General features: G+C 37.9%; 2 protein-coding genes across 4 annotated transcripts; one reads left to right on the top strand and one right to left on the bottom strand.

Annotated features, from left to right (window-relative positions):
* The first annotated feature begins 5,648 nt into the window (after positions 1-5,648).
* On the top strand, positions 5,649-46,624 carry fbxo41 (F-box protein 41). 2 transcript variants are annotated; one of them, XM_026945360.3, is made up of 13 exons: positions 5,649-5,923; positions 15,998-16,894; positions 26,912-27,119; positions 30,131-30,201; positions 32,725-33,071; positions 36,367-36,602; positions 36,727-36,842; positions 37,140-37,292; positions 37,386-37,481; positions 38,032-38,150; positions 39,959-40,117; positions 40,521-40,636; positions 42,683-46,624. In XM_026945360.3, the coding sequence occupies exons 2-13, from the start codon at positions 16,236-16,238 to the stop codon at positions 42,743-42,745; spliced, it is 2,343 nt and encodes a 780-aa protein (XP_026801161.1). In that variant the 5' UTR covers positions 5,649-5,923; positions 15,998-16,235; the 3' UTR covers positions 42,746-46,624. The 2 variants fall into 2 exon arrangements, with proteins under 2 accessions (XP_026801161.1, XP_034157173.1); XM_034301282.2 differs by lacking the exon at positions 5,649-5,923 and adding an exon at positions 5,949-6,232.
* Positions 46,625-54,169: 7,545 nt separating this feature from the next.
* Positions 54,170-89,811, bottom strand: rnf24 (ring finger protein 24). 2 transcript variants are annotated; one of them, XM_026945308.3, is made up of 6 exons: positions 89,404-89,811; positions 73,541-73,690; positions 68,253-68,295; positions 66,891-66,932; positions 62,126-62,205; positions 54,170-58,471 (listed from the first exon to the last, which is right to left on the bottom strand). In XM_026945308.3, exons 2-6 carry the CDS (start codon positions 73,681-73,683, stop codon positions 58,330-58,332), a joined length of 450 nt encoding a protein of 149 aa, XP_026801109.1. In that variant the 5' UTR covers positions 73,684-73,690; positions 89,404-89,811; the 3' UTR covers positions 54,170-58,329. The 2 variants fall into 2 exon arrangements, with proteins under 2 accessions (XP_026801109.1, XP_026801108.1); XM_026945307.3 differs by having other exon boundaries at positions 89,408-89,806.
* Between the last annotated feature and the right edge of the window lie 21,711 nt (positions 89,812-111,522).

Below are 111,522 nucleotides of genomic sequence, written 5' to 3'. Positions count from 1 at the left end.
GTAATTCATTATCGTAGGAAGGTAATAATCTAGGCTAGTTACAATTAGCATGGAGGTTTGCTGACTCAGAACGTCCTATGTCCCATCTATTACCCAAATGTTTGAATCAGGAATAAAATTGACATTTGTAGTCAGCTAGCATTTTTAAAAAAAATCTAAATAGCATCTTAGTTTTCAAATTTCTTTTTCGGATAAATTTTTGATATCGAATACAATTTCTGCTAGATCACTTAGCTAGTTGTACCATTTACAACTACTATACATAATATACTGTAAATGTGCCATATATAAATTGGGGTTTAATATGAGTGGTATCACATGTATGCCGTGTTGAACACAGCCACAAGTGCTACTTAAGTTTTTAAACAAAACAAAGTTACTTACGGCCGCTTTAAAGGGAACAAAATCCCAAAAAATGTTCAATAAATGTTGTTTTTTGATTAGTGCTTCATTTATTTTAAATCTGGATGTATGATTTAGGAAGTAGCCTATGCTAATTAATTGTTACTATCTCTGAAAAGAAAAACAAAACAAAAAACAAAGATGAGAGTAATCTTACAAATCAATCTTTCAGCTGTTTAACTAGCCACGCACAGCATGCACAAATACAAACGACAAATTACTGCTCTAAAACTTTAAAACACTCCTGTGTCTTTCTTTGCGCTATGGACACCGCTATCTTGAAATAATATCACAGAATTCCAAACTCGTTCCGAGGGTGAATTAAAGCTTAAAGACTGATTCAGATGGACTTTGTTAAATGGAGGCTGAAATCTTGATCATGAAAAGATGCAGCAGATCTTGGCAGTCTACTTCATCCCACAATGCAACACAGCCATTTTGTTTTCAAAATAAGAGCTGGTGAAACTGTGATAAACAGTTAAATGGCAGTAATTGTACATGTAAAGACTGGAAATTGCAAAATGTACAGTACGTTAGCTCATTTATTGCGTAAGTGCAAATGCTAATACTAACTCCAGCTGCTAGCAACAGCTAAATAGCTTGTTAGTCTGCTAGTACTAACTTTTTTTTTTTGTATTTGGAGGCTTAATGCTAATGTGTTTTGTCCTGTTTAGTGTAACAAAAATGCTATATACATTTAAAAAAATAAATAATTCTTCATAAATCTAGCTAGTTAGATACTATTCTTGGACAAATTTCCATTTATGCCTTCTCAGATGATTAGCTACACTGTCAGTCATAGATATAGTAAAGCTAAATCCTGCTAGTAGAGAGGTCTGTACATTCCTAAATGTTACATACTGCTGCTTTAATTGGCATTTTAGAAATATAGTTTGCACTGATTGTATTATCATTAACATTCCATCAAAATCAAATTAAATTCAATAATTCGAATTACAAAAGCAGATAGACTACAGTTGAGTTCATATCGGTTCAACTCTGTGTGAGTGTGTGTGTGTGTGTGTGTGAGTGTGTGTGTGTGTGTGTGTGTGTGTGTGTGTGTGTGCTCGTGATTTTCCTCTTTCACAGGCTTCACTGAGACATGCTAGAGACAGAATTGCTGATTGAAGCACAATGGACGAAGGACTCTTCACTTTTTGTTTTTAATTGTGAGCAATATGTACATTATGTATTTTTGCACAATGTAATGTGGATTATACAATCTACTTACAAAAAATAAATACTTATTATTAGAAATCGGGGTAGAATAAAACAAAGTTAACAAAGTTTACAAAGGATTACAAAGTTTGTTTCTGGTGGTAATAATTTGGAAATAAATCACAATGACCTTGTCTTATCACTATGTGGCTTGATGGTGATTTAATCAACATTTGTGAAATTGATTACACAACATTGAACTGCAATTTTTCACACAAACAATTAAAGAAACTTGCATTTTCTCTACATCACTTTATTAGGAACACCATACTAATACCGGGTCAGATTGCCACTTAATCACTTAAGTTGGCCAGTTGGAGTTAAGGTGCCCAGTGTGTGCCAAGAAAACATTCCCCACGCCATTACACCACCACCACCAGCCTGAACTGATGATACACTGACCCTGATTTTTCCAATCTTTCCAAACTGTCCACTTTCTGTGCCCACTGTAGCCTCAGATTCCTGATCTTAACTGACAGGAGTGAAAGCCAATGTGTTTTTTTTTTTTGCTGTTGGAGCCCATCCACCTCTAGTTTCGATTTGTGTTGTGTGTTCTGAGATGCTTTTCTGCTCAGCACGGTTGTAAAGAGTGGCTATATGAGTTACTGTAGCCATGCTGTCAGCTCGATCCAGTCTAGCCATTCTCCTCTGACCTTTCTCATCAACATTCTGCCTGCATGGGTGTTTTTGATTGGATAATTGCATGAATGAGCAGATGTACAATTATTCCTAATAAAGTAGACTTTAAGTGCACAGATCGAGGAATGAATATTTAAAATGTGCAATATGAAACATGTACAAAGGAATATGTGGAACAAAAATTAATTAAAGTGCAAAAAAGTCTCTTTTCAGTCCAGAGATTTCTAGAAAATTACTGTTTATGTTGAGAAAAAATAGTGTTAAATGTAAATCTGTGGAGCATCCACATGTATATAAGTGTACATTTTTAACTTTTTCATATTCCAAAATTAATTAATAATATATTTAGCTTTTTTATATATATATATAAAGCCCAACAATGTCTCATTTCAGTTTGAATTAAAGGATTGTTTTGATGTAGACAAAATAAAAGATTAAAATACTCTGCATGTACCTGCAGGTAACGTGAATACGTTGTATGAATATAAACATCTGCTGCCCCCTATTGGTGGTGAAAAGAAGTGCAGGATTGAAATACACTTGAAAGAAGTTACTTGGATTTTACATTTTGCTGCTTTAATTTTCTGACTTAGGAAAATTTTAAAGCATCACTTTTTTTCATTTCTGATAAATCATGTGATGCTAACACTGTCAGGTCAAAAAAAAAATACAGTCTTGATCTCATTCAGTTTTTTTTTTTTTGCTGTTTTCTTTCCTTTTTGTTTTCTTGCTCATCCTGACTGTGTTCTTTCACAGAAATGACGACGTTGTAGAAATGTCACATATTATGATTGCTAAGCAAAAGGGAACTAATAATATCCAGACCAAGCGTTTGTGAATAAAGAGCGAGTGAAAAGCGCAGCATGTCTCAAGCAGAGCCAATCAAAGCACAAAGGGATCTGAGAGGATAGTAATTATGCTATAGTATGGCTGTCAATTTGGCTACATCTGAATTATAAAGAATGTAGAGGGGTGTGTGTGTGTGTGTGTGTGTGTGTGTGTGTGTGTGTGTGTGTGTGTGTGTGTGTCTTAAATAGCTCATTCTGTAGTTCTCAGAGAAATATGACTAACATTGTGACTAAAGGACTAGCAGTTGTAGAGCTCATTACCATAAAAGGAAAAATGTCATAAATGTAAACTAGCCTGTGTGTAACACTGTAAATGTTTCCCTCAAACATACAACAGCGGTTTCTGCTGAAGTGTTTTATTCCTCTTCCACGTCAGCAATTTGCCAAGGATCACAGTTTATATTTGCTAAGTTTCCAGGATTCCTGCATTATCCCAGATGGACAACCGCAGAACCCTGAAGGCTTCTATATTCGAGTTAATGTAGAGCAGTGTAGAGTAAGAAAAAAATAAAAAATAAATGAATAAATAAATAAATAGCCATTGTGGTTTGAATATATAATAGTTTTTATTATTTTATTTCTATTTTATTCTCATCTAGATGGTATAGATGGTATATGATATTGATGATATATTATTGATAGTGTACATGATATGGTATAGATGGTGTAGACAATATGGTATAGATGGTATATGATGTAGATGGTAAAAATAATAAATGGTATAGATGGAATAGATGATATATGCTGTAGATGATATATGGTATATTGTATTTGATTTGATTATACCTGATGGAATATTAACTATCACATGTCATATAGTTTTCATTGATTTATTCCATATTAGTCAGAAGGATATATTATTATTGTTGTTATTATTATTATTATTACTTCTTTCTTTCTTTTCATTTTATTTTGTTACAATGGTTCCATAGTTTAGTCCAGAAATATTTGGAAGAAGAATGCCTATAGTAGTCTCATGGATATTGACTGCATTATTTATATTTATTGGTTGCAGTTTTAAATCCCCACCACAAGGCGGCGCTGCTGTTCATTAGACTTGTACCTGACTGTGCACCTGCATCAGGGACCTTGGACTGCACACGGACCATCTATTTCCAGCTGATTCTTGTGCACAACTGAAATGATGCAAAAGTGCAAGAAGGTAGATTCCAGTTCAGTCTGCAGGAGATTTAATTATTATAAAAGATTTCATGTTATTAATTTGTATTATTCTACCTGAAGATAAGTCTTTAAATTACAGTATAATATCAGCGATGCACAAATGAATGCTGCAAGAGTGAATAAAACACTGCTAATAACTCCTTTTACTCTTTAATGTTTTCATTTCAATAATATTCACCACACACTGTGCTCTAATTCTGACTTTTACTTTAACCCACATTCACACACTCATCCTGTCACTGTGTTTACATAACAAAAAAAAGATTTTTATTGCTAAGAAAAGCTGTCAACTCGTGATAACACTAGGCTTGCTCATAAATTTAAAGTAATTGGATGTAAATTTATAAATAACTATTATATATTTCCATTTCATTTCCATACCCAGTTAATATTTATACATTTAGGGCTACTGTTATTCATTAAAAGAGCAGTTTGTAAGGTTTGGAGCTTTTTTTTTTTTTTTTCAAGAAAAAGTGGGTGGAGTTCAGTAGCTCTGTTTCAGCTGGGGGCGTGTCTAGTTTTCTGGGCCAGAAAAATTTAAACAGACCCCAGAAATGAAGAAATTATCCATAATGGATGGTAAATGATTATCTGACGATTATTACAGGTCTCTAAATAATTTTAAACAGTACAAACTTATTTATGCCATTAATTCCTTACTTGACAATAATGAACACTAATTTATCTGTAAGTTACCTATTTGTCAATAATTATTTGACAAAGTTAATTATTAGTAAAGCTAATTAATTATAATAGCATGGATATAATAACATGAATAGAAATGACTTGAGTTAAAATACATGCCAGGCTATTGTTTTGTCCAGGACACCAACTATTTTGAAATAATAATAATAATAATACAATTTAATAAGCATAAATAACAAACACACATACATACATACATATACTACATATCATTTTATTAATCAATAAATAATTACAAGTTAAATTAAAATGAAGTATTAAAAAGAATTGTAAATAAATAATAAACGCTATAATAATAAGTGCATTAATTGATTGATTGATTGATTGATTGATTGGAGCAAGTAAAGGTCATCTGTACGTGCGAATCGACTCCCCCGAGTCATTTTAAAGAGTCGTTCGAAATGAACCGACTCCTTCGTGATTCCTCGACTCCTCCGTCACTCCTGTTTCTGCATCTCGGGATATCGCAGTGATGCCCTTTATTTCCGGTTTCTCCTCCTCTCTGTCTTGTACCCGTTGCTCCTGTTGCTCCTGTTGCGTTGATCCCCCAGGAGTCGAGTCGAATAATCGAGTGATGCGATCAGGATGTGACTCCGTGCATCAGATCCGTCCCTGTTACATTTGGTTTATTTCTCGCGAGGTTTTGCTGCAGGGTTGCCAGATTGATGATGTCCGTCCACTAACCCGGTCACGTGTAAAATCAGATCATAATCATCAGACATCTACAGGACGAAAGCACTTTCCGTGATTGAAACGAGGGGAAAGAAACAGGGACACGGAAAGAGGTGGATCGTGCAATCTGGCAACTCTGAGGAGCTCTCGCGCGCCCCGCGCGTCATGCTGCAGAGCGCAGCGGCGTGACGTCAGCGCACCGGAGCGCGCGAGCTCGGCTCCGCGGGAGGAAAATACCGGGGGATAGACCGAGAGAGGTGAGGAGAGACCTTTTCATCTCAACGTGTCTGACCTTTTTTTTTTTTTTTTTTTTTATCCCTTCAATTGTTTTCCGACATGGCGTGTTGGTGTGGAAGAGCTCGTGCGCAGTGGCTGTGCGTCCTCCACGGCGCGCGCTTTCCGGTATACCGGGGTATTATAGAGGAGCGCGAGCCGCACCGGAGGGGAGGAGAGGGGAGGGGGAGAGATAGAGAGAGAGAGAGAGAGAAATGGTGCAAAACCTGGCTGGCATCACATCACCATCACCATCACCATCACATCACCACCGGGCATGGATAATCAGAGAGGTTGGAGATTGAATATTATGATGTTATGATAAACAGGGCCGGTTCCGGTTGCCTGTTGGTTGCAGTTGATGAGGATGCCTTAATCAATGGCTCGCGCTCTTGGACCTGATACAGAAAAAAAAAAAAAAAAAAAAAAAAATCAGGATGTGATTTGCATCTTAGTGGGATGGAGGCTTCAGCCTCACTCTGTAAGCATGAAGGGTTGATTGATTTGATCGAGTTCGATTTAATCGACGTGTATCGATTTTGTATCGACTTTACCTGCTAAACAGATCAGAGTGTGGGGAAAAGAATAAAATAAGCTGTCGTACACCCTGTATTATTACCATTGCAGCCTGTAGAAACAGTGCAGACTTTAAGAGAATATGTTGACCTTGTAGTAAAGATTAGTAAAAGACAACATCTCTAGAGAATGTCCAAATGAATGAAGTTCCCGTTTACATCTGCATCGTTTGTGCATCCTGCGTATCAGCGATATTTATATTAAAATTAATCAGATGTAAATGCATCCAGGATGCAGAACATTTCAATCGAATCATCGCTCAAATCAATGTTAGCCTCAGGTCTAAATTCTTCTCTCCAATCCTTCTGTAACAACCAAAACGCGTCCAGATGTTATTACAACATCTGTGACTGCTGAAGCTTCCGCCTTCAGGAGATTAAAAATCGTCGTCTTTTGCACAGGACAACTAAAACCGTTTTTTTTCTTCTTTTTCCCCAGAGATTATATTCCACTAATATCTGTGCCGAACTCTATGACAGAATGTGTGATAACATGACGTGTGTCCTTCATGTGAGTTTATAGGATAAAGATCCTCTAACGATAGACCTGCGATTAAAGAACGTTTCTTTCGTCAGCGCTTACGTCACCATTTTGTGATCGTGGAGAAAACAGTCTCGCGTGAGCACGAACATTCTTCAACGTGAGCTTGAGGTAATAATGAGTTTTTCTGTTCGTTAACACGTTTTGATTACGTTTCGGCATCACCGCTACCGTATTTGTAGCTGGAGTCACGGGAGTTTGTTGTCATCCCACTGGATGCTTTTAGACGAGTGTCGTACCAGCCCTCACACTCAGATTTTAATAAAAACTTTTCCGATCCTTCTATAATATTTTCGGCCGCCGTTGTTGGTCGCAGTGGCACTAAATCGGCTGCCGATAAGGTGAGCGCGTCACATTATGCGTTCTAAGACCAACGATCTCAGAAACGACACAGGAAATTGGTGGTTAAGTGTTTTGAGCTGATTTGCATATCACACATCCTCCAGGATATCAATCTGGCTAATTTAGTAAAATAAGTGAATGTGGTTACAATTTTATCAACAATCGACCAGGTTGAAATGGGCTCTAATAGTAAAAGTAGTATCGTCTGTACTTTTTAGCGTAGGCTATTATCTATAGCAGCGGTTCTGAAACAAGGGACCCCTTTAACTGTAAAATAAATTCTATTGACCCCTCAGTATGGATTTGATTCATGAACTTAAATATGTCAAATAATAATTTTTGGAGCTTTCTATTCCTGAACTTTCCACTGATAGAAAAATTGATCTGTGTTGACTTTGGTGCTTGGACCCCTAAATATAATAACTTTGATAATGGGGGTTGTGATTTCCACCATTGTAACAAAATAAAAAAAATAAAAATATTCACTGACCCCCTGTCTATGCTGGGGTCGCCTGGTCCCCGCTTTGAGAACCATTGAGCTAAAGTGTTTATATACATGAACAGATTGGCAACTGGGTAAAGATACAAATTCCACAGCGAGGATAAATCAGCTATAATTCACTACCTTCCAATCAAATCAGAGAACTACTAAATGCTTCACCTGTTCAGGAAGAACAATGCTAAATATTCATCGCACCTGAAACTATACTGCCATTATTATCATATTATATTATGATCTCTCACTCTCTCTCTCTCTCTCTGTCTCTCCTGATTGGCTGATGGCTCTTGCCAGTCACTGTGTAGTCAGACTTCTTTTGTGCTTAAACTTGAGATGTGATGATGTTTGCTGTATCTCAGCTGTCTAATAATGTAATGCATACACATTATTACAGCAGCTCCGGAACTTCAAAATGTACAATATTTTATTAATCTGGGAATCAATATTTACTTTTTTCTTTTCATTTTTATAAAAAATAAAAAAATACTGAATTTGGACCATCCCTCTACTTTCAAGCCCCGCAATTTTGCCTGCAGAAATGGTTTTCTGTAATAACAAGATAAACAGCATTATTTTATTTATATTTAGAAGTGTGCTCCATTTTCTTTACTAAACTGGGAATAATTCAGCGGCATCACCACATCCCTTGTGTGTTATAGTCCACACTTTTGCTTACTTAATGTGGTTGTAAAACGAAACCATCCACAGACACGGATCAGATCTCGAGGCTTGGCGGTGATGGGATAAATGTGCGACCAGATGAAACTGAAGATATCACATTGATCGCTTTAAGTTGTCCTTTCTGCTATCTGGTTTCTGCTCCATATTGCTGTAATGAGAAAGTCTGTTGGTTAGAGTGCCATATTTGGTCATTTCCTGCATCAGATTCTTTATTGATTTCAGGCTCAGGTTTTACTACACTGCATATTTTACATTTGACCTTCCACATATTCAGTCAGTGTCTCTATTTATTACAAAACTATTGGACATCAGCCAGTGACAATGCTGACCAGCATAATGATAGCAGGTCTGTTTTGGACTTCATTGACTTTTGGGTTTAAAGCCACAAATACTGAATGTAATAGATCAATACACACATCTATAAAAATGAAAGGGATACACACACACCAGTTATCCCAGTGAGCACCGATTGACCATTACAGGGCCGATCTGATGACAATGTTGTCCCAAAATACGTCTTTTTATCTATATTATGTATACTATAGACATCTTTTGATGTTGTTTCTCCCCGTTTTAGTACGTAGACTCACGAGATACAATGTCTGTCATTAGTGTTCACTGGCAAGATCCATCTACGTTCACGCTAGCAGCGATTTTTCAGTTTATTTCGCTCAGGTCGCTCTATGAGTTTCACTGGTCGTTGCACTATCATAGCTAGCTGTAAAACCTCCCATGTGACCACGAATCAGATTTCGTTTTGCTTTTCTGCGTGATTGAGAATTCAGAGGTTCAGGAGCTGTACGAAGAGTACGAAGAAATAATGTCTAGAACCAAAAAAAATGCTGATATTGTTTCATAATAATTAAAGGAGAAAAGAACCCTGTCCCTCACTTTCACTGGTAGTCTTTATATAGCATCACTTCTCATTTGCATAAACTTCAATCAGTTTTTTTGTTTTGTCGTTGTTGCTCCGCCCCCATGTGCAAAATATGCTAGCTCATTGAAAACGAATGATTTCTGGCTGCATTGTTGTGTCCCGTCATTGTTGGCATGAACTCACAGCTAGACTAAATCCATATAACAGGTCAAATGTGAAAGTTAATAAGATACAGAATATTTTTTTAAGGATCTATACATTATAGACCTTCCAAATCACAAAAACCTGGTTTAAGAGGTGTTGTATGTGTGCTTGACTTGCTTTAGTCTTCTTAACTTTGTAACAGAAAAATCATAATTTTCACATTTTTCATGGGATTTTCATACATTTTTTTATTAAACACACAAAATACAGCACACACAGTCTGGACCATTAGAGTAGTTATCTGCAAATATTAGGATTGTTAATTAAATAATATTTATTCCCCATACAGGTTTCTGTGCCGTGTTGTTTTGCCAGTTACGGTATTGTAATTACGTTTAATTACATCTACAGGCCATTATAGAGTTCGTCTTGGCACGCGGCAGTGTGCTGCTTTTGCTCTGGAGGTTTTAGTGGACTGTTAGCATGAGCTGTGGATAATGAAAGATAATTCGTTCAATGGAAAAGCCCTGAGATCGATAGGAGCCAGTGTAATCGCTAGATACGGTAGTCCAGTCCTCGGAGACACCGTTTTTAGTCCGAGGCCATTAGAAGAGAGCGAAAAGAGAGGATCATTTTTAAAAGTAAAAAGGTTCTGACAGTTTGATGCTTTTGGGAAATTAGGATTTGACTTGCTGATGCCCCTATAATTTGTCCTGCACTTTTAGGGGAAAAAAAAAGTGCTTTTTTAATGCTTTATAATGATTTCTTTCTTCCATCTCTAATAGCTAGTGGGATGATTTGCATATCGAATGTGATTGGTCGAAGCATTGAAGCATAGTTTGTGACATCACAGTATAACACTAACTAAATAGTTTTGATTGTTGTGGTAATAACTAACATTAGCTAGGTTAGGTAGTTAGATTTGCTTGCAAGTTTTGTGGCTAAAAGTTTCTGGGTACCATGTTGTCATCTTTGAATAATTTGCATATCAAATGTGATTGGTCCAAAGCAGTGAAGCATAGTTTGTGACATCAGAGTGTACAAGTACCATAACAATCAAAACCATTTTATTAATAAACCAACATTAGCTAAGTTAGCTAGCTAGATAGCTTTGTTTGCAGGTGCTATGGTTAAAAAATATACAGGTTTCAGCTCTCGTCCTTGAAAGATTTGCATATTGAATGTGATTGGTCAAACAGATATGTGTGACATCACAATGTATCATTACCAGATTAATCAAAACTCTTTTATTACTAACTTTAGATAAGTTAACTAGATACCGTAGCTTTCAGGTTCTGTGTGGTTTCCTGGTACCGTTTTCATTGATAAATTGAATAAATTGCATACCATTCACTAACATTAACTTTAAGCTTTAACATTTAGCTAGCTTAGCTTGCAGATTCTGTGGCTAAACGTTTCTGAGATGTCATGCTCTAATTAATTTGCATATTGTGACATCACAAACTGCACTTATGCATATTAATATTACAGAAAAAGCCTCTGTTATAAATAGAAAGCTGTGCATTTAGTGTTAGTGTTAGCAAATTTGAAAAATGTAGCTCTTGCAGCAGTGATGGATATGAGTAATCAGAGGATTAGCCTGTAATACCGTTAGCAGTAATGTTAAAGCGTTAGCACTGAAGCTTTCTCACTCAGTAGCACATCAGGTATGTGAGGCTCTGTGTGAAGTCGACCTTCACGTCCACTGCGGTCTAATTAAACTGCACCCTCACGGTTCGTCCGAGTCCTTCATAATCATTTACTGTCTGTACTCCATCCTGTCTCTCCATCCTTCTCTCAGTTTTCACGCTCATCCCGTAAACCAATCATCAGTGACTCATCTAATTTGCAGATCCCGTCTCGTCTGCGCTACGCAGTCACGTACAGCATCCACAGCAACAGCAGGTGTTCGTCACTGGGATAAAATCAGCGAAGGTTTTGCGTCGCTGTCTGTTTGCTGGGCCTCAAAGTCCTGATGTGAATCTTAACGCGAGTCTTAAATCAGACATTTCTTACTCCACGTCTCTCACATCAGATTTCCCTCGAGGATTCTTCTTCAGGTGTAACAACAACCAGGTGTTTCATACAATAACGTTTTAGTGTAGAATTAATTTAAAAAGATAAGTTTGTAAAATTTTCTGAAATGAAATCATAGATTTTACTATGATGAGAATAAAGTCACAATATTTAGAGAAGAAAGTGGTAATATTTCAAGAATAACAATATTTTGATAATAACATCATAAAATTTCAAGATTTCAAGACCCAATGGTACAAAATGTGGGAAAATTGAGTATAAAATCATATTTCAAGAATAAAATAATTTTAGAAATATATAACATTTTGAGAAATAAAGTGGTAGGTTTAAATATTATGAGAATAAAGTCACAACATTTTGAGAAAAAAGTGGAATATCTTGACTTAATGGAATAACAATTTTTCAAGAATAAAATCTTAAGGTACAAAGAAGTAATATTTTGCAAATAAAATAGAAATATTTTGATAATAAAGTCGCGAAAGTACAAAAAAGTGATAATATTTCAAGAACTGACCTTGATGAAATTTCATTCTAACGTGAAATGAACTCAAAACAACGAAAATAAATATTTTTAACATTAAAGGCTGTAATGTAAAACAGTTAAAAATGCAAATGCATCAGAAAAATTTAAACAGAATTTAAAAAAGAAATAAAATAAGCTTCTACATTTATTTTACTGGAATTTCCGGGATTAATGATTTGCAGATTATTGTTGCGAATATATTTTGGAAGTAAAATCTTGGATTGAGTTTCCCTTTAGTGTTTCAGAATGGAGAAAACTCCAGTTTTAAGATTTCATATTATAATTTCAGACCTGAGTAGGAATTATCAGGAGACTTTTTAGAGCAAATTTTGGCTGTAGGCATCTTTCTTATCCCTGAATCCCTGGAAGAGGCCGGAAAATAATAGAAAGCCATTTTGGAATTTAAAGACTGCAAGCCAATTTAATTCCTAGCGTCGGCGCTGATAAGGTCTTGGAGGACTTTGAGAGAAGGACGAGGATTCATTACGGCACAATAAGGTCAAAGAAAAGACCAAACAGAAGGCAATTACAGAGTGAAAGTCCTGTGCAGTCCACGGGTTATGTGAAGACGTGCAGTACCCGAGCATATTAGCTAACTCATGGCTCTGAATCAACATCTCGTTTATGTATTTGTATGGGAGAGGAAGCGTCGCTATGGTAACCGGACTTTAAGCTGGGCGCCGACAGTGTCAGATGTGGCCTTGGTTTTTGAAAGAGTGAAAGAGTGTTCTCAGAAGCGAATTCTTCTCGTGAGAGCTTCTTCAGTGAGATATCAGCTTTTAGGACAGAGATCATGAAGCTAGGCATTGTGGGAGAAAACAGGAAAGCTGATCCTGGATCAGAGGCTTACGGTACGACAGGATTTTCCCCTACAGCTTCTATTACAAGCAGGAGAAGTGACAGGTGCCGTGTTTTGTAGATGTTTGTTCTCTGTGATGTGAGTTGATTTGTTGCGGTGGTGTGTGCGGTGTTCAGTTGCTGACTGTTTAAGCAGCTTGATTAATTACAGACATACTGTTGAGAGTGTGTGTGTTTGTGTAGCAGGCTGCTCCCAGTCCCACCGGGAAAACTCATTTCTTTGTTTAATTTATACAGCCTGTGTTCTGCCTTTAAAAACCTTCAAAGCTTTTCTCATTTCCTTTTCAGAAAAGGGTTCAAGTAGAACCACTTTACGAAAGCTACCAAAGAAACATCTAAAATCAAAATTAATATTTAATAGGAATAACACATGCATTGTGATATTTTGAGCACAAACATGCAGAGGCAAAAAAAATGAGTGCAATTCATTTTTTTCATGAAAATGCTGATAATTCGTAATTAGCAGCACAATTAATATTTGACACCTGATGAAATATAAAAATGCAGGAAAAAATAATGCATTTCATCTTTGTGTTTGTACCGCTTTGTTTTGCCACATGCCTTTGTTTTGGTTTTGTCTCCACCCCTACCGTTTGATTATAATTATCCTTGTTTAACCCTGACTACCTGTTTCGTGACCCAGACTATGGACTGACTACGATTTCTAGATTGGCCACAACAACCACACTTGCGTCCTGCCTCATCTTACATCTTAGATTCTCAAACATATGGCATTTTAAAAAATATTCCTTAGGAGTGTCAATAATTCAATTCGTTTTTACTATTATTTTAAAAAAGTAGTTCTAAGCTGATTTTTTTGTTGTCGTTTAAAAAGGAAAAGTAGTTTCTCTTATTGTTTGAGCAGATAATGTTCATGTTTCCTCATACAATCATTTTTGCTCATTTTTACAAAGGGTGCAAATAATTCGCCAAGGCACTCAAGTTCACTGATTTGAATTAACATTAGCAAAGACTTTCCATTACACGTTGGCTGTTTTGGTCTCAGTGTCAACATTTTGAGGTCTAATCAGTCACTGATGCTATTCCAGTTCATCCCCTGCTCTGTAGAGACTGCCCTTTTCCCTCATGACACCATCAGTCTATAGACTTACACATCATTAATTAGATTTACTGATTTGTGAAGGATCATCCTCCTGACTGTCTTACTGGGTTAATTGAATCTGTAACAGAGAATGTCACTCAAAGACTAATTGCCCAATCCAAATGCCGCTGGATGCAGCCCACTAGCCTCCACATTTTCCCTTTCGCATTCCAGCCAGATTAAATAGTTCTCAGAGCTTTCTTCTTGTAGTACAGTAGTATTCAGTAGGGATATTGGGGTAGGCTGGTGCATTTCAGACTTCCAGGTCATTGAAGCTGCCAGAAATGTTTTAAAGCTGGTGTTTTGGGATAGCTGAACTATCTAGAGCCAAGGCTAAGATTGAAAAATGTTTTGTTTGTTTTTGTTTAAAAAAAAAAACTGGGCAATTGGGGATCTTCCATAACCAGTGGAGATAATCTACTATAGAGCAGAGGTACCAGCATTTAATGTTTAGCCATAGCATTTACAAGTTTTGACCCCTTGCTATGGCAATACTGGAGACTCGCTTTTCTGCTTTCTCAGCTAAACAAATTTCACCTGGTGGAAAATCCAATTTACTGAATGGGAAAGGGAATGGGTCCATCTCCTGAATGCTCTCTAGCATGTCATATTGGTGATATTGGTGATATGAGGGTCAGCTCTGTCCTTTTCTCTGGAGGAAAACTGCTTAAACATGGTTGAGGGTCATGTGTATATAGTAGAAAAGGATGTAGTCTTAGGATGAACCTTCTTGACAGCTTCCATCAGTATGATGGCCACTGAGGGGATTTTAATCTTGGTGAACATGAAGAGAGATGGATTGATGGCATACTTAACCTTCCATTGAGCCAGTGAGGGTAAACCATGCTGCTCAGCATAGTCCCTTATTTGCAAACTCAAATTCAAGTCATATAAAAAAATATTTACGAGTGCAGACCCTCAACCCATACACATGATGAGTGATTGTGGTACTATAAAAAGTAGAGAGACCTCTACTGAGAGTTCTGAGAGTTCTCAGAGTTCGGACCCCCCACTAAAGACTCTTGGGTAGAAACAGCAGGCAGGAGAAGGAGGGAAGTGATTGGTGAAGAAACTTCATAGGAAGGTAAATAGGAAGAAGGTGGAGCTTCAGAGGTGATCGTAAACATCAGTTATTTTATTCTGTACCTTCATTACAGGTTAAGAGCATGGTTAGGGATGGGGTCTGTGTTCACACCTTTTCTTTCAATTCCATTTGTATGAAATCAATTGAAATCCAAACACACTGCCCTCATTTGCTCAAATCCCCAGGCATCACTGTTTATTAACAGTGTTGAACATGTGAACAGTGATAAATTAATGAAAATGCTTTGAAAATCAGGCCTAAGGAAAAATACCCAATAATTACCCGTATTCCGACAAATCGTGCCTGTTGTGCTATGAATATCTAGTGCAGAGGTTCCTACTCTGTGCCCTGACGGGACACGTGAGTTTCCATATTCGAGAAGATGTTCACCTTAGCAACGGTTGTTACTGGGTTAGATTTTTCTCTCTTAAAATGTGTTAAAATGACATTGTTATGTAATGTATGTTTTAACTGAAATCCCAGCCCTTGCAAGTTGTAAACTTTCAAATCATAATATCTATACAGAGATAATTAATGATCCAACCCTACTATAGAACAATTTTCTTCCCTATGATAATGTAACATATTTTTAGTAATGACTTTTTTCTATAAAACTGGATGTTCAGTCAGATAGAAATAATGTCTCAGCAGAGGTGGTTGTTGTGACTGTATCTGGCATCTTGGAAATGTGTCAGTTGACACTGTTAAATATACTAAACAAATCTGACTTCTGATCATTTTTGTTGTGTTTTATTTTATAATTGATCTGTGCTTATTTTATATGTTTTTTCCCAGGGTTGAATGCAGTGCCCATACAGAAAACATGTAAGAAAATAGAGTGGAAAGCAACCAAGACACAAACCGTAAGGGTGTTTTCTTCAGCAGTGTGACATTGAGTCATAAATCAGAAGGTGGAATGTGTATAGATTTTTCAGCATGTGGTTGAACTGCAGTATCCTACATGACCTTGAGATGAGTAGAGGTCTCTGGTGCCCAGCCTGTTCAAGGCGGCGCCCAGTGGCCTGAGCCTGGCATGGCCTCTCTGGACCTGCCGTACCGCTGCCCTCGCTGCGGGGAGCATAAACGCTTCCGGAGCCTGTCATCACTGCGCGCCCACCTGGAGTACAATCACACCTACGAGACGCTGTACGTGCTCTCCAAGTCCAACAGCGTGTGTGACGCCGCCGCACTGCTCCCTCTGGTGGCCGACAGCGCCCTGGCTGCTGAATCCCGCTTCCCCTGCTCGGGCGACGAGCTCGGGCTTGCCACGACCTCATCCGCCGGCGCCCGCTACCTTCCCAATGTGGAGTTCCCACTGGGAGAGATCCTGGTGAAGAAAGCCATGAGCTCAATGGACCCCAGTGCAATGGAAGCTGCTTACGAAGAGGGCTTGGCGCGCCTCAGGGCTAGGGCCTTCGAAAGGCTCGAGCTGGATGAGAGACTGGAGAAGCTGTCTGAAGAAGTGGAGCAAAAGATCGCTGCACGCGTTGGGCGCCTGCAGGCCGAGCTGGAGAGGAAGAGTTCGGAACTGGAGAAAGCCAAGCTGGAGAGTGAAAGGCTCGGCCAGGAGAAGCAGGAGCTGGAGGACAAGGCCTCAGAGCTGTCACGCCAGGTGGACGTGTCGGTGGAGATGCTAGCAAGCCTTAAGCAAGACCTCGTCAACAAGGAGCAGGAGCTCACGCACAAACAGCAGTAAGTAACGAGTTCTTGAATATTCTCTTGTGTTTGTGCAGCTTTTGTTTTTAAGAGTGGGACTATTTGGAGATATATTTAATTAGCACTGTGACTGTATATATATATATATATATATATATATATATATATATATATATATATATATATATATATATATATTGGTATATGTTATCTTATTAGGATCCCACAGATACACTATGGCAAATAGTAAAACTGGGCACTGGTGGTATAAGAAGTAATATATTGGGGTTGCACAACCTTTTCCTGCAGGTTTTATAAATGGAGTCTTATCTGTGGCTGGCCAAACCATGCACTGCAACCAAAAGCTGTTACTGACACAGACAGTAAATATGCTATAAGAAGTCATGTGGGTTTAATAAAGACCGCTACATCCTGAAGGCATTTTACAGGACCATAATATCCATAAAATACCACATGAATGAAAAATGAATTTGCACATTGGTCTTTGCTTTTTCAGGACAGAGAATGATATTTAAAAAGATATATACAAAGTCACAAGATTAAAAAAAGCATAACAGTTCCTAGCAACATTGTGTAATATATGAATACTTGATCAAGACATGAATATTGATCTAGATGTTCATTGATACTTTGTAAGTGAGCTTGCATGCTTGTCTGAAAATCTGAAAGTCTTTTTATAACATGGTATTGTATATACACATTATACACATGTTGTAATCTGATCCATATCCTCTTATGCACCTGTTACAAAATGATGGTAAAAATCAAGTCTGCAATTTCCACTTGACATTTGACTGTAAACACTGGTCCAACATTGCACAATCCTGTTCTAATCTTATCAAGAAGGGCATAGGAGCTCAGAACATCATGTATTTTGTGCCCGGGAGCTTCGTATTAGGATACAGCTTTAGATGGTAGGACGGACTTGCTGTTGCTGCTGTCGCTGTAAATATCTGAGCATTTCCTGTGTATCTCCAAAGACAAATTCTAAAACTCATACTAATAATGAGGTCAAATTATAAAAAGCTTGTTTCTGGAAAAACTGTAACTTCGGTACATTCTATACCACTTTAAAATAAATGAAATAGACCACAATCCAAAACATACGTCAATATTAATACAGGGAAAGTTCCGTGTATTCAGACTCGGGTTATGCACCTGCTTAAGTCAAATTTCTGGGTGCACCATTCAGATTATTAAAAATGACCCTACAAGGTTAACTAATTTTTCTTGAGAAGAAGAAAATGGGAGTCAGAGATAGGCACTTGCTTTTGTACTGAAGCACTAGATATATGATGTAAAAGCAAGAAACCTGGACTTTAAAAGGACGATGCTATTAACTAATTAATAGCGTCATATTTATCTATCTAATATTGGGCTCACATGACATTCTGTAGTTTTTTAAAAGTGTATTTACAGCCAAATTATACACCGATCAGCCATAACATTAAAACCACTGACAGGTGAAGTGAATGGCATTGATTATCTCATTATAGGGGCACCTGTCAAGGGGTGGGATATATTAAGCAGCAACTGAACAGTGAGCTCTCGAAGTTGGAAGCAGGAAAAATGGGCAAGCGTAAGGATCTGGGTGACTTTGACAAGGGCCAAATTGTGATGGCTAGACGACTAGGTCAGAGCATCTCCAAAGCTCTTGCAGGTCTGCAGGTCTTGTGGGGTGCTCCTGGTATACAGTGGTTAGTACCTACCAAAAGTGGTGCAAGAAAGGATAACCGGTGAACCGCGACAGGTTCATGGGCGCTTAAGGCTCGTTGATGCGCGTGAGGAGCGAAGGCTAGCCCGCCTGAGCCGATCCCATAGAAGAGCTACTGTAGCATAAATTTCTGATTTTTTTTTTTTATTTGTTTTCGGCAAACTCCGCCCCACATATGTAACTCTTGTGTGATGTCCGAATAGCACTTAAGTCTGAGGTCTAAATAGTGAGGTACTCAATTTTATTATTAAATCCTCACTGTATGTACTGAACTTTGAGTACAGTCACTGTGATGATCGTATACTCCAGAACCAAAATTAATATAATATTAAAGAGAACATCAGCAGCTGTATAAAAATGAACAAACAACAACAATATATATATATACACAGTATAATACCGGTGATTAGACTTCTGTAAGATTTCTTTTCTCGGCTGAACTGAATGTGATGATGCAGCAGATTTAGCATGCTAATTCCTCCAGTTGCGCAGCTGCTCTAACGTCCCTGATGCTAATGTCCCTGATCATTAGGCAGCATTGGAGAGAAAGAGAGACAGAGAAAGAATTTTTTTTGTGTCTGAAGTCTGGGTTTTGGTTTTAGGAGCGAGGTTCATTGTTCTGACTGTGAGGTGCTGTGTAGTGACATAAAAAGGCGTCTCCACTGAAGCTCCTTCACGGGTCGATGTTGTGCACTTGCTAGCCGTTCTGGGCCGTGTGCTCAGACATGAAATATTGCTAAACGCTCACGAGTGGCTGAAAGTAGACTCACTGATTAAATTTTCTCCTTTCAGCATCGTGTAATGTCAGTGCAGCAGCCTGAGTGTTGAATAATCACGACATGAGACTCTGACCAACACCTCTCCTCTCCTGACCTCTTTGTTTTCTTTTTCCTTTTTCTCTTTACTTCCATTTCTTTCCCTTTCTTCAATTCTCTTCACCTCTTTTGTTCCAGTCTTTTTTCATTTCTTATTTCTTCTTTTTCCTCACCTATTTTTTCCTTTGTTCAATTCGCTTCACTCTTTGTATTATTTTTATTTTTCTTATTTCCTTGCTTTTTTAATCTCTTCTCGATTTTATCTATATGTGTTAGGAGCAGTGTAGAAGCAGTATTAAGTGAACACATCGTTGTCCTGGTTAATCTCAGACATGTCATTATTTAGCGACGTTGTGGCTGCCGTGCTGCCGAGCTGGAAAAATACTTCTACTTCCTTGTGGAACAGTTTTCCACATTGGCTTACATGAGATCGTATCTTGCCTTTCCATTGTTGGCATTGTTCCTGAGTTTCCCACTCACCTTCACCGTATTCTTTTACTCCCTGGATGAGATGAAGGGTGATGTGATGATGGCCAGGAATGAAATATTTACCAAGCGAAATTGATTTGTGGCACCTCTTGAGCTTTCTTGCGAGGCCAGTCACGCACAGCGGGAATACTGCGAGCTTTCAAATGGAGCTCGATGAATGCATTTTCGGGGAACGGAAAAAGCCCCATACCTTCATTTTCTCTATCTCTATATCTCAATTTCTCTTCATCGTTCTTCTCTTGAACTCTGCTCTGTTGTTCTAAACAGTCTGAGTCACGGTTAAAGGCAGCAGTGCACCAACCCTAAACAACAAACACATCTTTAAATAGACAACTTAACACCTGATAATTAGATTTGACTACAGTGTCATTTCTATATAACAGCTTTTTAAATTTTATCAGATGGCTTTTAAGACTGTAGCTGTCTCTTTTTTTACACATAATGCACTATTAGCAGTAACAAGTATTATGTAAGTGGTTATACCACAGCACTAACCACAGTGTTGATTAATTTTCTATAACCGCAGCTCTGACAGTAGTGCAAGTTTATATTAACGCACTCATTCTTATACGTTATCGTTTCCATAGTAACAGCTCATTCACAGGGACTCGTACGACAGACGCGCCACATAACCCTTGATGTGGAAGATTTCTTAAAGTAAGGAGATGTTTATTTAACATTTATGGAAGGAGTCTCCAGTGTCAGTGCTTTGTAAACAGTAAAGCTGCATCTTTAAGTTTTCCGACATCTTCAGGACAGAAGATTTGATGCTTTGTTCTTAGTAACATGACAAGCTGTCAATTTAATTTGTCAATTTAACTTCATGAGAGAATAAAAACATAGGCTGGTGAGGGAAAGACTGTTTACAGATGCTATAACGGACGTTCCACAGCATTAAACATAACTATAAATGGATAAAAAATAGGACGTCCTTCCTTAGTGAATAAAATTGTAGTATTTGCTGTGGTAGAAGAGAAATAACATTTCGGAACGGTCTTTTAAATGAAAATAACCAACTTCAGAGTGGCAACAGTATCTCCGCTTCATCACAACAACCTGCTGTTGATTATTTTCCTTCAATAGCATGACACAGGGAGGTTTTTTTCCCTTAATAGATGATAATTGTTTTATTAAAATAACATCCTTCAGAGCTAAACTAACACACTAGATTAAAAAGTAATAGGTTCACCACATGTACTGTCCAAATTATATCTAATATAAAATATTTTTGCACAATATTTGTGATAATGGTAGAATTTTCCCCCTATTGAAGCCTGAGAGTGATTAATATTCATGCCACTCTTCTAGCGACTCTGTATATCAACACACACACACACACACACACACACACACACACACACACACACACACGCGTGCGCACGCGAACACAACTACAGCTCATTCATCCTCTGTGTTTTCCCTTTTCTAATCAGGCCAGCTTCATTCCTCTTGCTACTTTATTTCCTCTCCTCTTTCCTCCGTGTCTCCTCTCTAATTAGCCTCCTGACTCTGGGGGGATTGTGTTTTGCTTACAGGCCCGACGACTCCTCCACCACTGTTATTACCATGACTGAGACCCTGCTAGCTTTTGTTCGCTTTCATTCTTTCTCTTTCATGCATCTAATTGGAGCACGGCATGTAAAAGTGCGAAGCGGTATTGTGTTCAGTCCAATAGAAGGGCCTTGTCTGGATGCTGTAGTTCTGAATCCTGTGAATTGCCTTCTTTATTTATTTATTTATTTATCTTCCAAATCAGGTTTAGTTGCTAAGCATCACTCTGTGAAAGTGATGATGAGAGCTGAATCACAGCGTGTGCAGCAATTTTGTCTATTTCTTTGTTCCAAAATGAAATGCCTATTACGATCGTCCTGTTTATACAACAGTAGCTCCGTTTTATTCAGCTGTTCGTTTGCAGAAACGGGAGAAACTTTTTTTTTTTTTGCACAATAGTGCAAAACCCTACAAAGAGTTTTCCCTTTAAAGCATTCTCTCCATCTCTGACTACAAAGATTGCATTTCAGTGCGGCACGACTGCAACATAGTGATGAAAGTGAAATGCATGCGGTGCAGAGGAGAATTACATTCACTTCTGACACAACATCAGCATCAGCTTTAATTCTTAAAAAAAAGCTGCTGATTGTTTTTCATCAGCGAGATGAAATAAGTGCGATGTCAGAGCAATTCTCTGTCCTGAAGACTTTGTCGGAAAAGTTACAGATTTACAAAGCTCTGACACTTCCATAAATTTCTAAATAAATGTCTCCTTACAGAAAAGTTCACTTTCAATTATAACAGTTCTACATTTTGTTAAATAATAAGTTACTCTAAGTCGTTAATTATTATTTACATTAATATAAACCTGTGATTTGAAGCCACACTACTGTCAGAGGTGCTGTTATAGAAAATTAATCAACACCTTCTGACCAATCACAATCCAGAATTCAGTAGTGCTATGATATACAAGTGATTAATGTAATGTTAGCTTTCTTTTTTTCCCTCAAGTGTAATACTTTTTTTGCACTAGTTTGTGCAATATTAAAATGGTAAATCATTTTAGACAGAAACCACCGAAGGGTATTTTTGCAGTGTCTTGAACTAAGGAATATCACGCTGGTTTAAAATTTAAGCACTAAGGCGTATAAATGCAAGATTTTCCTTTATAATCACACTGGACCGGAGGGATCATGCCTCACGGACAAAATAAAAAAAAAAAGGTTCCACTTCCAGTCTATCAGCTGGTGGTGTAGTTGAATCATTTCAGCTGCAGTTCTGAGCCCAGATACCTGTGTGTGTGTGTGTGTGTGTGTGAGAGAGAGACACAAACACATTTGATGTCATGTATGTGACAGATCTGTATAGATGCTGATCTGTTCAACTGTGACATGGAGGAAAATAACAGAAAAACCTACAGCCATGCACATGCGCACACACACACACACACACACACACACACACAAAGATCTCACACATTCACACACAGAGTCCTGAGAGAAAAATGAAACCTGTAAAGTGTAAACCTGTTTTTCTTTTTCTTCACGAGTTCACACACAAAACAGCACAACAACGCACAAGCAAACACACACACACACACACAGCCAGGTAGGAGGCGTTTTGCCATTTCTCATTTTGCAGTTAGGTATGTGTGGGAGGATTTTCTTTTTTTATTCTCATTCTCCAACAGCTCTGTCTAAATACAGCAGATCATCAGTACTGCTAAATAATGCAAAATTACTGGATTTAATTGTTTAGTTTTGTTTATTTAAGACACTAGAACTGTTTCAAAATCCTCATTTACAGGCGTATCAAGATTGTATCCAGCCTGGGATTATCTACATTAAAATGGAGGTGCACGGGCAGCTAATAAACATGTGTAACAGATTTAAATCCAGTAAATCAGGATCTTCAGGATGTGTGGGATGGATTTTAGACCCCCGCTATATATTACATAATGAAAACCCATCCAAATAGATTATACCGTAACCAAAAATCCTTTGCTATCATGTCATAACCGAAACCCCTTCTTCCAATATATTACATCATACAAAATCTTCTGTCAGAATCCCCTCACGACACGTCATAAGCGAAACCCCGCCTAGTAGATCATGTCATATCAGAATTCCTTGACGATACATTACGTCATAACTGAAAAAAACCTCCTCAGTATATTGTCATAACCAAAAATACTCCCTATATGTTGTGTTAGAAACAAAACCCCTCCCGAGACATTACACGAAAACAGACACCCTTCCAGTACATCGTAATAAAGAAAACTCCTCACAGTATGCTACATCATAACCGAAATCCATCCTAACACATTGTCATAATAAATCAGAATCGTAATCAGTACACCTCCCAATGCATTACCTCATAATCCAAACCACTTCCAATACATCGTCATAACCGACACATGACCGAAACTCCATCCTAATACAGAGTCATAATAAATCTCTTTTGATATATTATATCAGAACTGGAAACCTTACCATTATACCAATATATGGCCAAAAGTTTGTGGACACCTGGTGGCAAAATGGCTTCCCGACTCATTATTCAGCAGCACATAGAATAGCACTTGATCCAGCACATCCTGTTATTTTACATTTTATTTTATTTTTTTAAACACTGTATGGCCAAAGGTATGTGCACCCCTGACCATCACACCCATATGTCGTTCTTCCCCAAACTTTTGCATCAGTGTTGGAAGCACACAGTTGTATAGAATGTCTTTGTATGCTGTAGCATTACAATTTCCCTTCACTGGAGCTAAGAGACTCAAACCTGTTCCAGCATGACAATGCCCCTGTGCACAAAGCGAGCTCCATGAAGACATGGTGTGTGAAGGTTGGAGTGGAAGAACTCGAGTGTCCTGCACAGAGCCCTGACCTCAACCCCACTGAACACCTTTGGGATGAACTGGAACACCGACTGAACCCCAGACCTCCTCGACATCCCAACATCAGCGCCTGATCTCACTAATGCTCTTGTAGCTGAATGAACACAAATCCCCACAGCCACGCTCCAACATCTAGTGTTAAGACTTCGCAGAAGAGTGGAGCTCATTATAACAGTAAACACAGGATGGAATAAATCTGGAATGGGATGTTCAACAAGCACATATGGGTGTGATGGTCAGGGGTTCATAAACCTCTGACCATATAGTGTATTATAACAAAAACCCCTTCCAATACATTATGTCATAACTCACATGTTCCATGAGTGCCAAAGTTGGCATCTTGTAGGACATGAATGGAAAGGAAATAAATTGTCACAAACATTAAAAAGGATGATGAAATACATTTGAGAGAAGGAAATTCAAGAAATGTGTTGTGGCAGATTGTAGTGTCAAAAAGGATTTAACAAAAAAGGATTAAATATAAAGGAATTAATAAAAAACATGCTTATTATGAAATGAAGGTTGACATGCAGACGATATGAACTGAAATTGAGGACTCTGGAATATAAACTATTAATAATCTGGAATATAATAATCGATATAACAGTCCAGTCTGTTAACTGATACACGTGACAGACTCTGATATTACGCGTTTGGATGCCATATCCGTAATTACTGCCTGTTATGATTATTTAGAACTGTCCTGCGTGTTCATTTTGTTTTTAATCACATTTAATCTCTGAACCCAGTCAGGAAGTTGCACAGGAAAAGCTTCATTTTAGCTCTGCTTTATTCAGCTGTTCTTTTTCACATCCTGGAGAAACCTTTATTATGATTATTATTATGTTTTTTTTTTTACAGCAGTGCATTTCATTACAAACTCCTAAAGGGTTCTCCCTTTAAAGCATTCTCTCCATCTCAGACTACAAACACTATGGCTTAAGGCTGTGACTGTACAGTGATTGCATTTCAGTGTGGCACGACAGCAACGTAGTGATGAGAGTGAAACGCATGCAGTGCAGTGGAGAATTACATTCACATCTGACACGACATCAGCGTCAACTTTAATTCTTAAAAAAAAAGCTGCTGATTGTTTTTCGTCGACGAGAAAACACGAGTTAGAGCAATTCTCTGTCCCGAAGACTTGGTCGGAAAAGTTACAGATTTACAAAGCTCTGACATTGGAGGCTTCTTACAGAAATGTTCACGTTATCAGTTATAACAGTTCTACATTTTGTTACATAACAAGTTACAGTAAGTTGTTTATTATTTACATTAATATAAACCTGGAACATCAGGAAGTCGCACAGGAAAAGCTTCGTTTTCCAAACAGTTGGAAATGTTGAGTGTCTGTTTTTGAGTTCAGTCAGAAAGATTTTAATTAATGAAATTCTGACCTTCATCTTTGTCTGAGTATGTTGGTCAGAAACGCAGATTGTGTGTGTGTGTGTGTGTGTGTGAGAACCGCTGGTTGTAAACAGCGGCACAGCGAGCTGATTCTAAGCAGATACTTCTCTCCCACAAAGATAACGGAGGCAGTGCGTCTCTGGGGATTTGTAGAATGCCACAGTGCACAAACAAACAAAGAAGGAAGAAAAGAAAAAAGGAGGGCAGGGAGAGGAAAAGGAAACAGACAATTCTACATCTCTGTACTCATTTAGTCAGAACTCGGACGCAGCAGGACCGGGCCTGACCCATATATCGTTTAGCTAATAAAACCAGCTGATATTAAGGTGCATAAGGTTCATAAGATCACAAGATGTGACGCTGTTTTGAACAGCCACCAAACACACTGCTGATAATGCGAAGGAAGTGATTTGCGTGAACCAAAAAAAAAGAAAACCCAAACATATATATTTTATTAGGTGCAGTTATACTTTCATGGCAGGACAATTTTTTTTTTAGTTTATTTTAGTTTATCAAAATGCCAGCTGATAGAGAGAGCTTTTTTTATTATTATTTTTATTTTGTTTACTTTAACTGTGTTAAAATTATTAAATATCTAATAATACATTATATATAAAGATATTAACTGATATTTACTACTTAAACCAAATTTTTGTGTAACTGCATAAAATTATATTTGGCAGTATTATTGGATTTTTACCTCCTTAAAACCAGTACTGACTTTTATTTAATTATTCCTAAAAAATAATAATAATAATAATTTTTTACAGAAGTCCTTCTTTGTTTAATATACTGGCAAACAGATGAATAAATAATTTATTTTATTCAAATTCAGAAAAAAATGTAAAAGTTATAAACATAGATGATGAATGTACATGTGTCATATGATCCGCTGTTATCTCCAGTGCAGAATTATTCATGTTTACATTCCTGATCTTTTCTTTGTAAGTGTGTGAAGTGTTTCCTAATAATCTAGAGTTTCCTAATGATCACCCACTCGGGATTGGAAAAATAATCAATTCTGCTCTATGCAAACATTACAATCCTTATATAGTATTACGTGTATAAGTGTAATAACACTTATAACTAGTGTTTTTCACAATGAATGAAAATGCTATTACATTTTAAAAGCATCCTGTGGTCGCACTATTGCAACATGACAACCTGAGATGAACTGTGATGTGGTTAGACGTTGCTGTGTTGCGTCTCTGCAGAGAGGTGGCTCAGATCGATCAGTTCCTTCAGGATACGGCGGCGCGTGAAGCCAGCGCTAAAGTGCGTCTGCAGCAGTTCATCGAGGAGCTGCTGGAGCGAGCAGACCGAGCGGAGAAGCAGCTCCAGATCATCAGCAGCTGTGGAACCACGCCGAACGGGAGTCTGGGCCACTGCAGCCTGCAGGGCTCCAAATCCAACGGGCGACAGGTAATGAGACGGAAAAACCTCCACAACATGATCTGGAACAGATATTCTGTCTGTCAAAGTTTCACTAGGATTAGACTCGATCAAGTTTAAAGCTAAACAAGACTTTGAGTGTAAATCTAATCCCAGTGTTAAAATTTTAACTTCCTGTCCTGATTAAGGATTAATTCTTGATATGAGCCAAAGCTGTACTCATTTTGTAATAGCTACAGATTTCCCATAATGCACCTTAATGTTTGTAAGGTATTATTTTGAACACAGTCTGATTGATTCATCAGTTTAAAAAGTGCTCATTAGGGCTACTCGAGGACTCAAGATATGTATCACAATATCACGATATCTTCCAGCAAAACAGTAGTATTTAAAGCAAGTTGAACTCAGGGACGCCTCCAGCAGCAGCACCACCACCAAATCCTTCTTGTTACTAATGTGTATGCGAGAAACACCCTTAGAATACACTCAGACGTAAAGAAAAACTATTTCAGACATTTGACCTTGCTGTGACCTTGACCCTGTTTGGATCAATTACAAAATCTAATCTAATCTAATCACTTCATCTGTTGGTTACGATGATAACTTTATATAAATCCTAGAAACATTCAAACACTCGGTCTTCGTGCTAAAAGGATTTTGGATGGATGGAGGCCGAGGCATAAAAATAACTATGAGAAACTGAGTTAATACTTTTATTTAATGTCTATAAAAATGCAGTATTTAAAATTATCACTGTTTTAAATTCTAATAAAATTACAATTGAAAATTATAATTGCTTTAAAGCATATTTGTTGGTGTAATCCCTTCTCAGAGTCAGAAGAAAAATACTCTAAATCTTTTCTTTTAAGTCTTTAGTTGGTGTCTGATTTTTAAAGATTTCTGCAATAACACAGCCTCCCTAGTGCAGATTTATTTGTGACGCTGTGGACTTTAAAAAATAGCAGGAATGATGAACATTTTAAAAAATGTAAGATGGAAAGAAAGAATGAAAAAAGAAATCATTTATTTTTGTACAGAGTGAGTTAGTGGAGGTTTTTTTTTTTTTTTACTTCTGTTTGGCTCATTTGTCATTTTGAATTTAAGGAAAATTAAATGGATATAAATGTGTTTATAATGATCCATATTTAGGTTGTTCATTTATCCGTTCGTGTAGTGAATTTGTGTAATCAGACATGCGTTTACCTCTTAGAGCCCGGCGTGTCACTGATCTGTAATTTTCTCATTAGTTTGTAAATCCAGAGAGTGAAATATTTATTCAGGATGGAGATGAAAACGCAGCGAGCTGTGAGTGTCAGAATGAATAGAGGAGAGAGTGAAGTCGTGTTTTTGTGATTTAACATCGCTGATCTTCTCTATGACTCTTTATATCGCTGCGTGACTGAGACTGTTCTCCAGATGGAAAAAAAAAAGGGCTGGAGTTATGCGGCTAATGTAGCGAACAAGAAATTGTCAAGAAAGAGTCAAATCCCAAATCTTCATACACTTTCCCCGAAGGACATCGTTAAAATGTTCGTTTGTAAACAAGTTATTTTGTAGAAAAGCTTTCTGTCTGTTCTGATCAGACAAAAAGCGTTTGTGTAGCGATTAACTATGATTAAATTGTAGTTTAGGATAGATAGCTATTGATAGCTACTCCTGCTAAACACCTATTATGTGACAGAACTTTAGCATCACTGCTACAGTACACCAGACGTCTGGTTTTCCAAGATGGCCGCAACCATAAATAATGTTCCAGAGTTGAGCTGGACGACGAAGTTTGCACCAACCATGTCTTGTCTGATTAACTACAAGTGACCATTAATCACTACTGCTTTAATTCTGTAAAAAGTGGTCATATTTATGTGTTTATTATAAAAAAAATGTGCGTTAGCATCAACCTGAACTCAGTGAGAAGGGCGTTAGCGTAGCTCTGACTCACAGTGCTCAAGTGCTCCTGAATGCCAGCCAGTGACCTACATTCCCCCTTCCCGATGATAAAAAAAAAAAAAAAAAAAAAATAATCAGCATTCGGTGTGTCAGCAGGAGGCCACGCTATATACGGAGCACGCTGTGATTTGGAACAGGGCCGAAGTAGAACACGGGGAGGAGGAGGGATGAGAAAAATGTAGCAGGGGAAACGTCTAAACAAACTAGCGAGAAATATTTAGCAATATTTAAAGTAATACTGTAATACTGCACTTACACTACAAATTCTGTAGTTCATGTTTCCTTGCAGAAAGAAAAGGCATTATTGAGAAAAGACTGGAAGAGTAGCAATAAAACTAAGCGGGTTAGCTGCGAATTAGCATCGTAGCTTTCACCAGCTTTGTGATTCAGCGATCCTAATAAAGTCAACTTGTGAGTCTGTATTGCGTAACACAAGAGTAACTTTTAACTTCCCGACTGTCTGCGTATCACCGCCTCATTTCTATAGTGTAGTTTAAAGTTAAAATAGTATTTTCTTTGAACTAAATTATAGTATTTTTAGGTTTTTACACTTTTGCGCTGTTTGTGTAGCAGACAATCACGTTGCTAAATTTAGGAATCTGCCCTAATAAAGTCTATGGTGCTAAACTGAGCTAGCTAAAGTAATAAAAGACGATTACACTAACCGAGATTTAATTAGCAAATGAGCAGAATAATGCTAATGGGCGGAATAACATTCACTAAAACAGCAAGGTATAAAGAGTAATAATCCTCGTCTAAATCTCACACTTCTGCTCATTTCCATCTTTCTGTCGTGGGTTGGTGTTTATTTTTCATGCTATGTACAGTATATTTCTTTATATTTAGCTCCCGAGGTGTCTGGATGTCGAATCCGAGTTGCTCCGAGACGTCTGAAATGTGTTTGGAGATATTTTAGTTATGCGTCTGCTTCTCTACCAAATCAGATGCTTGAGCACTCAGCCTCTGACATCTCAGTACCTCTGCGGGAGTTTTGTCTATTTTAGTCGAGTGGAATTTTGTTTATTATTTATTAACTATTTTCAAAATGTGGAATTTCTCCCTCCCTCTCTCTCTCTCTCTCTCCTCTGACACAGAGGAACTCCAGTATCTCCGGCTCGAGGGGCGTGTACCAGGTCTCAGATCGCCGATCATCTCCCAGCACTGGGTGAGTCATGGGATAGTGTGTGCGCCAGAAAGAAAGAAATAATGTTGTACAAGGCTATACATGGTTGTGTTTCATTTCGTTTTATTTTATTTGGCCAAATCCCAAAATTCCATTCTCCCAAAAAACCCCAAAAGTTTATTACCCATGTCAGTTATATTGTACTTTTTGCAAACTAGCATCATAAGATATTTTTAATGAAGTAGCATTAAAACTTAAAACTTTTATTTAAATTAAATCTATTATCAAGGACCTAAAACGTATATATATGTAAAAGTGTCCACATTTATGGAGAGTCAATATTCAGGGTTGTTTTTGGGAAAACATAAGATTAAAAAAAAAATAATAAAAAATCCTGATTTTTGTTGCTCTGGGATATATACACTTTTTTTTATTTTTACACAAAATCCCAAATTTACAAAAAACAACAACATTGTAATCATGTACATGTCAAGGATGTTGCTCTGCTTTGTTCATTATATTTTTTGTTATTGTGATCATCAGTATTATACTGTATATTTAAGACTTAACCATTTTTGTTAACATTATTAATATGTTGTATAAACACATTAGATATTTTCCCTAGGTAATTTTTTTCCCCTACTTACTTGGCAATCCATTGACTTTAATATAACTGATTTTTTCCTAAATATCAAAATTCATATAAAATTCAATTTTAAGTAATAAAAAAAATCTGAAAAAGAATCTGGATACGTTATTATAAAATAATTTATGTACAAAAGAGTTAGCTGTTACAATGAGAAGCCAAACTGACCCCATATTATCTAAAGCTTTGTGTGTTCAGAGGCAATAGCCTGCTTTGCTTTCATCTTTGCACATTTTATCCAAAAAGATGGGATACTATTATGCAGTTGAGTTTTTGAGCAGTAGCCCAAAGCCTTACTCACTGAGCCACAGCTACATTTTATGTAGCCAAAAAAAAGGGCGAAGTCATAAGAGGCCACAGTCTTTTAACATTCTTGAACCGTACCTCACCATGGGGAAAAAAAATAAAAACCTTCAAAACGTTAGATGGGAATTTTTTCAGGGTGTATACGTTAGACGTAACGTTAGATTCGAGAATAAATAAAGCTCTGATCAATCCCTCACGTGACAGCTCTGTCATTTGTACTGAGATATAACCATCTATCTGAGTACCTGTTAACCCGCTAATATCCTCCATCATCAATAACTGAGCTGCGATCATGTTTATATTAGTATAAAAATCAGGTTTTAATATGGAGTAGATATTGAACAGCACTGTAAAAGCTGCTGACATTTCAAGGAGTTTCCTGAAGGGGATTTATCATGTGACTGGCAACCTCAGGGACTGTGGAGCTTCTGTTTGGAGACACGGTGAGTGTTTTTATAGTCGTGCAGTGGCCGGTCATGCATCACTCACCCAAGCTAAACACTGGGATAACTGCAGAGATCTAACAGTAGCTCAGTGTGAGAGAGAGAGAAAGAAAGACAGTGAGAGCTTTATCATTTGCAAGAACGTGTTGCCATGGCACCCAGAGGATCATTTGTAGAGTGTACATATATATATATCAGAACACTGTTTGTCTTTTCTTCCTCATGCGCCAGGTCCCTTTAAATCTGAGAGCATGGCTGTGGATGCTAATGTCTAAGCAGTGACTACGTGTCTGGCTGGAATGCCCAGTGGAAATTCTGCTGTAACTCCGGGGGAAAGAACATTCCTTTCCCATAATCCTCTGCAGGAGCCTCAACTATCCTTTAAGTCTCCTCACTGATCTGGAAGCTGTGTCAATATGTCTTTAAATGGTCCTGGGTGGAACTGCAGACATCAGCTGAGAGACACGCCATCCGTCCAGCTGAAAGAAAACAAAAAACGATTCCTTTATTCAGAGCTTAAAAATCCTCATGTACTCAGTTAGAAGATTTTAAAAAAGGTTAAAAAACCAAGGTGAAGCATCTTGAAGAGAGACACAGCCTCAAACATAAGAAATGTGGGTCCTGTCCTATATAAAAATGTACTACAGTCTACTGTGGTATTTTACGGTAATTATATGGGTAACATACGTATGAAGAGTGTGGTTCCAAACTAAACACCAAATTCTCAGTTTTTACCAAATGTAATTAAATACTTAATATATGGACAAATTCAGGCTGCTTGCATTACAAGCAACCTTGGTTTAGGGGATTAAAATGAGCTTCTTCGCAAAGGACATTATACAACAAAAAAAAAAAATAAATAAATAAATGAAAAAATGAAAAAGTAATCATATTTTGGCCTTAAATATCTTGAATGGAATATACACATATATATGAGAGAGAGAGAGAGAGAGAGATCGAGAGAGAGATCTCATTATACTAAAATAACTATAATTATATTCTTGTATTTACACATCAGTCCGGACATGTAATGCCGGAAATGTAATGCCTTTTGGACCTCAACATTAATATCCTGAGGTCCAAAAGGCATCAAATACACGTCCTGATGTAAACACAAGAGTGGATAAAAACCAGGGTATAGTTAAAATCTTTCACATTGCTGGTTTTTAGGGCATCTGGTCGGTCAAAGTCGGTGTCCCAGGCCTCGGTGGCGGGTTACGACAGTGACAGCGTGGAGCTGCAGGCGCTGGAGGGCAGTCTGGAGGCTCAGTACTACCACGGGCAGTGCCGTCCGGGAGAACCCTCACCTTACGAGCGCCGCAACTGGGGCCTCCGCAAGCAGGCCATCCAGAACTGGCAGCGGCGGCCGTACCGTAACAGCACGGAGGGCGAGGAAGGCGACGTTTCAGACGTGGCCTCACGCACCACTGAGTCCGAGGCGGAAATGTGGGAGCAGGAGAGGAGGGCGGAGTGTCAGCAGCATTGCCCTCACCGCAGCGGCTACCGGCTGGGGACAGGTAACAACCGCTCAGTACAGGAAACACTCAGGGACAACAGATGGTCGTCCTGTGGGTCTCAGCAGTGTGTGGGCGTGTGTGTGTGTGTGTGTGTGTGTGTGTGAGAGTGGGGAAAGTAGGTCAGTGTGAGTGCATTAATGTCAGAGCAGGCCAAAGAACAGCGAGAACTCAAGTCACAGAGAGATGAGAAATAAACACAGCAACCCACTCGCTGACTCCAGATTGACCAGAGTGACATGGATGAGCTATTGCTAAACGGAAGCTTATTTTTAAAATTTATTTTACATTTTTTAATTAATTGCCGCTCCAATCCTAGCATACGCACAATATACATTTGCAAATCTTCCAAATGTGTCCTCCAAATGTAGTCAATCAGCCAAGACATGTTTGGTTTTCTTCTTTACATTTTAATATTTAATGTTGTGGAACATCTGTGCAACAAATTAATTCATGTGTGCAACAAATTAATTCACTTAGCAGCTATAAACAATTGTCCCCTCACCAGCCTCTCTTTTTTCTGCTTTAATGTTAACAAAAATTTAAAAATGTAGCATGTCATGTTCCTGAGAAACCACAAAGTATAAACTACTCTGTCCTGAAGATGTCAGAAAACGTGAAGCTACAGCTTCACCTGACTGTTACAAAGCACAGACACTAGCCTCATAGCTAAACGTGTCTTGGCTAACAAACGATATTTATGGGCGAAAACTTAAATGTAAATTTCGTTTCAGGTCGAACTGCTCCTTTAATTCCCACCATGTTGTATCAGATGACAGTAATTGGCAAACACACACTGATCTGTAAGCACTACACTGCTATAGTGTGACTAACAAGCCCCAAAAAAATAAAGCAAGAAGCCAACCTGACAGGCGCCCAGCAGTTCCTCTCCGTCTGTCTTTTTCCTCTCACTCATCTTTGGAAAAAGGTATGAAAAACCTGCTCCCTCTCTTCTGCTTACGTGCTGCACTCGTTCCCAGCTTTTCAGTTTCAGTATGGATGAGTGAGTCAAGCGATTACTCCCACCTCATTTTCAATTCAGTAGTCAGTGATTGAATGTTTTCCAGCAGCACCTGCAACTCCCTGGTTTCCTCAGTTTAGATTTCCTCAGTGGGAAGACACCACAGCAGTGTGTGTGTGAGTGAGAGAGAGAGAGAGTTTGTGAGTGAGTGAGTGAGTGAGTGAGGGGAAACCTGCATCCAGCATATTTGAAAAACGAGACGCAAGGTATCTCCACAATAGTAATATTGCAGATGCCTGAAAAACAACACTCACCATTTTTTATTTATTATGTCTGAATGATGATCTGAAGCATGTGCTTTGTTGGTGTGATGGTCATGGTGGTCCCCTTGCAGAACCCACCTTAATGTCATAAATACTAACGAATACTCTCTCTGGCTTGTTCTGTCCAAATGAAGTTTCTTCATCCAACCTGATGTTTCTCTCTAACCCAAGACCAACTTAAAACTTCTTCCACCCAACCTGGTGCTTCTTCTGTCCAACCCAGGCTTCCTCCAACCAACCCAAAGGTTCTTCCACCCAATCTGGGGTTTCTTCCCAACCGAAGGCTTCGTCACGCCAAGTCTGGGGCTTTTTGTGTCCAACTCAAGGCTTCTTCCACCCAGTTTGGGGATTCTGTCCAATACAAGCCTTCTATTACCCAGTCTGAAGCTTCTTCTGACCAGCCTAAGGCTTCTTCCACCCAAACTAAGGTTTCTGTCCAATCCAAGGCTCTTATCACTAAATCTGGGGATTCTTCTGCCTAACCTGGGGCTCTCTCTTACCAGCCCAAGGTTTCTTCCATACAATTTGGCACTTCTGTCCAACCCAGTCTTCCTCTGCCCAAGTCAATGCTTCTTTCAGTCAATCTGGGGCACCTTCTCCCTAACCTAGGGTTTCTTTTGTCCATCCCACTGCTTCTTCCACCCAGCCAAAGGCTTGTTCTACCAAATCTGGAGCTTTTTCTATCCAACACTGTGCTTTTGTTGACCAAACCAAACCCTCATCCACCCAAACATCTGGCTTCTCCTGTCCAAACTAGGTCTTGTTTTGCCCAAAATGGGACTTCCCTTGACTCATAGGATGTCTCAAATCCAGGGCTTCTTCTCACACACTTTAGGGCTTCCTTTGACCAACCCAGGGTCAACCCAAGGCTTCCTTACCTCCACCCAATTTGGCATTATCCTCTCTAACCTGAGGCTTCTTCTGCATGACATGAGACTTAGAGCTGCTCAGTGTCTGAGAGCACAACTAGATGTTCCTCATATTCTGAGCCAATCTTCACTGTTTCAGATTTCCTTGATAAATTGCAGCATTGGAGTAGTTTGAAAAAGCCAGTTAATTTGGGTCAAAGTATAATGTGATCACAGTGTGCGGAAAACACTATGTGCTCATTGTCCATATCACACCGCCCCATGAGGGCTTCACATGGCTTAAGACATTTTTCATCCAATTAGTTGCTCAATTACATGGGAAATGAAGTGAAGTGAAGTGACGTGTGGCGAAGTATGGTGACCCATACTCAGAATTTGTGCTCAAAACAATGTTCAGCGTAGATCAAAAATAGGCATAGTGGTATATTATGAAGAAAATAAAAATAGACTTCCAGGAAAATAATGAGCTTGTTTGTAACTTAACTGGAAAGAGCTTCACAGTCAGGGTTTCTTGTAATCCTCATGAGGGTATGAAGGTCTTCAGTGTTGGAGTAAGCCTTCCACTGCTCAGCTAGTGGCTCTGTAATGGACTGTGTGATGTAGAATTGTTCTTCAAAATCACATGCTCTGGCTGACATAACAGCCGTGTAGGACACAGCAGTGATGGGAATGATGTTTAATTTTTGTTTGTGGTGCTCTGGCACCACCATGTGGACTGTAAGAACAAACTGCTTGGATTCCCTTGGTATAGTCCAGTGTGACGTAGACTGTATACTATGACTAACACCCTTCCCATCCCCTTGCTCCACCCACAGACTCCCCCGCTCCAATATTTTCCCCACATCTCATGGTTTGTATATCAACCAAAATGTATTTAAATGCTAAATGAGACCAATATTCTTCCCCTTGTGAGTAAATATGGTATAACATGCTAATCATTAGCCAATTTTGCTACTAATTTTTCACTCCTGTTACCTTTCTGTTACAGCAGAAAAGATGGCGAAATTTCTACTAGAAATTTTTTTTTTCTATTTTCATTACACAGAGCAGAAAAATAAATAAAGTAACTCGTAACTCATATTGTCCTGACTACATCACTGTTGAATCATGATCCATCTTCACTCCCTGTCTCTCTTTCTTTTCAGGCCGTTCTGAGGGTTGCTACAAACCCTGCCGTCACGAGAAGAGCCCGTCCAAGACCAGCGAGGTGATCAGCCCCGAGGTGCTCAAGATGCGGGCAGCGCTTTTCTGCATCTTCACCTACCTGGACACTAAAACCCTGCTGAGGACGGCCGAGGTGTGTCGCGACTGGAGGTTCGTGGCGCGTCACCCCGCCGTCTGGACAAGAGTGTTGCTGGAGAACGCTCGCATTTCCTCCAAGGTTCCCTGATTTTTTAAGAATGCTATCACGTTCCCATCACTCAGGCTTGCATGTGTAAAAATATTACCTATTTGATGATCTGTAGTTAAATAACAAGTGCTTTTTTGTATGTGTTTATGTCCAGTTCTTGTGCACGCTCTCTCAGTGGTGTACGCAGACCCACTCCCTGATCCTGCAGAACCTCAAACCAAGGCAAAGAGGAAAGAAGGAGACCAAGGAGGAGTATCTGAAGAGCACACGGTACTTACACACTACTCTGTGGGTTACTTTGCTGTCTTAAACAGCAGAAACAGGCTTCTGTATATTTAATACCTGCCCTTCAGTCATATTAATTTACACACAAGAGCTCGGTCCTGAATTGACTTTCAGGCCGCTGGTGTTAAATTAATCTTTGTGCATTATCTCTACCCCAAATGTCCCAAATCACATATGCATAAAGCAAACATGTCAAACAGATGTGTTACACTGCCTTTGACTTCCCGACTCAGATGTGTGTGTGTGTGTGTGTGTGTGTGTGTGTGTGTGTGTGTATGTTAGTGGGTGCCTAGAGGAAGGTCTGGAGGCCATGCTGAAAGCTACAGGAGGAAACCTGCTCATTCTAAAGGTGTCTCATTGTCCCAACCTGCTGACCGATCGCTCTCTGTGGCTGGCCAGCTGCTACTGCCGAGCTCTACAGGCTGTAACATACCGGTCAGTCCATCAGGGGGCGCTGCTCTGTGCTCATTCTCTTGTAGTGAACTTAGAACCATGGTCTTCTGAATGACAAGATGTGAATTTTTTCAGGAGTGCTACTGATCCAGTGGGTCAGGAGGTGATCTGGGCTTTAGGAGCAGGCTGCAGGGACATCATCTCCCTACAGGTGGCGCCATTACATCCCTGGTAAGACAAAACTCTGTAATTTAAGCGCTATAGGACAGAAGCTATTACCACATTTACATTGTGTGGGAGAATTCAGGAGGATGGGAAAACCCTGAAAATAAAAACACCTTGCCTTTTTATGTACGAAATGTCCTCCAGGCCAGTAGGGGACATTTCACAATTTTAGTTAAGTTGCTACTTTAAAATGGGTAATTCTAGCTAGCTGAATTGTAAAGCTAAACGTTTAACAGTTTGCTAGCCAGAAAATCACTGCACAGAGTGACCAAGTACATGAGAATTGTTCTCCCTATTTTAGCTAGCTAGCTGAGAGGTACGTTAGCTACAACACTAGAGCCTGATAAAGGCGAAAGGGTGTGATGTCTACCTTTTTATGGTTATTTAATTTTGGTTATTGTATGTTACTGTATTTTTCCAATGCTGTCATGTTTATGTAGTGACTCTCCAGGCCACCGTAGACTAAAACAGTTGTGATAATCAGTACAAACTTGAATTTGACCTCATACTGCTGTCGATTTCCTTTTTTTTTTTTTGTTCATTTTATGAATAATAGTCAACAACCAGCCCGCTTCAGTAACCGGTGCTTACAGACGATTGGCCGGTGCTGGCCACACCTACGAGCCTTGGGAGTGGGCGGAGCTGGATGTGGTATACAGGGATTGGCGTCATTGGGTGAGTAACAGGAAACTGAGAAGCTGACAAAGTATTTGAAGATGCACTAGTAATGTTTTGAACGTTCGCATATGCATTGGAGAAGGGGGCGGAGCTCATTTCAGCACCAAAAAGATTTTAATATAAAGCGTGATATCAGAAAACTAGGCACCTCTACATTTAGTTATTTTCTAAAATATATTACAGATCTACAAACACATTTAAAAATGAAATATTTCACCTTTTAAACAATGATCCTAACCAGGATCTAGTTTATGGCATGAAGAGCGAAAAACACACCGTACTAGCAAAAAATTATATTGATGTAAAGAAAAATAGGATATTTATTAATATATACAAAAGCAGCCACCATTCATCATGCTTTTAATAGCTTTGAAAAATAGATCCAGCAGCACTGGCTCTACACAAGACCATCTTCTAAAGCAAAGGTGAAACAAATATCAAGAAAACATGATGGAAGTAATGAATGCATCCGGCAGTTTTAAAAAGGTGCTGCACAGAAAATTACCCCGTAAAATAATAATGTTTGAATAAAGAAACCTGTGTATGCTGAATGACTCGAGTGGAAATCAGCATTGGGAGTAAAGAAAGATTTCCTGCATTACTGCATTTCCGCTATTTAGAAATAATGGCTTTGGCCTTTTCAGATCAGAGCTTTTACGTTTGAGGTGTGAAAACTGCAGCTGTTTGTTTTTTTGACTTCGTGAAAGAGGGTTTATTCCATCCATGACTTAAAGTATGTTCAGAATGACTAATATGAAGTAACAGCTTAATTAAATCCTCTCTGCTGGTTCACTTTCATTCCTAAATGAAGCTGGATTCGAATATTTTTGTATTTTATAATAATTGTATTTAATTGTATTTCTGGCTTCCACAAATAGCTAAATTATAGAATTATAGAAATAGCTAATTAATAGAAAATTATTTAATAGCAGCTCTGACGTTCTAATACAGTATCCTTTCTATAGTAACAGCTCCTTCATAGGAAGGAAGGAGACATTAATGGAAGGAGTCTCCAGTGTCAGCGCTTTGTGACAGTCAGAGGTAAAGCTGTAACTTGGCAGTTTCTCGGTAACATGACACAGCTGCGTTTTTTAGTCTTATTAACTTCAAGAGAGGAAAAAAATGTAACTGAGAACAGGAACTAATTTGTTTCAAGGATGTTAACAGCAAATGTAGCTATAAATGGATAAAAAGTATGACGCCTTTTTTAAAAATAAATTAAAAATTGTAATCTGCTGGCAAATTGCTGTGGGGAAATGAAACTTCAGGAAGTGCTGTTATAGGAAATGGTGCGTTTTATCCCTTATTTTTTGTTTAATAAAGATTTATTCAGGATTTATTACAGTTAACTAAATGTATAAAAGTGCAGTTTGTTGATTTTGATTCTTTTGGTGAATTGGTGATTATGGGTTTATTTTTGTCATGGATAAAATAAATAATTATTAATTACACACAAAGTAATTAACACTAAGTATTAAAGTCCCACAGTATGGTGCTGAAGTCAGGACAGTTTTTATAATATTTCAATAATTTCATTAAAATATCTGCTCAGAAGAGAAACAACATCCGATTGGTCAGGACAAGCAGTCGTCTCTAGTCACCCGTCAATCAAACCTGTTCATTCTGAATGCTCCACCTCTTCTGGTGTTTTGTGGGCGTGGCAGCAGTTGAAGGAAACACTAAAGAATAGTCTGTATTTGTTTAGAATTTCAAAACAGCTAGCGTTAGCTAACATCCACCAAAATCACAGACTACACCTTTAATGTTGACAAATGCTGGGTATTGTGTGTGTGTGTGTGTTACAGCGAGGAACTGTATGAGGCTGCAGGTGCTGGAACTGGACCACGTCAGTGAGATTAATCAGGAAGTGGCTGCTGAAGTGTGTCGTGAGGGTCTAAAGGGTTTGGAGATGTTGGTTCTCACCTCGACTCCGGTCACGCCCAAAGCTCTCCTTCACTTCAACAGTGAGTCCACGCCGTGCTGCGTGCCGCCATTTACACACACACACACACACACACACACACACACACACACACACACACACACACACACACACACACACTCAGATTTTTCAGCTTATTTCTGAATGTTGGCAGTCTGCTATTTATAAGTCGATATTTGGAAGTCCATTTTTCTTCAATTTAAAGTCAGTTAAAGGTCTGATTGACATTTTGTGCACTGATGCAGAAGAGAATAACATCACAAAAGCATCCAAATAAAAAAATAGTAAAAATGCTTCTAAAAATTTACCTTTGGAGTAAATACTACCAGTCATTCTCTCTGGCTTATTGGATGGTGATATTGAGTGCTGCTGCTGAGCCACTCACACTTCCCTTATTCGCTCTTTTCTTCTCTCTCTCCCTCGAGGCGTGTGCCGTAACCTGAAGTCCATTGTTGTACAGATCGGTATTGAAGATTACTTTGAAGACCCCAACAGCCCTGAGGCCAGAAAGCTCTTTGATGAGATGGTGAACAAACTCCAGGTGCGGAGAAATCCAAACACACACTGGGTTTTAAATCTCACCACAGTTCATTCTCCGGGGATTGGGTTCAGACGTTTCAGATAAGAGAAAGGGAAAAGACATGCAATACAACGCTGAAAAATATGCTAGAAGCAGTTACATGGCTAGCAGCATGGTTTAAAAAAAATAATAAGAATAATTATATTATATAGACAATGGACACAAAAATAACCCACAAAAAATGAGCTCTAAATATGAGAAACATTTTAATAGCACTTTTAATTTTGCAAAAAAAAAAAAAAAACTATCCCTACTGAATTAAAATTAAAATAAATAAATTTTAATTATTTGCCAGCTAAAGGCTCCAAAATTTAATGAATAGTGTACGTAATTGAAAAGGAAAAACATGGGCTGTAAGAGTAATAAAGGCATAATTAATTTTTTGTAGTCAGAACAATTTCAAATAGACTTTTTTTTTAATGATTTAAATATGCAGATGAGGCAATAGGTCATAACACACTTGCCTATCAGAAAAAAATTGTGATATTGTAATAATACACCTAATATTCAAGATTTTCCTCATAGCTGTTGATCCAAATTATATCCATTTATGGAATTATTGGGAAAATACTCTGTAGTTTTGTCAAATCAACTACAAATTATGTGAATGTTCCTCTGTTGAAGGCTGATGCAAGAAAAAAAGACTTAGTTATTTTAAGAAAAATGGCGAGAACCAGAGCAGATTACTCGCAGCGTAGGCGATCTCTTCTCTCGGCTGTTTTATTTAGAACTAAAACTAATCTGTGTGTATATAATGGTGGAGGTATTGAATGAATCGACATTTTGTGGGTCTCTGAGGTTCTGCTTCTGCAGAAACGGCTATTTGAATCTCTGGGAGCAGAGACTATGCACCAAAAATGGAAATCGGTTTTTAATCAGCCTCCTCGAAGTGAACAGCAGGCACGAAGATGCTGGAGGCAGATCTCCCATCTGTGTAATCCTCCTACCGCCGGGCTAAAATTAACCAGCCGAAGCTGCTGTTGAGTCAGAGGCCATGGGCTTTCCTGTCTCCAACTCTGTGAATCAGTGATTCATTAATGATGAACCACTTTGGGGAGTCCTGATACCGATACTGCTGGTGACTCGTGAGTCAAGTGTAAATGTGAAAATCTTGAAGATTGCACCAAAGTAGTGCGAGACTGCGGTGAGGTTCAAGCCATCTGTCTTATACAGACTGCGTAATTGATGGCTGGGGAAAAAAAAAAAAAAAAAAAAAAAAAAAAAAAAAAAGAAGTACTACAATGGTGATCACATGAACTTTAGCTCACAAGGTCTTCCCTTTCGTTCCTCTGTTGTTTTCTAACGTAGGATTCTAGTTTCAGTTTCTTTAGGGTAAAATTTTTAGACTAGAGCAATGTTTTGCCATCCATGAACTAAATAAAAATGCAAGTTTTGTTAATAGGTGAGGAATAAAACACTGGTCATGCTGTTTTAGTAAAATACTGAGTGATCATGTGAAATTTCCAACAATTACAATTTTTACTTATTTAATAACATTGCATCATACTTTTTATCCATTTATAGTTATATTGAATGTTGTAGAACATCCTTGAAGCAAGTTAGTTCTCACGTACATTATAGCAGCTATAAACAGTCGTTCCCTCATCATCTCTCCTTTTTCTCTCTTGAAGTCAAGACTTAAAAATAAGAAAGAAAGAAAAAAGAAAGAACTGCAGCTTGTCATGTTACCCAGAAACCACAAAGCGTAAACCTCTGACTGTTACAAAGCGCTGACAGTGGAGACTCCTTCCATAAACATCTCCTTACAGAAAACTTGGCCATATCAGTGATGTGATTACACATTTTTTAATCCATTAATGTGGAGCCTTAATTCCCTGTGAATGAGCTGTTATTATAGAAACAGTAACATTAGAACGAAAATGTTTTAACCATGTGATTTGTCGGTAGCAAAAAGATAGTAGAAGTAAAAAGTCATTTTTGGTCATTGGTGTTACACTCAGGTAAAGTAAAGTATACATCCCCTAAAGTGACACTTTTTCTCTTCAGGCTTTAAAGAAGAGGCCGGGTTTCTCCAAAATCCTCCACGTAAAGGCTGATGGTCTTTGCTAACGCCCTCCACTGCGACATGAACTGTTTAAAACCACCAACTTCTCCTTTATGGAAGAAGCTGAATCTCTAACTTCAGTTTCAGCTACCGTGACAACAACAAAACAGGAAACTTCTTCTCACTACAATATTATGTTGAAGATACAATTTATTCGCCTGTAGCTAATCGACTTTCAAGGATTTGGCTTCGACCGATAATCTTATGAAGAACACAGAGTCTCGATTCAAGCTCGACAGCTTCAGATCACGGTGATGAGATCGAGTTTCACTGGATAAATTTATAGCACAGAGCTGCAGCCGGGAATTTTCAGCAAAAGAAAAGAAAAGGTCCTAGAATACAGAGTTGTGGAACACCACACACATAAAATACACGGTTACAGAAAACGGACTTGGAGTCGAGGGTATGTGGTGCAGATTTTTAATTGGTATTAAACAGGAATGAAATTTAAACTGTCATTGACCCGGATTAGCATTCTAGTGAGTGTACTGCTAACACTCCTCCAGCACAATAAGAGTACCAGCTTCCTGGTTTACAAAAAAACAGATTCGAAATTTGACCTTTTTCTAGTCAAATCCAAGTAAGCAGGACGTAGAAGTGATGCCAACGAACGTGAAAGATTTTCATGCAGTATCATCCTCCTATCATCATCCAGCTCTGGAAACAACCACATTTGACATTAAATGTAGTGAGTTTTGGATCTGCATGTGGTTTTGTGGTGACCTCCGCCGTGCCATTCATGCCCCGTGTTGGAGGTTAGACTCATTAACATCAAGCGCCTGTTCATCCGACATTCTGCATCCGTGGAATATTGTGCCTCATCGAAAAGCAACATTAAGTTGACATGGTGCTTTTCTTTCAAATTTTATTTCCAATCTGTGAAAAGTCTATTTTTTTTTTTTTTTTAAAAACATTGACCTCATGTAGCTTCCATGCAGCTCAGGTCTCATTACCACCATTTACTTCCAGTTAATGCATTTCAAATAAACATGTACAAGGTGCCATAGTTGTAGGGATGGGCAATATGGCTGACATATCAAGACACTTTCATGATACGATGCATTACGATATCTAGGTTTGTTAACAGAGTGCACAACATTTAGCCATGTAAAAAGCTGGCAGTTTCCATAGTTTCAGTTAACATTTACTGAAAAAAAGGGAAAGGAAGGAAAAACATAAACGGCCAACTAGCTACCCGTCAACAATGGCAATAATGCCCGCGACAATGCCACTGGTCTGACTGAATGTGAATAAAAATCACAAAAATAGCTAGTATCTCATGAACAGGAAAAGACAACAGTTCAGAAAGAACACAGGATGACACGATTGCTTAATTCACTTTCGTATTCGTTCATTTTGCTTTAAACAAGGGTAATCTCTGCAATTTAACTCCACAGAATTCACCAACTTAAAGCATAAGCTAATACAAAATGGGGGCATAGCTGAGATCTTTTTTTTTTTTTTTCCTGGGATAAAAATGGAGGCATTGCTAATTACTTAGTGGAACCAAAGATTGTATACAGAGTAGCCCATTTCAGTGGGATAAAAAGTTTGTGTTTAAATAAGTGGGTGTGCCAGCTTGCATCATCCACATCAACTTTCATTTGGCTGATTATACAATGTTGTTCTTCCTTAAAATTAGCTCCCTAGAAAACACTTGTCTAGATTCAAAAATAGTCACAGTGTATTAATAACAAAAATGAGCACAGTTTGGTGAAATACCTAGAATTTCCCAGTGGAGTGAATGGATCTCCTGTTTCCCGAGTTTTCTCTTTCTCTTGCAAAAATCGTGTGATGCGTGTTATTTACATCTAAGCAGAAATCAGCCTTAATTAAGCCTGTAACCCAAGGGATTGTGGAAAACAATCTGCTCCATTTATAAAGAAACTGGGAATTGAAATAATAGCCAAATGACTAAAATACAACTATAAATTTTTATATCTTCCTACATCGTGTTACATCTTCATCAAAATGACCAAGATGGTCAGTGTTCATTTTGCCATCTTGGCTCCAAAATCTCACTCACATCATCCAGAAGCACCTGATTTCCCCCCCCACACTCCTGAAGAAACAGGTTGACAACAGTTTTATGAAAAAGTGTTTACATTTTGGGATGGCTGACGACAAATTTCATATTGCAACACTCTAGACTATACGATAAGTATCAATATATAGGTTTGCTAATAAAACAGCAGTGTTGCACTTAAAAACGTTTCAATAGTTTGATGACGTTTTTTGATTTAATGTCTGCAAAATAAATTAAAAACAAAGGAGGGAAAAACAACCAAGCTCTAATAGTAAATTAAAGAAATGCAATTTAACCATTTAAAAAATTATATACAACTATGTGGCAGATTATTTTCTTAAAAAAATTGTAAAAAGATATCACGATGTCTGAGATGGCTCAAAAAGTGTATTGTGACGCAATTTTTACGATATTATAATTTTACATTGCCATATTGCTCAGCCCTACTTACGCTACTTTCAGAAACCTGTATAGTGACGTAATATCACAGTGTCATATCGTTCAGGTGTGGCATCTTTCACATTCTGCCTTCAACTGATGATACGTTTGCTTACATTTTAACACCTGGTTCGGTTGGATGAAAAAAACAACTTGTTTTACACTCTTAGGAAAAAGGGCAAATCTGGAGCATGTAAGGGTTGTTTGGTTTGTTCCTCTGGGTGAACCCTTAAACAGGGGTTTTTCCATCAGAGATGGTCTCGAGAACCAAGGAACCCTTGAAGAACCCTTTTGCTAAAAGTGTAAAGCTGGAACTGAATGGCTCACAGTAGATGTTGGAAGAACATTCTTCTGCTCACCTCCTTCAATCATCATCATCTCTTATCTGTGCTAGGGAGATCTTTATTGCATTTCTCACAAACATTTGCTTCCATCTTGGTCGTGTTTGATATTTTGACATTTGCTAAGCCACGACTTAACATCTGGAGAGATGTTTCAGTACGTCATAGCTCTAGCACGTCTTCAGCAAATGCAATAACAGTGATGCAGATGGATTTGTGAGGATTTTGTTGACCTTACAGTACTGTACCGATTATCCATCAGGCATTGGTGTTCTCCCCTGAGCCTTAGTGCTTTAGTGCTGTGCTTTAGTCCAGGTGGAATCACTTCCTGTTGTGTGGTGCAGTACTTCCTGTATTAAATTCCCACAGGGCTTGAGTTTCTCCTAAATTTATTCTACTCTGCAGTTTGTCTGAGGCATTTGCTGGTGACTTTTCCCCAAATAGAAGGTAGAAGGCACCACTTTTAGATGCTGACATGGTGAGATCTGGTTGATTTTGCAAATTGCAGATTCGTGGTGGACGACGGAATGATGCACTCCTTCACTAAGGCCACATTTTCAGTTCCCGACAATCTGTCTCCTGAAGACTTTAAAAGCTGTACATACATTATTTATGCACAACCGAAGAATTACATTGTGTGAATATCCGAAAAAAAAAAAAAGCAAGCAACAGAAGTCCCGGAGCATCGTTGAGCTCCAACATTTTATTTTCCTCTCCAAAGTTCCTTCTGTGGTTCCCGAGTCGACCACATGAAACATCTCTTATAAAGAGTCGTGTTCAATTTGCAGTATGTTGTGTATCATAGATGCTTTATATATTGAATGTGTATCAGAGTCCTATAGAGATGGAAAATTATTTAAAAAGAGAGCATAGAGTTTATTCAAACTATTTATTTCTATAAAAAATGTCTATAATGATGTTTGGCATGTTTGTGTTCAAGCATAATACATCCTGTTGCCTTCGTAACTGTTTGACGATGATAGTTGCTAGAATATTAGACGCAAGAGCTTTACTGCTTGCTGTTTCATTTTTTAGACTGAACAATCTTTGCACCATGATAAACAAAAAAAAAAGGAAAATGCTAGTGTTTAAGTATTAAGGTGTTATTCGATGTCACTTTGTTTAACGTGGAGCTTTTTGCAGTATTTGACAGATGATGCACTTTTTATCCGAGCTCTTTCCGAGGTCACGACTGCTCGTTCTGTAAGATTCCATTACTTTTAAGCCAAAATGCTAATTTGTCAGTAAAAACAGCTTTACCTTTAGCTACATCTCATATAATGCACCCAAATAAGGCTCAGTGGGAGATTCTGTAGGTGTGTTTCTACTGCAGGAACCTTTTCTGGCTGTCAGAAACATTTCATTTCCACCTAAAGGAACCAGAACCGAGCTCCTGTTCCACAAAGAGACTTTCTACATTTATTGGTCAAACTTGAGCTTTACAGATTCACAACCTCCAACATGCCATTTTCATCAACATGCGAATGCTGAAACTTGTTTTAGCTCACAGAAGAGACGTGAACGTAAGACGAGACACAGACGCAACCAGGAACACAATGTTTCTGCATTTCAGTTCCTCTAAGACGTGCACCAGATCTTCTCAAACTGCTGCTCATCTCTCAACACACAACAGCTGAACAAACTGAACAACCAGGAACTACTGACACTCCATCCCAATGGTTCCTGGTCTGAATAGAAGCTAATTCTGGAAAAGGAACTGAAGATGATTTGACATTTATTTTACAGGCTTAAAGTATTTGATGTACTGAAACAGCACTCACTTCAATTCTCCAGCGATTGCTTCACCTGTCGTTGCTGAAATCAAAACTTCATTGAAAATGAATGGATTTGAGACTTGCTATGAGTGCAGGGTAAAGTTGCTGAGTTCCTGGAAAAGTTCTGGAAAAGGTTCTGTTTTGGGTAAATCAAACCTCCAGCTTGTAGCACAGCGAGTCTCACCAGCTGGGTCTGGAGCTGCGAATAGGAACAAATATGGAAACAAAAACAAATATGCTGTTTCCGAGTGAGGGGGGAAAAAAATAAACACCACCATCCCTCATTCTTATTGGTCTTCAACAAATTCTTTTGCTTCTCATATGCATAAAGTTCAACTTTGCTCAATTTGTCACGCTCACCCTGCCCAGTGTGTCGCTAATGGTTGCTTAGCCCCCTAGCGCTGGAAAATCTCTAGCTCTTTGAAAATGAAATGCTTTATGAACGACTGCTTCATGAAAAAGGTTCTATTTTGTGTAAAACAAACACTTCAAGATCTGGGAGTAAGAATGAAAATTAGGAACCAAAACCCCAGGAAAAGAGAAACATTCCTCGATCATCCACAATGGCTTAAATGGCATAAAGTTAAAAAGTTGCGCAATATGTATGTCCTTTGCCCCGCCCACTAGGTATCGCTAGCGGCTGCTTGGCCCCCTGACTCTGGAAATGAATGAAAGCTTGCTTTATTGCTTCATGTCACTGCTGGGTAAAGTTCCTGGGTTCCTGAAAGAGTTCCAGAAAAGGTTCCTGTGGTGTAAATATGATTTTTCTTAAAAAGTTTACCTTGGCTTTAATAGGTTACTTTTATATAAATCATATTTAAGGTAAAGGTAATGGCTAGTCTTAATGATGGAGAACCCACGGGTCCTGAAACCATCTCTGGCACATCAGTGTCAATTTTTAGACAATAAACTAGCCGAATATTTCTTCGTCATGCATTCTTAGCACATAGAAACAGAGCTTGTGACATAATTTCCGTCTTTTAGTCCCATTTGTTCCAGACGGAACCTACAGAACGTGCAGCCTGCACCGGTGCAAGCACATCCGTTTTATCGACTACGAAGGCCGTTGTAGAAATCAGTTCTAGTGGTGTTTGTTTTTAAAGTGCCCGGTGTTGTGCCCTTTTTCTCGTGTGGCTGTTCTGTAAAGATCTGTATCCATAATGCGAAGAAAACGATGAGCTCTTATTAACGCTGTCGAGACGACGCGCGCCTACGGCGCCGATATGACGGTAGTTTATTTATCTTCATTGCACATGAGACGTGTACGTTGAATAACAATGCTACATTATATTTATGACACAGTGTGTGAGAATGAAGTGTGAGAACAAGATTGCTCTCATTTTCCTGATTAAACTTGTGGAATCGCACATTCCTGCACTGCTATACACTATTTATACTGTACAGATCAATATCAGTGTCATGATTTTACTTTCATCATTTACTGGAAAATGTTCTGTTCCTGCTTTCTGTCTCTTCTTCTGGATTCAGTGCTGGCTACGCCTGTAAGATGCCTCCGGAATATTTTTTATCTACAGTATGATCAGCTTTGTGCCAAGGAATAGTTTGGCGAAAAACCTAAATTTTCCACTGATCACAAATGGCGTCGGTTAGCAAACAGATGCCTGGTGTCACCATGTAGCTGAACATTTTGAAGTTATGGGGCGGCCATTTTGGACATTTGCAGGATGGGAATAACAGCAGGTTTGCACCTTCCACCTTACAGCTTGTAAAAAACAATGTCAACCAATTATGTTTTTTTTTTTTTTTTTTTTTAATGGTTCTACTTTTTTTTATTGAATATTAGCTAGTATTAGCATAGAGCTGAGTTCATGCTAAATACGTATAAACTAAAATTCCAAGATTAGTTCCTTAGTCAATTGTCTAACTTCCAGGTTTGGTAAATGAAATTGGGGCTGTCTGGAACATCCCAAAATTCTGACTTAGGGTTCAATGTGAATGTTTTTTATTCCCCCTCAGTGGGAAGGTGGGAATTATCTTTTTCCCCCTCATATGATGTGAGTACAGCATTTCAGAAAGCACAAATTTCTCCAACTAAACCTGGAAATGAGGCAACTGCATACATAAGTGCCATGTATCTGAGGAAACTGGAATTTGAATTAGAAAAACCATCTGTTTCAGTTCTGTTAAAATTAGGAAGAGATGTGCTAATGTTTAGCATGATTATGGCTTTTACTAATGCTAGGTAGTGTTGGATAAAAACTACCAGAAAAAGTTGAAATTCAATGCTATTTTTACAAAATTATTTACATTATGGAGCTTAACAATATTGTTTAAAGTGAGTATATGTGAATAATGTTTGAGTATTTATGTATTTATGGAAAACATTGTGTGAGACAGACTTGTTAGCCACATTAGCCTCGAAGCTCCAGCACGAAATTAAAGAACCAAAACACTGGACACCGAACACGTCTTTGTCACAAGTGGAAAATTGTCACGGTTTTCACCAAAGCATTTTTTTTCCCCCTTAAAGTGTAAAGCATTATGTATGGAGCTGTATCTCTTCTGCACATGTTCCTGCTGTGAATGTACTTTACATCCATCTGTCAGGATTTCAGGCTTTCGGCACATTGAATCCTCGAGAACACGGTGTACAAACGACGGTTGCTCTTTTTTTTTTTTTTTTAAAAACGGACTGCACACGGAGCGCCGCCGCGTCACTCCAACGCTCCTGTACAAACCTTCATGTCGCTGCCTGGCCTGATTTCTGCTGACTGAACTCCATCGCTCGCTTCACTAGCTTTGCCTGCTCTTAATTAAACTCGCCAACATGTGTGTGATTATAAGATACAAATGTTTACATTCTGGGTTTCATGCAATTTTATTCCAAAATACAGCCAATGAAAATTAAAAAACACAAAATGGCATGTCTGTGTGATTTTTTTATTACAAATTCTACAACTGTTCACTTTGTATCATCATAATACACTGGATCATGCTGGAGTTATTTGCCTATAACAGCACACCCCAAAGTGCTTTATTCCTTTATTTCTTCTTTACACCACTGCACTTTACCAATGATTACAATTTATTTATTAATGAATGACCCATCAAACTCAATATCCATTTAGTTACATTTAATGTCATGGAAAGTCCTCGAAACAGCTTCGTTCCTGTTCGCTCATACGTTATAGAAGCTATAAACAGTCGTTTCCTCACCAGCCTCTCTCTTTTTTCTGCCTCTCTTTGTTAAAAAGACAAAAAGCGTGTGCAGCTTGTCACGTTACCGAGAAACTGTAAAGGCTAAACTGCTCCATGTCCTAAAATGTCAATTTACAGCTTTACCTCTGACTGTTACAAAGCGCTGACACTGGAGACTCCTTCCATAAATGTTAAGCATCTTACACAAAACTTCAACATAAACCTGTGATTTGCAGCTGCGCTACTGTCATAGCTGCAGTTATAGAAAACTAAATCAACACCTTCTGACCAATCAGAATCCAGAATCCAACAGCGCTGTGGAATCCATTTGGTTCAGAGTGGACTGCAGAGAGAAAACTGCTGCTTGCTTATAAATAAATGGACAAGCAGGGTTTATATTGTAGCTGAGGTGACATTTTAGGGAAGGGTTTGAGTGTTTTTGTGCACTTTGAAAAAGAGCCACTAGGTGTTTTTTCTAGAGATGGAGAAGGCACTGCTACAGCACAGAGCTGCGGAAAAGTGGGACAGAAGCAAACAAAGGAGATGCCAAAATGGCATACTCGAGGAATCTGACAAACAAAAATCTTCTTGACTAAATAGGGACAAATAAAACATCGAAATGGAAATGGGCTCCTGCAACACAGACTCTGCAGGGGTAGTTTTCACTTATATATATATAAAATATATATATTTTCCCTCCCAGAGATGCTTCTTATCCATTAATTCTCTTTTCTTTTCAGTTGGGTCTTAAATCTTTGTGTCAGTTTCTTTCTCTTTCCCTGGCCATGCCTTAAACTGCACTTCTCCTCTCCCTTGTTTTCTCCACTTCATGCTTTTCTTTTCAGTTTCTTTTATAATTCTTGTTTTCCTTTTTCTCTTCTTTTTTCTTTTAGTCTTTCCTTTTCTTTTAGCAATGCCCTGACATACCATACCAGTCACCCCTCTACAAAGGTGTGACAAAGGGCTGGCTCAAAACCTGGCCTTAAGTATTCTTCCTGGCAGGTGCACGCAATCCAGGTTAATCAGCCTGGAGAATTCTGGGTAACTGAGTTCTCGCTCACTGTGTGCTGCTGCCGCCCTCTGCTGGCTGCTGGTGGTGTAGCATGGCCTCTTATACCATCATCTGGGATTTGTTCCTTCAATTCTGTGATTTGCTTCATCTTAAAACCTTGAATGTATTTTTTTTTCTACAAATGTCTGATGTTTATGTTGAAAATTAATCTTGAATGTTGGATGTCCAGAGTAAGGAAAGCTATAGTGATGGTGCTATGGCTGTTTTTTTTTTTTTTTAAATCTTTTTGTCCATGTTTATAGATAACATCATGTCATGCAGTATCAGAAACCACATCAACAACTGTTCAAGACACTGAACAACTCCACAAAGCTGACTGAGGAGACGCCGCTGTGTGAAGGTTTACACGTGCATTTAGTGCATGATGCTAAACTGGGGGCTATAAGGTTCTCTTACTTGTTAGCAACATTAGCTTTAAAGCTCCAGTGCATGACTAAAGACACCAAGTGTCAGTTTGTTAGCTAATTGAAAGTGTTTCCTGACTGCACAGTGGCCACCAGGGGGAAGCAGTACACAACTTATTAATTGACCCAAATAAAGACACTTTTCATTACTGACTGTTAATAAATGTATGAGATATAATTACTGTGCCTCAAACCCCCAACATATACATTATACATGATATGTTTTTATAAATTACATCATTTTAGTTTCGTTGCTATCACACACCCTGTGTAATCTTTTTAGGGATTTATTAAGCTGATGACTGTGTTAGAGCACAAAAAACACCCATGTGAAGTGAAACACATGTCCAGATTTCGGGTACATGGTCACGTGACTAATTTACCCATCAGTCAGATTCACTTTGGGGCAGGGTTTCCTCAGAATTACATTACATTTTATTAAAAATTTTATTTTCAGGATCTTCAGATGGGGGCGCAGTGGCTTAGTGCTTAGTACTGTCTCCGCTCTGTGTGCTTGGAGTTTGCATGTTCCCTCCGGGTACTCCGGTTTCCTCCCCCAGGCCAGAGACATGTGTTGTAGGCTGACTGACATTTCCAAACAGTGTGTGTGTGATTGTTCCCTGCAACGGGTTGGCACTATGTCCAGGGTGTCCCCCGCCTTGTGCCCCTGGCATGGGCTCCAGGCTTCCTGTGATCCTGTGTAGGAAAATGGATGGATGGATTTTCAGATATTGTGACTCAACACATGTTTACTTTCAGTGTTTAAAGTATTATAGACTTATATTATCAATATAAGGAAATAATTAGCTAACCAATTCTAATAAGTATAATCAGTAAGTAATAAGTAGTTTACAGTTGTCACAAAGATCATTCCAGTTTCCTCTTATGTTGGTGGAAATGAACTTAACAGAGTTTTTTGGCTCCTGTTTAAGAGTTTTCTTCTTGTTAAAAGTTCAGTGGAGAATTCAGCTCTCGAGGTGTGAATCCAGGACAAAGGACTGATTAATGGAAGTCCAGCCAAGCCGCAGTGACAGCACTGTTTGTTTGTGTGTTTGTGTGTATGTGTGTGTGTGTGTGTGTGTGTGTGTGTGTGTGTGACAGGTTCCTCAGTCTGCTACAGACGCCAACGTGGGTTATGTAACTCTCAGCTTCTGTTAGGTTTCTTTCTGTATTTTTTAATGAATTGGAGGTTGATCTGTTCATCTGTGAAATATAGCAATACACACACACACACACACACACACACACACACACACACACACACAAAATCATTATAGACAAACATTACAGGACCAGGATTCTCAATACATGGATGAGAGAGACCTATAAAGCCAAAAGAAATCTCCAAGCTGACAGATTCGGTTCATTCACTGACACGGATTTGATTCGTTCACTGAATTGAATTTGATTCATTCACTGATTCAGATTTGATAAATTCATTGATTTGTTCGTTGATTCAGATTTGATAAATTCATTGATTAGGATATAATTCATTCACTGATTTGGATTTTATTTGTTCAGTAATTTGGATTTGATTAGTTCAATGATTTGAATTTGATACAATTATTGATTTGGAATTGATTCATTCACTGTTTTGTTCATTGATTCTGATTTGATTAGTTCATTCATTAGGATATAATTCATTTCATTCAGTGATTCAGATTTGATTCATTCATTATTTTGGATTATTCATTTGGATTTGATTAGTGCATTGATTATGATATAATTCATTCACTGATTCAGATTTGATTTTTTTCATTCATTTGGATTTGATTAGTGCATTGATTTGGAATTTATTCATTCACTGATCTGGATTTGATTTGTTCACTGAATCAGATTTGATTCATTCATTGATATCGAGTTGATTAGCTCATCAATATGGATTTGATTCCTTCGTTGGATTACTATATGATGCTGATTTAGGGGGCGTGGCCACCAGCAACCAACTCTGCAAGGTAGCGAGCTACGAGATAACAAACCTGATACTGTTAATAGGTTTATACGACAGTATAAACATTATTGTAAGTTGAACTTTTGGAACCTGATTTGTTTGAGCTGAGACATTACCAACAAAAAGGTTGGATCTTTTAATAAAAAGGCTGGATTTCCTGTAGCAGGCTGCAGCTGCCATGTTAAGCATTATTTAATCAGTGAACTATCTCCTCTCCTGATAATGTCTCTGTCAGAAATGAAGCAAGAATGACAGTGCAAGCATTTTGCTTTTATTACCTCCAAAATGTGGTAATTTTTATTTACAGTTCAAGTCAATCACATGCAACATTTTTTTTAAATGAATAAAACAAAATTAGCAAAACAACAAATGAAATAAAAGAACATCTTCCTTCTTTTTTTCTCTTTTTATTTTCTCCAAAATGTCAATTAAATATACAAAAATAGAGCTTACAAATACTGTACAAGCAAGAATGTCTCCAAAAAAATATTCTGCTGCAGAATTCTTAGTTTTACAACCATGTCTGTGAGCGTCACAAACATTATCAGTGTTAAACACAGGGGAGAAGGTGTGTGAGTGCAAGGGTTAATCGGTCAGACACACAGCATGAGGAGGTGGAACGCTAGAAAACACCATACACCACAAACCATGAGGGTTATGACAGGACGGGACAGGGAGAAGGAAAGAACTCCACAATATCAAGGCCAGAGTCTACAATCTGGACAATTAATTACGCAAACAATTTAAAGACGACTCCGCTCTAGATTAAAGTCCTCAGACTTGTACTTTCAGAATGAGGATGAGGCCAACGTCAGGTGACACTTTGGCATTTAAATCAAATCTCAGTGATCTTTGTGGCTTCTAAGAGCCGTGACACAACAAGCCATCGTCAAACACTGAGGATCAACCAAGATACGCGGGTGACTTCATCCAATTTCTCCAAACGAACACCAAAAAACGCACAAACGTTCTGCATCTGTGTGAAAGGGAACCAGGACCACACCAGGACGGGGCAGTAGTTTGTATAGTAATACAAATAATAATATAAAGATACACTAATAACTGCCTCCTTCTGTCTCACTGTCATCTCACGTTTTTTGCGAAGACAACCAAGAATGCATGTAATCATTAGTTATCGTTCGTAATAATACGAATAATTTGAACACAGACTAACAACTGCCTTCTATTGTCACACATCTTTCACGCAAAGTTGACCTAGAACGTACCACAAAGACGACAAATGACAACCAACATGCAAGTACGTTCTGCTTCTTCATGCAGAAAAACCAGAAGGGGGCAGTACTGAGTAATCTGGGTTTATACGCAAAACTCAAATAACTTCCTCCTATAGTTGCTGTCTTTTATGAAACTGTGCTCAAACACATCGTGAAGACGTCAAATGACGACCACAGACAGTCTACGTAAGCGTGAAAGAAAACGTTCCGGTTATGTCATACGTCATGTCACGAGAGGAATACTACTGTACTAAAAAGTATGTTACGCATCACCAACGTCGTAACTGCTACAACCGTGGGTTGTTGAACACTAGAGCTTGGAATTCTACGTTAGCATGCTCTGCGCAGATCTTCAGAGGAATCCATGCTAAGACTGGCTGAAATTGGGGTTAACGAGATCCGAGAAGTACCAACAATGCAAAACACATGACGTACGCAACACGCAACAGTCGGCTAAACGCTTAGCGATGGCTTTTCAGTCGGCTTGCTGTGTCAAGGCTCTAACAGACAGCAGGGGAGTTCAATTCAACGTTCTTCATAACATCCCTCGCAGATACGCTAAAGACGTGATGACGTAGTTTTACGTAAAGGTTATTATATCACAGCCGGGAGACATCGGTATCACTTTCTGTGTTTTGAACACTTAAGACTCCTTTTATTTCTTCTGTCCCAGTTTGATTTGGCTTTGCACATCTTTGCATGGCCTTACAGCTGATCATTTGTCGTAATGATTTAAGGGTTGTAGTCGGAATCTTTTAAGACAAGAAGAGAAGAAGTTCTCCATTAATGAACATGCACCAGTATTGAGATTAGTGTGTAAAATAAGCTTACATTCTTGTCAAATTTGGACGCAATCAAACAATGTACATCCTTATACCATGATTGAGAATTAATAATGACAAATTTTAAAGATTTTCCAAACAGCTCTCCTAAAAAGCATTAGATTTGGGATTGGAATTGGACACACGGCATTAAAATGAGCAAAGCTTTCACCGCTACTGCCACTGCGACAAAGAATGCTTCTGCTTTCATAAAATTTTAACCCACAAGATCTATTTAAAGCCTCTGACCTCCATTGAAAGTGCCCTACGCAGCACTTTACACCATGAACAATGCAGCCATGGGGAAAGCACCAGAGCGCAGATTCAATAAAGGTGCAACCTGCTGACTGAAGTGCTGCAGCGAAATGCGCTTAATGCATTTACAGCTCTTTGTGTATCAGATACAAAGTGCTGGAACCCTTTTTTTTTAGACATGCTGAGCGATGCTAGAACCCTGCTGGCTCTGGCTCTGGGGCGTACACACCACAGTCGGGACTGTCCATAAACATGGATGTGGGTTCCTCTGGGATGATCATGTGACTGCCTTGACTTGAGTTGTAGTTTTTATGTTTGTAGTGTTGGGTAGGGGGTGTGTCTGGTTCGACGTGCCTGACTGGAGCCTTCTCCTTCCACTGGAAAAATATGCCATCTTTCCGAGCAAAGACCAACAAAGGTTACAATTTTACGTAAATGATCCACAGGGACACAAGGCTCCAAGTCGAGTCCTTTCCTAAGAGCTAGCTGATTTGATTCTGTACATGTGAAAGTACTCCTGTGACTGAAAATGGTTTCAGAACATTTCAGGATTTATGACTATTTATCAACATACAATTTGGAAATGTCTCCAAATTGAAACAAACAGCTAGCTAGCTAAGTGCTTGCTAAGTGTTTGTCACTCACAACATGATCTTGATATCGATTTTTGTCCTTTTCTCAACTATTTACATGTTAAACGTTACCATAACAACTACGACTTTGTTCATCACTAAAATACTGAGTGAGTCTTCATTTAAAAAATAGAAGAATGTTAATTTACATCTGTAAAATCAGGCAATCGAGACGAGGTGACCATTTCAAATCACACTTCTTAGTTCAGGGATCTAGTGTAACTCGAGAGTCTTCAATCTCAAATGTGTTCTGATACTGAATTTGATTCAGTAGTTTGAAAACAGGACACAGTTTTTCAGAGGCAAAACATAAATTGAAACAATCGAAACATTTTTTTGGGCCAATGAGCGCAGTGTGGATGAGTTTTTTTAAAAGAGTGGGGTGGTTAATTTGATTCAACTTACACACTGTCTCTTTTTACACAATGGAAGGACGTTCAGAGATTGGACCAGTGTAAGAAAACTCAGTGCGTAAACAACAGCAAGAAAGCAACCAGGACATTTCCTTTCGATTAGTTTTGTTTGGACGTGCTGCAGGTAAAGGACTGACTACCAAACAGAGCGACAGAAAGTTTGTATCATGATGTTTTCCTCCATAGTTGAACTTCTTATTCACAATTGGTTGGCCAACGCCTTGAGATCCTCCAGCCAATCAGAGACTCCTCTTCTGCACTGAGACAAAACCTTAACTATAATATGACCACAAAACTGGTCTCAGATCAGCCCAGAAGAGCTACTTCCATCCACCTAGGATGCCTTCCTAGTGCACTACACCAGAGCATTCGTGAATGGCTCATACGCCTTCTGCAGGGAGCCAAATGTCAAATGCTATTTCCGCTTCCATTTAAAGGATCTTCTTCGAGAAAGACTCCACTTCCTACCGTTGCCCTTCTGCACTGTGCAAAACTGTCGTCCCTTCTTTAATCACATTGTATTAATTTAACCGATCACAATTCTGTAGCTCTGTATACATCACTAAAAAAAAAAAAAAAGAAAAGTAGATAGTAATAATACAGTTAATTGAAATAATACAAAACTTGCTACCATCTTGACAAGCGATTAAGATTAAGGTTGAGTCCAAGTAAAGTGCTTGTTAAAATAATAATAATAAAAAAAAAAACACTTTTTGTTTGTTGTTGTGAATCATTCATCTTTTTCCGTCTCTTTATAAATAGTTTGTGTTCGCCTCTTGCGATGATGTCCCCAGAAAAGTGCTTTGGTGTGGAACAGTCCGAATCTTTACTGCCCCCTTAAAGAAAAAAAAAAGTAAAATAATAAAACGTTGATCTTGCTTGGGATTCGCCGGTCATCATGGTAGGACGAGAATCCGTCCGATGGCGAATCTGCCGAGGCGGAAAGCGAGGGCGCCGCCGATTGTTGTTGATGTCGATGTTGTTGTTGTTTTTGTCGTGTACCTGTACAGCAGAGCGAGTGAGGGCGGAGGTAGGAGGAGGAAGAGGAAAAGAGGAGGACATCAAGGCTACACCAGGTTCTCCACCCCAGGCAGGGGCTGCTGCGTCAGGGCCGTCGTCTCGGAGGTTCCCTGCTGCTGCGCCAGCTGTAAGACGGGCATGTTACACAGCGGACACACCTTCCTCACCTCCAGCCACTTGATGAGGCACCTGAGAGCGACAGAGCGAGGTCATGGGGAAGAGAGATGGAAAGAAGAATAAGATAGGGTTAAAGCCAATCACGAAATAGTCCTCCTCAAAACAGGTCTAAATACATTTAGTATTAGTTTTAAAGTGAATCGGCTTTTTCGGATGGGGGAATTTTATTTGCGGTCGGTCTGACCTCTGCTTTAGCTGCAAGAGCAGGAAAGCGTACTTTCTTTTCTAAAGGTGTCTCCTGTATCACCTTAGCAAGAACGGTATGCTGTGGCTAAACTGTAAATGGTGGCACCTTTGCTACAGGTCCAACTGAGTATCTTTAGTTTCTGAAAATGAAGCGGTGGAAAAAAAGCCAGAGGTGTTCTGGTTTTCCTGAAGCCACCACGAGGACCAGGATCCGGACCAGATTTGTGGAAAAAACTGGGAACAGAGAGTGAACAAAAAGGACGTGGGAAATAAAATGTACTGGGACACTGTGTGAGAATAATTATTCAGCTGTAGTACATCATGCTCTCTGGGGCTCATCACTCTGCCTCACATGGGCTCCGCTAACACCTTTTTTTCACACACATTCACACAGAAGGACGGAATATACAGTATGTACTGGGTGTGAGATGAGATTTCCTCATAAATTTAATACTTTTTAGGAGTTTTTTTTTTTTTTTTTTCCAAATTCCAATTCGAATGTAATTTGTTTGTTTAGCTAGCTAGCTATTCATGTTTAGCTAACATCCTCCATTTGTATAAATACTGATTTTCATAGTATTTCAGTCTGGTGCGTGATATCACATGACCTTTTTTTGTGTAAAGAACAATAAAGTGACCATGCAAGAGATTTTATTCACAGTGCTCAGCAAACTGTACTTAGGGAAAGTTAATTTACATAAACTCTTTTTTTTTTTAACTCTTCTTTACGCACCTCAGCAGTGGAAATTAGATGCTAAGTGAAAAAAGTTTTTTTTTAGGGTTTAATCGAACTAATGCTGCTGGAATTTTTTTTTTTTCCTCCACAAAACTTTTACATAAAAAGGTAAAAACACTAGAATGTGTTACAGTAAGTTGTAGTTTATGATTTTACTCGATTAAGCACAAACTTGATTTTAACTTTAACAAAATAACAACAAAACAAACTATATGATATACGGTCATCGCCAGAATTATTGGCACCCTTGGTAAATATAGTTTAAAAAGGTTATTGTTTTTCTAAAAATAAATTTACTTCAATTTGGAAGTTTACATTTCAGTGCCAATAATTCTGGATCTGACTGTATATCATAATCTTTTTTTTGGGGGGATGAATGAAAAAAAAAATACATATATGAAATGAATCTGTTGGAATGTCAGTTTTTGGTGCCAGTAATTCTGGAGCTGACTGTAACTGTATCATGATGTAAGATAAGATTTGGACAGTATCGCTCACTCTTATACACTTCAAATATATTCACCAAAAAAAAAAAAAAAATTGGTGACGCTTTTTGCTCCTGCTCCCAAATTGCAGCAGTGAAAATGTCAGAATTAGCATGATGATTCTGCAGGAGGAGAGCATATCCATTCTGTTAACTCCGTCTGTGAGAGAGCTGATGTTAGTGTAGATTTCGTGGTTTATACGCGGTGATGATACACAGAGAAACAGATCGACGCTGATGAATTATTCACTGGGTCCTCTGCTGTATTTAGGACACCGGGAGCCGTAGGGACGAAAGGAGAGATGACATTTCGAGGATTTTTTATTCATATAGGAGTTGCACAGCTAAGAGTGCTGGAATTAGGGCTCAAATTGAATTCCTTAAACAAATTAGTATTCGTATTCATCTGAATATGAATGAGTTTACATTTAACGTTATACTCTTACAGACAGCGAACGTTGTGTTTCTATCACATAAATCATAATACAGCTAAAGTCCTCTCTTTTTAAAACAATAGAGATCATGAGGAGGCAAAAAAAACCAGAATTTTACCATTTAAACATTAAAGTTTCAGATTTTTTATACGTTTATTCACAGTAATGTCTGCTTTTTACTGATATGTAGCACCAACTCCATTTACTTTCTTTTTTATATTTAAGCCATTCAGTTCAAAATGGCTTTCTCTAGACATATCTCAAAGTTCTGATGTATTATCTCAGAATTCTGACATATAAAACTTCTGTTACCTATGACCTATTATTTCAAAATTCAGAATTATCATCTCAAGGTTCTTACATTATTTAGTCAAAATTCCAAATAATTATCTCAAAATTATCTCTGATTTATTTTCTCAAGGTTTTGACTTATCATTTTAAAGTTCTGATTTATCATCTCAAAATTCAGACTTCTCAATTCAGAGTTCGCAAAATTCTTATTGGTTTAAAAAATACGACTTATTATCTCATAATTCTGACTTATTAAGCCTTCCATAGTTTTAACACTTTCATGAAGTGACTAAAAGGATTTTTTGGGGGGCTTCAAATACATAAATATGAACATTTGAACAGGTAGAGGTGTATTTCAAGGTGTGTGTTGAGGTGAAGATTCGAAGGTAGAGGCGCGTGTGTGTGTTATATAACAGATCTAGCCTGGGGTGAGGCCCCTTTCTCCTCCCAGACCCCTACCGAGGTGATCTGCTGGGTCTGTTTACACACTGTGGAGAGGTGGGGTAAGGGAGTGGAGACGGCACTGAGCCAGTAGAGACCTCTGTCCTGTTTAAACAGTACAGACTGCTGATTTCTAGAAGCTTCCTGTCCCACACATACATACATACATACATACATACATACATACGCACGAACTACAGCTAGGAATTCTCACAGCTATACATCATACATATATAAACTATGTAGGTTCTTTGATGTTATACTCTATGTAATGAGCATATATAGAATATAAGTTGATTTTATCAGCAAAAATCAAACATTAATGTCAATATACAAATCATAAAGTTTTGATTGTGATACAAACCCTATGGCTGCATAACATTATAAAAGAATTCATATTCAAATGCATTTGACTAAATGTTTTATACACCTGAAACACAGCAAGGATTTCTCACAGCTATAGTTACACATTGTACATCCAAGCACAGAAATAAAGCCGGACTCCATGCTAACACACAGGTAAAGTTTTCATCTTTTGGCCAGCTATATGTTTTCATTTTCTGAAAAGATTCCCGTCCACAATGAAACACAAAACTGACACGCTGCACATGCACACTGTGCGTCTCGGCTTTGACCTTTACGTCTTCTCCGCCATTTCCTTTTGTATTGACAACATAAACATTCTTTCAAACATTCAAAACACTCTTTCTGGCATGTTGAACCGTAGCTCATACACAGTGCAAAACATTCAAACGTGGAATTCGAAGAGCTAATGCAGATCACATGACAATCATACGCCAGCGTTTTCAGAAAGCTATGTTTCATTTTTTTTATGTTTAATGCTTCTGATCTGCATAATGATTCCAGGTCTATGTGAGTGCTCTTTTTCTGGATTAGATGTTTTAATTTCGGTTTGAATAAGATCCATTTTTCTGAAGAAAATGCCGTTTTCATCTGATAAGAAAAGCAAAAAAAAAAAAAAAATGCGTTTTCAGATTTACCCATGTTAGCGTGAACAAGGTCAAAATGTTATGTACTCCTCCCATTTTCAAGAATTGTTGATGTTTAATGCTGATGCATGCGCTGATACTCACTTCCTGTGAAAGGCGTGTTTGCACGGACAGATCCCCAGCTCGTCCTTCTGCTTGAACTCCTCCAAGCACACGGCACAGATCTGCGGACGGAAAACAAGAACCGTGAACTGAGTGAATAAAATATGTTGCTTAGACACAATTTCCCAAAGCATCAGCAGTGAACATTCAGGCTCGTGATGGTTTTAGACGTCATTATTGTTTGTTGGCACACAGTTCATTAAAAGATCAACCCAAGCTGCTGATGTCTGCTTTGATTGTACTGTATATTGAGTTTATTAAGTTTATTAAAAGTCACTCTCGTTTTTTATGGAAATTGTTGGCCTTTTTTCTCTTTTGTCTGAAACTGAAAGAACTCTACACTTGCCTCATGTCTACACTTGTCAAACATTCTCCATTTGCCGTGACAGAAAGCCAGGGTGGCGCGTCAGTGCATCTTTCAAATGGAAAAATCGATTTGAGACAAGAGCACCGACCAAAACTTTGCGAATGTCAAAGAAAAGAAAAGCAACACTAAACAGGAATAATCCATAAACAAAAATTTGAAAATCGCCAACAAAAAACCCCACAGAAACAGGAAAACAAGGCTCTGAATTTAATGAAACAACGCATTGTAAGACTTTATTAAAAAAAAAACAAAAAAAAAAAAAACAGATGGTTATAAAGAAGCAAAATAATTAGATGTTAACACAGAACAGGTGCACACATTAGGAGAACAAACCAATGACAGGACGGGGGAGAGACAGTGCATCTTTCAAATGGAAAAATCGAGACGAGACAGAAAAAACATTACTACTGTGAGATGGAGGGATGTGGGCGGGGCTTCCAGGGGCATCAGCTGAAAACACGTACACAACCGTCAATCATAATAAACATGACAGGCTCACACTGTGACATCACAAACTGAATTAGTTTCATACAAAAGTAGTAAGAAAGTCAAGTTTAAATTAAAAAAAAAAAAAATTTAGCACAGTTTTTAAGAATTCTGAGGAACCACATATATTCTTGTTACAGTACTTGAATACATGTTTCTCTGCAAAGGTACTTTTTATATATATAAAATAATTAAGTACAATTTAATCACAGTACTTTTACTTGAGGTTTCTAAGAATAAAATATTCAAATTTATTAAATTTATTATTCAGCACCATTACAGAGTTTTAAAAATAATAATAATGTATTTTAAACCTGGAAGTCTGTAAGCCAATTAAAAGATACTATATGCAAATTTTAAATAATTCAATTTCAGATCAACCTCCAACCTGCGGAAACATGTACAGGTTAGCCTTTAGCTAGCTGAGTGAGCTAGACTAGCTACACTTCACGTCCATGTTCAGTAGCGATCACATGTTGTGTTAAATATATTCAGAGTGCTGCTACAGACTATACAGCATGTAATGCTCAGTATAATGTGTAATTTGTTCGATATGTAGCTAGAAACATGTATAAATTAACATGAGCTAGCCTGCTAGTTAGCAAACAAATCAAGCAAGGTACTGAAACCCCCAACAGCATTTGGCTAAGTTAGCTAGCCAGCTAACGTTACTTTTCTTTATATACTGTGCATTGTTACTTGGCTAGTTAAAAATGCGTCGCTCAGATTTTCAGAATTAAAACTTAATTTGACTTATTTACTCTTATTTACTGCATTTTCTTGATCGCTACTTTTACTTTAACTCAACTGAATTACTACATTAGCATTACTTGGACTCAAGTCGGTATGTTTCGTATTTTTTCAACCACCCTGCATTAGTAATCATCTACCATACACCCAATTTAGATTCAGAAGAAAAAAGAAAAAACAGGTGTTCATTCAGATTTGTTCTATTCACAGAAACAATGTTAAGCGCTGACGTGCTGAGGCCAGCAGGTCGTCTCTACACTCGACAGCTAGCGTAAACCCAAAGCACGCCAGCAGTGACGTCTGAGCAACGAGAGCCACAAAGCCTGCGAGATAAAAATAGCAGTAGTGCGAAATGAAGAGGAGAAATAGCAATCAAGCACTTGTTTTATAAAGCTCAAGGGCGTGAGCTTTTCATATAAAAAAAAATCCCTTGACTCTGTGAGGTAAGAAAGTGATAAAGCGCTCTGCAGGGAGGCTTTAACAATAAGGTAAACAGTTAGCGTCTTTCCAAGGATTTGCGCGTCTTAGCGACTGATATTTTCCCATGGATCACAATAGTGGCACAAGTCTTTGCATAATTGCTGTTTTTCATTACAGATATATTCATGACTCAGTGTTTCTAGCTTCAACAAACAGAACTCAGGCTAAGCTAAGGCTGGGAAATTCACACTGGAGCATTAGCGCTAGCCTTTCATTAGCACTCATCCAGCAAGCCAAGGCAAAGATTCCAGAGAGTTGCTATATATAGCAGAGGGGAGCAAATCTGTTAAGCTTTTTTTCACCAAGGTGCTGGTGTTGGAGACATGTTTTTATTCAGGGAAGCAGCATAATTCTTAAAAAATCAACCATTCAAGCTAATTTAAGAGCTGAATTGTTGCTAATGAACAGCGTAAAAACAAGGCGGATTGTTGTTGTACTTCTGTCTTCGAGAGCAGATTTTACCAAAATTATTGTCTAATACATACAAATGTATTTCTAAAAAGTATTTTTAAGAATAATAATAAATAATTTAGAAATAATTATAAATAATAAATAAAAAATTCATTATTTTTTCATTGATTTATGGGTGTAACTATATCAATTTAGCAGTTTATTTATTTTTTTTTCACTTTAAGCAAAAATTTTTAATCCCACCCGGACAACAGCTTATTCACAGGGACTTGTACGGCAGATGCTCCACATAATCATATTAAAAATATGTTTTCTTGAAGTAAAGAGAAGTTTATTTAGCATTTATGGAAGGAGTCTCCAGTGTCAGCGCTTTGTAACAGACAGAGGTAAAGCTGTAACTTTATTTTAAGTAACATGACAACTTCAAGAGAGAGAAAAAGAGAGGCAGGTGAAGGAACAACTGTTAATAGTGGCTATGATGTGAGACGTGAGTGAGAACAGGAACTAACTTGTTTCTCAGGCAATAAATGTAACTAAAAATGGACAAAAAGTCTGTTTTTGTCATGCTTTAATAGAAAAATCAAACTGCTGTGGAATAAGTGGAATGTTACAGGAAAATAATCAGCACTGGGAATGGTAACAGTAACTCGGCTTCATCACTGCACCATATGGTTGATTATTTTCCTATAACAGCACAACAAGGAGTGTTTTATTCTTTACATAAATAACTTGAAATGCATATGTTGCCTGAATTGTCATCATAGAGACAATGTTTTTTTTTTGGTGGATAAATATGGAACTAACACCAACACTAAGTGTGAGTGTGTTTGCTAATCTGTGTTTGTTTAAGATTAAAACTAAAAGTCTAATCACGGCTCTGTGTTTCCTTCACAAATATACAAACCCGAGCCAATCTCTACACTTATCCACTGATGGAGAGCCAAATTTGACCAAAAAAAAAAAACCCTTCAACGCCAAATCACCTGTGGCTTGTACCGAACTGTACTGACATAAATATCCAGGATATGAGCTTACAGAATCCCAGCTCCTATTTTAAATGTGAGATCACACGTTTGGAAGTGAGCAAGCCCTAGAACATGGGGGTATTTTTAGGCTCTCTCTGTAAGCAAGCTGTATATTAGCAAGCTGTTCTCAGGATCTTCTGGCAACACAGCCTCCATCAACACCATCATACGACTCTAACGTTACTTTTGCAGCTGTGTTGCTGTTTTGGGGCTTTATATGGAGATATGGCTTGTAAAAGGAGGGGCTGAATATCATTAATGCTGGCCACTGTAATGACACGCTACAGCTATCGCAATAGACTTCAACAAAATGAAGTTTGAAATCATCATCAGTACCAGCTGTAACCCTGTATTTCCCTCCTTCCTAATTACACCAGAATGATATGTAGATATTAACAATCGTCACTGCTTTAAAACTATGTTAGCAAAACAAATTTTTTATCATGTATTGTGTGGTACCCGCGAGGCAGGAAGCAAGCGCACGAACTCAGCGTGTTCTTTATAAATAAACAAAGTCAAAAAGAAAAAGAAAAGTCAAAAATATGAATAAATAAAGCAGATGTACACATAAACAGGAAACCAAGACTCAACTCAGAATTTAATCAAATGCACTGTAAGACTTTGCAATTAGACGAAGAAAGAGTTTGGTATAAATTAGAAACAAAAACAAACTAAAAACTAAAAAACTGGCGAAGAAACACAGAACAGGCGCACACATTAGGAGAACAAACCAATGACAGGACACAGGCTCAGACAGGAACAGACACAAAACAAAAACACACAAAACAAACAAAACAACATGGAGGACAGGACTTCAACAGTGGAGAAGGCAATGATTTTTTTTTTTTTTTTAAAGCCGTGTTTCTAGAACAATCTCATCTCATATGCTAGCTACAATAAATATGCTAATAATGTATGATATCACGTCACCCAGCATGTTTAAAAGTTCAATTATGTTCACATGTGAAGATATTACTGCCTTGCTATAATTTGCAGGAAATAAATCAATAAATGATCAGAGTTTTTAAAATAATATTGCCATTAAACGAGTCTTTACTGTTACCATGGTAACTTGGTTAACCGTCACCAGGCACAGGACTTATAAAATCGTACTGGATTCTGAACTTCTGAATGTTAAAGATAACAGTATACACACTTACACTCACACACACACACACACACACACACACACACACACACACAGAGATGTGAATGTAAAGGTGCTTACCTCATGCAGATTTAGTTCTTTGACTTTTTCCTTCTGAATAACCTGGAAATAGATAAAACGCAGTCAGTTTGAAGGATTGTGACAATTTACCAAAGAGTAGAATAATTAGCTAATGTGTTTATGCGGCAGCTCAGTAGTTACCTGCTTCGCTAGCTCGCTAACTTAATGTAACATTGATAGCAAGAAAACTAGTTAGCTAGCTTAGATGGTAGAGAAGTGATTTTCAGGTTGCGGTAAATCACACCGTAAAGGATAAATGAATCTGCTTGAATTGACTCCGTCCCCTATTTGGCATATTTAAGTACTGCACATTCATTATGGTAAAAAAAAAAAAAAAAAATGGACAAGATGCTATTCTGCTCGTGCGAAGGTGAAAATCAATTTCTACATCGTCCCTGTTAGTAAATCCATTCTTCCATATTTTTTGTGTTCTCACGTGTTGTCACGTGATTTATCAAGTGCAAATTCATTCAGTGAATCAGGGCCTGAGCGTGTAGGAAGCAGGCTGTCGGCGTAATGCTGTCACCACACGCATAATTAGATGTGAAGAACCGTCACGACTCAGCTTTACATATTACTCAGCTTTACTTCTGCGTGCAATTTTTAATGTCATCTGCAAAGTGTTCGGAATTATGTAACGGAATTACCCACGTTATCCTCACAGCTTTCCATCAATAATAATAATAATAATAATAATAATAATATTTATTTATATAGCACCTTTTATACATTGAAATGCAGCTCAAAGGGCTGAAAAAAGGGAAAAACAGTACATGGAAAGAAAATTAGAGAAAATTAAATGCAGAAATTAGAGAAAACAGAAATGCAAAGGAAATTCCAAAAAATAAATAATTCTAAAAAGTAGAATAATAAAGCCATCTTTTCATTCCTTAACTCTCTTATTCTCTCTTTTTCTCTCTTCTTTCTTTTGTGTAAGTATCGGCGTAATTAGTATGATTAGTATCTTCTGAAGAGTGGTGGTGGGATGGAGAGATAAATAAATAAAGAAAGAAAGAAAAATAAATAAAGAAAATAAGTAATTAAAAATGATTAATAATGTGCTAATATAATTAGGTGCTATTGTGCTCACATGGTTATTATACATGTTGATTTCCAAATCCAGCTCATACACCACTTTGCTTTAATCATATAATAATATAAACTGAGTCTAACCTGGCAGGAGAAGGAAGGAGCTCGACCTTGTAGAGGTCATTAAGGCTGCTGAGAAGACTGCAAACGCAATTAAGTCATAGTAGGGGGGCACTAACTTTAGGAACAGGCTAAAATAAGCATTTCAGCAGCCTGAAGGTCCATTGAAGGAGCGCTAATACAACTATTAAAATGTGTGTAGTCGTTAAATACCTGTTTATATGCATACAGCTCCTTGTGTGCCTGGTGTCGTAACCTGTAAAACACAAACGAGACATTTTATAATGAGCGACTAAATTAAAACAGCAAACATTTTTAAAGAACTAGACGAAGAAAATGTCATGTACTGTCTGGTAATGTTAAAAAAGGGGGGGTAAATAAATAAACTTTCATCCACTAAGAGCAAAAACCGCACTTCATTTTAGTTGCAGATGTTTTTCCCGCTCAGTCAGCAGAAAATATCTGCCATATAGTGACAAATTACAGGAAAAACCACCACAGTGTTGATACATTAGTAAGCTGTCGGGCCACAGAACTACACGTCTCTGGAATCGTGCTTGAGTGATGAACACAGTTCCTCCAAAAGATATTCTCAGTTTTGATGATGGTCCGAATGAAGTCGCTCCAAAATCTCCCAAAGGTGTTCAATTGATTTGAGTGTGAAGGTCGTATCATATGACATCATTTTCATCTTAATCAAACGTTCAGTGAGCGCTGGTGCCCCGTGGATGGGGGCGGAGTCATCCTGGACATGACCACACCCATCAGGATAGAAATGTTTCATCAGTTAGAAGAACTCTGGACTGATTTGCAGGTATGCTTCTCCATAAACCATGCCAGAAAGTCTAAAACGAATATATAAATATATAAATAAATAAATGCCCACTCATGACATAACAGAGCTGCCATTGTTTTTCCATTTAATTCATAAATTCCTCATTAGCAAGTGACCGTGTCCATGATGCTGTAATCCAAAAACCTGTTTGTTGTTTATTTTATTAAAATTTTAGGCTCCAGTAATGTTCCACTCACATACACACCCCCCCTCTAACACACGCACTGCTAAGTATCTATATAATGAGCGAGTGTTGGTTAAAGTGGGTGTGTACGCTTGCTTGGATGCTTGGACTGGCTGCGTCGGGTCTGCAGGCTGAACGCTCGCTGAGAAGTGTTGAATTTCAGACGATATAGTCACGAGCATCTGGTAAGGGCTGGTTCAGGGCAGCTAGTGGGGTCCAAAAACAAGCCATGTGACCACAAGGTTCTTACGTCGCTTCACTTTTTCCAGATTCAGCGTCGTTTGAGCCCAGAGAGTTTGACATAATTGGTGGCATGTGAAAGTTCTTGAAAATGGAGGTTTGCTTCAACCGATGTGGAAGCTATCCATTCTCAGCGCCACACACCAAGTGATGTGATCGGTTCACCTTGTCAAGTTACTTCGTGTTTCAAGGTTGGTGATGGTAGGGAAAAGACTGTAAAGGTCAGAGGAGGAGAAAGAGGACCTTATGTATATATAAAACCAGACTTTCTTAGAACTGAAGTGGGAAAAAAATAACACTTGTCTAGTGCCGGCTAAAATCTTCTTACATGAGAACGTAAATATTCCTGCACAATGACATGCAATGCTTCCAGAAATCACTGTTCTTCACTGCTTGAGTGTTGGAACCAAAGGAAAATAATAAAGCAAAAAAAAAAAAAAAAAAAAAAACAGCAAACGGATGAACATAGTGCCATTTTGCAAACCTGTGAAACTGAGTCATGATTCAGATGCAGGAATTCTTCTACGTGAACACAAACCTACGATTACGTGCCCCGCCCCCAAACGAGCCCTGAATCGGACCTGGGTGTGGACTCGAGTATCTGGGCCAAGACCATTAGCTCACAGGTACACTCTTAGACAAAATGCTAATGGATTTTTTGGGGTTTGTCTCTATGGGAAGCCATTACAAATCTAATATAAAACCCTACAAGAATTTTGCTTCTAGTTCCAGGTACAACCTCCGTGGAAAGCTAGAACCCCATCTCCCAAATAACCCATAAAGAATCCCTTTTTTTCAGCGTTGTGTTCCACTTAATTGCTCTAAAATTGGCCTGGAACAAACTCTCTCGCTGAGCTCCTGGCATGCCATGTGAACAATGTCAGACATTTTCATTTTCTCTCCTTCAGGATATCTGCAGAAGATAAACACAAGGCTGCTGTTTGTGTTTTCAAGGCCTGAAAGGAAGCACTTTCGCGTGTGTGTGTGTGTGCCGTCTTTAGTAAGGAGCTGCAACATTTATCCTTGCGTCAGTGTGTGTGTATCGGATGAATCATGGGACGTTTTGCGCATTCATGTGAGCTCACGACTCCCTCGTGCTTCACGTAGCGAGCGTGCTCAGAAGAAGACGTGTCGGGAAACGCTTTCAGGTGGAGGTGACATGAAGCTGTGCAATCCCAATCAGTCCAAGAAGAAGCTCTGAGAAGAATGCCACTTCCCTGCATTGTGTGAGCCACGAGGCTGCTATTTCTGGTGCTTGCTAAATTGGCGACTCCCAGCATGTTCACCTCGTCCCACTGGTGTGGAGCGATGTGAGTTTATCAGAGCTGCCAAGCGAGGGAGATGGGCTCAGTCAGGAAATCTTGGACTGATACTGCGAATTTGGCCGACTGGCAATGGAAAATCCATCTTTAGAAGCTTTTTAGTGCAGAGCGATTTCACATATACGAGGTTTAGTCGATTTGAAGGGAACCCTGGAGTGTTCTCCCCCTCAGTGCAGTTCTTTTTTGCTCTTTTAAACCCGTTTGCATGCTGGTACATTTTTAAATTTGTGACATTTATTTTATTTATTTATTTGAGAAGACTTGATCCCATGAGAAATGTCAATGGATTCCAAAGCTGATGTGGACAGATTTCATCCGATTTCATCCAAATAAATTTCTAAGAAAAGGTACACTAACACTAACCCCTTCATAACTTTTTTAACTTTTGTTAAGTTGTGCAAATTGGCACAAACTTGTAAGTGTGCGATGATGTATGCACAACCGATCAGCAACTAACGGCCCTCTAAGCCACGCCCCAAGCACCATTGTCTCCTCTTGGTACCGGTATTGAACAGTAACAAATACTACACAACTGGAAGCTTTGGTACTGAAGGTACAGTCTAAAAAGTCTTAAGGTCGTTAAGGGCCCTTCTTCATCTGCAGTGTTTAGTGCGTATGAGCGCAACCCTGGTTTCATCTCTCTGTGAGCTTTGCCTTTTATGGAGTTTTGTGGGTGTGGCTAAAGCTGATCGGTGTTTATCAACATACGCATGTGAGTATGAAGAAAATCTTTTGTAAATCTGGCAGGAATTTCAGTTCGGATTGGCAAAAACATTTACACACAACTCAAGTACAAGTTAAATGAGTGTATTTGAGTGCATATGAAGCTCCAAACATGTCTTGGATGATCAACTACATTTGCTGTAATTTAGTTCCTAAGTTTCAGAAATGTATTCATTCTGAACTTCTTGAACTTCATCTCAGTCTCACTGCTCAATAGATTTTTTTCTCACTGTTGCTTCTCATGAAAAAAAAAAAAATCTGCTGAGCATGAAGGAGTGGCAAAGATGAAGGCATGATGTAGCATCCTCAAGGCTAAAGCCGGTGCAGGTCGTGACTGCACAACCGAGAGGCTATTCAGTACGCTGAGCAGAACACTGAAGGCTTTGAAGAGCCCTTTGAAAGAAAAACACGACAGATCTAATCAATGGGAGTTTTTCTTTCAGTTTTTTTTTTTTTTTTAGAGATTATTAAACCAGGAGGTAGTTCGTGCTTCTCCAAACTGTGCTGTTTAACCTTCTCACGCTTTGTGACAAACCAGATCTACATTTAATAAGTGATTTAAATGTCATAGAGCGACATCCATGTCAACATGCAAAATGAATGAAAAGCGATGCTAATTTATATGGAGGCTTAAGACGTTCCAGTTTCCAGAGCTGAATAATCATCAGTTCATTTTCCCATTGCATAACGCTACGATAAAAAAAAAAAAAAAAAAAGATTCTTTGAAATAATAAAACCACCCAGAACTAATCAAATCAACTCAACTTGAGGTTTTTCCAACTTTCTCTAAAAATAAATGAACAAAAAAACACCTATTTATCTCCATTTTTCCTTACAGAGTGCAGGAATAATGATTAGGCTATGACTACGCTGTTCAGTCATCACTGTCTTCAAAGTAAACGTGATAAAAGAGCCTCGTTCTCTCTCTCTCCTCAGTTCGCAGATGAAAGGACAATCCTTCCAGGCAACACCATCTGTCAGCTGTTTCTTTCCTGTCTAAGACAAGTTAGCTTCTCGCTGCAGCATACACCTCCTCCTCCTTCTTCTTCTTCTTCTTCTTCTTCCTATCACATCTTCTGCATGTGGAGACATCTCACGGTGCTTCATGCAGTTTAACACTTAACACTGGCTACTTGATCCGCAGTTAGCTCTTTTCCACCATCATGCTGCTGGAAGAACTAAAGAACCAAGCCACATTTCTACCAGTTTAAGAGCCAAACTAATGCACGGAGTAAAAATAATATTAACAGAAGGATGAAAAAACCCGTAGACAGATAACTAAAGACAGTTTTGTTAGCATTCAGATTAGCTCATGAGGCTCCTTCGTATTGTTTCTTGTAAAACTGATTCATTGTTCGAGTTCACGCAGCTTTTCTAAAGAAAAATTTGAGCTTCTTTTCCAACTGCTTTAACAGATCTAATCAAACTTTTTTGAACTAAGAAAAGTCTTTGAAACTAGCATTTTTAAACATTATGCTAACTGGTAGTTTCTAAGTGCAATGCTCAAGAGTGTTAATAACACCGTTGTTTGGTATTTGGAATGAAATTCTAAAGTCATGGTCAGCTTTTTTATTGCAGAGCTCATAATGTTTGTTAGAATTAGCATTGCGAGTAAAGCAGTTGATTTTTCGTCAGATCATTAATGCTAAATTTTTGTAGAAAGCCTCTTTGTCTGTCACTGTAACTACTACACCAACTACTGGAGATACATACCTGTCAGTCCTTTAACTGTTATCTGCAAATCCACTTTTGGTGTTTATTGGATGCTACGCTTGTTTTACGATGGAAAAACTGTCCACCTTTTACAAGGGAAACTGGTGCGTTTATGAGTATCCACTGGTTCCTCGGTTTATAAGGCTGCAGTAGGTTTTATTCAGAGCAGCTAACTAGCTGAATTTACAGCCGGTGTGCATTTCACCTTACTGCTCTGTCTACACCAGATCTGCTCGTCTTAATGCAATCAACATCGATCCGGCATTCCTGAGTGCTTGGCCCCCTGTTTGCATTCATTAGGATTCGTCCTAGTTACGGTAAAACTGCAGACACGGCAAATGAACCAAAAACCGCATCAGCACTGTGCATGTTTTATTAGCCTTGTTGAAGCTAAATTGGTGTGCACAGGAGCAGCTGTACGGTTTCTTACTGTGAGATTACTCAATGGCAGTTGAAGGTTGAAGGAAGTGTTGTGTGGGCTTACCGTATCAGATAGCAGCAGAACAGAAGGCTGAGGATGAACACGAAGATGGCAGTTCCGAACACCACGATGTAGATGTTGAGGGGGAGGTTTTGAAATCCTATATTCGGCATCCTGAAACTGTCGTGCTGGAAATCCGAGGTCATGGATGTCCTGGTGGAGGGGATGAGAGAAAAAAGAGGGGATCAGAGACCATTTTTCTTTAATTTGTGTGTTCGTCTGTGTATGTGTGTGAAAAAGAATGCGATATTTCGAAATTTAGTAAAGAAAGTAGCAAAGATCACAGTATGGTTAGCTTGCTTTGCTAATACTATGAGAACAAAGCTATTATACCGTCACAATGCTCAGCCTTAGCAGATACAACAAACGACACTGATATCATCAAATTCACTCACTAATATACTAATCTAATCTAATGCTAATCTATCTAGCATTATTTTTAGCTGCTAGCGGACCGTTAGTAGCTTTTGTCGCCCCAGTAAAATCCTAAACATCAGGTTTAGTCATTTTTAGTTTTATTAAGTTGATCAGAAACCTAAACGCTTCACCATTTTCATCAGAAGTGAGGGAGAGAATATAGATAGATCTGACAGATCTGATTAACGAGGCTAAATGTCAGTCGAGGGGCCGTGAGAGCGAGCGCCCTTTCCGAGTCCCGTCCATGAATCAGACCGCAGACGTGTTACAGCTTCATTCCCACCTCTGAGTTCTCGACAGCATGCAGCCTGCTTCCTGTTCGCTCTCATCGTCTGTCTCCATAACAACAATTACCACTGAAGTAACGACGAGACGAGCCGCCCATTACTCTGTGCATGTGTGTGTGTGTGTGTGTGTGTGTGTGTGTGTGTGTGTGTGTGTGTGTGTGTGTGTGTGTGTGTGTGTGTGTGAGGAAGCCCAGAAACTCAGCCAGGCTTTGGTTAAGTGAGTGATTCTGTGGCGAGGGTTTGAGAACATCGAGTCTGTAGGAGTCATTACTCGGCACACACACACACACACACACACACACACACACACAGACTGCCTTCTGTGGGAAAATTGGTGTTAAGTGATTGTCCTTGAAGATTCTACTGTTTCATTTCTACTCGCAGCCCTCTGAATAGTTTTCGAAAATAGATTAGATATGATTTGTATTTGGAAACTGCAGTAAATCGACTTTAAAAAAGAATCATTGTAGAGTATTTTGAGCTGAAATACAGCCTTGCTTTTAGACGCACACAACACTTTTAGACAGTCTTTACTAGAGCTGCCAGAGTGAATCTAACGTTTTTTTAGCTTCTCATTTTCTACTTTTAGTCACCTAAACATTTTTTTGTCTTCTAAATGACAATTATCACTTGATCTAAGAAAAGAGGGTGTGAAATAAATGTGTTTATTTGTTTTCACCTCATTATTTTACATTTCGGAAGTAAATTAACTAATTAACATGCTATATAAATAAAACTTTCAGGAAACTAAACATTGAGACTTCCTTGCTGTAATTTGGGAAAAACCTTACACTTATTATTTATTGAAATGCATTTGCAGTAAACTGTGCATTATCCTGGTCAGGGTAGCAGTGAATCAGTGAGCACTAGGAGGGAATACGTCCTGGATGTGAACATTTGAGTTATTAAAATTTGACAGCAATTTGTAAAGGATGTAAGCCCTTGTGTATAAAATGTTTTCATACTGGAAGGTCCTCTATAAGATAAAGTCCTGTCTTATCCCTTAGACCTGGACATGTCTAGACATGTGTGAACATTCGGGAAACTGGAGTCGAGGGAATTCGGATGAATTCCATGGTATGATCAAACGTATTTGTCTAACTCAATGAGTCATTTCCTCCTCTGTACTGGAACTGTTCAAGAAAAAAAAACTCAAGAATCCTACTGGCAAGTAACACACTATAAAATCAATGGAGACAGCCCAGTCTAAACACATACATAAATCAATAATTCATTGTTTTGGGAATAATACAGGCTGTGTGGAGTTTACACAAACACACACACACACAGAGTCATAAAAATAGTTGTAATAGTTCACCTATAAGCTCTCCAGCATGCTGGTTGTAAACAGTGCTAGATTTTGGGTGGCTGCATTTGCCAGTTAGTCCTGGAGCTGAGCCAGACCCATGGCAGCTTGTCACTGGTTTCACAATAACTGTAACTTGCTTTGTTTTTATCATTGCTAGTAAATGGCTGGATTTCCGATGAATCTTGAATATCCTGATGCACATGTAAATACAATTGAAGTACTGGGTACAAGCTGTACTAGCAAAATTAGCACAGTTATTACCCATGCAAATGCAACAAGAACATCGAGCGTTCTTGCCAAACCACTGCACAAGTTGAAAAGACAAGAAGCCGGAAATGTTTACCTTAACAAGGTGGTAATAAAGATAGCCGGAGTTGAACGAGTTCAAGGTTACGCGAGAGATTAAAACAAGGTGAGGACGCTTTCTCAAGATCATTACCTGAATTCTTCTGATGTTCACTGGGTTTCTGGATGGACCAAACAACTGGACCAAACAACAAGCTAAGTGGGCTAAAAATCAAGGTCAGGGGTTCAAGAGTTGATGTTGCAGGTACAACCTGGTAAAGAGTTAGTTGGTGGATCTCCAGATTAAGTAGCTACACTAACATGGAGCCCATCCTGGGAATGCTGAGTGCAAGGCAGGAATACACCTCGATGGGACGCCAGTCCATTGCCTAACAATCCAAGTAAATTCACTAAACATAGCTAATGAGTGACCAGGCCCATCATTTGACCAAGAGATAAAAGATAGAACATTCATTCATCTTCAGTAACAACTTTCTCCTGATTAGAATCACAGTGGATCTGGAGCCTATGCCAGGAACACGGGATATGAGGTGGGAATACACCCTCGATAGAGGAACAGTCCATTACAGGGCATCATACACACACATTCACACCAAGGGGCAATATAGCATAGCCAAGCCACCTACTGGTATGTTTTTGAGAAATGTTTTCAAGGAAACCCATTGTAACCAGGGTCTATTTTAGTTCCTGGCTCCTTGAAAATGTTCCTATGGTGAAAACACACTTAAAAAGACAAGTTTACCTACATCCTGGTACATCATGTGTCCTTCCTGTGGCTGTCTTCTTGAACTGCTTCCATCTCCATTGCTTGAGATTACAGAGTTATGTACTAGGGGGGAGAAAACTTGCCTTTATAGTTGTGTTTACACCACAGAACCATTTCAGGAATGTAAGAACATTGACAGAAACTGTTGAAACTTTTGACACATTTCCCATAACCAGAAGTTTCTGGGCTGTAGATGCAGGAATTCCTTTAGTTTCTGCTCAAGCGTATGTAGTTTTCAACAGACCAGGAACTATTTCATGCCCCAAGCCCCAATTAAAAACCAAAATCAAATGTTATTAATCATTTGTTAACTAAAGAGAGTTCATGCAAAATCATGTTTTCAACCATTCAGTTTGGCATGGTCCATCCTAGCCTAGAGCTGAATCTAAAAGGTTCCTGGAACCACGACCCTTGAACTAAAGTCACCCCTGGTTCCACTGGTGGAAATATGTCTAAAGTTCTCAGCAGTTCCCATTTTCGAGCTCTAAGTGCACCAAACCAGGTATTCTGTGTTCATGAATTACTCCACAAGTCACTTCACTTCACTTCACTTAGTTAAATGCATCAGGAGCTGGAACTGAAAAAACAGATGGATCGCCTGGAGGGTTGTCATTTTTGCATGATTTTGAGCTCCATATAGACTACGACATAACATCATCACCAGGGAAAAGAAGACGAACTTGAGACGTAGTGTCATTGATATACAGCAACAGCTTATCTTTTTATGATCTTGCTGGCAAAATGCCATTAGCCACAGGCATCATGTTTCAAACTCCCATTAATCTGTTATGTTTTTAAGCCAATTAAATGCCAGCCAGGCTAAAAGTAGGTTTCATTAATAATGTAAAACTTCAAATGGCTTAAAAGGTCCAGGTGTAAATGTCAGTTCAACCAGTTGACCATGTGGTGTGAGTGAGATTTCACAAGAAACTTCCAGCAAGACTCGAGCAACTCGTTGCCAACTGAAATGACAGAGCCCTTTCTACCCTCGGCCTTGTTCTTACTTCTGCCTGTCACCATCAGGATTCAGCACGGTGGAGAGCAACAGCAAGCCTCAATCCTGCTGCGGCTTACAACCGTGACTACAAAGCCACTTTTGAACTAGATGTCAAGCTATTCACTTTTAAATCCAAAGAAGCAGGAAATACCCCTGAAAACCGGTATTCCTGCACTTTCTCAGTCTATTCACCGTTTGATCCTCAGCTATAGGTTGCCGTCTCTTTCACTCTCTTTGACTGGCTGTCTTCACTGCCATCTTCTCACCATCAGACGCTTTCTTTTTTTTTTTCAAATCCAGGACTGATAACTTTACCAGTGGGAGTTTGCTTTCAGTAGGTGCAATGAGTCACATTCTCTCTTCCTTGTATAAGACGCTTGTCAAGTCGAGGATGTGGGGGCGGTTCTTTCAAAGACCCTCTATCGCTGTCCTAGGGGGACTTAAAGTTCTTGTTTTAATGACTTATTCAGGGTGAAACTCAAAGTAACTTTGAGGGTAATCAAGGACCAGAAGTTAGAAAGTAGATTCAGAATTTGCCGTTTTATCTTAGCACTTGTCTAGTTAGCACCTGGCACATTTAAAGCACACAAGCCTGAAGACTCCTGAATTTAAAAAAAAAAAAAAAAAAAAGAGAGAGAGAGAGAGAGAGAGAGAGAACAGTTTTCTTACAACAACAAGAACCACAAAGTTAAAAAGAGCACTCAAGGTCCACATGTGGATAGCCGATTCCAGTTTAGAATGGAGCACTCTTTTTCCATTCTCCTCCTCCTTCTTCTTCTCTCCTCTCTCCTTCATTTGCTGTATTACATAACAGGCAACCGCTGCTGCAATACCACATTCCAACGTATGAACGTTATCTACAAAGCATGTCTCACATGTCCCGAGCCACTGTGCTCTCCATAAACAATACCACTGTTTCACCATAACACAGAGGAAAAACCCCTTTCGTCACTACTCCAGACAGACAGAGTAGTCAAAACACCCTGAAGCATGGAGGAACAAGAAATAAGAGCACAACAAGAACCCTCCTAAAGTACCTTCAAGTTTCCTCAGCTGTGGACGAAGTGTAACGCCAACTGGTCAAGTGGATAACACGTTATAGTACTCAAATATAATGTGTTTACACCACTGCTCTATTGAATTCTTGATTCTGATTGGTCAGAAGGAGTTGATTAATGTTCTATAACAGCAGCTCTGACACTTGTTTTAATATGTTATTGTTTCTATAGTAACAACTCATTCACAGGGACAATATTAAATGTAGCTATAAATGAATAAAAAGTATGATATGTCATTTCATAGTAAAATTGTTGTGGTATAAGAGGAATCAAACACTCCAGGACGTGCTGTTATAGGAAAACAGTCAACTTTCTGGTAGTATCAGTAAAGCCGCTTCATCACACCACCACATCATTGATTACTTTCCTTTAACAGCACAACGCCAAGTGTTTCAGTGCTTAATTAATGACCTTGTAGTGGTTGTTGACTCGTATCGTAAAAATCCCAAAGCTGTGTGGAAGGATTTTTAGTACTTTCCCCTTAATTGACCACATCAGTTTTAGAGGATTTCCCCAACATCCATTAAGCAGCTCCAGTATGTCAAGTAGAAGATACTGTGAAACTAATCCTAAACACGCTACTATGACAGTTTTACCTTCATGTCCACGCCCACATCCATGAATCTGTCCATAAAGAAGAGCTAGAGCAATACGCTAGCTTGTATAACTGCACCCCCTTAATCAGAATTGATTGCTAAAGTGTTTGGATTAGCTGCTCCTGATTTGAAACTCACTGAGGCAGACTATAAGCACACAGGTTTACAAGAGCCTCTTTCACACTGCCCGGCAGCCACAGAATACTTCCGGATCACACCTAGACATGATCATTTAGCAAAAAAGAAAAGAAAAGAAAAAAGTCTTAGCTGGTCTGAGCTGAGCAAGAGCCATTCTGAGTGGCACGCCTCTTTAAACTGCTGGCAACGTAACCAAGTATCAGTTATGTTAAAGAAAATACTCGTACACATTAGGAACTGCATGACAATTGTGCTAAGTAATGAATCTGTGTATCACATTACACTATTTAAGGATCTACCAGTTCACAAAGTGCACTAGTGTTGATGCACAGGCAGCTCCGAAATAGTTGATTCTGAAACTGAGAGCGCGCAGCATGGAAGCTCATGTCCATCAACAGAGCCATACTTATAGCTCAGTGATGAATGGAGGATGTGATGTCTATAGCAGCGTCTGGGAGGCAACCTTTTGCTAACATCATACCGACAGCATGGTGGGGCGTATTATAATGTACTATAAATATTTAGATTTGCAGTTTTAATGTCCAGTTTTTAGGTATAAAAGTTATAAAAGTGAAGGTTTTGCTTAAAAACACCAATAAACAGCAGTGCCATGTCAACAAAAAAAAATAATAATTCAGATTGAGGTGGGCAAATTGACAAAAATTTCCACAATATGTATCATAATATATAGGTTTGCTACGAAATTTCCAGAAAAACAGAAGTGGAGAAAAAAAATTTCAATGATACTTTTATTTAATGTCATAAAAATCTAACAAACCACAATACTGGTATTATATCGTCAGATAAGACGATTTCCTGAGGCTTGGAACTAGCTTATGCAGTTAATATAACCTCGGGCTGTCTTTATTTATTTATGAATCAGAGAAAAATCTGTCTAGATCCACCAAAAAAAAAAAAAAAAAAAAAAAAAGAGTAAGACAGCTGAGCCTAATCACAGCATCATGATTCTGCAATATTCTCTCTGACCTTTAACATGTTCCTGCTGGTGTCTTAAAAACAATCATTAAAATGTCCTTTCCTTGGACCAGTTCTGTTCTCTAACACAAAAACCTTTTTTTCTTGTTTTCCCATAATAATAATAAACACCGGACCCCCGTGTAGAGACCATGAGGCGTAGACACAGCCATGCTAATGTCCATAACATCCCTCAGCACAGTAACGGTCAGAATATTTGAGCTGTAAACACGTTCATACACAACACTGTTTTTACAAAGCAATCGCACCAAAAATACATGTGTTATATCCATAAACGCTTTTGTTCCACTCGGTCGATCCTCGGCTTTCAGAACTTTTTGTAGATTTTTGTAATAAATTACCCAGTAGCTACATTATTCTAATAAAAAAACCTGTCCTCTTGTTTAGCTGTTTTTTTTTTTTTAATGTTGTATATGGTACAAAGTTAGCGCTGAAATTACTAATTATTTTAACATGCTTTTAAGGATAATTATTATGTCTTTTATTTTAGTTAAACATTTAGTAAAGCTTTTAGTAAAGGTTTGGCTCCACTGTGGTACACATACTCAATAAAGAACTCTGAAATATTTGTAATTTTAAACGATAAAAAAAATTGATTAGGGACGCACGGAAATTTTTCTTGAAAATAGCCAAAGAGAAAAAATCTGAACATTTTGTCTTTTTAAACATCTATAAAATGATTTTGTATTTCTTATTTTGAGTTTCTCTCACCACCCTATTTGTAAATCAAGCGACTCCACGCGGGGTCGTGACCCCTGGCTCAACGTTTCTCTGCATTTGAACAAAGGTTGTAACAAAACAAAGGTTGGGAAAAAAACAAACAACACGCCCCTCATCTCACAATTCGTATTTAGGAACTCGGGACGTTCTCCTCAACCCCGAATTCAGGGAGTGACGTCAAATCAAAATGGCCGCTCACAGCACGAGCAGTAAACACAGCAGCACTCCTTACTTTAAATGCGTTATACTGGATATACACAAGTATTAGCTTTAGATCAATCATCATACAGATATATTCACTTCTTAAAATTATTATTACTGACTCTACAGTTCACTGTTCTGAAGAGGAAAACAGCCATCACTCACTCATCACAGTTTGCTAGCTAGCTTCTTGCTAAAAAAAGTAGAACGTGGAAATGTGTGTGTTTTTTTAGAGGTCAAAAACGACGCAGTTCCAAGCGCAGACTTCACACTTCCGAGGTAAGTCGAACGCCTGATCCTCCAGCCTGAAACAGGTTATTTGACCTTTTCCGCTAATCTTTCCTGTTTGTTTGCTCTTTGCTCAACACGTCGATAAGCTCTGAACGTGAACCAGAACAAAACATACTGAACTCATTCTCCACGTCTGTCTCTTTTTTAAAAAATAAATCCACCACACAAGATGTCCTGTAGACGTTAAACATGATCGGTGGGACAATCCGGGTATTAGAGAATTCCGATTAGACCTGTAGGTCGTGACATTTGCTTTGGAGCGCGTCGTTTTTCCGCAGATGTCCAGTCACAAGTTCATGATGAGTTATTTCCTGGTGACTTCAACTTACCCAATGCTTGTTACCCAACAAGCAGGTCATACCCAATGTTTACTAAGTTCTTTATTTCTCTCTGGAAAAGTACCAAAGAATCACAAAAAATACTTTTTCTTTCAAAGGGGAAGTTATGGGCTAATTTGGGAATTGCATAATTGTTTATTATTAGGATAAAAGGACTTTGTTAGCAGTGTATAAAGTTCCATTATTTTTGGACTGTTAAGGAGATTGATAAAGGGAGAGAAATAAAGCAAAATAAAAAATAAATAAATAAAACAAGAAGATTAAACCAAAAAAAAAATTAATGAAAGAAAAAAAATGTGTTCATGAATAAAAACGAAAACAAAACACAATTAGAAACCAAAACAGAATGAATACATGGGAGAAAAAAAATTTAAAAAAAGTAGAGAAATCTTATTAAAAAAGAATTAAATAAAGTAAAACAAAATAGAAGAATAGAACAGAAGAATAAGAATACAATGGGGAAGAAATACTGATGAATAGTAAATATTGAGGTATTGCTGTGTTAGGTTGAGCCAGGTGTGTGTGTGTGTGCGTGTGTGTGAAAATATATTTCTCATGCTACTTGTGAGGCATGCAGATACTACAAAATAATGTCTGCAATATAAATGTATTTAAAAATAATAATAATAAATGTCTTTTATATATAAATATAAATTTAAAAATGTCTACAAAAATATGTTTGTACTTTCTGTATTTAAAAATAATTTTTAGTCATAAAAATATAATATATAATAAATTTAACTCTGAAAGGAGAAAAAAATAAAATCTGTGAAAATTAACATTTTATAATTTTGAAGATTAAGTGCAATTTTTTAAGATCAAATCCTCTTCTTCCAGATTTATTTTAAAGTAAATAATTTTCTTTAAAATCCACTAAAAAGATATCACGATATCTCATAAAAGTGTATTGTGACATAATTTATCACGATATCAAAATGATGTCATCATATCGCACAGCCCTAATTGCCATTTTGATATTTAAAGGCTCTTTTCTCTCACTCCCACCCTCCTTGTGTTTTTTTTTCCTGCTCTGGCTGCAGCTACTCGAGCCAACTTCCAGCGAGCGACAGAACAAAGGAAGCTCGCTGACTGTGGAGTGGAAATTTCCACTCTCAGCCCCAGCCCCAGCCCCAGCCCGAGCTGCATGAACATTTGAAACCTAATACAGCAGAAGGGCAGCAGTAAAAGCCCCGGGGTCTTCAGAGCTTCAAGCTTGTGCAACACGCTGGAGTAGAGCTGTAAATAATCCCCGCATTTATTTATAGTAAATCCAGCAGTGTGCATAAAGATCAACTGATATCATCAAGCTGATCTGCAGAATATCTCCAGTTCCTGGTCCTGCTATTAAACACCACCCTATCTGTACACCATCCCCTGTGTATGTGTGTGTGTGTGTGTGTGTTGTTTTTGTTTTGGTTTCACAGTAATGCAGGAGTTTTACTAAAATCACGCATAACAGCTGTGAAAGTGAAACCACAACCGCTTCTCCATGTGTCCCCTGTGCTCCCGAGTGTATTCTTTCGGTTCACTCTTAAAGTTTAATTAAAAATATCAGACTTTTGTGAAAAATACTCAGCTCTACCAGCTCTATTTCAGACTAACTATGTGACTTTTATGCAAACAAACTCAATTCTACCATAAATAAATAAATAAATACGTCTTTTAACAATTTGTGATTTGAGCTATTTACAATTAAATAATTATATATATATATATATATTTTTTTTTTTCTTAATGTCAGCAGGTAGCTGTTTTTGGTCTACAAGTCATTGGAAATTCATTTCTGCTCCACGACTCAGACTTTTAGTTCAGACTTAAAAATGTCTACTTAAAAATGCGTGACTTTTATAAAAGGAATAAAACAAGAACAAACACAAACAAACAAAAAACAAACAATTAAATTAATTAAAAAATACAGAAATCCATTTCAGCTATTTAGTTTCTTTCAGTTCAGTAAAATGATTTGATTTTTTTTTATTTATTTCTACTCCATGACTCAGAATTTTAGTTGGTCTAATTAAAAATATGTGACTTTAATGAAAGAAAAAAAAAACTCAATTCTGCCTCCCCAAAATTAAATACATCATAATAATAATTTAAAAACAAATGGATGGATAAATGGATGGATGGATAAATGGATGGATAAATGGATGGGGTTGAAGTCACAGTGTGACATGCCGTGACATGTTTCAGATTCCAGCACAGAGTGTGTGTTCAGGTATGAAAAATGTCACACACATATGAGCGGTTCATTATCCTACCGTGTGTGTGTGTGTGTGTGTGTGTGTGTGTGTGTGTGTGTGTGAGAGAGAGAGAGAGAGAGAGAGAGAGGGTGGTGTTTTGGTCGTCAGTCAGATCTCACTGCGTCTGGTCTCGAAGCTGTAACGTTAGCTCTAGATGACACAAACACACTGTAGAAATGGCAGAGGCAGCTGTTCTGTTGCCCCTCGACCTGGATTCCTCACACATCTCTCTCTCTCTCTCTCTCTCTCTCTCTCTCACTCCCTCTCTCTCTCTCTCTCTCTCACTCCCTCTCTCTCTCTCTCACTCCCTCTCTCTCTCTCACTCCTTCTCTCTCTCTCACTCCCTCTCTCTCTAACCCCTTCTCAGTCCATGTGCACTCTCAAACACAGCATGTTAGCTTTTGTTAACGTGCTAGCACCTCTGATCCTTACACACACTTACTAGCAAATAAGCACCGAGGTCCTAATAATAATAATAATAATAATAATAATAATAATCAGATCTCATGACTGGGAAATTTCACCTCATGATTAATCGTCATATATCCAGTTGTGACATTTACGTTGAATTTTATTAGTAATTTTATTTTAATAATGCATACACACGGCTCTCACGCGTCAACACGGAGAAATTTACACTTCTGTTTGCCTCTTAAACTTAAAGATTATAAAGATGTATAAAAATAAATTAATTTTAGATGGGAAATTACTGAATAACTTTCTGAAATATACATTTTAGCGTTTAAAGTTTAATTTCTTTTTTTTTTTTTTACTAAATATTATTGTGCTACATGACAAAACATGGATTGATCTGGTCAAAAAATAAATAAAATAAAGATATAAACATGTAATGGGTAATAAAAACAGACATCTAATAACATAAATATATATTATGTTACATTTGTTAAATAAAAAAGTTACAACAAATTGTTAAGTTGTAGAGTTGTTGTTTATGTACAAAGTTAGCTCAAGTGACCTCGAAGATCAGCGCATCCTTGAAGCAAAGCAGCTGTTAGTATGCTTATCTTACAACCAAAACACACACACACACACACAGCGCTAATGCGGCTCTGTTTATCTAGCAGTGTTATGCTAACAGCCAATTGATTGACTGAGTGAAAGTTTATGAGTCGGCAACGGAAGAGTGGAGCCGTTATCAGTGTGAGTGTACGCTCGGTTCTCCGCTCGGTTCCCCGCTCGGTTCCCCGCTCGGTTCCCCGCACGCCATCTGACACCGGATATAGAGAGATAAGCTCCTGGGATTGATAAACTGATAAGCTGATAAGGTTACTTTATTAAACCACCTGGAGAAAATGGCTGCCAGATTCACAGCTTTCTCAAAGTCTGTTAGATATTAAAGAGACAGAACTGAGATTATTCACTTCTGTCAGCTTCTGTCTGTTTGTCTGTCTTTCTGTCTGTCTGTCTGTCTGTCTGTCTTTTTGTCTGTTTGTCTGTTTGTCTGTCTGTTTGTCTTTTTGTCTCACTGTCTCTCAGGTTTATCTGCCTTTGTTTCTCTGTCTGTCAATCAGATTAGTCTGTCACAGTAATAACACTGAGTGTGTTTAACTGTGTGTTTGTGTGTGTGTTTAACAATGTGTGTGCGTGTTTGTGAGTGTGTGTGTGTGTGCGTGTGTGTGTGTTTAACACTGTGAGTGTGTGTGTGTGTGTGTGTTTGTGTGTGTGTTTAACACTGTGAGTGTGTGTGTGTGTGTATGAGTGTGAGATATGAGTCTGTGGTGGTTAACACTGTGTGTGTTTAACTGAGTAGGTTTAACACTGAGAGTGTGTGTGTGTATGTGTGTGTTTAACACTGTGTGTGTGTGTGTGTGTGTGTGTGTGTGTGTTTAACACTGTGAGTGTGTGTGTGTATGAGTGTGAGATATGAGTCTGTGGTGGTTAACACTGTGTGTGTTTAACTGAGTATGTTTAACACTGAGAGTGTGTGTGTGTGTGTGTGTGTTTAACGCTGAGTTGAGGGAAAAGGTGTTTGACTCCCTGCGGCCGACACTGAGCTCATCTCATTCTGTTCCTGCTCTGAACTCCACGTCCCCAACAACACACCCTCTCATTAGTTCCTAACAGAACCTGAAGAGCAGGAGAGCACATCTGTACACACTGTTCAGTCTGAGGAAAGCAAAACAGCTGGACAGACAAGTCCAGAATATTCATCACACTCTGACTCTGACTTCTCATGCTGATCATGAGACAGATCTCCAGTGTCCATGAACCAGAGAGAAGAACAACTGACTTACTTTAGAGTCATTTAATTCTAAATAAATACGAGTTCTTCAAGGGTTCTTTGGAAGCCTACTGGTTCTACATTTCTATAGGAGGTTCTACTTAGAAGCTCTACAGAAAGAGAAAACCTCTCACATGGACTGGACAGGAAATGACAAAAGACTGTTGGAATAAAAGGGTTCCTCAAGGGTTCTAGCTTTCTAAAAGGGTTCAATTTAGAAGTTTTACTGAAACGCAAATCTTCTCAATATGTTCCTCAAGGGTTCGTGCTTTCTAACCTTTACTGAGAGGGAAACATGGAGAGGCAATGATGATGTAGTGATGTGAAGTGATGATGATGATGTGAAGTTCCTCAATGGGTCATCAGATATTGGTTCTAGCTTTCGAATTTCATTCTATTTAAAACATTCAGTGAAAGCGAGATGGACATAAGTGATAGACTGTTAGAAAAAAGGTTCTTCAAGGGTAATAGCTTTTTAAAAGGATTCCATTTAGAACCATTACTGAAAGGGAAAACCTCTCAAATGGATTGGACCGGCAATATCAAATACACTTGTTGGAAAGAAAAGGGTTCATCAAGGGTTCTAGGTTTCTAAAAGAGGTCTATTTAGAACTTTCACCAGAAGGGAAATTGAAGGGGCAGTAATGATAGAATCAGTTCCTCAAGGGTTCCTCTGATGGCTGTTGGATGTGGCTTTCTAAAGAGTTCTGGTTAGAACATGAAAGGGAAAATGGAGGGCAGTGATGATAGATTGGGAGGAAAAAAATGGTTCCTCAGTGGTTGATTGGATGGCTACTGGTTCTAACTTTCTATAGGGGTTTTGTTTAGAACCTTTACAAAGACGAAAAACATCTTAAATGGAACGATAGGCAATGGAAAAAAAACGGTTCCTCACAGGTTCTTGCTTTCTAAAACTGCTGTACTTAGAAGTTTTACTGAAAGGAAAATCCTCTAAAAGGGTTCCTCAAGCGTTCTTCGCTAGTTTCTTTGTGTAATTAAGGGTTCTTAGCTCACTAGTTTGCAAACCTTTCTGTTTCCTGTTCATGCTGTGAGCAGCCATTTTGTTTAACGTCCCTTGCTGAACTCAGGGTTGAGAAGACCATCTGGAGCTCCTTACTAGGAATTCCGAGTTGTTTTCTTTGGTGGGAAGTCAGAAATTATGAGCTATCCTTATTTGTACCTTTAGTGTCTGTCAGGTCTGTCTACAACATGAGTGTGGTGCGGAAAAACTCCCCGAGACGACACGAGGAAGCAGATTCCTGAGGGAACTCGAGCTGGTTCTAGCCTGTGAGCGCAGGACAGTGTTTATGATCACAGCAGCAGCTCGTAGGCACAAATTTACAGCATCCAGGTGAGATGAAACACTGAAACACTGAAGCGTGAGAATTGTTTTTCAGGAATCTTCAGTGCAGTCGAAGCACAGCGGTGCATTCTGGTTATAAATGATTATCGAAAATGAAAGTGAAAAAGTGTGGTTTACTTGCCTGTCAGCCCCGAGCCATGCAATCTCACCCCATTCTCACATCCTTATACAACGTCAACAACAACATAGTCAGGGTTATGCAACTGTGCACGTGGCGAAAGTGTAGCATTACAAATCCCGAGCAGCATGAGGAGATTAAAGTTGTGTCGAGATGTGTGTTAGAGCTAAGAGGTTTATGTCGGAGTTGTGAAACACAGTATCGACTGACAAGGCTGTAAAAGACACTGGATGAATGAACCGCTCTGCCTGAGTGTGCATTTTATCACACAAAACACATTTCCAATCAAATCCAGTAACCAAGTGCAGTAACCGAAAGAACCGAGCTGGCATGAGCAGGAACGATGTTTTCTGAGACATCAAAAAAAAAAAAAAAAACACATCAATGAAACTAAAATGGAAGATCTTCATCTCACACATGGGCTTTCTCTAGAAACAGGGTTCCTCAAGGGTTCTTCAATGAGTTTCTGCTTGGAATCTGTTCAGAACCTTCCACCTTTCTAGCTAGAATTTTTAAAGGTTCCTGCAGAGGAACAAACTCAAGAACTCATGAACACATGAACTCAAGAACCTGTACTCGATGAAAAAGTGTGGATGTCAGATTAGAAAGTGTAGATTTTGGATGAAAAAGCGTTATATGTTGGATTAGAAGGTGTAGATATTGGATTTGAAAACGCAGATGTTGGATCTGAAAACATAGATGTCGGATTAGAAGGTGTAGATGTTGGATTAGAAGGTGTAGATGCTGGATTAGAAGGTGTAGATGTTGGATTAGAAGGCGTAGATGCTGGATTAGAAGGTGTAGATGTTGGATTAGAAGGTGTAGATGTTGGATGAAAAAGCGTTATATGTTGGATTAGAAGGTGTAGATGTTGGATTAGAAAGCACGGATGTTGGATTAGAAGGTGTAGATATTGGATTGGAAGGTGTAGATGTTGGATTGGAAGGTGTAGATGTTGGATTAGAAGGTGTAGATGTTGGATTAGAAAGCACAGATGTTGGATTAGAAGGTGTAGATGCTGGATTAGAAGGTGTAGATGTTGGATTAGAAGGTGTAGATGCTGGATTAGAAGGTGTAGATGTTGGATTGGAAGGTGTAGATGCTGGATTAGAAGGTGTAGATGTTGGATTGGAAGGTGTAGATGTTGGATTAGAAGGTGTAGATGTTGGATTAGAAGGTGTAGATGTTGGATTAGAAAGCACGGATGTTGGATTAGAAGGTGTAGATTTTGGATTGGAAGGTGTAGATGTTGGATTAGAAGGTGTAGATGTTGGATTAGAAGGTGTAGATGCTGGATTAGAAGGTGTAGATGTTGGATTGGAAGGTGTAGATGTTGAGCAGTAAAGCTATCCTGCAACAGCAGGACCATGTGAGGGAAATCAGTCCTAACAATATAGGCATAACAACGCGCAATAACGTGTAATAACGTGTAATGACGTGAAGCTGTGCACTGAAAACGCGTCGGGGAAAAAAAACCCACCTACCTTTTCTCTTCTTCCTTTAGATTCCTTTCTTCTTCCGATCCAATGCACTGTAATTAAAAGCCACACTATGTGAATCACGGACGCAACCCTTCGGTCGGGGTGTGTGTGTGTGTGTGTGTGTGTGTCTGTGCGCGCGCGCTGTTTAACGTTACAGATAAAGCGAAACCGCGCGCATCGCGTCACTTCTTCCCAAGCGCTTTAATCATTAATGTGAGTGTGTGAGGAGGAAAGTCGCAGCTCTCGGAGCTTCCTCACGGTTCAGCAGAGAGAAACACACACGCACACACACACCCTCCCCACACACACATGAGTCTGTCGCTCAGAAACGTTCCGGTGCGACGACGACGGCGTTTCTGCACGTAGCGCGCGAGCAGCGTCCCGCCCTCCTGCTCTGCGGCCCGGGAGCGCGCACGGGGAGCGCGCCAGAGCGCAGGGAGCGCGCACGAGGGGATGGTGGTGGGTGGGATTTTTGTGCGCGCGCAGGAATGAACACACACACACACACACACACACACACACACACACACACACACACTCTCTCTCTCTCTCTCTCTCTCTCTGATTTTTTTTTATTTTTTAGTGCTTTTTACTGAATTTATCTTTATTTAATAACTTTTTTTTACTTAATTAGTCCATTTTTAAATTTAATATATACTTTTTGTATTTTTAAACTAAATGTATATGTTTTTATATTTATATTTGTTTACAATTAAATATTTTATATAGATAAATTTATCCTTATTCAATAATGTTTTTCTTAATTTGGTTAATTTTTTTATATTTAAATATTTAAATATTTAATTAATTTTTTGCTTTTTAATTTTTTTTACTAACTGGATCCTTATTTATTAACTTTGTTGTACTTAATATATCATTATTTTATAGTTTTGTACTCAATTTATCCTTATTTCTCCTTAATTTATTATTATTTAATAACTTTTTAAATACTTTTTTATACTTAACATTTTAATACTTCACTGTTTATCCTTCTATCATATTTTTACTCAATTATTTATATAATTTAATATTTATAAATATATATTTTTAAATTTAATACGTATGCTTTAAATTTATCTAAAACTATAAAAATATTTATTTATCTATTTTTAACACCCCCTGCAGTGATGAGTGTTCAGATTTGTACTGAATAATTTGCATCAATTTGAGAAAAAAAAATATATATATATTTTTAATGATTTGCAAATAGATCTGTTTAGTTCAGGGCACAGAAGTAATCTGACTCACTGATATACTGTAATCTCTTATAAAATATTTAATGAACACTAGAAATGACTTGTCTATTATAAAAAATATAAACAGTAAACAATAAATAAACATTATTTGTGCATGTAGTTGCATTTCGCTCGATATCATATCAATCATGTCATAAAAAAGTATTTTTTAAAAACTATGTATGCTAATTTTTCATAACTTTTCATATAAATTGGTTTAGAAAAAATAATCGGAATGAAATCATGCTTTTGTACAATTTAAAGACTGTTCCCACATTTTATCACTTTATTATTGCTCACACTTAATTATAAACTTTTCAGTGAAATTCTTTAATTAGCATGCGTGTGTGATGATGCTAATGATGTTGATGCTGAGATTATGATGTTAAGATTTTATGTTTTAATAAAAGTGTACTATGTTTTTAGTATGTGTCTTACATTTGGAAGAAATTATTTTGCCGGATTTATCTGTCTTTTTCTAAAATGAAAGCATCATACTGTAGTCCAAGCTTCATGAACACTGAGATGTTGATCATCAGTAGCCATCCTTGTTCCTGAGCAGGGAGACATTTTTTTGGTTTAATCATTTCAGGAAGTGCATTGTGGGAGGAAACAGAGGACACGCTTAGTGCAGACGTGGAGACGTGTGCCAGTGCATGCCAATGAGCCGCCCGTGACAGACGTGCATTGTGAGAAGACAGAGTGGGTGGCATCACGTGACCTCGTCAGTGAGAAGGCGAGGGCGCCAACGAAGACAAAGCACTGAAGGTTTAATGATGAGACTGGCACATGGTGCGAAGGTGGGAGGGGGGAGGGGGAGGGCAGTTGGCGGGGGACACTGTGGAGACACGTAGAGCAGGAAGAAGAGGAAGTACAAGGAGGACAGGATGACACGAGTCCTGGACATCACTTACAAATACACTCCTGGGAAAAAAAAAAGGGCTAAGCCCAAAATAGCAAATATGAAGCTTTTAATGGTCTTTTGGAAAAAATCACTGGTCAGAAAATCAGCAAGAATGAAACACTGCACTCCTGAGAGCTCCTGAGCCTCCACTCGCTGGTTTCCTTTTTGCTGAACTGTTTGTTTGGGGAAAAGCTAGAAACTCAAAGAGAAATTCACTTCTATAGTCTTCTTGTAAAGGTAAAATCATGATAATAATTAACGAGTTTGATGTAACATTCAAACTAACACATGTCTGGTTACACAAAATTTTCCAAAAATATCTTCTGGGATTTTTTTTCTTCCTTAAAAGATCAGTGATTATTTGATTATCTGCCGCACCTGATACAGCAAATGAAGAGCCACGAGGCTTAAACGTTTACAGAAATCAAAGGGAAAAGCTCTCGCATACTGACTTCCTTTATCTATCTGTTTCATTCCTGCTCATTTCCTGACCAATGATTTGGTGTTAAGACCATTAAAAGACTAATATTTTGCCAATTTGAGCTTGGACTGTTTTTGTTTTGCCCAGGAGTGTGTACAGTACACACTGTAAAAACTCCCATAATCCTCTTCGTTTAGGAGATTAATCTACAGTTTAGATCAGGACTGAGAGTAAAACCTGTGCTAGAATCAGTCAGGTAACAATAAATAAATAAATAAATAAATAAAAAACACTACTACTATTACTACTACTACTAAAATAATAATAATAATAATAATAATGAAACAAATAAATAAACAAATAAACAAATAAATAATAGTGCTTATCCAGCTTGCTTATGTATTTAAATATTTAGACAAAACCATTAATATTAAAGTAGTGGTCATTTATTACATGACTAACTGTCATAGAATCGTCACTTAAATGTGAATAAACAAACAAACAAACAAATAAATAGTAATAATAAATAAACAGTATTTTTAAAAGTTCAAAAGTAATATAAAAGAGGAACTGTGACTTGAATGAATGAATGAATAGAGGGATGAATGAATAGAGGGATGAATGAATAGAGGGATGATGGGTTGCCGTCTCTCTGGCTCCATAAAACAGAGAGAGCATCAGTTAGCCATTCTCCTCACTAATCCCCTAATAATATTTATATAAAAACTTTATTAAATATTTAGACAACACCTTCACTTTATTCACTGTGGTACAATCAGTCACTTAATCATTAATCAGTTCATTTAAAAATAATAATTATTTAACAACCTAAATAAATAAAAACAGAGAGAAATGATAGATTACCCTCTGGCAGTTTACAAGAGGAAGAACTGCTGATTGAGCTGCTGACGGAGACGAGTCCTCTGTGCGTGTGTGTGTGTGTGTGTGTGTGTGTGTGTGTGTGTGTTTGGTACACACAGCCCCTTTAGAGCCATGCTGACTTTAAACACTCGGCTTTTCAATGTCACATTGAGAGCAAATACAGATTACAGTGTTGTTTTTATTACTGGAGCTCCTTTGCTGGGGGGCTGCGTTGTGTCCGTGCTGCTCGGCCAGAAGTTTCTAATACTTTACTTATTTATCTTTTCTGTAGGAACGACTAACTCACAGCGTCATTTTTCTTAGTCACGCTTTCTTTTTGCTTTGTTTTTTTATTATATGGCAGCTCAAAACCGGAGAGGGTGAAGGCTACCACGTGCTTCCTCTGAGACACGTGAAGTCGACCGCATCGTTTCGACCTGCTGTGCCACTCAGAGGAAAGCGCTATCCGCCCTCTTCCACATACATGAGCTCACGGACGCCCGCAATTGGCTAGTGTCACTGTGACTGACAGGCGACAGAAGGTATGCCCCTCCCATCGAGACAGCATGGCTCATTTCTCTGTATATATATACATAAAACATGTCATTTCTTACGACATTTATAAAAAAAAATTCTTTTTGTAAACGAAGCTCCACAGCGATGCTGAACTCTCGATTCTGATTGGTCGGAAAGCTCTAATACATGATCTTTTTATGGTTTCTATGGTTTCTTCTTCAGCCTCATGCTCTCTGGATGAAAGGGAGAATTTTAACAATGATTTAAACAAAGAAACATCCTTGATGTTGCTGTAAGGAGACGTTTATTCAACACTTTGTGAAGATTTCAAGAGAGAAAAGGACTGTTTATAGCTGTTAGTATGTAGTAATCGAATAAAACACTTCACCCCATCGCTGATTATTTTCCTGTTACAGCACGTCCCTAATGCTAACTCATCTGTTCAAACCCATTTCCTCCAATTTACGCCAATTTCCTTCTTACACACTCCTCATGAAAACTGTATTACATAACATAGCCTCTGTCTGAATAAGGGTGACAAATGTTTTTTTTTTTTTTCCTGAATGAATAATTCAGAAGTGTAGGAGGACATTTTATGAATCATTTCTTTTCTGATTCACAGAAAAAAGCACCGGATATAAAGAGACAGCAGGAGGAAAAAAGTCGGAGATCAGTCTCTATAGTGATAATGATGATAAAGATTAGGATAATGATGATGATGATGATGATGATGATGGTGATGATGATGGTGATGGTCACGTGGCATGAAATCAGCCATTATGTAAAAAGCAGGACGTTTATATGACACATTTCAGTCTCTCTTTCACCCTCTAGTGTTTGAGATGTGACATTACACAACTGACAGATGAACTAAATAATCCTGAGTCTTCCAATGTAATCATTTAAACCATTAGTGGTTCCTGATGATTACTGGTGGTTGTGTAATGGTTGTGTAATGGTTGTGTAATGGTTGGGTAATGGTTGTGTAATGGTTTTGTGTGCCCCATATGGTTTGATTTCACACTGTTAAAAAGGTCGTACTTAAGTAAGTTGTGGTCTAATTTAAGTTTAATTTAAGTAAGTTGCAGTTGGTGTTTTGATTAGGGGAAAATAAATGAAATAAACAGATAGCCAATAAACAGACAAATATTCCATTACGTAGAACAAAATTATTAAACAGAAAATTAAAAAAAACGTCAAAATGATTAGATGCTGATGAGGAAATTAGATGGAAACCATTAAATCATTTCTTATTAAGAAGTGAAAATAATATTTATAATGTTTTTTTAGAGCAGGGAAGAACATTTCAGATTTTTTAGATTCTTCGAGATATAAATGAGCATAAATAATTCTGAATGATTCGTAAAGCTTCAGTAGTGTTTTGTCCTGTCATGTGACCACTCTATGATTTAACAATTTGTAGTATATTTATTAATAGAATAAGAGTTCATGAGTTCATGATTCTAGATTATTTTATTTATTTTATTTATGTTTCTTCTTCTTTTGTAATAATAAAATTTTTTTTATTATTAACAATTTACATAATTCCTCTTTGCCCCAAGATGGTGATAATAATAACAACAATAATCATCATCATCATCATCATCATCATCATCATCTCCTGCCTCCTCCTCCTCCTCCTCCTTCTTCTTCTTATTATTATTATGACCATAATAATAACAACAACAATAATAACATCATAACTTCAATAACTTCATCATCCTTCTTCTTATTATTATTTATTTATTTATTTATTTATTTTTTGAAATTTTAAAAAAATAATTCACATATTTCCCCTTCAGCCCAAGACGTGGCTAATGAATCTAATGAGTGAACGTATGCTGGTCACGTTACTCTCCTCTCTCTGCTGTATAATAAACGTGGGACAGTTTGGGAGTAATCTGTGAGTTCAGTTTTCTGGACGCTGCAGTTTGGGAGATTTTCCTGTAGGCTGCAGCAAATGCACTGTAACTGTTCAAGCTCAGACACTGCACGAGTTTCTTCTGACTCTCTGACTTGTGAGCTGTTGATATCATTCACGTGTTTAATCCTGAAGCCTTGACCTGAGTAACTACAGTGGAGCTAACACAGACGTGTCGATTAGAGAGTGTGGAACAGACATCCGGCCTGATCTGGGGGCTTTAAAGGGTTAAAGGGTTAAAATGCTCAGAAAACAGCAGAATTTATCATTAGCTTATTTCCTAGCTGTGACTTTAAAATGTAGACACTAGAGAAGTTTACATGCACACTTTCTTATTCTTATTAATTACTGTAAGGTAGCATCTTTTTTCCTCAAATAGAATATTTATTTTGCGTAAGTAAGTAAATCAGTTTACTGTAACAATTCCCAAAAAAAGAAACAAAGGAAAAATACAGAAAACATTCTGTAAGGAAGAGTGATACATCTTCCAGTTTGAAGCTGATAAAATGTTTCAGTGAGTCGACAAAATACATGGTACATTCTTGCAAAGGACGTCTTATACTGTGTGCTCTTTTAATACAAAGTGTATCCTCTGTCACTTTTTTATTTTTAAAGAAATATGAAAGCTAGCTTCAGAAAACGCTCTCAGATATCATATGATTTCATATCAATAGATAAGTTAGGCTGTTCTGTGAACCGAAATATTTAAAATGAAATTTTATGATAGTTTATGAAAGAATGGAAGGATGATAACATAACTAAGATTTAAAGTTAGCAATTAATGCAGTACACATTCAGCATTGTGATCCTAAGATGTCTTGGCTGGCTTGACTTGTTTCCCTGCTTGTTGGACAGCTTCATTACTTTGTCTAGACAATTACTGCTAACAAAAGTGGCTGGAAAATTCTGAAAAAAAAAATTGTTTTTTAGCCCAAATATTGCTTTAACTCTAAACTCTGACTAACTGAAATAAGCACAATCACTTAATCATGCATCTACAGTATCTCTGAATCATTTCCAAGCTTAATCTTGTATTTATTTAATAAAAAAAATACAAGATTAATTAAAATCATTAACCAAAATAAAGTCTATATAAAATAATCATCTAGTGGCCCTTTAAATGTCCTACTGCGTGTCCTTCACTTCTCCGGATCGTCGCTGTTCCTCGTCCTGACCTTTAAGCGCTGAACCCACAGCCACAGGGCCGTTTCATAACATACTGCTGACTCGTGTTTACTCCAGAGTAGTGACTAGTGTACATATCACACACACACACACACACACACACACACACACACACACACACACACACACACACACACACATGGCGTGTTTATCCACACTGACCTGAGACTAGTTTTTTTCATTATTAAAACATAAATCTCAGCAGTACAGGATCCATTTAAACAGACTATTTGGATTTTAGTTTTAGTCTAAAATAATTTTTTTTTAAATTATTATTTCAATAATTTTGGTCATTTGCTTATCGTTAGTTTTAGTCTAGATTTAATTTACTACAGGAACTATTTTAGTCATCGTTTCTATAGTAACCATGTACATTTGTATGGCAGATACTCCCCGTTAAATATATTTATTTTAAAAAAGTGCGTAATTGTTGATACGGTGAAGTCTTCTTAATTTATTTAATGTTTATTTCTGGAAGGAGTCTCCAGTGTCAGCGCTTTGTGACAGTCAGGCGTAAAGCTGTAATGTTTCTGATGTTTTCAGGACAGAGGAGTTTATGCTTTGCGGTTTCTCAGTAACAAAGAACAGGACGTTCCACAACATTAAATGTAAATATAAACGGATAAAAAATAGTGCTGTATTGACATATCATTGTCTAATAAATAAAAATTGTAATTGTTGCAAATTGGTGTGGAATAAGAGGAATAAAACACCTGTGTGCTGTTAGACAGCAGTAACAGTGACTCCGGTTTATCACACCACCCCATCGTTGATTATTTTACTATAACAGCACGACACGGTGTGGTTTATTAATTACGTATTGTTCTGCATACACGTAATAAAAGTAAATTAATTATATTTATTTATATATTAACAGCTAAACTAAGAGTGGCTCAAGCTGGGGGCGGAGCTTATTTCAGGGCCTGAAATGAGGAATGTAACCAGATCCACCATAATGCAAATTTTAATTTTTATTGTTTTTTAATTATATAAATATTACAGAATTAGATCTTATTTAAAAATGATGAACTTGAACATACCTTGAATTAAAAATCAATTTGTACGGGTTTTTTTTTGTGTCAGCATATGCACACGCGCACACACACACACACACACACACACACTACTTTTTTTCTGGAGCGGGTCTAGATCGCTCCCAAACACTCTAACACAGTGTTAATCCCTGGATTTATTCAGTGTGTGTGTGTGTGTGTGAGTGTGTGTGTGTGTGTGTGTGAGTGGGTTTAATGTGTGAGATAGTAGTTTCTGCTCCATGAGCAAACACTCTCCACACATCACTAAACACTAATCCGCTTTAAATCCTTTTCACGGCTCAGTGTATTTACAGTGCGTTTGCTGGTGCTGTTTTATCCAGAGCTGAGACACAAGACTGAGTTTAAAATGTGTGTGTGTGTGTGTGTGTGTGTGTGTGTGTATCGGAAATGTGATCTCTACTGTATGCCTCGGTAAAAACTCCTCCATCTGGTATTATAGCTGGTGTGACTCTCACAGCTGACAGACTTGTGTTTACAGTATCTGCTTACACACACGCGCACACACACACACACACACACACACACACACACATCACAGTTCTTGAGAATGGAATAGATAGTATCATTATAAGTATAGTATCCTTAAACTCCAAGCCCATAGCTTATACAGATAGATAGATAGATAGATAGATCTACAGGTTTATATTAACACGCTCGTTCGAATATGTTGTTATCGTTTCTATAGTAACAGCTCATTCAATTTGTAAGGCAAATGATTTACATTCTATATATCTATTAATAATGGATTATGTAATTAATGGATGATGTAAAATATAAAACACTGTGTTGTGCAGTTATAGGAAAATAATCAACGACAGGATGGTGTGATGAAGCGCGGTTTATGTGGAGCGTCCGCAGTACACATCTCTGTGAATGAGCCGTTACTATAGAAACGATAACTATACATCGTTTTATCTATATATTAGAACGAAAGCGTTAATCTAAACCTGTGATTTGCAGCTGCACTACTGTCAGAGCTGCTGTTCTAGAAAATTAATCAACACCTTCTGACCAATCAGAAGGCAGGAAAGCAGTCTTGATTGTTCGAGAACATCTCCAGCCTGAAGCTTCCTTCCCATGAGCCTCTGGTAAGGATGTGTGGCGTGTGTTATTACCGGCGCGCCCACAAAGAGAGGACGAAGCGACAGACGCCCCGCTGACAGCGTCCTCGCCGTCCACACCTACAGATAAGAATAGAAGGCGGAGGACGACCGGAAGCACACACACACACACACACCCACCCACACCCTCACTCCCTCACACACACACACACGCAGTGTGTTTTATTTGACCAGTGCTGACTTCCTTCTCTTCACTCTTCTGATTTCACTTTATTAACACTTTACCCTGCGTCATAAGACTGACATAAGCATGTCATAAATATGTCATGGCAGATGTAATGAACTGTCATAACACTTTTGTGTCATCATTCATGGCAATAAAGCGTTTGCAAAGTTTAAGACAGCTCACTTTACCCTGTGGCGTAAAGCTGACGTAATCATGTCATAAACATGTCATGGAACATGTAATAAGTTGTCATAACAGTGTTATCATCATTCATGGTAATAATGATTGATTCCATAACATCGTACATTAAATACTGACATGTGGAAAGTGACAATATGACAATTCATTACATCATACACTAACTAGAGATCGATTAGCATGTGACATAGGCTAACATGCCATGAAATAATCTGGAAATAGCAATTATGTAAAAAAAAAATTAGAAATGAACTGTCATGACAGCTCATAACATTTTGATGCCTGCAAACAACGCACCCAACTCGATTTGTATGAAATGTTACTAAATATAAAGTTAATGTTAGGGGCGTGGTTTACAAGAACATTGACTATGACACATTTATGACATAATTATGTCAGTCTTATGATGCACAGTGTAATTAAAGTTCTCTTTAGCAGTTGTAAGTCATTTCCACTCTTCAGCTAGCTAGCATTAGCATGCACTGTGATTGAGCTGACCATGTGAGCAGATTAGCTGCTAAATTACGAGTTAGCATCTCAGTAGCACTGCAAGCTGTAATTACAAAGTGTAAAATTACAAAGTGTAGAATTGAGTGTGTGTGTGTGTGTGTGTGTCTGTGAGAAATATGAGAAATATGTTGCAGTGTCTGACTTCACAGATGTGTTATAACCGTATAAGGCATTTTTTTAATAGTGGGATGCGCTTTCGGAGACCTCGAGTCTTGTACACAGTCAAGCGTATCGCATAATCCTGTAACAAAATGGCGACCAGGAAGAGACAGAGAGGTTTGTGCATAAACATATTATTTGTAATTATTTTGTTATTTGTAAGATTTTATTTCTGAAGAGAAATGACTGGTGTAGTGCCAGAATATTCTCTTTATTCTCCTCAATTATACTTTAGTCCATCTCGCCTAATGGACTTAAGTGTATCAGTATCCTGGCAACATGATGACCTCTTGCTGTCCTGTATCATTATGTATTGCTCATACTACTACTACACACACACACACACACACACACACACACGCACATGTTATGCAATGCACTATTCTATTAATGCTTACATAAGCGATTGTCTCTCAGTATCCTGATATTTGTGCTTTCTCATGCCCAGCTAGTTTCCCAGAAAAACATTCACTTTATGGGATTCAACAGATTTTAAAAGATTCGACTATAACGTTCCAGCGCTGTTGAATCCTGGATTCTGATTGGTCAGAAGGTGTTCGTGTCAGGGATTTCGTAGAGGCAGCGGATTGCAGTGCTGATTTTATTGAAAAAAGTAACACAATCAACCAAAACCATGAAACAAGAACCATAAATGTAAAAACACTGGATATAAAGCAAAAGCAGGCAGACTATGAGCAAGGCTGTGGAACACACAACACATACACACAACAACCACAAAAGCTTGACAATGAAACACACAGAGACCAGAGCTGCGTCTGAAATCTCGTACCGTGACAGTACGTACCGCGTTCGATTCCGTACCTACTGCTCGGCCGTTGTTACAGTACGTACTGATCAGTATGTGTGTGTAGTATGAATACAATCCGGATCTGCCATGTTGGCATTGTCATGTGACCTACGATGTCATAGTAACCGCAAAAACATTAGATTAGAGCAGCTGTTTCTTCTTGTTTAAACTTCCAACAAGTTAAAAGTTTACTCAGGTGTAGTTAAACAAGTATGCTGTAACCACAAGGAACAAGGAACAACGTTTACTACGTACAGCACTTACGCTTAAAAAGAGACGACACGCTGCCGTCCGCCATTTTTGATTCTGACAGCTCTTCCGTGCCAGCCCCGGTGCCTTATGGGATAGCGCAGTATCCACTGCTTCCATACTGCAGAATCTCAGCAGTAGATCATCTGAGTATTTCTCACCTACTGTGTCCTGAATACTGAGAATTCGGACATACTACTCCTCTAACGTACTGCTTTGGGGTGTATTGGGGTAATAGGGATATACAGACTCAGACCAGGACTTAAGTAGGTGTGCTGATTAGAGGTAACACAGAACAGGTGTGAGTGCTCAGTGAGACATGTGACAAGGTTATATGATGTGCTGGGGCTGATGGGAAATGTAGTTCAGCACTCTTTGGGTGCTACCATGACAGTTGATTAATTTTCTATAACAGCAGCTCTGACAGTAGTGCAGCTGCAAATCACAGGTTTATATCAACGCTCTCGTTCTAATGCGTTATCGTTTCTATAGTAACAGCTCGTTCACAGGGACTTGTATGACAGACATAAAATTCACATCAAAATGATATGTAAGGAGACGTTTATTTAACGTTTATGGAAGGAGTCTCCAGTGTCAGCGCTTTGTAACAGTCAGAGGTAAAGGTGCAACATTAAGCTTTCTGACGTCATCAGGACAGAGGAGTTTACGCTTCTTTGTGGTTTCTCGGTAACATGACAACCTGCGTGGTTTTTGTCTTAGTAACTTTAAGAGAGGGAAAAAAAGAGAGGCTGGTGAGGGAATGACTGTTTACAGCTGCTATAACGTAAGTGACAACAGGAACGTTTCACATTGTTATATGGAAGTATAAATGGATAAAAGGTATGACGTGTCATTCTTTAATAAGAAACGGTTATTAGCGTTGGCAAATTGCAGTGGCGTGAGAGCAATAAAACACTTGGGGACATGCTGTTATAGGAAAATAATCAACTTTGACATAGTAACTGTAACTCCGCTTCATCACACCACTCTATTATGTTTTATTTGTTACAAAACTGTTCTAAAATGTTCTAAATACATTTCCTGAAACAATGGTTTTCACAGTCTGACAAAAAAAAGAAAGAAATGATCGTAATGCTTGTGTTAATGCTTTTATTGTTCTTACAAAATGAATAAAAAAATGTTGCAGTAATGTTGTATAATCATTTCTAAACCTGATCTAATAACGTTCTCCTCACATCCAGAAAACTGCAGAAGTTTCCAGAACCGTGACGTTCTGCTAACCTTATGAGCTGGCTGCATATTTATCTCTATTTCAATTAACCCAAAATACGTCTTCTTAGGAAAGAATTATCCAAAGAAATATTTTCTGAGTTCACTCTAAATGGGTACAGGTCGATGTAATTTAATCCTCCAAGCAATTTTTAAATCCTTGTTGGATTTCCTGGAACCCCAGCATGAGAAATGGCTTGGACTAACTTCAACATTTAATACTATTATAGACTTTATATGGACTAGAACAAGCCAAGCACATGCAGTGTAGCGTAAAGATATAATACAGCAACTGCGTATTAATATTTCTGCTGCAAGCAACATCCGAAAGTAAATCTGAACGTAAAGAGAGTGGTTTAGAATAATAATACCAGTTTTCTTTTCCAGTACCGATCCATATCCTCAAGTATCAGCCAATATCGAGACAATATATATTTTTTAAAAATTTATTAAGCTTCAAAAAGTTTTTAACTGAAACACTTCACTTACAAAAATAGGAAAAAATAAGATAAAAATGCACAAAACTGCAGCTTTTAAAAAAAAAAAAAAAAAGTTAAAATCTTCAACACAAAACCATTTACCTCACAAATATAAACAAAAAATACAGTCAAGTCTCTTTGTGTAAAAATTTCCAGTTCCAAAAAAAATAAATAAATAAATAAAAGAGAATCCAAAAAGGGTCTTTTAGTGCGAAGTATTTCCACACAGCTGATGTGAGAGCAACTCACACACTTTAGCTTTTGCTGACTAGCTCACTGGTTGTTGTTGTTGTTGTTGTTGTTGATGTTAAGCCATGTGGCTACTGTTGTTATCGTGTGACCTACTTTAACCTACTTTACGTTGTTGCCCTACAAAAAGTAGATGTACTTTTTAAAGAAAACAATATTGATGAATATTGATATCTGCTGATACTCAAGGTTTCATTATCAGTATCGATATCAGAAAAGGAAAAAGTACCATCTAATAACGGTTCTTAGCTTCACAAATAAGTTCTCCTTCAAAGCAAAAGCCCTCCGCTGTACACAGCGAAATCCCCAGTGTTGAATTAACGGGGTTTATAAATGTCCAACTGAACACAAATGAACTCTGAAAGAGATGAAGCTGCACTCTGGGTGTAAATTTAATCTTTTGTGTGTAGGTTTGTACATAGACCCTTTAAAAGTTCCCCAAGAGAACAAACTAAAGAACATTCAACATTGTAGATTTGCTCATAAGAGTGTGTAAAAGGTTTCATGTAAAAAAAAAAAAAAAAATAGATTAGATTAAATCAAGATTGTTCCAATAAAATAAAATCACTTCAGACATTTCTCAATTCACAAAATATTTATATTATAAATATAAATAAAGATATATAAATAAAGATTTCTCCAGTAACATATACTTATTCTTTATTAATTAATTAATTGATTGATTTTTAAACTCTATTATTACAAATAAGGTCATTTAAACAAAAATATAGGGTGGACAAAAACCTTGATATAAAATATCATTATAAATATCAATAAACTATTTGTTCATTCATTTTTTGCTTGTTATATTTGACCTAAATTTAATTTTAAATTAAACTAAAATTAAAAAAGAACAGTGGGGCAAAACCATCCAGAAATTGGACCGTCAAATAAAATATTTAAAAAAAAAATATTATGGACATGCTGAATTTTTTTAAACAACAATATTAAAATATTAAATATCATTGGTAGTATTGCTTTAATAAACAAATAAAGATGGTAAAGACATTCTGTTTTAAAACTTTATCACTAAAATACTTCATGTACTACTTACATGAAAAACATGATTTATTATTAAATATATTATAAGTAAAGCTCTGGATCTTCTACATTTTCACAAATCTGTGATGAAAAATGCAACAATGACAACAACTACAGCCTACGCAACTGAAAAATGCTTGCTAGCAAATACCTGCTAATGCTAACAGACAGCTAACTACAGTAGCTAGTCTGTTTTGCTAATTTTTCTATATTCTAAATCAGTTATAAACAAATGAATACATTTAATATTAACAATAATTTCAGAAGCTCTTTGATTGTTAATTAGTTACTTCAAGCCTAATATTTGATGCAGAACATTTATGCTAGTCAGAAGTTATGCTAGTTAGGAGTTATGCTAGTTATGCTAGTGCTATGATCGTACTTATATCAGTCCTGTTAAAAAAATGACAGGCAATACCAATTCCAAACTTTTTCTCTGTCATTTAATCAAATAATTTTGCTGTAAACTAATCGTGAACACGCTTTGAGTTACAGTAAGTGTATATTCTGTTAGAAATGTCATGTGACCACTTAGTCTACATAGTCATAGGCTATTATGTGACATGAAAATAATTTGAAAATATCACAAGCAATACCTCTAGAGTCTATCGTTATTAGCATAGTTAGCAACTCTCACAATTATAAGATAAATGTGATGTTTTTATGATGCGTTTTTTTCTGCAGGTGCATGCTGTTTTATGTTTTGGGTTTGTTTTTTTTTTTGGCCTAACATCAGGACGCGCTGATCAGGCTGAGAAACAGCACAATTAAAAGAGACCTGAATCTCGCCAAGGCGATTACACAACCAGTGGTGTGACTGCCTGAATGTGAAACTAATAAGGAGGGAAAAAAAGGAAAAGGAAACGGAAAACGTGAGGGAGTTGGCTTGACTTTCGTGCAAAAGCTGCTTCGCATTTTTTTTTTTTTTTTTAGGATTTGATGGATCAGCGACTGTACATCTCCGCTTGCAAGAATATAAACCACAACCGTGTTGACATGACTGACAAACACTTCTTTTCTGCCCACTCTCTCTCTCTCTGTGTTTCTTTTGTTTTCTTTCAGCCTCGTGCCTCCAGGCCGCCAGTACAGACTGTATTACAGCTGAACTTGTCCTGGCACCGTTCCCTGCCCTCCCCGTCTCCACTTGTTGCTAACACTCGAGATCTACGATTACAGGCTTTGCATTTAAACAGCACGAACAGTTGGCCATTTAAATCTTCACCACGTTCAACTTAAACCTTTTATTTGCATTCGTATCGGCTGATTCGCAAAACACACTTCTGTAACAGTCAAATTAAAAGTACGGGTTAAAGATTCGCTCCAATTCGCTGTACAATCGCAGATCCGAAAAGCCCATTGGATGGAAACCAAGTTTATTTATTTATTTATTTATTTATTTAAATAACACTGTTCTTCAACATTAAATGTAACTATAAATGGATAAAAAGTATGACAATTATTAAAGGCAATTAATCAACTTTGGAGGTGGTAACTTTATTACATCACTCCGTCATTCATTATTTTCCTATAACAGCACCCCTCCCATTGTGTTTTATTCCTTACATTATCCATCCTTTTCCCAAATTCCAAATCCGAGGCGTTTAAACTTTTTCACTTGTTCAGTTTTGAGTAAAAAGAGGCTCTAAAGCAGGATCTCTTCTCTGTATGAGTTCCCAGACACGTGCTTTATCCGATAGCTCAGATTCCATTATTATTTGTGCATGTGATCCTCCTGCCAAGGATATCAGATAGTCCTGCAGACCAAACTGGAATGTCCTACTGAGTGCAAATGTTTGTGCCTCCATATGCTTTTTTTTTAAAAATGCAATGCCAAAAATATGTTACAAATAAAATGTAGGTTAATCTTTCAACAAGATTAAAGGAAAATTAGCAGGAAAAAGATAGAAAAGAACACGGATTGTACCTGAGTGGAGCTGGACCAGAAGGAGCTCTGTGCAATTACTGGTTAATGTGTCTCATTTTCTTTACAGTCTGAGGCTTCAGGACATGAAGCTTTGAATTGTGTTAAAAAGCAGAAAAAAAAATAACTCAAATGCATCAAAACTCAAGGTACAACATGCTACCTTTACTCTGTTAACTCTAATAAATTGTACTTATAAATGTTGGTTTAATAGCAGGACATTTTGCTAATTTAGAAGTACATATGTAAAGATAAAAAATCTCAATTAAGAGGCATTTAGCTCATTGAGATAATAGATATTGCTGTAATCTTTGTGTGCTCACGTCATGTTAATTATCTGAGAGCAGATTTAAGTGCGTCAGGAGATATTTGTGCATGTATCCTCCTATTCTGTGGCTAGTCATGCAGCTTAGTGGTTAGCAAATGAGGGAGTCCAAATTTATCATTCAAAAGACACAAAAAAAATAACAAATCACTGAGGGTATCCATCCTCTAAAATGAGTCACTGCCATTGTTACTCATACAGAATGCAGTTTTTTTCTGCTACAGGCTGAGAGACAGGTTATAACACAAGATATGATAAAATGAGTAAGTGAAACAAGTGAACAAAACCACAGCTTTACTTACAGACGTACAGGCAGATAGAGACCAAAATAACTCAAAATGTATTTTGATTGATTGACATTAATGAAAACACCTTAAATACAAATCAAAGATCAACTTGACTCTGTTTCCTAAATAAGAATCGAGTAAGGAGCTGGGAAACTGCTGTACTGTTCATGAGCTGTTCAAAAAAACAGAAAGAGCTCCTCTAGTCATGAACTGTTCAGACTGCTACTTTGTTCATAAATTGTTCATAAAAGCTAAAAAGATGTGACTGCATTGTTCATAAACAGTTCACAAACAGAGTCTACTGTGCTGTCCATGAACTGATCATAAGCACTGTTCCTTAACTGTTCACAAAAAGCGAAGTGTTCATGAACTGTTCACAAAGAGAATGTGCTGCACTGCTCCTTAACTCTTGAGAAAAAGTGAAAAGAAGGTGCTGCTTTTTTTCATGAACTGTTCACAAAAAGAATGTGCTGCACTGCTCCTTAACTCTTCACAAAAAGCTGTTCACAAAAATGGACTGATCACCAACAGGACCTGCTACTTTGTTTATAAACTGTTCGCAAAAGCTGAAAAGACATTATTGCATTGCTCATGAACTGTTCACAAAAAGAATGTGCCATGCTGTTCCTTAACTCTTCACAAAAAAAAAAAACTTGAAGATGGGGCTCCTCATGAACTGTTCACAAACAGAATCTGCGGGACTGTGTGTGAACTGTTCACAAAAACGCAAACAGTTCATGGAACAAAAACACGGAAGGAACGAAGGAAGGTGCTGTTCATGAACTGGTCATAAACAGTTAGTTTTAATGATGATGCCAGGATATTTGGATTTTAAATACAAAAATGGAAAACACAATCATTTTGATTCTACGAAAAGTATTTTGTATTCCAAATGTGTATTTAAAAATATAAATGAGAAATACTGCATACAGGATAAATGAAAATACACAAACACTTCTCTCAAAAACAGAGTTTTCATGTTGGCTTTAACAGCTTGACGTGAAATTCCTGACGTCCTTCTGCAGCAAGGGGTCTGCATTAGCAATTCCGAGTTTTCCGAGTTGCAGCTGTCAACTGCAAACATGTTTTGATTTGCCATGATTACGCAATGCTTCACAACAACATCATCACCAGCAGCGTTCTCTCATTTCATGTTCATCCAAATTCACACATTGAAAATATAGTCATTTTTTAGGACATCTTCATGAATTCATACATAAGCTCTGGTTTGTGGGAATTTATCCTTGAACCGTGTTAGCCTCGGATGAGAGCAGAATGCTTCTTCTGTCTGACGCTTTAGCCAGTCACATAGACCACACATTGTGGATCCAGCCGTCTCAGGCTCCGCTCTACTCCCCAGCAGCAGGGTCAGGCCTGGCCGAGAGCCTCAGCTGCACAAAAGAAAGGGGAAATAAAGTGGCTTTTCATTCGGAAGAGGTAGGAGTGAGCACAGGAACGGGTTGGGAATGCTTCCAACCTCAGCTGGCCTTGATGGTCATTAACAGAACGCACCATTTACACTGACCCGAGAGCGCTTGTCGAGCTTCGGCTATGAAAGTTACAGTTTAAATGGGGTCTAAAATTAGCATGACATAAAAAGGAGCAATTTTTATTTTCTCGTTGACTGAAGAGTAAAAAACCCATGGACAAAGCCCTGGCCCGGTCACCAGGGATCCTGGACTGCATTTGATGACTGCTTAATGTTATATAAGCAATGGGCTAGTTAAAATACCCCAAGCATCCACCACTAACAGAGGAATACGAACAATGGTAGCTTCTTTTTAGTGCATTTGGGATTTAAACTCAAAATTTTCTGATCAGTAGCACAAAGCTTTAACCTATTGGTGAACTGTTTGGCATGATTTTGTTTCAACTCTGGAAACTTGATAAGTTGGAATGATATGATGCTTGGAGTGATAACGTTCAGAAAATGTTTTCATTAACTAGGTGATAACTTAAATTTGTTAGCTGGATTTAGAACATCGCGGTGCGTCACTATGCCAAGAAATATGAACTCGCTGGTGTTGTTTTGTAGTTTTTCTTTCAACATTGGGTTTTGGAGCCCATTCATGGATGCACAAAAGCTAACAAAGTGAATGATCGTGGAACTAAATCCCAGTGTGTCATTACACAAAGAGATATTAACATGCTGGTCCATGTATTTTTTTAAATACATGAAATGAAAAATGTTGTATAGTAACTAAAGTTGGAACTGAGGTCTAAAACTTAAACACAGATACTTGTTAGGCAAGACAGACGACTTGTAATGGGAGTAAAATGCTGCTTTCACTCTTGTGAGTAAGCCTGGACAAATCTAAGGCAATTCAGAAACATTAACAGGAATTAGCTGTACTCGCTATGAACGATACACATGCAAATACATGTCTTTTACTCTGAATCATTCTGGTGTGTCACATAGAAACAGCCCATTTTGTTTAGTGCAAACATTTAGAGCATGAATAACCTTTTCCTGGACAGGACAAAGATTTAGACCACGCCCTTGTTGCATGAAAGGGTCAGGATGTACCTTGAGGTTTGTGGTGTGATTTTTTTCTCGTTTTTTTTTAATCCTCGAAGCTCTGGGTCATCCCGTGTTTCCTCTCCTCCTTAAGAAATTCCTGGCGTACTGCTCACTCATCCTTCCTTACTCAAAGACGGTTCTTTTCATTCAGACCATTGTGAATTTTGAAACCGAAGCAGCAATGTTCAATACAAACGACTAATTTTAACCTGAATTACAGACTGCAGATTTATTTTGTATAGTTACTCATTTAGGGTTTTTTTTGGCATTTTAAATACAATGCTCATAAAAATATAAAAATATCAGCAGGCTGCATGCAGTAGGTTTATATAATGCGTTCGACTTAACTCATTAGTCTCATTAATTTTGTTAGCAAAAGGCTAGCTTGCTAACATTAGTGATCATGAGTTCATGATGTATTTACTTTCTCAAAACAGTGAACTGTACGGTCAGTGTTTTAGACTGATCCAACTAACGTGTCTATGTTGATTAATCTAAAGGAAATACTACTATAAACTCATTTAAAGCAGTGAAGTGATGTTTTATTGACTGGTGACGGTGTGAGCGGCTAATTTTGATATGATGTTATGATCTTTAGTGAATGCAGCATAAAACCTAACTAGCCTAACTATCTGGCTAGCTAACTAAATATACCAACCCAGTATATCAGTGGATTCAGTTATCCTTAAACTTTCTGTTAATTTCAGAAAGTTTGTCAGTTACATCTATATTACATCCAAACATAAAGATTTGCTCTTCATGTCAAGCTTCATTTGATATTCTCAAACATTAGCCATCTATAGTTTGGGAATTTTCTCTAACATTAGCTAGCTAACATTGTTTTGGCATGTTCTTTAGCTAGATAGCTAGCTAACTATCTTTGTTTGGAAAGCTCAGTTTGAACATTAGCTAACTATCTTTGTTGAGAAAGCTCAGTTTGGGGATATTCTTTAAAATTAGCTAGTTTGTGCTGTTTGATATTATCTAGCATTAGCTAGCCATGTTAGGGGACATTCTCTAACATTAGCTGGCTTGCTCAGTTTGGATTTTTTCTCTAACATTAGCTAACTAACTCGGTTTGGGGAAATTTTTCAAACATTAGCTTGCTTTTGTGCTTGTATATCATTGATTTTGGTTTGGAGATTCTCTCTCTAATGGTAGCTAGCTAGTCTTGTTTGGGCATATTCACCAACGTTAGCCAGCTAAGCTTTATTTGGAAATATTCTATAGCAGCAGCTAGCTAGCTGTGGGGACGTTCTCAAATGTCCTGTTAGCTAGCTTAGTTTGTCAAAACTGTTAGCTGTCTTTGTTTAGGAATTTTCTTCAACATAATTCTTTGACTTAGCTTTGTTTTGGTATATTCTCTAATGCTAGCTAGATAGCTCAGTTTGGATTCTTTTATAATGTTAGTTAACAAGCCGTGTTGTTTTGTTTTTTTAGGTGAGGGGCTATTTTGTGTTGTTGGAAATCTTCGCTATTAGCATTCTTTTCTTCTGTAATGTTAGCTAACACTTTACATCTTTTCATGTTCAAGTTCCTCTTTACAAAAACATGAGACATGGCGATATTTACAATCGAAAGGTATCGTTTAAAGCAGTGTAGGTGTCACATGACCACAAAGTCACTGCATATAATCTTTATATATTATATAATCATACAATAAATAATATTTTATTTTAAATGACTTTTTCATCACAACTGTACTATGTGTTTTACACACGTAATCTCCCGTCTCCTCTCTGGAGGAAAACATTGTTTAAGGTCTGTTTTTTTTTTCTTGTAGAACATTTTATTTGTGTTAGATTTGTGTTTCCAATTTGCTTCTTCCTGTCTGTATTTGCTCGCAGCTTAAGAGCAGTTCGAACAGCTCTGAATCTTGATAAAGCATGGACGTGTTGCTAAACTCTGATAACGTCCCAAAGGCTGTTTTCTACGTCAGCTAGTCACAGACTGTAATTTGTCCTTGAGGTCTTCAGAAGATTTTCAGGCTGAGAATTTAAATGTAGCTGACTTTATGAACAACACACTCTGCTAAAAGTGTGCTTTGGTTGTGAGGAAGTGTAAAGTCTGTAGTAAAAATAAAGCTGTCATGTTGAGCAACGCTCACTGGTGTGAGGATCAGCGTGTACTTTACAGGACAGAGAGGAACATGGAGAAGAAGACGAGTTGAAAAAAAGCAGTTTATCTCAACGTGTAACTGATTAAGCTTTATCTGCAAATGTAATGATCTTATTTTTTTATATTATAAAGTTATAATATTATAATGTTCACCTAAATTAATAATAAATATGATATAAAGTCGAAAGTCAAATCGAATCCATCAGATGTTTCAAATCTTCCAAAGTTTCTAGCAGGATCATAAAAATGCTTTTTGAAGAAAAAAAAATGTCCGCAAGAATATGAATGAGATAAAATATCTTTTTTTTATTATTATTATAAAATTTTTTTTTATCTTTTAAAGGAAGAACAATCACACCCTTTCACACTGCTTCATAGTTATTAAAGCCAGACTTTTTTCTTAACTTTTTTCCCCAACATCTGGAGTAGTTTTGATATTAAGTGACATTTTATCTATAACTTTACACATAAATAAAGTTATTTCTTTATGTTATAAAGAAAAAAATAATTCCATGAAACAATACTATTTTGCTCAATAAGGTTATGTTAGCTGTGTAATCACACTAAAACAAAGGGGAAAATAAATGAAATCTATGTGTTAATCAAAGGGTTATTGTAATATGTAAATGATTTATTGC

The sequence above is a fragment of the Pangasianodon hypophthalmus genome, chromosome 28, assembly GCF_027358585.1.
Source record: "Pangasianodon hypophthalmus isolate fPanHyp1 chromosome 28, fPanHyp1.pri, whole genome shotgun sequence".
Taxonomy (NCBI): Eukaryota; Metazoa; Chordata; class Actinopteri; order Siluriformes; family Pangasiidae; genus Pangasianodon; species Pangasianodon hypophthalmus.
This window is presented reverse-complemented; position numbering and strand designations above follow the sequence as displayed.

Bases quoted from the DNA above. Each gene is read 5' to 3' on its own strand.
- fbxo41 (XM_026945360.3), top strand. From the start codon at position 16,236: ATGGCCTCTCTGGACCTGCCGTACCGCTGCCCTCGCTGCGGGGAGCAT. The intron at 27,120-30,130 runs GTAATGAGACGG...CCTCTGACACAG, and splicing joins CCAAATCCAACGGGCGACAG to AGGAACTCCAGTATCTCCGG. The intron at 40,637-42,682 runs GTGCGGAGAAAT...TTTTCTCTTCAG, and splicing joins AGATGGTGAACAAACTCCAG to GCTTTAAAGAAGAGGCCGGG.
- rnf24 (XM_026945308.3), bottom strand. From the start codon at position 73,683: ATGACCTCGGATTTCCAGCACGACAGTTTCAGGATGCCGAATATAGGA. The intron at 68,296-73,540 runs GTAAGCCCACAC...TGTGTTTTACAG, and splicing joins TTCTGCTGCTATCTGATACG to GTTACGACACCAGGCACACA. The intron at 58,472-62,125 runs GTGAGTATCAGC...TGTCGCTCTCAG, and splicing joins AAACACGCCTTTCACAGGAA to GTGCCTCATCAAGTGGCTGG.